Raw genomic sequence first — 144,179 nt, forward strand, 5'->3', positions numbered from 1 at the left:
TTGCCATAGCAGGGGGACAGAAACATGAAATACTGTGCACTGCTTCCGAGAGGCTTTGGCTGCAAGTGTTAGCTTCACTTCTGCTCCCACATTTATTTATTGTTCAATGGAAGTCACAAGACCACACCTAAGTGCCAGAGAAGTTTGGATAGATAACTTTTATCAGGGTTATCTTGTGACCACCTAAAACTTTTATCCGTAAGGAAGAAAGCGAAAATGAATATTGGGGCACAATAGGTAATCTCTATCACAACCACTTAACTAATGCAGGTGGTTATAGTAGATAAGATAATGGCCTTTCAAAGATACTCACATTCTAAATCCAGGATCCTATAAATTACTTTCTTTATATGACAAACAAAAACATTGCAGATGTGATGAAGTTAAGGATCATGAGATGCAGGGTTAGATTAAATAAATGATCCATGTGGGCCCAATGTAATCACAAGAGAAATTATAAAAAGGAATCAAAGACATAGTCAGTAGAAGGAAATGTGATGACAGAAGCAAGAGGTTGGAGGGATGCAAAGAGGGTCCCAAGTGATATATATATATATATATATATATATATATATATATATATATATATATATGTCACCTTAGAAGCTGGAAAAGACAAGGACATTGATTCTCTCATCAGAACTTCGAACAGGAACCAGCTCTCCTGGAACCATGACTTCAACACTGTAAAACCCACTTTGCATCTCTGATCTCCAGCAAAGTCATAGAATAAATTTTCATCATTTTAAACCACTAATATTATGGTTCTTTGTTATAGTCGCAATAGGAAACTAATACAGTATTTATAAGTATTAAACTACATTATATGTAACAACAGGCAGGATGCAAGGCACATTGCTTGGCCTCGAAGGACATTAGAGCCCATCTGCATCTGTTTATTTAGTTGGATATTTTTACACTGGAAGAAACACAGCAAAAGATAAAATTGCTAGTAATCTAAAGAAAAAAATATAGGCAGAACATCAAAAATATTATTCAATATGTATTTATGTCTGTAAGAATTTAGTATTAAAAAATAGTGTTTCTTCAAGGACAAAAGTAAAATTATCTACTTTATATTCAGTATGATGGTAACAATAGGTTTTGTGTAGACCTTTATGAGACTGAGAACATTTCCCTCTTTTCTGGTGTGATTATGAAATTCAATCACAAATGGTTTGTTCAGTTTTATCAAATTATAGATGACCTGTTGTTTATCATTAGTTGTTTTTAAGACTTTGTTTTCAGATATTCGATTATGATATATCTTGGTGTGGATTTGTTTGCACTTATCATATTTGGAGTGTGCCTAAGCACTTGGATCTGCAGGCTTATATCTTTCACCAAATATGGGAAATTTTAACTCAATATTTATTAAATACTTTTTCAGTTCCACTGTCTTTATCCTCTACTTCTGATGATACAAATTTTAAATTGATTTTGTCCCGTAGACCATATTAATCTTTTCAATTTCCTCTCTGTTGTTCAGATTAAGCAAATTCTATTGATCTATCTCCAAATGCACTTAAGTCTATCTTCAATTCTCTAAACCCTATTCTTGAGTGTATTTAATAGACTTTTTATTTTGGTTGTGGTAATTTTCAGTCTTATAACTTTCATTTGGTTCTTTTACATCTTTGATGAAATTTTCTATTTTTAAAATTTGTTTCAGAAACTTTGTAATAGTCTTTTTTTTTTTTTTTTCACTGCACCTCACAGCATGCAGGATCTTAGTTTCTCAAGCAGGGATTGAACCCATTCATCCTTCAGTGTAATTCAGTGACTTAACCATTGGACAGCCAGGAAAGTCCCTGTAATTAATTTTTGAGGCATTTTATGAGACATGATTCAAAATCTTATCAAACAATTTCAACATCTTACAATATTTGCAAAATATTTGCTTTGGTTGCTGCCTGAATTGTCAAGATACTCCCACATGCTAGGCATTGCATTCCTTTGGACAACAGCTTTTGATTTTATATATGCCTAACTTTTGATACACCAACCCCCAATCCCTAGCATTTAAACCAAGGCAACGTGAGTTTCATTTTGGCCAAGCCTCAGTCAGAGTCTATACTTAAGAGACAAGGGTTAAATCAACTTTACTTGAACAATATGGATTAGAGTTGGAGAGAAATTATTCCCTCCTTCCTCACTCTCAAAATCAGCAAAAAATATAAAAACAGGAAACCAGGTAGTGTGTAATTCTTACTCATCCTTCAAAAACCAAATGAAGTGCTGATTTTTTGTGACACCATTTGTTCTTTCAGAGCTTTTAGTTCTAAACAATATCTTTCATATCTAGAATTTTTGCCTGTTCCCTCTAGAGTTTCATGAGGGTATGAACCATATCTTATTCAGTTTCATATCTCAACACTTAGGACAGTATATTAAAAATAGTAAATATTGGCTTTCTCACCAAATTAAATGAAATTATTCTGCAACAGTCTCTTTCTGAAAGGAAATTAATATTGTTTTAATGGGCTTGATTTAATTTTAGGCTTTAACAGCTGTCCACAAAAACCACAGTTCTGAAATTTCACTGGAAATAAATGGGAAATTCTTTTGAAATATTTTCTGTGCAAACTGCTTTAAAGAACATGAAGAAAACAATACAACCATAATTCTTTGCTGCAACATGAGTGATACCTCTTCTGAAATTCACATTCAGGAATTAAGAACAACTATTTTACTAAAAAAAGAAAAGTCAGTGTTTTTCTCAGAAAAATATGGCTTCATGCACTACATATGTTCCATCCAAAAATATGACTCCAAATCATACAGCATGGGAAATGAATAAAATCTTCACATGTTCAAAGTACCTTTTGCATAACCAAAAAAAAAAAGAGAGAGAGAGAGAGAGAAAGAAAGCAGCAAAGCTATTCTGAAATCTCACTGATAAATCTGCAGTCTACATAACTCACTCCTGCACCTAAAGGAACAAAGAAGAATCAAGTATTTAGCATATGTTTTAAAGATGATAAACACCTTACATATTCAATAAAACCTTCAGAGAGTCATCAGTTTACATAAAGCAAACTTGGAAATACAAGAGAGATGTCTCTGCCAAAGGAAGTTCCTAATAAATGACTCCTGTAAGTGCACTGGATTTGTTGACAAGCTTCTGTATCAATTCACAAAGCTGCAAGCTCTTCTTAGGACAACTTCTGCCTATGTTTGTTCAGGAACTTCTATTTTGAAGTGCCCTTAAACACTTCTAAGCATTCTTTTATACAAACACACACACACACACACACACACATACACACACACATACGCACATGTATTTAGTTCTCTTAAAATAGAAGTTTGTATCACTTTCATAGAACATTTCTACTTATTCTAAAATGTTGGGGATTTATCAAGGGTACTAATTTTGCAGAATTTTAATGTAGGACCTGTGATTGTGTTTATTCTAGGAGGAACTTGAAAAAGAGCTCGTGGTCCCAAACAAGAATCCCTGAATCAGAACCTCAGGGTGAAAGGAAGGGAAAAAGTAGGGTTCCCAGTTTGGGAACCACTCCCTTTCAAACTCTATCAGGGGCTATGAAGTTGTCTAAGTTAAAACTCTCCAAACTAACAAAAACTTTAATTCAAGCAGGATTAAAAAACAAATGTACATAGCCATTGAAATTACTGAATACATTAGGACACAGAATGGGATTAGCACATGGAAAGCTATGATTCTTCATAGTCTTGTTCACTCTGACTATTCTCTCAGACTCTTGCTCACTTATGCAAAAACATCTATATATGCAGAAAATGTAGACCTCATATTGTTCAGAAACATAAATTTCTCAGTTCCATATTTTCTAGCAGGTACTCTGACCTTTTGCTGATTTTGACTTAGTACATTGGCGGTCCAGCTCTGCCCTTCCCCTATATCTTCATTCTTCTTCCAGTGGTCTTGCTGTTTTGTTTTAATAATTGCTTGTCCCTTGGGTCATATGACTTGCTTTAACCAATAAGATCTTACCAGACTTGACTCATGCAAAGTCTTGACAAAATACTTACATCTGTCACTTCCTTCCTGCCTTAGCTGTGCTTGCTAAGAGAACATGCCCCAACTAGTCTCTGAAGTCAGCTGGGGCTAAGATACTGATAGGAAAGCAGAGCCATCTCAGCTAACTATCTAAAACAGTCAACTGATAGTTGATTCTCAAATTTGCAGATGATCCAAGCCAAGATCAGCTGAGATGAGCCTAGCTGACCCAAGGCTGATGGAAGATGAACAAATGAGTCCAGCTGAGACCAGAACCTGATTCAAAACTGACCCTTAAATTTGTGAGCTATTATAAATGATTGTCTTTTTAAGCCAGGGTTTTGAAGCAGTTTATTCATCCCAATATTGCAGTAAAAGAATTGATACAACTATAGTTAAGGCAATTGCATTAGTCAGCTGATCCCCTTCATGGATCACAGCCTTGTTGTAGTGAAGGGGCTTACATAACTCAATGAAGCTATGAACCATGCCATGCAGGGCCACCCAAGACAGATGGGTCACAGTAAAGAGTTCTCACTAAATGTGGTCCATTGGAGGAGGGAATGGCAAACCATTTCAGTATTCGTGCCCCAAGAACCCCATGAACAGTATGAAAAAGCAAAAGATATGATGCCTGAAAATGAGCCCTCCAGGTTGGAAAATGTCTAACATGCTACTGGGGAAAAGTGGAGGGCAATTGCTAATAGCTCCAGAAAGAATGGACCAAAGCAGAAATGATGCTCAGTTGTGGATGTATCTGCTGGTGATGTAAATAAAATCTGATGCTGTAAAGAGCAATATTGCATAGGAACCTGGAATGTTAGGTCTATGAATCAAGGTAAATTGGACATGGTCAAGGAAGGGATGCCAAGAGTGAACATCTATTGACTTCTTAGGATTCATTGAACTTAAATGGGCAGGATTGGGAAATTTTAATTTAGAAAATCATTATATCTACCTTTATGGGCAAAAATCTCTTAGAAGAAATGGAGTAGCCCTCATAGTCAACAAAAGAGTCCAAAATGCAATATTTGGGTGCAATCTCAAAAACAGCAGAATGATCTGTTTGTTTCCAAGACAAACTATTCACTGTTACAGTAATCCAAGTCTATGCCCCAACCACTAATGCCAAAGAAGCTAAAGTTGACTGATTTTATGAAGACCTAAAAGACCTTCTAGAACTAACATCATAAAAAAGATGTCCTCATCATCATAGGGGATTGCAATGGAAAAGTAAGAAGTGATGAGATACTTAAGAGTAATAGGCTAGTTTGGTCATGGAGTACAAAATGAAGCAGGGCAAAGGCTAACAGAGTTTTGCCAAGAGAACACAATGGTCATACCAAACACCCTTTTTCAACAACACAAGAGATAACTCTACACATGGACATCATAAGATGGTCAATGCCAAAATCAGACTGATTATATTTTTTGCAGCCAAAGGTGGAGAAATTCTGTACCATCAACAAAAAAACAAGACCTAGAGCTGACTGTGGCTCAGTCAAGAACTCCTTATGGTGAAATTCAGGCTTAAATTGAGGAAAATAAGGAAAACCAGTAGGTGATTCAAGTATGACCTAAATCAAGTCCTTTATGATGGTGGGAGTTGGACCATAAAGAAGGCTGAGTGCTGAAGAATTGATGCTTTCAAATTGTGGTACTGGAGAATACTCTTAAGAGTCCCTTGGACTGCAAGGAGATCAAGCCAGTCAATTCTAAGGAAATCAATCCTGAATATTCATTTGGAGGACTGATGCTGAAGCTGAAACTCCAATACTTTGGCTACCTAATGCAAAGAGTCGATTCATTGGAAATGACCCTGATACTGGAAAAGATTGAGGGCTGGAAGAGAATGCGACAACAGAGGATGAAACGGTTAGATAGCATCATGGACTCAATGAACATAAATTTGAACAAACTCCAGGAGATAGTGAAGGACAGGGGAGCCTGGCATACTGCAGGCATTGTGTAGAAGAGTCGTTCATGACTTACTGACAACAACAACAGCACAGTGATAATGGGGACCCTGAACTTGTAACTGGAGCAGTGTCCTGGGCCAATTGCCAAGCTCCTCAAAGAAAACCCTGTGTTAATGGAAACAAGAAAACTGGAGCCAGTCCGGATCTCTGGAATGGGGTTGCTGCAAAATGGGAGCGGATAGAATGTGTGTTGGGAAGGCACCTCGGTGATTCAAAAAATGAAAGGCCTGAAGAAACTATGAAAAAACTATCAATCCAATTATAAGAGTACACCAACATATGCATAAAATAATAATGGAATAATAGAAATAAAGAAATAAATTTGATTGCAGAAAAATTATACCACATTCACTGTAAATACAGAAGATGTTCAAAAGAAAAGAAAGAAATGAGAACTGAAATTGTTAAGGCAGGGCATATGGGGAAGGTAGAGTTAGAGGGATGCCTTGAAAGATAAACTAGTCTTGATAGATGAGGGACAAAAATTTATAGGAAGTTTTTTCATATAAAGAGTGAAACTTATTAGACAATATTAGTGTTGAATTGTTGCTTTTTTTGAGGTTATTGCACACAGAAAAGATTATTTAAGATTAATACAATTTTAAAATTAATATTTAATTGACTAAAGTTACAAACTGACAGGCTTAGCCTTTTTTTGTTTTTACAAACCATTTAGATTTAATTTACAAATTTGTGATACTATTTATATATCCAGTAAATTTTAAGTATGACTTTTAAAGGGGATTTTACATCTCAGTTAATTAAATCCCATTAAATATTTTAAAATGCATTTATACGTTTAATAAATTTTGCTTTTCTTTTATATGCAGTTCAGTAATCTGAATAACAAAAAAGCTCTCCAGGAACTTAACCAATTCTTATAAACCTAATAAATTACAGACATAAACACAGTAAATCTAAAATTATCATAAACATTATATTATTTCCAAAATATGGTAGAATTAGCTTGCTTCTTTTAACTTAAAATTATAAGCTTAAATCAATTATTTAGGGATACATTTTTTAAGATATCCTGGAGATTTATTTTTTAATTTACTTATTTTTAATTGGAGGATAATTACTTCACAATATAGTGTTGGTTTAGAGCTCAAACACAGTAGTTAGGACACATTTTAAAACTAGAATTAAATAGCTTAACCAGTAGATTTGTGATTTTCAACTGGGAGTAGTATTACTGCCCCGTGGGGTGTATTTGGAGGTATGAGCAGGTGCTTCAACTGTCACAATGCCTGGGGACTACCACAGGCGTTACGTGGGTGGTCACCAGGGACATTTGAAGCCCCTATAGGAAGAGATCCAAAAGCATGCGCCTTGAGTGCATTAGATAATGTTGTAGTTTGGATTCTTACAGAAGCTGACTCTGACCGATGATTCAAATTCAACTAAGTTATTTGGAAGTTAAGAAAACACTGTTAGATAAGTCAGAGTGAGACAGGAGGGGAAATAAAGCAATTGTTCAGTCGCTGACTTGGGTCTAACTCTTCGCCATCCCATGAACTGAAGCATGCCAGGCTTCTCTGTCCTTCACTATCTTCTGGAGTTTGCTCAAATTCATGCCCAATGAGTAGGTGATGCCATCCAACCATCTCATCCTCTGTCATCCCTTTCTCCTCCTGCCCTCAATCTTTCCCAACATCAGGGTCTTTTCCAATGAGTCAGCTGTTTGTTTTAAAGGGTGCTTTATCAAGCTGAGGGTAACCTGAGCATAACTCAATGTGCGAACTTGAGAGTCAACATATAACATGGGTCTGTAGGGTATCTTACCCTGGGGATGAGAGGGCTGGGTTCTGACATACCAACTTCATTGTCATTGATTGAGAGCTGCTCCAGGAGGCAGGTTTCCCACATTTCAGGCAAAGCAAAGAGAATCCACCAGAGAAGTCTCCTAAGGGAAAAAACAAAAGCCAGATGCTTTGTGCTTATTTCTGTTTGTTTGTTTGACTCTTCAGATTGTAGCACATTGAATGGAAATCAAATGAGTTTAAATATAGGGATTTGATAAATTGCCTCTTTAACTTTCCTTTGATCTTTAATTGGAGAGGAATCAAGGGAAGAAAGACTGCTAATCCAGGCTCTGAGGCATCAGAGAACTTGATCATCTAGAGTTTGATCCCCATTTGCCTCCCAGAGTAAACAATGGTGGCTTTGAGCAAGTGAGCCCCATAAAAATTAACAAGACCTTGGAAGAGAAAGGTAACACTGGTCTCAGTCCTCAAGAAGTCATTTCTGCTCATTGGCACCTGTTAGACCGAATGTGCTGGTGGACGGTGATACAAGTCATACTCCCCAGCCTCTCGCAGTCCTTGGAAAAGGCTCTGGGGCCATGAATCTCATGGAAAAGTGCCAATGAGGAAAAAGGAAGATGAGCAGAGATTACAAATGTAAAGCAACATTTATTAAGGTCTGCTGCTGCTAAGTCACTTCAGTCGTGTCCGACTCTGACCCCATAGACGGCAGCCCACCAGGCTCCCCCGTCCCTGGGATTCTCCAGGCAAGAACACTGGAGTGGGTTGCCATTTCCTTCTCCAGTGCATGAAAGTGAAAAGTGAAAGTGAAGTCGCTCAGTCGTATCCGACTCTTAGCGACCCCATGGACTGCAGCCTACCAGGCTCCTCCGCCCATGGGATTTTCCAGGCAAGAGTCTATGAAAATGTTTCACAGGGGTCCATGAATTGTGTGAAATTACATGTCAACTTTTGCAAAAGTGTGCATTTTCCTGGAGAGAGAGGAAGTCCATAACTTTCATTAGCCTCTGTAGGGAGACCATGCCCTTCACACAAGTATAAGAAACATTTATTTAAAATGAAATCCAGTAATGGAGGAGCAAACAGGAGAAAGGTAGAGAAAAGTGACTACTATCCACAATTATCAAATATCAATTTTTCCATGACCCTTGTAAGAATCCCGTCTTTAATGATAAAGCAATAAAACTTAGAGCAATTTTGCAAATTCAAGGACACAGCCATCAAAAAGTGCAGCTGACTGTCCAGCTCTGATGCTTTACTGACTCCAAAGCATATGCCATCCTCACTATGCTGCCCCGTTGTCTCCAGGGGGCCCTGGAGTGAAGCCCTTAAGCATATATTTTCCAAATGTTCCTAACAGTCTAGGGAGAGGAGGAACTGATTTCATGGAAACTGAAATGACCCAAAAGAAACTTAATGAAGTGCAGAGTATTTGAATATGACCATTCCCTCTAGGACCCACAGGCCTCAGCCCCCATGGCTATGACAAGTCTGAGCCTGCCCCTGGAACATGGATATTGACCTTGACTTCTCATCCCACAGACAAACTGGGTGTTTTATTCATTCCCTGGGCAATTAAATGAAACACATTTAATGACCAATTAGAACGGTTGCAAAGGTAAGTATGGGTGATAGAAGAGGCGAAACATCTAACCTATATTGGGACGTGAAAGTGGTTAAGCTAGAGGAAACTCTCTAGAGGTGCTGACACTTGGTGGCCACAAACTGAAGGGCAAGTAGAAGTTAGTGACACAAGAAGTAACACGAAAGTCTTCTCAGCAGAATAGATTTCTGTTAACAACAATATAGTGTTGGAAAGAATAGCAAACCAGTGGACTCTTGTGGACAGAGGCGTCTAAAGGAGGAATACGTGTAGTGTTCAACTCTTTGTGACCCTATGGACTATAGCCTGCCAGGCTTCTCTGTCCTGGGAATTTCCCATCAAGAATACAATAGTGGGTTGCCATTTACTTCTCCAGGTGATCTTCTGGACCCAGAAATTGAACCTGCATCTCCTGCATTGGCAGGCAGATTCTTTACAACTGGGAAGCCACTAAAGGAGACAGGAACTTGGTAAAAGTTTCTTGCACCCTCACGGACTTGCACACATAATCATAAGCTACAGGATACACACAAGTAGCAATGAGTATATATTACACGTGGTTATGTCCAAATTGTTATTCTCAGTAGCATATGTTTATTTCATCCAAATATATTCAAATATAATCCAAGCAAAAAGAAGCAAAAAATTAGGGGACAGATTTCAAGTTGTACGTAAAGAAAAACTGTTCTTATGTGACAGTTATCAAAAGAAAAGAAAAAATTGAAAGGAAGGAAGGAAAAAGAGAAGGAGAGAGCGAGAAGAAAGGAAAAAAGGGGAGAACAGTGCTTGGAAAAGCAGTGGGTTCCCTGTCATTGTTTTCTCTCCCAGCATTTTGTATATGATTCTATAATTTGGGGTCAAAAACATTTCTGGGATGCAACTATATTTGCTCTTCCTGTACCTTTGCTTAGCTAAAAGACATTTACATCAAGAAGTTAAGTGTGTTTCTTTCTAGATGATAGGATTACAGGTGATTTTTATTTCCAAATTTCTAGCTTAATAGGTACTCTGATTCTTATTTTATTTTATTTTGATTCTTATTTTAAAGTCAGAAAATTCTATAACTATTTCAAAACCTTTCTGCCTCTTGGTCAAACATTTACAAATGCATTAGTATAAAATATACATATCCAATTGTGATGCATTAAGAAACTCAAGAGATTACTCTTTTCATGTAAATTATGCTATAATTAGGAGAAGGAAATGGCAACCCACTCCAATATTCTTGCCTGGAAAATCCCATGGACAGAGGAGCCTGATGTAGGCCACAGTCCACGGAGTCGCAAAGAGTTGGACACGACTGAGCAACTTCACTTCACTCACTTCATACTTTTTCACTGGAGAAGGAAATGGCAACCCACTCCAGTATTCCTGCCTGGAAATCCCATGGACGGAGGAGCCTGGCCAGTGGTGGTCCATGGGGTCACAGACAGTCAGACACAACTGAAGTGACTGAGCATGCACGCATGCTATAATTAAGTGATCCTTCATTATTTTTGATACAATAGCTTGTATAGAATACTACTACTACTACTACTGAGTTGCTTCAGTCGTGTCTGACTCTGTGCAACCCCACAGACGGCAGCCCACCAGGCTCCCCTGTCCCTGGGATTCTCCAGGCAAAAACACTGGAGTGGGTTGCCATTTCCTTCTCCAATGCATGAACGTGAAAAGTGAAAGTGAAGTTGCTCACTCGTGTCCGACTCTTCGAGATCCCATAGACTTCAGCCTACCAGGCTCCTCCGTCCATGGGATTTTCCAGGCAAGAGTACTGGAGTGGGTTGCCATTAGGTCCTGTATAAATCTATTGACTATTGATTTTTGTACAATAGGCTATCATTCTTATCAAAAAAAAGAAACTTTCTTAGCTACCAAAATGGATGCAGGTAATTTTTCTATAAGTACTCACATCCATTTTGGTAACTTTTTCAAAGTGAAAAACCCCATTTGATAAAGCCAAAACATAACATAAAAATGAGTATAAGCAAAGGAAAACAGAAAGTGGCATTTGGGGAAAAAAACTGTCTAATATGCAAAAGAAATGGGATTGGTTTTTAGAATGCATTAAATGTTATATAGATTGATGTTTTCAAAATAGAAACAGAGGCAAAGAATATAAATAGAAATGTAAAAATACAACAATGGTAAGCTGCAGCTCCTTTCAGTAGTGAACCTGGAAAAGCAAATGAAAGCAATGAGACAGCACAATTTGGGCCCTCAGTTTGGCAACATTTTAAACAGTCCCATAATACAGAGAACTGTGTAATATATGCTGCAGCTTTTTGGAGGTATTTTTTGACAATATCTGTTCAATTCATTTGTTTTAGCCACGTGTTCTGGGAAACAAACTCACTCAGAGGGACAATGCAGATAGTGGAGTGCTGTTTATTACACCCGTGGGCCCAAGGCAGAGTCTCCTCTTAGCCAAGGACCCTGACCAGTTTTTCTGAAAACCTTACATACCCTAAGTGTGTGTGCCCAAACCCACCTCTCCAAATTCCCTGAAACTAGTCTGAACAAAAGAAAAGAAAGATACAATCAAAGTTAACCCGTGATTCATATGCCTTAAGCCTAGGTAGTTAACAGTGGACAATCAATAGGCCTGTGGTCATACCCCAATAAGCATAGTAGAATTTATGATTCTATTCAGTTACACAGATAATTAGGGTATTCTTTTAGGCAACAGAGAGTCTAGGTACAAACCCTGGGGCTCTTCCATCCAGGGGCCTGGTTTTCCAGTTGGCATTTCGTTTCCATAGATACTGGGCATATAGCTCAAAGTCTGCAGTCTGGCCCAAGATGGAGTCCTGCTTTCAAGATGGAGCCTGGTCTGTCTGTTTCCTCCTTCATTCCTACCTCTTGATGCTCTTAACTCATAGTACGAGCATCATTCATAGGGATATATTGCGCCCTGACTCTCCGACCTCCAATTTGGGAGAACGACATCAACCTTTGGGTTACAAAGTTCATAATACATTGTAAAACAAAGGCTCCACAAAGCAGAACTATCAAGGCAACTATAACAATGGTAAATATAGTTTTCCACCAATCACCCTTCATCCAGATAGGACGGAACTCCAAAAAGGAAGATTATCATCAGACCTAACTTTTACCTGACCTTTCCTGTCATCTAGGGTGGCTGATATATAGCCAGATAAATCAGGAATATACACAACATTCAACTTTAATTATATAGCACAGGTCCCTCTTTGTACTGAAACTATGGTTAGTCTCAAGATGATACCAGCAAGTCCTTGTAGCAGCAGTTGTTTGTAGAGCTTCATCTCTGTTTCTTCTTTAAGATGATCTTGGTTTCACGGGGATCAGTGGGGTCCTGTTGTGTAGTGCCCTCAGCGTCCTCCAGGTCTGCGAGGTATGCCCTCTTCACCCTCATGTGGAGGATCCAGGGAGTGACACCTGCAACCTTAACTGCAGCAGGGCTGGTCAGAACAACAGTACATGGGCCTTCCAATGTGGGGCCAAGGAGTCGTGTTCCCAGTCCTTGACCACACCTGATCCCCGGGCCCAAATTCATAAATCTGTTCCCCAAGAAGGAATGGCACCCTTTCTTGTACAAACTTAGTTACCTGATTTATTACCTTACCCAGTTGTTCCATCTGCTGTGAAATCTCATCTCCCCTTACCTGAGGCAAATTTGTTGACCCCTGTTTTATTATGGGAGGGGGCCTCCCCAACACTTTGTAGGGAGAAAAACCATGGGACTGCTGGGTCATCCTGAGTCTGAGCAGAGCTGTCGGAAACAAGTCCACCCAGGAACTGCCAGTCTCTAAGATCCACTTGGAGAGTGTCTCTTTAAGTGTTCAGTTGGTTCCTTCCACCATCCCAGAACTCTGTGGCCTATATGCTGTATGTAATTTCCACTTGATGTTTAAAGTTTTGCTTACTTGTTATACTAAATCAGCTATGAAAGCCAGGCCATTGTCCGATCCAATGCTGGGAGGAAATCCAAATCTGAGAACTATCTCCCTAAGTAGGCACCAGGCTACTTTTGATGCTCTTTCAGTCCGGGTAGGAAAAGCTTCTACCCATCCCGAGAACGTACATACTACGACCAGCAGGTAATGGTAGTGTCGGTGAGATTTCATTTCAGTGAAGTCCACTTCCAGGTGTTCAAAGGGAAGTGTGCCTTTTACCTGAATCCCTGGAGGTTTCTGTATGTGCCTAGAGGCAGCATTGACCTGTGAGCAGGCAGTGCAGTTCTGAGATTTTGTCCTGCATAGGAAAGAGAGGCGGGGAACCAGGAAATGTTTTCAAATTAGCTCTTCCAGTTTATCATGGCATAGATGGGTTGCTTGGTGTGTTTGGCTTACCAGAGTGAGTGCCAGCTCCTCCAATACCAATAATTTGCTACTTGGCAATTCCCACCATCCCTTTTCAGTCTTGATGGCCCCTTCTGCTTTGGCTAGTTGGTTTTGGGCTTCAGTGTATTTTGGAGAGTCTAGCGTTAGCTCGGGTAGCTCTGCCATATGAGAGCTTTAATAGGGGCTTCATTTGTCACCCCCAAGCCCTCGGCTGCTTGTTTAGCGGTCTTATCTGCCAGTCTGTTCCCTGAGCCCAGCGGGTATCCTTTTTTTGAAGTCCTCAGCAGTGTATGACTGCAACCCTTTCTGGTTCCCAGACAGCATCTAATAGGGTCTTAATTTCTTCCTTATTTTTAATATCTTTTTCACTAGCTGTCAAAGGCCTCTCTCCTTATACAGAGCCCTGTAGTGTGGCAAAAGCATACCTGGAGTCTGTGTAAATGTTTGTCTTCTTACCTTTTGACATCTGGAGGGCCTGGATTGGAGCATATAGTTTGGCCTGTTGAGCGGACCAGTGTGATGGCAGAGAGCTAGCCTCAGTGATGCTTTCTTCCATGACTACTGCATATCCCGACAGTCATTGTCCTTGTTTCACCAGGCTGGTGCCCTTGGTGTACAGGACCAAATCTGGGTCCGGGATTGGCTGGTCTCTCAAGTCAGGTCTGCTGGCATATTTCCTTGCAATCATGTGAGGGCCCACCTTCTCCAGCAAGAAAGAGAGTGGCCGGATTCAGGGTCTGACAAGGCTCAGTAGTAACATGAGGGTTCTCACATAACAGTCCCTGGTATTGAGTAATCCGGGATGTTGACAGCCGTTTATGGGGATCCCCTCTCAGGTGAGTGTTGACCTCATGCAGCACTTTTATGAACAAATCTTGGCCCAAAGTCAGCTTGGTTGCCTCCCAGAGCAGTAACGCAACTGCAGCAACTGCCCATAAGCATCCCAGCCACCCAGTGGCAACATTGCCCAGCTGATTAGAGACAAGTCACTGGTCTGTCCCATGTCCCCATAGTCTGGGACAACACTCCCATAGCCACCTTGTCCTTTTCAGTCACGTAAAGAGTAAGCAGCTTAGCAAGGTCTGGCAGGCCCAGGATGGGTGCTGATGTAATTGTACTGGGTTTGAGTTCTATTACCAGTGGGACTTGTTTTGCAAGCTTTGGGGCGGGGTAAGGGTTGTCTTCCACCCAGACCTCAGGGAATTGTTGAGTTAACTCTCTTTCTTGACTGTTTAGCCTGTCTGGTTTCCTTTCTGGGAGACTGTGCAACTTCCATTCATCTTGAGGGGTTATGAGCTGAGGTGGAATTCTGAGGGCATTGACCAGAGGTCTCCATTGCTGGGATTGGAGCCTGCTGAAACGGTGGCTCAATGAACTCCGGGAGAGCTAGTGGAAGAGCAGTGGCTGCTGCAGGAACTTCACCTGGCCCTGGATTGGGCATTAAGGTGACCTCCAGTCCTGGTGGAGCACTGGGAGGCAGGGGCATCATTACCCAGTATGAGGGAGGGGTCAAGTCCACCCAGGAACGGACAGTCTCTAAGATCCACTTGGAGAGTGTCTCTTTAAGTGTTGGTTGGTTCCTTCCACCATCCCAGAACTTTGTGGCCTATATGCTGTATGTAATTTCCACTTGATGTTTAAAATTTTGCTTACTTGTTACACTAAATCAGCTACAAAAGCCGGGCCATTGTCCGATCCAATGCTGGTAGGAAATCCAAATCTGGGACCTATCTCCCTAAGCAGGCACCAGGCTACTTTTGATGCTCTTTCAGTCCGGGTAGGAAAAGCTTCTACCCATCCTGAGAATGTACATACTATGACCAGCAGGTAATGGTAGTGTCGGTGAGGTTTCATTTCAGTGAAGTAATACAGCATATAGGCCCCAGAGTTCTGGGATGGTGGAAGGAACCAACTGAACACTTAAAGAGACACTCTCCAAGTGGATCTTAGAGACTGGCAGTTCCTGGGTGGACTTGTTTCCGACAGCTCTGCTCAGACTCAGGATGACCCCGCAGACCCATGGCTTTTCTCCGTACAAAGTGTTGGGGAGGCCCCCTCCCATAATAAAACAGGGGTCAACAAATATGCCTCAGGTAAGGGGAGATGAGATTTCACAGCAGATGGAACAACTGGGTAAGGTAATAAATCAGGTAACTAAGTTTGTACAAGAAAGGGTGCCATTCCTCCTTGGGGAACAGATTTATGAATTTGGGCCCGGGGATCAGGTGTGGTCAAGGACTGGGAACACGACTCCTTGGCCCCACATTGGAAGGCCCATGTACTGTTGTTCTGACCAGCCCTGCTGCAGTTAAGGTTGCAGGTGTCACTCCCTGGATCCTCCACATGAGGGTGAAGAGGGCATACCTCGCAGACCTGGAGGACGCTGAGGGCACTACACAACAGGACCCCACTGATCCCCGTGAAACCAAGATCATCTTAAAGAAGAAACAGAGATGAAGCTCTACAAACAACTGCTGCTACAAGGACTTGCTGGTATCATCTTGAGACTAACCATAGTTTCAGTACAAAGAGGGACCTGTGCTATATAATTAAAGTTGAATGTTGTGTATATATTCCTGATTTATCTGGCTATATATCAGCCACCCTAGATGACAGGAAAGGTCAGGTAAAAGTTAGGTCTGATGATAATCTTCCTTTTTGGAGTTCCGTCCTATCTGGATGAAGGGTGATTGGTGGAAAACTATATTTACCATTGTTATAGTTGCCTTGATAGTTCTGCTTTGTGGAGCCTTTGTTTTACAATGTATTATGAACTTTGTAACCCAAAGGTTGATGTCGTTCTCCCAAATTGGAGGTCGGAGAGTCAGGGCGCAATATATCCCTATGAATGATGCTCGTACTATGAGTTAAGAGCATCAAGAGGTAGGAATGAAGGAGGAAACAGACAGACCAGGCTCCATCTTGAAAGCAGGACTCCATCTTGGGCCAGACTGCAGACTTTGAGCTATATGCCCAGTATCTATGGAAACGAAATGCCAACTGGAAAACCAGGCCCCTGGATGGAAGAGCCCCAGGGTTTGTACCTAGACTCTCTGTTGCCTAAAAGAATACCCTAATTATCTGTGTAACTGAATAGAATCATAAATTCTACTATGCTTATTGGGGTATGACCACAGGCCTATTGATAATTGTCCACTGTTAACTACCTAGGCTTAAGGCATATGAATCACGGGTTAACTTTGATTGTATCTTTCTTTTCCTTTGTTCAGACTAGTTTCAGGGAATTTGGGGAGGTGGGTTTGGGCACTTATACTTAGGGTGTATAAGGTTTCCAGAGAAACTGGTCAGGGTCCTTGGCTACGAGGAGACTATCTTGGGTCCGCTGGTGTAATAACTGGCACTCTACTATCTGCACTGTTCTTAGTGAGTTTGTTTCCCAGAACGGGTGGCTACAACACTTAAACTATGTATTCTTTGTTTTACAATAATTTCACCTATCAGCTTTTCTCCTGTAGAATTAACTGCATAAATGTGCAAAGAGAACTTCATCATAGTTTTGAAAGATTTAAATGGAAATAAAATAAATATCATTCCACAAAATAATGGTTGAATATGTTATGGTCCATTAATAAGACAAAGGCTATGTAGCAGCTTAAATAATAGTTTTCCTAGTTTAAAAACTTTGCATTCACATACAATGCATAGAAAATGATCTAGAAGGATACACATTAAATTAAAGATATGATTTCTTCAGGGGGTGAGAAGGGCTAGAGAAAGAAGGGGTAGGTCACAAAAGACTTACGTTTAGTTGCATCGCATGATTTGTTTTACCTATACTGAGACCACATCATAATTGTAAATTTAACCATTTTTTTAAACAAAAGGAAAAATGAGACAATTTTATGTTGCCTCAAAAATGTTTGCGTGAAAAAAGGAATAGAGGCATCACTCAGTTCAAATAACTAAATTTAAAGATAGAGATCCTGATGCCAAAAGATTTGAAATTACTCAGAAAAGAAGATATTTCTCATGCCCTAAGCTATATAACTAAAGTCTCCTGATTCACATCCAGTGTTCTCTCAGGCCACTCAAGTGCAAGGCTAGTATTCTTTAATTTTGAGCACAGTATCAGTAATTTTTGTGTTTTAGATGACGACGATGCTGAGGGTAGTAAGTCTTCACTAAGTGTAAGCAGATGTGTGCACCCCTGTTATAGGAAGCAGAATTGAGTAGAAATTAATTATAACCACATTGCTTCCCCAGATTAATCATAATGAGCTGGTAGTAACGCTTCTACATGTGCTGCATGATAATAGTTGCTTGCAGAGTTTATGGTCCTAATTATTTAGCATTAAAGGCCTCATTTTGAGGTGCACAGCAATGTTCAATTAGAGAAAAATAGAGTAAATGCATTTGTTTAAACAGGAATTTACAAGGCATTATAGTTGCAGGCATAACAAACACTCCCAAGATCACTTCAAGAATTGGAATTCAGCATTAAGAAACCTGCCAAAATGATAGTAGTAGACCCTGATTTTGTGAATGCAGATGGTGCTACAGCTTCTGAATGGTTCAATTAAAAAAAAAATCTATTTGCTGATAATTCAACATCGCAAAGTGTAGTGGGATCAACTGCTTTCCCCCATCTCCTTTCAGCAGAGAACTTTCTGCTGTCCACATTTCCTAAAAGAAGACCTGAACCTTTGATGTTCAATGCCAGGATCAAGTAACAACCAGAGACCATTTCACTGTGGGAGAAAAACAAAACAGCATTTGGCCCCATGTCCAAATTCCACTCCATTGTTCATTTACCAAAACTAAAATTATAATAAAAACAAGATTATGGACCTCATATAGGCCTATAAAATAACTTTGGAAAATTACAGATCCAGGGGAAAAAAAAACAATCAAAAATGTCAATATCAGCTGTAAAACTATCTAAAAATGCAACAAATAATGTAATAAAGAACAGAGGTGGAATTTGGCTCTGAATTGAGTTGCCCACCTGCAAGTTATTTTTAGGCGTCCCCAAGATGGAAAGGAAAACATGAAAAAAAAAAAAAAAAAAAACTTTCCGCAAGTCCCCATAAAAAGAGTGCTCTGTGGTTGAATCCTCACTCAGATTTCAAACCAAGCCTTGGCTCTGCTACGCACAGACTTTGAATAAACTAAGGATAGAGGAAAATAAACAAAAGAAGATAAAAGAAAAGGTAAACATGTGCCTGTATAGAAAGGAAGAAATGAAACTACTTTCGATAATTAAAGTTGTTTTTTTCTCCTCATTCATGCTTAAAGGTAATCATACCCACCACGTAACTCACAAAACAGGTTACTTGAGGAGAAGGTTTAAAAATCTACTTTCTCTCTCTTTCTGGCTTCCAGAAAGTGCCAAAATTGGGCAATAGAAAGTTATTCTTCATATTGGATGAAAGAAATAGAAAATAAACTACGATGAGGGTTGCCCCTTGTCTCTTCAAATACATTTTCTCTACACCTTCAAAATCTGTTAATGATGGAGGGCAATCAGATCACAAAGTGAGTGATTATCAGTTTATAATCATTGTTTTGTTCTAAAGATGATGAACTGTAAAATATCCAACAACGAAAAAGTACATCCTGGAGAACAACATCCCTGGGCCTAGTTTTTTTCTTTTTCAGTAAATTCTAAAACTTGCATTTCAGATTGTTTGTGTGTGTGTGTTAAGTTGCTTCAGTCATGTCCAACTCTTTGTGACGATATGGACTATAGTTGGCCAGGCTCCTATGTTCATGGGATTTCCCAGGCAAAAGTACTGGAGTGAGTTGCCATTTCCTCCTCCAGTGGATTTCAGGTTATAAGACTCACCAATTTCAACACAATGCCAACTGAAAGACCAGATTTAGTGGCCAAATAGAATAAGTATATTTAGAGACATGTAGGCCAGGTTTATGGGCTTCCCTGGAGGCACAGTGGTAAAGAATCTGCCTGCATTGCAGGAGACATGGGATCTATCCCTGGGTCGGGAAGATCCCCTGGAAAAGGAAATGGCAACTCACTCCAATATTTTTGCCTGGGAAATCCTGCAGACAGAGGAGCCTGGCAGGCTACAATCCATGGGGTCTCAAAAGAATTAGGCATGACTTAGTGACTAAACAACAAGTCCATGTTTAGGCATAATGCTAAGGTTTCAGGTTAATGGCACAATGACATTGGGAGCCTGGGGGTTTTCCTCTTCAGTCAGTCTGTCTTCTGTCAGGATCATTGCCATGGAAACCTTGGAAAGTAACTTACAACATTCATTTTTTACATATAAAGGACACTTCATCAGCTCATCTCAGTCGCTTAGCAGCATTCAACACAGCTGCTGCTGCTGCTAAGTCGCTTCAGTCGTTTCCAACTCTGTGCGACCCCATAGACGGCAGCCCACCAGGGCCTCTCCCAATTCTCCATGGTCATGACAGACAGAGATTTGCTTAGTCACGCTGGACTCTTTGCAACCACACAAACTATAGCCTGCCAGGCTCCTCTGCCCATAGAATTCTCCATGCAAGAATACTGGAGTGGGTTGCCATTCTTTTATCCAGGGGATCTTTCCTCCCCAGGGATTGAACCTGGGTCTCTCGCATTGCAGACAGATCCTTTACCGTCTGAGCCACACTCTCTCCCTATTTCTCCATCAACACCACCTGCTGCTTTTCTACCTCCATGCTGTGTCATCTGCTTCTACCCTTCTACCTTCTGTACATGGGCATGTACCCGACTTCTATTCTGAGCCTCTTTTCTTCCTTGTCTTCACTTCTTTCCATTTAATCATATGCATTCTCCGTCTTTGCATATCATCTCTAGCCTATGTCCAACCTAGAAATTCCCCTTGAGCTTCATTCTCCTAGATGTTGCTGTCTCCTTGACATCTCTACCAGAACACCCAAAAGTAATTTCAAACTTAATGTGGTCCAAAAACAAACTGTTCCCTTTTTTCTCCAAATCTGTTCTTTTTCTTAAATTCCCTGCCTCATTTTCTTTAAGTTTTTTTTAATTAAATATAGTTGATTTACAAAATTAATGTTAGTTTCAGGTGTACATCATAGTGATTCAATATTTTTATAGATTAAATTCCATTTAAAGTTATTTTAAAATATTGATCATATTCCTTATGCTTTACAATATAATCCCTCAGTTCAGTTCAGTTCAGTTCAGTTGCTCAGTCATGTCCGACTCTTTGCGACCACATGAATTGCAGCATGCCAGGCCTCCCTGTCCATCACCAACTCCCGGAGTTCACTCAAACTCACATCCATCGAGTCAGTGATGCCATCCAGCCATCTCATCCTCTGTCATCCCCTTCTCCTCCTGCCCCTATTTATTTTATACGTATAGTTTGTACCTCTTAATCTCCTACCCTTATTTTGTCCCTCCCCCTTTCCCTCTCCCCACTGGTAACCACAGTGAAACAAAATGTCCAATGGGTGAGACAGACATTATTAATTGTAATGTGTTAGCATAAGTGGTTAAAAAAAAAAAATAAGCACAAAATAGCATAGGAACAAACTCTAGAGTTACCACTTGGGAAGGAAGTAATTAAAAGGAGATATTTCTGAGCTATTGTTTTCAGGGATGTTATGGCACCAGGATTTGCCTTGAGACCCTTTTTGTCTGCCTAAAGCAATGCTTTGGCGGGGGCGGGGAGGGGGGAGGAAGGCGGCAATTCCCTAGCCGTTCTATTCCAGGCCATTACCAATTCCCAAGAAGCAAACATTCAGCAAATGTCAACAACTTTTCACCATTGCACTGTTACCATCACTGCCTGGCAAACCCATTCCCTTACTTTGAGAACTATTTCAAAGGTCCTCTCCTCTTTGAAGCATTTGCATTCTATCAATCAATCCTCTCCTGAGCCTCTACAGGCTTCCATAATGGCATGAATAGTTATCATGGCATACACTATAGTGGACAGGGCTATTTGCTGAGCACACTGTATTAGTCACCTCAGTCTGCCTTAGCTAAACGCCATATGCTAGGTGCTTAAACAGGAGATAATTATTTTCTCACAGTTGAGTTCTGGAGGCCAGAAGCTCAAGATAAAGGTGTCATCTAGGTTGGTTTCTGGTGAGGATCTCTCCTCCGCATGTAGCCTTCTAGCTGTGTCTGAAGAGAGACACTTGGTGGAGAGCGAGAGCTCTGAAGTCTCTTCCTCTCTTCTTCTAATAAGGGCACCAGCTTAGGGCCTCACGCTTATGATGTCATTTAACCTTTAACACTGTCTCAGAGGCCCTATCTCCAAATATAGTCATATTGAGATTTAGGACTTCAACACACAAATACTGAGGAGACATAACATTTAGTCTATAACATACATGTGCCTCATAAACACTGTTTCTTGGCCATAGTTTTATCCCAACATTTTCTTCTGAGCCTAACATAGATTAAGTTCCCCAAAATAACCTTTTAGTGAAAGGATGGATGAATGAATCAATGGATGGATGGATGAAGAAATCCTAAATGAGGTGACTACTACTTAAGGATACAAGGTTTAACAGTTCTTTCCACAAAAAATGCTCCTTAAGTGCTGGGCTATAGAAATTTTATTTTATTTTTATTTTCATACTATGAAGTGTCAGTCCCCCAGTCTTGTCCAACTCTTTGCAACCACATGGATGTAGCCCACCAGGCTTCTTTGTCCATGGGATTCTCCAGGCAAGCACGCTGGAGTGGGTTGCCATTCCCTTCTCCAGGGGATATTTCCAACCCAGAAGTCAAACCAGGGTCTCCCGCATTGCAGGCAGATTCTTTTCTGTCTGAGCCACAGGGAAGCCATATTCGTACTATATAAGTAGCTAATTAACTACTCAACCTACTTAAAAGGTTTCTCTAAAAAAAAAAAAAAAAAAATTTGTTATGTATTGCCTTCTTCATTTAATTAAATTCAACTTTATATTTCAAAATTTTTGTGTTAATATTGTATCACAAGTATATTAATTCTACAATTCCTTTCATAATAGTAACAAAACAAAACAAAAAAAGAATAAAATATTTAGATAACAAAAGAACTGTAAGAATTTATAATGGAAATGACAAAATTTAAGTGAAATTTAAAAAGATCTAAAGCATTCCAAGTTCATTTATTCAAAGATTCAGTATTGTTAAGATGAACATTATTCTCAATTGATCCATAGATTCAACATAAACTTTATCAAAATTCCAGCAGGTTTTTACAAATACATTGAAAAATCTTCCAAAAATGTATAAGGGATTGTAAAGACCTAACATAGTTGAAATAACTTTGAAAAAAATTAAGCAAGACTGAAAGATGTTAAGTATCCAATTTTAAATTCACTGTAAAACTATAGTTATGAAGACAGAATGATACTGGCAAAGGATGAACATGTATATCAGTGGAACAAAATTGGGAGTCTAGAAATAATTTCTTATGTTTACAGTTAATAGATTTTTTACAAAGATACAAAAACAATTACATACAGAAAAAGATAACTTTGTTAAAAGATGGTAATGGGACAATTATACATCCACGATGAGAAGAACTTTGACTCGTATTTTACACTATACAAAAAATTACTCAAAATTTAGGGAAAAAACTCATAATTTATTATCAGATCAGATCAGTCACTCAGTCGTGTCCAACTCTTTGCGACCCCATGAATCGCAGAACGCCAGGCCTCCCTGTCCATCACCAACTCCCAGAGTTCACTCAGACTCACGTCCATCGAGTCAGTGATGCCATCCAGCCATCTCATCCTCTGTCGTCCCCTTCTCCTCTTGCCCCAAATCCCTCCCAGCATCAGAGTCTTTTCCAATGAATCAACTCTTTGCATGAGGTGGCCAAAGTACTGGAGTTTCAGCTTAAGCATCATTCCTTCCAAAGAAATCCCAGGGCTGATCTCCTTCAGAATGGACTGGTTGGATCTCCTTGCAGTCCAAGGGACTCTCAACAGTCTTCTCCAACACCACAGTTCAAAAGCATCAATTCTTCGGTGCTCAGCCTTCTTCACAGTCCAACTCTCACATCCATACATGACCACAGGAAAAACCATAGCCTTGACTAGACGGACCTTTGTTGGCAAATGTCTCTGCTTTTGAATATGCTATCTCGGTTGGTCATAACTTTCCTTCCAAGGAGTAAGCATCTTTTAATTTCATGGCTACTATAGACAAATATAAATGCTAAAATAATAAAATTTTTGGAAGATATATTCTGGACCCTGTTTAGGCAACTGTTTCGTAGATGTGACACCATAAATACAGACTGTAGGGTCTGCAGCATAATGGTCCCTCAAGGGCTTCCAAAATCCTAATTCCTAGATTCTATAAATATGCTCAGGCATTAAAAAGGGAATTAAGTTTGCCTATGGAGTCAGAGTTGCTAATACGTTATCCTTAAAATAGAGATCTTATCCTATCTAGGAAAGATCAATATAGCTGCAAGGGCTTAAGAGAGGAAGAGAAAGGGAGGTGAAGGAGTTAGAGTTAGATCACAGCAATGTGATGTGAGAACTAGACTCACTATTTTGGCTTTGAAAATTGACTAAATGAATCACAATCAATTCAACAGAGGCAACCTGTAGAAGGTGTAAAGGGCAAGGTAATATATTTTTCTGTAGAACTTTCAAAAAGGAACACAATCCTGCCAATACCTTGATTTTAGCTCAGAGATCCTTTTCAGAATTCTGAACTACCAAACTTCATTATGATGACTTTGTGGCAACTTGTTATGAAATTCATGGAAATCTAGTACAGGAGAAAATTTTCAAGATCTCGGATAAAGCGAAGATTTCTTAGATAGGATAACAAAAGGACAAAAGGACAGGAAATTAAAGTTTTAAAATTATAAATTTGACCTTGTCAAAATTCACCACATCTGTGCTTGAAGAGATATTATTAACAAAATGAGAAAAAATAAGCAACAGAGTAGAAAAAATACTTGTAAAACATGTATTTGATAAAGAGTTCATACTTTAACCTACAGAGAATATATTTCAATAATAAGAAAATTTAAAAAAAAACAAAAGTAGGTAAAAGATTTGAATATCCATTTGAATGAAGAAGATATACAAATAGTTAACAAGTATAAGGAAAGACGCCCGGCTTCATTAGTCACTAGGAAATGCAAATCAAAACCACAATTAGAAACCATTTCACATCCCTTAGAACTGCTATTAAAAATTGGCATACAATAACAAATGAATGTGAGAAAGGAAATCCCTCATACATTGCTAATGAGGATTTAAAATGATATAGCCACTCTAAAAAAACAATTTGAGAGTTTCTTAAAAATTAAACATATATTTGCCATAGTGGCAAATAGACCTAAGAATTCCACTCTTAGATATCAGTCCAAAAAAAAGGAAAATATATATTCATACAAAGACTTGCACACAAATATGTCCTTAGCAGCCTTATATATATGAGACAAAAATTAGAAAAAGCCTAAATAGCACCTCAACTGATGAGTGGAGATACAAAGTACTATATCCATGTGACAGAACACTTTCCAGTAATAAAAGGAAACAAACTACTGATGCCCACTACACTATGCACAAACCTCCAAAACATTATGCTGAGTGAAACAAGCCAGAAACAAGAGAACATATATTGCATTATTGCTTTTATGTGAAATGTCTGTAAAAGGCAAATTTATAGAGACATATAACAGATTAATGGTTGCCTAAGGTGGTAGGGGGTAGGGAGTGTGGGGGACAGAGTTTAACAGTTAGTGAAGTTGAGGGATCTTATTGGGGTGACGGGAATATTCTAAAACTGATTTACTGTGATGCTTACACAATTTGTAAATTTACTAAAAAATGAACTGTATACTTGCAGTGGGTGAATAGATAATATATAAAATATATCTCGATTATATATAAAAATGCATTTTTTCTGCATTAAAGTTTCCACAGTTCTAATCTATGATTTTTTTTTCTACCCTTGGTTTAACACATTTCTCAAAAGAATAGCTCAGAAATCAGTGAAGACTGGCTTTTGATACGATAAAATCCAATTGAGGGGGAGGTATTTAGAAACACTTCTGCTCTAGAAAGTGAGTTATAGCTATAAAATTATCCCTTTAGATATCTAAAATGTTGACAACTCCCAACTTCTACATTTTCAGTGACTTTAGAATGAATTTTTATGATGAACCTTCTATTTTGAAATAGAGTTAAATATTAAATAGTACATGATCAACTGTCTAAAAGAAATTAAAATAAGAAATAGGCTGTCTCTGGAAACTTCATCATGGCTAGGTTGTCATTCACTGTGAGGTAATTTATCAGCACTGGGGACTAAGAAAAAAGACACAAATTAAAATATAAATTTGGTAAAGTAATTTTTGAAAATGCTTTGCTTACCTCTTATTGAATTATAGCCAGTCTCCTCAACAAGAAGCCGTGCAGTTAGAATTTACAATAAAAGTGAAGATAACAAAATATGTAATTCCCTAACATTTCATTCAGTGAACCATTAAACAAGAGGCATGTTTGCAAAATCAAAACCTGAATGTATTTTTATTAGTATTTTCAACAAAAGAACTTCTGGCACACATCCCAGACTCTACATTCAGAACAGAAATTAAGGCAATTAAAGTCTCATTGAGAATTACTGATAATAATATAACATAAACAGTGAGTCCCACATTCTAGCTCTCTTAGATAAGCTACCATTACAGAAGAGACCAGAGCAAGGAGAAATTCCAAATCTTATTTTTTGGTTACTATTAGCAACATTTGCAAGGAGTTAAGGCAAAGAAGGAGATAAGCAAAGAATCAAGGGTCCAAGAAGGAAGGGAACCTTTGGACCTTCTTCTCTGCCTCTGGTTTATAAAAGCGGATTTATAGAGGACACAATAGCCAAAGGAGACATATTAATAACATTAAATCTAACAGTCATGGAAAAACTGAAACTAAATTCTGTTAAAATGATTTCATAAAAATTGATTGAGATTTTGAAATATCTGTCGACAATATGATTTAGTTAATAATTCTCTAGATGAACACACAAATGAAAAATGAGAGCAACACAGTATGTTTGCCATTTTTCTACCATCTTTTGAGAATATACTGATTGAAATTATTATTCTATTATAGATTCTTCAAAATTTCAAATGATTAACAGTAACTTCTCTAATAAAAACATTAAGAATTCAAATATAAATTGCACTTTATAGTAACATTATTTTCCATAGGACATTTCCAGTGTTTTAAGTTTTTGTTTTAAAACTCAATAAAATATATACATATTTGGAGGTCCTGCATTGGGGGTGTATAAAATATCTCATTATGATTCATAAAATTTACTCTATTATGAAAATAAGGACATGATTTTAGCTAAATTTGTTATTAAAAAACTATTTTCAAATCAGATCAAATTACAGCATTAGTTAAACATTAAAGGAAAGCAAAGTCTGTTTTATCTACAGAATCAATATATGTGTTAAATCAGTATGCTAGAATCAACAATTTCTTTTTCACACTTGAGAATTCACAAGTAAAACCTGTTCCATGCTAAATTTATACACTCCCCTGGAAATGACTAGAGTTTAATGAAAATATTATTGATGATTGATGATTAATATAAATCTCAACAATTCCAGCCACAGTTTCAGAAACAAGTCTTTTTTTAAATTTATTAATTTATTTATTTTACTTTACAATATTGTATTGGTTTTGCCATACATTGACTTGACTCTGCCATGAATGTATATGTGTTCCCCATCCTGAACCCCACTCCCACCTCTCTCCCCATCCCATCCCTCTGGGTCATCCCAGTGTGCCAGCCCTGAGCACCCTGTATCATGCATCAAACATGGACTGGCCATTCGAGAAATAAGAGTCTTGATGGGGTAGACCGTTGTAACTTCTTCAGCCCCTCCATTGCCTTTTAAAATACAATCAAATTTCCTGCTTGGTCCAAAATGCTGACTACTTTGACTTGGAATCTAATTTCATCTTTTGAAGGCATGCTATTTTTTTTTTTTTTTTTTTTTTTGCCACTGCCCCTCCATTAGATAGCCATCAACCAACTGAATAGAAGTTAAAAATTGAGTACAAAGAGGGTCTTATATGAACAGGCCATGTTCATTAATTAATAATAATAACAATAACAGAATAAACTCTTCTCATACATTACCTTATTGAATCATTATAAATGGGTGAAGATTAGGTATTTTTAATCTCATTTATAGATTAAGAAACCTAGATTTTAGGGAGGTTTACTGACACATGATCTATCTCCAACTTTGGAGAGGAAACAAAGCATTAGACATAAAATTCCGATAACCCTCAACATATCACCCTCTTTGGCATGCAGAATACAACTGTGGCTAAGGAAAAATATTACCTGTTAGCAGTTCTGCCACTAAAATATATGCCCTATTTTAGTCTCCCATTCAGGATCTTTCCATACTCTTGCTTATTTGTTTCTGTATTCAGTATACTAATGCCAAAGAGATTCTTGAAATTATGTTAATGGCAAAGTGGGGATAGATTGCAGCCACCTTTGGATACTGAGGACTTTTCCTTTCATGCCACTATGACTCTCTTGTCAACTTTTACCTGCTTTATCATATCTAAATAGCATAAAATAAACAACTTATGTACTGTCATTTAGCAATTTAAAAACTGAAATTCTAATATTTCCAAGTTTATATAACCTAAAATACTTTGCCAACAAAGGTCCATCTAGTCAAGGCTATGGTTTTTCCAGTGGTCATGTATGGATGTGAGAGTTGGACTGTGAAGAAAGCTGAGTGCTGAAGAATTGATGCTTTTGAACTGTGGTGTTGGAGAAGACTCTTGAGAGTCCCTTGGACTGCAAGGATATCCAACCAGTCCATTCTAAAGGAGATCAGTCCTGGGTGTTCTTTGGAAGGACTAATGCTAAAGCTGAAACTCCAATACTTTGGCCACCTCATGCGAAGAGTTGACTCATTGGAAAAGACTCTGATGCTGGGAGGGATTGGGGGCAGGAGGAGAAGGGGACGACAGAGGATGAGATGGCTGGATGGCATCACCGACTCGATGGACCTGAGTTTGGGTGAACTCCGGGAGTTGGTGATGGACAGGGAGGCCTGGCATGCTGCAATTTATGGGGTCGCAAAGAGTCAGACATGAATGAGTGACTGAATTGAACTGAACTGAAATGCATATTCTATTCCTATTGAAGGCTGAGTGCCAAAGAAATATTGCTGTTGAATTGTGGTGCTGAAGAAGACTCTTCAGAGTCCCTTGGACTGCAAGAAGGTCAAACAGTCAATCCTAAAGGAAATCAACCCTGAACATTCATTGGAAGGACTGATGCTGAGGCTTCAATATTTTGATCACCTGATGTGAGAGCTGACTCATTGGAAAAGACCCTGATGCTGGGAAAGATTGAAGGCAACAGGAGAAGGGGGCAACAGAGGCTGAGATAGATAGCATCACCTACTGAATGGACATGAATTTGAGCAAACTCTGGGAGATAGTAAAGAACAGGGCAGCCTGGCATGCTGCAGCACACAGGGTTGCAAAGAGCCAGACACAATTTAGGAACTAAACAACATTCCTACTGAAAGACATTTAATAGCCCAAAAGACAAGATAAACACCCCCTAATGTGACATACTTGACCCTTCATATCTGGACTAAACTTTGATTTTAGCATCATATCTTCCACTCTCATGAATACCACCCTCATCTTCATTCTTCCTATCCAGCTGCACAAACATGTTGACTTTCACTGAACTCTACAGTTTTGCACCTTTAATTTCTCATGCCTCAAAGGTCTCTCTCCATTGTTCTTCAATTTAAGAAATCTTAGAGTTAAATCTTAGCACAATAAGTACTCTTTGATGAAAGACTCATCAATTCCCCAAGACAGAATTAGGCATTCCCTTCTTAGTGCATATTTGTGCCTGTTCCTATCTTCCAGCACTTAACACACTGTAAGTCTGTATCTCCAAGTGTGTTTGTCTCATTATTTATTGTATTACTTTAGGAGTTCAAAAGGAGGACAGAATCAAATATTAATTAAGTACCAAATGTATATCAAGTGCAACAGTAGATCCTTCGTCAAACTTTCTCCCCATGTTTTTGTTGCTTTTGTTCAGTCAGTAAGTCATGTCCGACTCTGTGACTCCATGGACTACGTCATGCCAGGCTTCCCTGTCCTTAACCATCTCCCAGAGCTTCCTCAAACTCATATTCATTGAGTCAGTGATGCTGTCAAACCATCTCATCCTCCTGCCACCCACTTCTCCTTTTGCCCTCAATCTTCCCCAGCATCAGGGTCTTTTCCAATAAACTGGCTCATCACATCAGGTGGCCAAAGTATTGGAGCTTCAGTTTCAGCATCGGTCCTTCCAATGAATATGCAGGGTTCATTTCTTTTATGATTGACTGGTTTGATCTCCTTGCAATCCAAGGGACTCTAAAGAGTCTTTTCCAGCACCATACTAAGATTATACAATTAAGAAAGAATAAGATATTCAGACACATAGTATGTTCACTTCAGAGCTTTCAAATTTTATGAAACAGTAATGGAAATGGAACTGGAGATTCATCATACTGAAAGAAATTGTATGATTTGCTTCAAACTTGCTGTAATCCACCAGTTCCAGCAATCTGTCTTTACTAAGGTAGCCTAACTATATTGAACAGCTGACTTGGCTTGCTGATTTGCTGTTTTGAAAGATGTGGGTGTAGAAGATGGTATTTCTTCTTCAATTTCTGAGATCTGCCTTCTTGGAACTAAGTTAGTTATATACTAAGTATATATGTATGAAACATATATACTTCAAGCAAAACATCTGTTTCTTTCATCACTTTCAAATCAGTTTGAAGTGCTTATGTTCTAAATATTAATAAGCAACTCTAGGCTTCAGTACTGGTTAGGTCCCGTTTAGTAAGACTGTATATGCAAACTACATACCCTGTAGAAATCATTCACTCTTCTAATAATATTCTGATTTCCATACAGATGAATGTCAAAACCAGAATTTGTTTAGATATCTGAGAAAATGTACATTGGCTGTATATCTAGATGTCAGGGAAGTGTAATCTCCTCAGTTCTGTCACATCACAACAAAAATTTGAAGCCACAAACATTAAAGCCCTCAGCGTGTCACATCTCTCGGACAGGCTGTGTTATAGCCCTCAGCTCTCAGACAGACCATGTTATAGCTCTCAGACAGATCAGTGTTACAGCTCCGTGTTACAGCTCAGTTTTATTTAGAAATAAAAGGAAAATACATTCTCGAGGCATGAGAGCATGCTGACCCAAAAGACGTGAAGAGAAGAGAGAGAGAGAGAAAGAGAAACAGAGAGTGCATGCACACACACAGGAGAGAGAGACCCCTGGCCCTTTGGCTCCTCTTTTTATATGCTTTTTCCCTCCACTTGGGCCTGCCCTATGTAAATTGGGCTAGCCAGGAGTGCTCTTTGTTCTACTAGAGGTCCTCACTCTGGTCCTCGGACCTTCCTTTGATCTATTTTCAGGGGCTTTTCCCTTCCTTGTCTTTTAGCCACCACCATTCTGGACTCCTGTTTCCTATTCTAACTACCTAACAAAAATAACACAGTTTGTCTTTATTTGTTTTAATGTTAACATTTTAAATGTTTTGTGTCAATAAAAATGCAATGCTAGTCATCAGATTACCAATAGTAAGTTTTGATATCCTGTTTATACAGAGATTAACCTTTCATTTTACGTTGCGTGGACAATCTCTCTCCCCTTATTGAGCATGCTTATCTCCTACATTAAATCTTCAATCCCTCAATTAAATTAGAACATGAGAAAACTAGTTAAATGTATTCAAAATATAATAAAATAAAGACATACATATTTTAAGATAATAAAGTGGGCTTTCTTCTTAGGAAAGTAAAAATGTCATTTAACTATCCTCATCTTTTTAGATTTGGACAATTCATCCAAAAAAAAAAAAAAAACAAAAACAAAAAAGCAATCTATAGATTCAATGCAATCCCTATCAAGCTACCAACAGCATTCTTCACAGAGCTAGAACAAATAATTTCACAATTTGTATGGAAAAACAAAAAACTTCGAATAGCCAAAGCGATCTTGAGAAAGAAGAATGGAACTGGAGGAATCAACCTACCTGACTTCAGGCTCTACTACAAAGCCACAGTTATCAAGACAGTATGGTACTGGCACAAAGACAGAAATATAGATCAATGGAACAAAATAGAAAGCCCAGAGATAAATCCACGCACATATGGACACCTTATCTTTGACGAAGGAGGCAAGAATATACAATGGATTAAAGACAATCTCTTTAACAAGTGGTGCTGGGAACTCTGGTCAACCACTTGTAAAAGAATGAAACTAGAACACTTTCTAACACCATACACAAAAATAAACTCAAAATGGATTAAAGATCTAAACGTAAGACCAGAAACTATAAAACTCCTAGAGGAGAACATAGGCAAAACACTCTCTGACATACATCACAGCAGGATCCTCTATGACCCACCTCCCAGAATATTGGAAATAAAAGCAAAAATAAACAAATGGGACCTAATTAACCTTAAAAGCTTCTGCACATCAAAGGAAACTATTAGCAAGGTGAAAAGACAGCCTTCAGAATGGGAGAAGATAATAGCAAATGAAGCAACTGACAAACAACTAATCTCGAGAATATACAAGCAACTCCTCCAGCTCAACTCCAGAAAAATAAATGACCCAATCAAAAAATGGGCCAAAGAACTAAATAGACATTTCTCCAAAGAAGACATACAGATGGCTAACAAACACATGAAAAGATGCTCAACATCACTCATTATCAGAGAAATGCAAATCAAAACCACTATGAGGTACCATTTCACACCAGTCAGAATGGCTGCGATCCAAAAGTCTACAAGCAATAAATGCTGGAGAGGGTGTGGAGAAAAGGGAACCCTCTTGCACTGTTGGTGGGAATGCAAACTTGTACAGCCACTATGGAGAACAGTGTGGAGATTCCTTAAAAAACTGGAAATAGACATGCCTTATGATCCAGCAATCCCACTGCTGGGCATACACACTGAGAAAACCAGAAGGGAAAGAGACACGAGTACCCCAATGTTCATCGCAGCACTGTTTATAATAGCCAGGACATGGAAGCAACCTAGATGCCCATCAGCAGATGAATGGATAAGAAAGCTGTGGTACATATACACAATGGAGTATTATTCAGCCATTAAAAAGAATACATTTGAATCAGTTCTAATGAGGTGGATGAAACTGGAGCCTATTATCCAGAGTGAAGTAAGCCAGAAAGAAAAACACCAATACAGTATACTAATGCATATATATGGAATTTAGAAAGATGGTAACAATAACCCTGTGTACGAGACAGCAAAAGAGACACCGATGTATAGAACAGTCTTATGGACTCTGTGGGAGAGGGAGAGGGTGGGAAGATTTGGGAGAATGGCATTGAAACATGTAAAATATCATGTATGAAATGAGTTGCCAGTCCAGGTTCGATGCACGATACTGGATGCTTGGGGCTGGTGCACTGGGACGACCCAGAGGGATGGAATGGGGAGGGAGGAGGGAGGAGGGTTCAGGATGGGGAACACATGTATACCTGTGGCGGATTCATTTTGATATTTGGCAAAACTAATACAGTTATGTAAAGTTTAAAAATAAAATAAAATTATTAAAAAAAAAAAAAAAGAAAAGAAAATCTTGAGCATAAAGTATGGCTTTTAGTTTCAAACAATTCCAGTAAAATATAGCACAGAAATAAATTAATAATTCAAGAAAAAAGTTGCAGTTTGTCTTGAGTTTCAATACTCCATGAACTCCAAATCAGACTTGGCTAGAGATAGTCTGTTAGTTCCTAGGGGAAATCAATACTCTTTAGAAAAGAAAAGAAGGAAAATAGCAAGAATTTTTCTTTTCTCTTTTAAACAAAAAAAAGTCTGCACCTAAATCTTGCTTATAGATGCTCAGAAAACTCACAGTCTCAGAGTCACAGTAACAAAGGCACACAAATGTGTCAGGTAAGTTGCCAGACGTTAACTATATTCCCACTTGACAGGGAAGGAAAATGAAACTTTCTGCTCTTTCTGAATTCCTAAGGGAGCTCAATTTGATTATTTTTCTCCCCTCTCTGAAAGCAGACATGTCTATCTTGAAGTTTATATGATTATTTACGAAAGGAATACATTTCAATCAACAGAATGAGACACAGACATCAGTTTACCAGTGGAATACACTTTCATGATCTTGAATGGTTTTTCCTTTTAACTTAGAACAATTTTCAATAATAAATTAACTTTAGTTGTAAAAATATTGAATGAAATTGCAAAAGTATAACATCAATAAAGACAATGATTTTTTAAATTTCCGTGTGAATTCTGGACAGAGCCATATATAAAGGTACTCAAGATTCCTGTCACCCTAGGGACTGGTCTGTGATGGACATTGTCATCCTTATGTGATCAAGTTAAAATGAAATTTTGGAAGTCTGGAAGGAAAATAAAGAAACAAAAAGAGCAGCTTAGGGGTCTTTCTAGATAGAACAGAAAAAATAATTTTCCCAGTCATATCATGGTTTTTGTTTCAGTTTCATAATAATTGGCAGGTTTTAATATTCAATAAAAATTAAGTTTATCATAGATATATAAGAAAGAAAATTTCATGCAGACATAAGCTTCCATTTCAACTTTGTGCAACTTTCAGAATGAGAGTTACATATAAATAAAGTACTTTTTATAGTTTCCAAACTTCTTAATTTTATGTTGTGATTTATATCAGGAACATGGGTTGCAGGAAGGAACAAAGGTAATTATTAACTATATGTTTATGAGTTTAAATCAGTTTTACCTGTGGCTAACAGAGATGATGCAGAGCTTCCCTTGTGGAAAGCTAACAGAGATGCAGTTAACAAAGATGATGCAGAGTTTCTTTGTAACTCAGACGATAAAGTTGGATCCCTGGCATAGGAGGAAATGACAACCCACTCCGATATTCTTGTCTAAAAAATTCCATAGACAGAGGAACCTGGAGTCACAAAGACTTGGGCACTACTGAGCGACCAACACACAACAGAGATGCTCAACTTTTGCTTCTTTTCTTCTTCAGTCAATTTAATTCACTTTGTTGGAGTCATTGTCAGTGCCAGGGTGATGATTTAAGAATTTTGCCATTCCAGCTTCTTCTGTCTGATTTCCAAATGCTAAATCAATGTCTGTATACTGAAGGTTTTTCTCAAAATCCCAGAGAGCTGCTCTGTTTATCTGGGTTACAGAATAAATATGTTGAAAAATTATATCCCCTAGGGTCTGACTGACAGGAGTTGGTAGAATATTCCAGTTCTCTAGACTCTGAGTTAGGATACCTCTAAGGAGTAAATTTTCTACTCCCTCCACCCCCCAGAATTTCCCAGAAGGCTCAATCTCTAGTTACCTGCAGGTGGTGGCTGGCCAAAAGCACCCTTTTTTCTTCTCTTTAAATTACTTTCTCACTTGCTCACAGGTATTTCCTTCACATCTCAAAGAAACTCTTTGAATTTTAATCCTAGTCTGTGGGTCAGTTTCTGGGAGAACTTAAACTAAGACACACTTCAATTTTAAACAAGTCAACTCTTTTTTTTTTAATTTTTTATTTTTAAACTTTACAATATTGTATTGGTTTTGCTATATATTAAAATGAATCTGCCACAGGTATACATGTGTTCCCCATCCTGACCCCTCCTGCCTCCTCTCTCCCCATACCATCCCTCTGGGTCGTCCCAGTGCACCAGCCCCAAACATCCAGTATCGTGCATCGAACCTGGACTGGTAACTCGTTTCATATATGATATTATACATGTCTCAATGCCATTCTCCCAAATCATCCCACCCTCTCCCTCTCCCACAGAGTCCAAAAGACTGTTCTATACATCAGTGTCTCTTTTGCTGTCTCATACACAGGGTTATTGCTACCATCTTTCTAAATTCCATATATATGCATTAGTATACTGTATTGGTGTTTTTCTTTCTGGCTTACTTCACTCTGTATAATAGGCTCCAGTTTCATCCACCTCATTAGAACTGATTCAAATGTATTCTTTTTAATGGCTGAGTAATACTCCATTGTGTATATGTATCACAGCTTTCTTATCCATTCATCTGCTGATGGACATCTAGGTTGCTTCCATGTCCTGGCTATTATAAACAGTGCTGCGATGAACATTGGGGTACACGTGTCTCTTTCAATTGTGGTTTCCTCAGTGTGTATGCCCAGCAGTGGGATTGCTGGGTCATTAGGCAGTTCTATTTCCAGTTTTTAAGGAATCTCCACACTGTTCTCCATAGTGGCTATACTAGTTTGCATTCCCACCAACAGTGTAAGAGGGTTCCCTTTTCTCCACACCCTCTCCAGCATTTATTGCTTCTAGACTTTTGGATCGCAGCCATTCTGACTGGTGTGAAATGGTACCTCACAGTGGTTTTGATTTGCATTTCTCTGATAATGAGTGATGTTGAACATCTTTTCATGTGTTTGTTAGCCATCTGTATGTCTTCTTTGGAGAAATGTCTATTTAGTTCTTTGGCCCATTTTTTGATTGGGTCATTTATTTTTCTGGAATTGAGCTGTAGGAGTTGTTTGTATATTTTTGAGATTAGTTGTTTGTCAGTTGCTTCTTTTGCTATTATCTTCTCCCATTCTGAAGGCTGTCTTTTCACCTTGCTTATAGTTTCCTTTGTTGTGCAGAAGCTTTTAAGTTTAATTAGGTCCCATTTGTTTATTTTTGCTTTTATTTCCAATATTCTGGGAGGTGGGTCATAGAGGATCCTGCTGTGATGTATGTCAGAGAATGTTTTGCCTATGTTCTCCTCTAGGAGTTTTATAGTTTCTGGTCTTACATTTAGATCTTTTATCTATTTTGAGTTTATTTTTGTGCATGGTGTTAGAAAGTATTCTAGCTTCATTCTTTTACAAGTGGTTGGCCAGTTTTCCCAGCACCACTTGTTAAAGAGATTGTCTTTAATCCATTGTATATTCTTGCCTCCTTTGTCAAAGATAAGGTATCCAGAGGTGTGTGGATTTATCTCTGGGCTTTCTATTTTGTTCCATTGATCTATATTTCTGTCTTTGTGCCAGTACCATACTGTCTTGATGACTGTGGCTTTGTAATAGAGCCTGAAGTCAGGCAGGTTGATTCCTCCAGTTCCATTCTTCTTTCTCAAGATTGCTTTGGCTATTTGAGATATTTCATATTTCCATACAAATTGTGAAATTATTTGTTCTAGCTCTGTGAAGAATACTGTTGGTAGCTTGATAGGGATTGCATTGAATCTATTAATTGCTTTGGGTAGTATACTCATTTTCACTATATTGATTCTTCCAATCCATGAACATGGTATATTTCTCCATCTATTAGTGTCCTCTTTGATTTCTTTCACCAGTGTTTTATAGTTTTCTATATATAGGTCTTTAGTTTCTTTAGGTAGATATATTCCTAAGTATTTTATTCTTTTTATTTATTGAGAGTGTGGTATATTTCTTTCGATTAGCTAAGCTCAAGAATAAGGGTCATCCACTCAGATACACTCAAGAGGAGACCAGGAAACAAATTTAAGATGCAGACCAAAGGAAACCTGCTGTACAAGATAGCACATGCCCTACCTAAGGAAGGCATTGACTATTCAGCTTCTGCAAATTTTGCCATGCAGGAATGCCAATCTATACCTGCCAACTCTTCTAGTTGTTCAAGGAAAGCTAAAAGTCTTTCAAATTCTGATATTGTCAGCTAATTAAAAAAGATTTTATTATTTTTATGATACCCTTAAGCCAACAAAGCTCACCTGAGGACTGAATTTGACCCACAGCTTGTCGGTTTCTAAACTCCTCACTAAGGATCAAAGATAAATGATGCCTGGTCCATATATATTAAGGAAACTTGTAATGTAGGTGGGGTAATAGACATCCAAGCCACTATCTATGAGTATGAATTGAAGCGATAAATGAGAGAGAAATAATAAATACAATTTGCTGAGAGGAAAAGATGTTCTGTTCTAGAATGATGGGGAAGGATTGTTGGCCATGAGTACATGTCAGAAAAAGCCCTATGGAAAAATGATATGCCCAGTATAGAACTTCACATTGGCTAGTTTCTGCAGCTAGTACAGCTACAAAAGTGCAAAACTTGAAATCAAGACCTGATCCATTACTCTCAAGGGTGGTATTTCCCTATCCTAATCTAATTTGGGGAACTATGACATGCCTTTCTGTCTCTAGAATGTTTACAGTGCCCATCAGCATGGACTAGCTCTAAGAGTCCCTCAGTGTAGAACCTTGTTTGCCTTGATTTCCCCAGCATCTCCTCACTGTTTTGGGTTCAGTACACTTGTCATCTATGTGGGAACACCGTTTGAAAACACTCCAAAAATGATATTGTAGAGGCATCACTACTCTAGGAGAAGCAACTAAAAGGGGGATGGGATATAATAATTATCTATGTCAAATATAATTTTACATAACAAGTGTATCCAAATGTAAGTTCCCATTTCTATAAAGTTGGGTATACCACAGCCGGGCCCAGACAGACATCTATAGGATACATTTAGATGCATAAGTATGTGAATCTGAAGGCCAGTATATTTAGAACTTCCCTGAACTCCCTTACTGACAGTGTTCCTCATTCTCTCACAATGGCATCTGGGAGTTGTTCTTGTGGCCTTTTAAAAAAGGTAGCCAAATTCTTGTAAGTATAAGTGTTTGAAACCTTGAGTACTGGGTGGGCAGTTGAGAAGGAAGGCCATCTGTGGGACACATCTCTGAATACAATACTTCAGTGTCAGTATTAACAAGAAATAAAGTTGGCCCTATTTCAGAACATAAATCAATTTGGAGTACATTTATCCACTAGGATCAACAACTGAATAAAACCAGAGGATTCCTTGCGTCCAAAAACAGGAATGCACACCAAAAATCTTCTAATAGTCAGGAAGAGGGCAAACTCTTGTTATGAAAATTAGCATCTTTCTTTCTCATTTCCAAAGAACACTTGTGATCCGAGGTTAATCTATCCAGTGTCATGTTTGTTTGAAATCCTCAGGGTCATTTTATATCAAGGTGGCAGAGTAAAAGTTGCTTGTGGAAATCAATCCAGGTGGCAGAGTAAGAGGACGTGACACTCACCTATTCCTAGAACTACATCAGAAGTATTGGATATATTTGGAACTATTACATGGAACTATTCTCACTGAAAACTATCTGCTAACTGACAGAAGGACATCTGTAAAACCAAGGCTTTAAGAAAGATAAGCATCCCATAAAACTCAATACCAAAAAAAAAAAAAAAAAAGAAAGAAAACCAAGCAAATAACCCAATCAAAATAGGAGCAGAAAACTTCTACAGACAAGCTTCAAAAAAACCTTCAGATGGCTAACCAGGTACAAGAAAAGATGTTCATCATCACTTATTATTAGAGAAATGTAAATAAAAACCACAATAAGATCATCTTATACCTGTCAAAATGACTATCATCAAAAAAATACTGGCTAGGAGGTGGAGAAAAAGGAACTCTTGTACACTGTTGGTGGGAATGTAAACTGATGCAGTATGAAGTTTCCTCAAAAACCTAAAAATAGAACTACCATATGATACAGTAATTACATTCCTGGGCATATATCTGGGAAAAAATAAACACACTAATTCAAAAAGATATATATATACCCTATTATATTCAGAGCAGCACTATTTACAATAGTCAAGATACTAAAGCAGGGGTATAGAATTAAGAGATATAATCTACTGTAAAATAAGTAAGCAACAAGGATATATTCTATAGCACAGAGAATTATAGTCATTAACTTCTTCTAACTTTTGATAGAGTATAATCTATAAAAATACTGAATCATTATACTGTATGCAGAGATCATTCTTTCTGAAAGAAAAGCAATGCCAAAGAATGCTCAAACTACCGCACAATTGCACTCATCTTACATGCCTGCAAAGTAATGCTCAAAATTCTCCAAGCCAGGATTCAATAGTACCCGAACCGTGAATTTCCAGATGTTCAACTTGGTTTTAGAAAGGGCAGAGGAACCAGAGATCAAATTGTCAACTTCTGTTGGATCACCAAAAAGCAAGAGAGTTCCAGAAAAACATCTACTTACGCTTTATTGACTACACCAAAGCCTTTGACTGTGTGGATCACCACAAACTGTGGAAAATTCTTAAAAAGATGGGAATACTAGACCACCTGACCTGCTTCCTGAGAAATCTGTATGCAGGTCAGGAAGCAACAATTAGAACTGGACATGGAACAACAGACTGGTCCCTAATAGGGAAAGGAGTACATCAAAGCTGAATATTGTCACCCTACTTGTTTAACTTATGTGCAGAGTACATCATGAGAAATGCTGGGCCAGATGAAACACAAGCTGGAATCAAGATTGCTGGGAGAAATATCAATAACCTCAGATATGCAGATGACACCACCCTTATGGCAGAAAACAAGAAAAACTAAAGAACCTCGTGATGAAAGTGAAAGAGGAGAGTGAAAAAGATGGCTTAAAACTCAGCATTCAGAAAACTAAGATCATTACATCTGGCCCCATCACTTCATGGCAAATAGATGAGGAAACAATGAGAGACTTTATTTTTCTAGGCTCCAAAATCACTGCAGATGGTGACTGCAGCAATGAAATTAAAATACTCTTGCTCCTTGGAAGAAAATTTATGACCAACCTAAACAGCATATTGAAAAGCAGAGACATTGCTTTGCCAACAAAGGTCCGTCTAGTCAAGGCTATGGTTTTCCCAGTAGTCATGTATGGATGTGAGTGTTGGACTATAAAGAAAACTGAGTACTGAAGAATTGATGCTTTTGAACTGTGGTGTTGGAGAAGACTCTTGAGAGTCTCTTGGACTGCAAGGATATCCAACCAGTCAATCCTAAAGGAAATCAGTCCTGAATATGCATTGAAAGGAGTGATGCTGAAGCACAAATTCCAGTACTTTGGCCACCAAAGATGTGAAGAACTGGCTCATTTGAAAAGACTCTGATGCTGGAAAAGATTGAAGGCAGGAGGAGAAGGGGACAACAGAGGATGAGATGGTTGGATGGCATCACCAACTCAATGGACATGAGTTTGAGTAAGCTCCAGGAGATGGTGATGGACAGGGAAGCCTGGTGTGCTGCAGTCCATGGGGTCGCAAAGAGTCAGACACAACTGAGTGACTGAACTGAACTGAACTGATACTATATACACTACTGTAAATAAAGTAAATTAGAATTAAAATTTTTCTCACAGAAACTATTATAGATAGCAGGAAATGAATATAGCCATATTTTTGTTTGTGATGTCTATGACTGTAAAGATACTTTTTAAAATAAGAAATAATATATGTTGTATATCTGCAAAAAATAAAGTTACTTGCCTTCTAATGGTATTCTATTTATCAGAAGAAATTATTTGGAAACAATATATCTGCTAAAGAGCTAATATCCAAAATATTCAAAGAATTCATATAACTCAATAGGAAAAAACTAAGCAATTAGTTTGAAAAAATATGAAGAAGATCGCAATAGACATTTTTCCCAAGAAGACTTACAGATGGTCAACATGTATGTACATGAAAAGATACTCTACATCATTAAGAATCAGGGAAACACAAATCAAGCCACAGTGAGTTATCAGGTCACACTTGTTAGAATGCCTATTTAGAAAGACTACAAATAGCAAGCAATAGTGAGAACATGGAGAAAAGCGGACCCTTGGGTTGTGTTATGTGTATGTGAGTGACTATGACGGTTCTCCCAAGTAAACTGTAAGAAAGTTGAGAGTATATTTTTTCCCTTCATTTACGCATTTCTATGCAGAAGGAAATGGCAACCCTACTTCAGTATTCTTACCTGTGAAATCCCATGGACAGAAGAGCCAGGTAGGCTACAGTCCAGGGGATAGCAAAAGAGTCAGACACAACTTAAAGACTATACAACAATCGATGCATTTCTAATGCCAAACACAAGGTAGAATGCTCAATAACTTTTTCTTGCCATGAATAAATGAATGCATCTGGTTCAATGTAGCCAAAACATACTGAGATCAATTCCACAGGTTTTAAATTGTTATTTTGTGGTCATAAAATCGCAGAAACCACAAATGAGATTCCCAACTCATTTCTAATGAAACAAGATTTCTGTGAACTTACCTTGAGGCTTGATTTAGTACAATTGCTGGGAGTGAGCTTATATTTTTTAATGTTCACTCCTCTCTGTGAATGGTTACCCACCCCTCTCTTCCTCTGCATTCCTAACAGGAAATCATGCAAAATAAACCTCAACTACCCTTGAAGTATTCCTTCTTTTATGCTCTCTCTCTAGCGTATCCCCTCAAAAATGTTTTGGCACAGATTTCGTCATTTCATCACCAGAAGAAATTCTCTATAATCATCAAGTGTCAGAAACCCCTGGACAATAGAGGAATCTTTGGCAGCAAGTACTTTCTAAAACCTGTTCCATTCTAAATGTGCTCCATTTAGTTTGCCAGTCAACTTGAGTGATCTAACAGAAAACTGTTAGATTATTATCTGTTTAATAACAGATATCAAACAGTCCGTGGGGGTCCATGGACTATTAAATAGTCCAAGAAATATGGACTATTAGATTATTAACTGTTATCCAATTATCATGTAACATTATTAAGCTACTGAATTCAATGCAGACAATTCATTTTTCCTAAAATAATAATCAAAGTACCATGTCCAAGTGAAGTGAAGTGAAAGTCGCTCCATTGTGTCCAACTATTTGCAACACCTTGGACTATACAGTCCATGGAATTCTCCAGGCCAGAATACTGGAGTGGATAGCCTTTCCCTTCTCCAGGGGATCTTCCCGACCCAGGAATCAATCTGGGGTCTCCTGCATTGCAGGCAGATTCTTTACCAACTGAGCTGTCAGGGAAGCCCTTGTCCAATCCATAGTATAAATGTCTATATATTAACTCTTTTTGGATTTAGCTTGCTTGTTTCAGTGAATGCAAACCAAGTCTCCCAAAAGAAGTTCTAAGAATAGTCTGTGATCTGTCAAATGTTGGAACTGGAGTTCCAAGAGAGAGAGGAGGAGAGACTATACCTTAGACCTGAAGACAAGAGACAACATTGTTTGATCTTAACTGTGATCTCCTTCAGTTTATCTGGCTCTGTCTGTACTCCATCCATATGCTGTTAATTCAACATATATTTGGGAAATCCTTGTTTAATCCCTGGTGGCTCAGACTGTAAAAAATCTGTCTGCAATGCAGGAGACCCATATTTGATACCTGGGTCAGGAAGGTCCCCTAGAGAAGGGAATGGCAACCCACTCCAGTATTTTTGCCTGGAGAACTACATGGACAGAGGAGCCTGGCAGGCTATGGTCCATGGTGTCACCAAGAGTCGAATATGACTGAGTGACTAACACTTTACCCTGTTCTATGTATTGGCCTAAACACTTGGGAATCACACAATTAAATGAGACATGAACTCTGCCTTCAATGATCTTACAATTAAGGAGGATAAAAGCTATATTAAAATTATTTTAATATAGCATGGGAAATGTTATTATAGGGATAAGTGTTGGAAATAACTGAAGTGACCTCTATTTGAATTAAATAGAAAATGCTTGACATAATAATGTTTTGGGGTTGTATCTTTCAAAGTTAGTAGAATTTGATTAAGCAAATGAAGCAAAAAAAAAGAAATTTCAAGCAGGAGGGATAATATGTTCAAGGCACAGGGAAGTACAAGGGAATGGCACATTTGGGGAATGCAAGTAGTTTTACATAGACAGAATTAAGGATGCCTTTGTGGCTTCCCCAGTGGCTCAGCAGGTAAAGAAACTGCCTGCAATGGAGGAGATATGGATTTGATCCCTGGATTGGGAAGATCCTGTGGAGGAGAAAATAGCAACCCACTCCAGTATTCTTGCCTGAAAAATCCCATGGACAGAGGAACCTGGCAGACTACAGTCCAAAGGGTCGTAGGGTCGAATGCCATTCAGCACACACACAGCACATAGGAAATAATAGGAAAATTAGGCTGAAAAGTTAAAATTCAAATCATTTATTGCCTATATGTCATGTTAAACAAAGATCAACAACTGTTATTAAGATTAGTTTAATCAGTTTATTAAGATTAAGATTATTCTGTTATTAAGATTAGCTTAATCTCAAGAGTGTCATGAACAGATTACATATCTGCTAATATGATTCCATATTTCCTTTTCAGTTATCTTCCTTATTTGTAATCCTTTGGAAACAGAATAAATTTGGAGAATCTCCCCCCAAAAACCAAACTTTAACTTAGGAGAGAATGTAGATTGAGATGAATAAATAACCTTTCCCAGTTCTACACGTTAGTTAGATGTAATCAGTAACTCAATCCCATCTCTAGTTAGCTGCATTCTGGAAACCTTGGAAGGCAGTTAAAGAGATGGGAATACCAGATCACCTGATCTGCCTCTTGAGAAACCTGTATGCAGGTCAGGAAGCAACAGTTAGAACTGGACATGGAAAAACAGACTGAATCCAAATTGGGAAAGGAATACGTTAAGACTGTATATTGTCACCCTGCTTATTTAACTTGTATGCAGAGTACATCATGAGAAATGCTGGGCTGGATGAAGCACAAGCTGGAATCAAGGTTGCTGGGAGAAATATCAATAACCTCAGATATTCAGATGACACCACCTTTATGGCAGAAAGCAAAGAACTAAAGAGCCTTTTGATGAAAGTAAAAGAGGTGAGTGAAAAAGGTGGCTTAAAACTCAACATTCAGAAAACTAAGATCATGACATCTGGCCCCATCACTTCATGGCAAATAGATGGGGTAACAATGGAAACAGTGAGAGACTTTATTTTGGGGGGCTCCAAAATCACTGCAGATGATGACAGCAGCCATGAAATTAAAAGTCGCTTGTTCCTTGGAAGAAAAACTACGACCAACCTAGACAGCATATTGAAGAGTAGAGACATTACTTTACCAACAAAGGTCCATCTAGTCAAAGCTATGGTTTTTTCAATAGTCATGTGTGGATGTGAGAGTTGGACTATAAAGAAAGCTGAGTGCTAAAGAATTGATGCTTTTGAACTGTGGCATTGAAGAAGGCTCTTGAGAGTCCCTTGGACAGCAAGGAGATCCAACCAGTCAATCCTAAAGGAAATCAGTCCTGAATATTCATTGGAAGGACTGATGCTAAAGCTGAAACTCCAATACTGTGGCCACCTGATGCGAAGAACTGACTCATTGGAAAAGACCCTGATGCTGAGAAAGATTGTAGGCGGGAGGAGAAGGGGATGACAGAGGATGAGATGGTTGGATGCCATCACCGACTCAATGTACATGAGTTTGAGTAAACTCCGGGAGCTAGTGATGGACAAGGAGGCCTGGCCTGTTGCAGTCTGTGGGGTCACAAAGAGTCAGACACGACTGAGTGACTGAAGTGAACCGAACAGAACAATCCCATCTCTAGCTAACTGCATTCTGGAAACCTTGGAAGGCAGTAAATGTCTAAGTGAATGAGATAAATTACTCATTAGAAAACCCCACATAAGAGAATCAGTACAAGGAATTAAAAAGCCCAGAGCTGGAACTCAGAAAATGGGAATTCTGGACCCAGTTCTGAAGATGTTGTCTCAAGTTTTACAAAATGAGTAATTCACTTGAGTTCCAGTGTGGATTGCTTCTCTAAACAATTTTGTCTTCCCTCAATGTTTTGATGAGGGTTGGATGAAAGATGGCAGCAGCTGGTAGGCTCTCAAGAGTCAGGAATTAATGCCAAATTCCAGAAAACCATGGGCTGACTCCTCCAAGGCAGTCATGTGGAGGTGCAAATGCAAAATATTGGAGAAAATGTAACCTTTCCCACAATTTATGAAGATTTGCCTTACATTAAAGCTTATCAGTTTAACCACTGAACCAGAGTATTTAATACATTTTTTTTTTAATTAGGGATGTTAGAGCCAGCTTTCAAGATGAAAACATTTCTATTCCTCAATTAAAGAGATGAAGTCAGGTAGAAGTTAAATAACTCTCTATACCAGTTTCCTATTGCTGCCATAACAAAATACCACACACAGGGTGGCTTAAAGCAATGTCTCACAATTCTAGAGGCAAGAACTCTGAAATAAAAATGTGCACAGATTGTGCTTTCTATGATGACTCTAGGTGTAGAGAATTGTTCCTTTCCTCTTTTAGCTTCTTGTGTTTGCCAGCAATTCTTTGCATTCCTTGGTTTGTAGATGCATCACTCCTGTTACATGGCCATTTTCAGTGTGTTTTGCAGCAAATTATGGCCATGACCAAGTCCTGGCCAATTAGATGTAAGCAAAACGTGGTGCTGGATTTCTGGTAAACTTGCTTAAAAACAAACAACAAAAAAACGGATTCTGCACAAAAATGAGTCCTTATTTTTCTTCTACTCTTTTGATATCCCTGGAATATGGACATGCTAGCCAGAGCTCAAACAACAATGAGGAATTATAAGGTGATTTTGATGACAGAAGCCATGTGCTCTGAAGAAGCAGATGGCATCAAAGAGCCATATAAGTGAGTTCTGGTTTACCTAAACCTTTGTTTTTGTGTGAAGTAACAAACCCTTGTGAATTTAGTCAAGCCCCTGCTACTAGTAGCTGAACAGATTCCTCACTAATTAATTCTCCCATTGAAATGTAGGTTTCATGAAGGCCAGCTGCAAATTGTCTTTTCCAATATTGTGGTTGTTAATGCCTGGTATAGTGCTTGGCACATTGTACATGATCAGTCAGCATTTTTTAAATAAATGAGCAAAACCTTTCAACTATCCAGCATCTGTCTATTCATTGAAAAAATGTGAAGGATGTAAATGTACAAGGCTTTATATTTGATATAAATGTCTGCCATAATCAAAAAACTGGCAGGTAAATAAGCATGTTTCTTTTGCAACTTTATTAATTTTATTGTATTTATTGATCACAGTTTTGTTCAAAAAATGTGTTAAGAATTATAGTGAAATAACTTTTGTCTTAGTGTCAACATTTTACAACCTTGATTAAATTGATGAGCATTTTTAATGCCGCCTATGAATTTGACATTGAGCTAAGAGTTTTAAGTATATATTGGTTACCAATCTCAGTTTATAAGCTTAACTGAACCAGACATATTGCATTTCTTTATTTTATATTATTCAGTTTAAATGATTTGAGCCTAGCATAGGTAGTTGACTAAATTCTTAGTAAGAGTTATAACTGGGATTCCTGTCCACCTCAAGTTTGACCAAGATCTCAGGTTCTGATGCACACCTAAAGGGTTAGGAAGTCTTTCTGCTAAAGGTTCTTTGACCACCCATTTTTCTATTATGACATCTCTGTCTCATAGCTCATGATTCCTTAGTTTCAGCAAAGCACAGTTATGAGACTCTTTGAAACAGCACAGGTTCTCAGATCAGGGTGATTTAAAGGTATTGCTATACCTCATTGGGGTCCTTCTTACTAACCTTCTCCCACCCACTGGGAATTTCTCTTCCCATATTTCTCTGGTCTACATAACTGTTTCCTTCCCCAACTTTAGCACAGCAGAAATTTTTCTTTTTCTTTTGTTTTTTTTGCAAACAGTGGGAAGCAACATTACTAACTTTGAACAACTTCTGCTTTCTGCCCTGTAAATATTACAAAGACCTAAAAAGAAAGAGCCTGTGTGAAAGCAGAGGGTGGAACATCACAGAGAAGAAAATAGATATAAATCTTTCAAAATAATTTTATACTGCATGAAGATCATTTTGAATTCCCTCATTGACCTAACAAAAAGGGCTAGTTTTTCCCACTATGTGATAAAAAAGTAAAAGCTCATAAATCTAACTGAGAATGTGGTTAGAACGTGATTGACCATGGATTTCAACCCAAGCATCTCTGTGTTTAGAAATCCTGTCCATCTTTCCTCTAGCACAGTAGTTTTCAGGCTGTATTTTATAGAGATCTGGTGTCCCATGGGATTTGTCAGTGGAAACCAAGATTCTCAGGAGAGTTTTAAATGGACATATTCCCTGGTGGATTCCCTGTCTTAGTCAGTGTAGTTCTGCATTTACCCACTGGAAGATTCAATTCCTAGGCAGGTTGATAAGAAGTCCGGGGTCCCCCAGGAGGAGAAAGGGGTCTGGGGCTCTTAAGGAGGAGATAGGGGTCTGGAATTCTCAAAGAGGAGGAAAGGACAAACGCTTTTCTTTTTTCTACATTCCTTGGTCTTAGTCACATAAAACGTTTTTTTTCTTTAAATCCAGAGCTGATGATTACACAACAAAACAACTCAGCTTAAACTCTATGCTAAGGATTATATAACAACAAAGTATCCTGCTTGAGGACAGTTTCTCCTTGAAAACCTTCTGACTAATCCTGTTATCTTAAAAGTGAAGTTGCCCAGTCATGTCTGACTCTTTGGGACCCCATGGACTGTAGCCTACCAGGCTTCTCAGTCCATGGGATTTTCGAGGCAAGAATACTGGAGTGGATTGCCATTTCCTTCTCCAGGAGATCTTCCCGACCCAGGGATTGAACCTGGGTCTTCCGCATCACAGGCAGATGCTTTACCCTCAGAGCCACCAGGGAAGCATCCTGTCATTTTTAAATGTAAATTGTGAGAGTAGGTCTAGTGAGATCTTTACAACCTTGATTCCTTTGACTTATTGTAATAATCAATTAAAAAAGTATATAGCTCCCTTGCTAAAACTAGCAAGGGGGGAACTCTCTGTCCCCCTTCTGATGTCTGTGTCAGAAGCTTTCTCTGTCCCTTTTTCACTTTAATAAAACTCTGCTACATGAAAGATCTTGAGTGATCAGGCTTTGTCTCTGGTCCTGAAGCTAAATCTTCTTCTGAGATCACAAATCCGACACCTTTCACCATAAGATATCACTGCTCAACAGTTGTCCAAAAATTAAGTAAAACTATAGGTTCCCATAGTCAATAAAGCAGAAATAGATGTTTTTCTGGAACTCTCTTGCTTTTTTGATGATCCAGTGGACGTTGGCAATTTGATCTCTGGTTCCTCTGCCTTTTCTAAAACCAGCTTGAACATCTGGAAGTTCATGGTTCATATATTGCTGAAGCCTGGCTTGGAGAATTTTGAGCATTATTTTACTAGCGTGTGAGATGAGTGCAATTGTGCGGTAGTTAAACTTTGCCTTTGCCTTTGCCTTTCTTTGGGATTGGAATGAAAACTGACCTTTTCCAGTACTGTGGCCACTGCTGAGTTTTCCAAATTTGCTGGCTTATTGAGTGCAGCACTTTCACAGCATCATCTTTCAGGATTTGAAAGAGCTCAACTGGAATTCCATCACCTTCACTAGCTTTGTTCATAGTGATGCTTTCTAAGGCCCACTTGACTTCACATTCCAGGATGTCTGGCTCTAGGTGAGTGATCACACCATTGTGGTTATCTGGGTCATGAAGATCTTTTTTGTACAGTTCTCCTGTGTATTTTTGCCACCTCTTCTTAATATCTTCTGCTTCTGTTAGGTCCATACCATTTCTGTGCTTTATTGAGCCCATCTTTGCATGAAATGTTCCCTTGGTATCTCTAATTTTCTTGAAGAGATCTCTAGTCTTTCCCATTCTGTTGTTTTCCTCTATTTCTTTGCATTGATCACTGAGGAAGGCTTTCTTATCTCTCTTTGCTATTCTTTTGAACTCTGCATTCAGATGCTCATATCTTTCCTTTTCTCCTTTGCTTTTTGCTTCTTTTTGAAAAAGCAAGAGAGTTCCAGAAAAGCATCCATTTCTGTTTTATTGACTATGCCAAAGCTTTTGACTGTGTGGATCACAATAAACTGTGGACAATTCTGAAAGATGGGAATACCAGACCACCTGACCTGCCTTTTGAGAAACATATATGCAGGTCAGGAAGCAACAGTTAGAACTGGACATGGAACAACAAACTGGTTCCAAATTGGGAAAGAAGTACGCCAAGGCTGTATATTGTCACCCTGCTTATTTAACTTATATGTAGAGTACATCATGAGAAATGCTGGGCTGGATGAAGCACAAGCTGGAATCAAAATTGCCAGGAGAAATATCATTCACCTCAGATATGCAGATGACACAACCATTATGGCATAAAGTGAAGAGGAACTAAAGGAGCCTCTTGATGAAAGTGAAAGAGGAGAGTGAAAAAGTTGGCTTAAAACTCAGCAGTCAGAAAACTAAGATCATGGCATCTGGTCCCATCACTTCATGGGAAATAGATGGGGAAACAGTGGAAACAGTGTCAGACTTTGTTTTTTGGAGCTCCAAAATCATTGCAGATGGTGATTGCAGCCATGAAATTAAAAGACACTTACTCCTTGGAAGGAAAGTTATGACAAACCTAGATAGCATATTAAAAAGCAGAGACATTACTTTGCCAACAAAAGTCCATCTAGTCAAGGCTATGGTTTTTCCAGTGGTCATGTATGGATGTGAGAGTTGGACTGTGAAGAAAGCTGAGCACTGAAGAAATGATGCTTTTGAACTGTGGTGTTGGAGAAGACTCTTGAGAGTCCCTTGGACTGCAAGGAGGTCCAACCAGTCCATCCTAAAGGAGATCAGTCCTGGGTGTTCATTGGAAGGACTAATGCTAAAGCTGAAACTCCAATACTTTGGCCACCTGATGTGAAGAGTTGACTCATTGGAAAAGACTCTGATGCTGGGAGGGATTGGGGGCAGGAGGAGAAGGGGACGACAGAGAATGAGATGGCTGGATGGCATCACTGACTCGATGGATATGAGTCTGAGTGAACTCCGGGAGTTGGTGATGGACAGGGAGGCCTGGCGTGCTCCGATTCATGGGGTGGCAAAGCGCTGGACATGACTGAGCGGCTGAACTGAACTTATAGGTTCCCATCGCTTAAGACGTTTCAACCTTTGTAGCATTTTTTTTTCCCATTTGCCTATGCATCTCTGTCATTTGTGCACAAATAAAATAGCTCAGAACTCTTCAATAGTCTAGTTTGGCACTGTATAAGGCATATGCAAGTAATTGTTTCTTACTATTAAAATGCCAAAATTCAAAGTTTAATATACTTTAAAACTTTGAGCCAGTTAACAGTCACCCACATATGAAATGTTCTCTCCCTCATGTTTTATCTGCATAGGCTTATTTTAGTGAGAAAGAGATGTATCTATGGTGCCCATCCCCGGGAATTCAGCATTATCTAATAGGAGCTGCTGCTGCTGCTGCTAATAGGAACAGGCGTACTGTAAAACTCACACGTGTCTTTGATCGTATAAGTCACAGTTGAAAAGTTGTTGCTACCTGCTACTTGGAATCCAGAATCACAGTAAGAAGAAAGTTCTGTTTCTGTATTTCAGTGTCTTATGTTTCTCTAGGTGTCTATACTTCCAGAAGAGATTGGAACTCCAAATCCATATTCTTCTGTTCCATCCTTGTTATAAAATGATAAAATATGATATTCTTGGAAGATAAAGATGTACTTAACAATATTTCTATTTATTAGCATTTTAAAATAAATTAAAGATTTCCCATAGAAAAATTAATCTTCCTAATCTTAGAGGAAAGAGAAACAATTGAGTAAGAAAAATCTTAGATGATACCAAAGTTTCAAATTAGAGAATATCAAAGTGGCATTGAGGAAATAGGTATTATCTTAATTTCCTTACTTCTCAAACACACTACTATCCCCTGGACTTAGGAGAAGTAAAGGCAGCTTTTTTTTTTTACATATGTATGTGTGTGTGTGTGTGTGTGTGTGTGTGTGTGTGTGTATGTTAGACTTTCATTTGAATAGAGTCTTTGGTTTTATTTATTTTAAAAATTGAATACAAAGGACATAAAATCCAAGCAGACTTCATTTTCTTATATGGTCTGGAAATGATAAAGCCCAGAAAGGCTAATAGGTTCACCAATGACATATTAACATAACATCAGAGCCTAAATTCAAACTCCATCTAGCTCCAAATCAATGTTCTTGACCCCTATGCTATTTTGTCTAAGATTTCAACACAGCAATAATATCCATAGACTGTTAACTGGACTTAGGCAATTTGAATAACCTCTCCCAGTGATACAGCATGTAGTCTATATAACAAGAATATGATCTGAAAATAAATGCCTTTGCCTCTTCTTTCCTGGTGGTTGTCATAAAGCTGTATATAGAAAGCATGCAATACATACTTTATTGATTAATTATTTAAAACAAGTATTTACTTTTTAAATATTCATCTATTCTCTAGGCCCTGGGGATACAAAGAGGAATTGTAAGCAGACCATTGTTCTCAATGCACTGTGCAAAGGTAGTTGCCAGGGTGAGGAGAAAGGTAAAATACAGCCTGGACACTTCTGCCAACAGTGCATCCAAGAGATTCAAGTCACTAGAGGTGTGTCTTTTCCTAATTTGCCATTTTTCTAATTCTTTCTTATGCAGAGCCTGCTGCAAGGGGGCTTAGACTAGTAGTTTCTCATCAGCCAGAAAGTAAATCTTTACAGGCCACGACCTCTCCAGCAACCTCACCTTTACATGGAATCTTATCAGACACCACCCTACCAATACTAACACCTCCCTTCCCACACCAAGATTGGTCACCCCATTTCTAAACCCCAAAATTGACATCATTTTTTCTGATTCTTCATCTGCTCATGTCAACTCTCTCACCTGGTATATCTTTCTTTATCTTTTGTTTCTAATAAATTCTAATCATTCATTGCTCAGAATCTAGTTCAACCACTACTCATTCTGAACTCTTTATCCTACTCTATAACTATCCACCATTTCTTCAGTTTCTTTGTTATTATAATTTATTATCGCAATTAATTATTGACCAGAGATTCATCTCTGTAATCATGTAGCTTCCTCAAGTATGTAGGGTTTCTCTCTTCAGCTAGATAGGAAGTTTATATCATATATTCAGAAAAATCGATTAACTTCTTTGTACATCCAAAAGGTTTTATTAAACATGTATTCAATTGCATTGTTCCTAGCAATAAAGGTATTATTCCAGGAACTAAGAATGCATGTAAAACTCTAATAGAAAAAAATATTGTACATTTAATGAGAATTTCATAAGTATTTTTATATTCATACAAGACTGAATAAATGAATTAATGAATGTGATTAATTAGTAGGTCATCCTGAAAAAATTCTTATATTGCAATCAAATATGGCTATTCTAATCAAAATTCCATAAAAGTGAAATAATAAAAAGAGTTAAACAAAAGGTAAAGTACACCCAAAACTAAAAAATGGAAATAAATACATTTTTCAATTCGTCACTAGCACATTTCCTTCTTCAATAACAAAGACATATGTTGGAGCTATCTCAAGGGTCCATTGGTTCTCTATTTGCAATGGAGATCACTCATCCTTGAGTGTCACCATATGTAAACTAGGTCTGTTAGGCATTAAAAAGGTTTTGTTGTCATTAAAAGTACATTCTTGTTTACCCAAGAGAAACTGGCCTTTTTAATTTTCAGTATCCAGTGTGTTCTATCCTGTATCTGATGTGTTAGATCCTGTATCTGATGTGTTGGATCCTGTATCTGTGTTTTCAAATTACCCCCCATCCTAGTTACTCTGTTCTCCATATATTTATTCTCCCCTGCAAAGATCAATGTTACAGTCTATCGGCAGACCCCACTCCATCTTTAAGAACCCTTCAGCCATAAGGAGTGGAACATTGATAAACTGATATCTTTCTAAGGAAAATCAAGAGTACAAAACTAAGAAACTTAATTTCTTTATTAATCCTTGCTTTTGACTCAGGAAATAGAATCAGTTATGGTCCAGGTGGAAAGTATGAAGTTGTATGGCTATTATCAGAAAGGGAGTCATTCTGGGCAATCCAGAAGGGAGAGAGTGGAAAGTATGAAGTCATATGGCCATTTTCACATGTTTCATTCACTTTGTTCATCTGTAGTATTTTCATCCTGAATATACTCTATTCCTTAAAAAAAAATACTATCTTAAAAATCCACAAGTTGCTATCAGTTGGGAGAGAAGGCTAACATTGGGTGCTCCTTATGCATCAACACTATGTGGGAAGTTTAATCTGTTAGAACACCTTCTATGGAAAGATATTCCCACCCAGCTCAGACTGATTTAAATAAAAGAGAAAATCGTTCAGGTCACAAAACTCAATGTCTACATTCTTGTTTCACTGTGTCACAATATATTTAGGAATCTGTCTTTTTGTATCTCTCACCTTTATTTTTCCCTGTGTTAGATTTCTGTTACAACATGATCTTTTTATGGTAACACCAAGATGTTTTAGACTAATATTTTATTATCTGTGGCAGAGGTCGGCAAACTACAGCCCATGGGCCAAATCTCTTCTGACACCTGTTTTTACATAGAGCTTACAGGAACACTGCCAGACTTATTGGTTTATATATTGGTTAAGGCTGCTTTTGCACTACAAAGGCAGAGTGAGTAGTTACAGTAGAGACCAAATGACTCACAAACCTAATTTTTAAAAATATGACTCTTTATAGACACAGTGATCTGACCTATGAGCTGTAGCAACACAAAATGGATTTTTTATAGTAGTTCCCCACAAATGTCTTGGATTATGTCTCATTTGTGTTATGTGTCAATTTCTGTATCACAGTTCAGTTCAGTTCAGTCGCTCAGTCATGTCTGACTCTTTGCGACCCCGTGAATCACAGCATGCCAGGCCTCCCTGTCCATCACCAACTCCCAGAGTTTACCCAAACTCATGTCCATCGAGTCGGTGATGCCATCCAGCCATCTCATCCTCTGTCATCCTCCTGCCCCCAATCCCTCCCAGCATCAGGGTCTTTTCCAAAGAGTCAACTCCTCGCATGAGGTGGCTAAAGTACTGGAGTTTCAGCTTTAGCATCATTCCTTCCAAAGAACACCCAGGACTGATCTCCTTTAGGATGGACTGGTTGGACCTCCTTGCAGTCCAAGGGACTCGCATGAGTCTTCTCCAACACCACAATTCAAAAGCATCAATTCTTCGGCACTCAGCTTTCTTCACAGTCCAACTCTCACATCCATATATAACTACTGGAAAAACCATAGCCTTGACTAGACGGACCTTTGTTGGCAAAGTAATGTCTCTGTTTTTGAATATGCTATCTAGGTTGGTCATAACTTTCCTTCCAAGGAGTAAGTGTTTTTTAATTTCATGGCTGCAATCACCATCTGCAGTGATTTTGGAGCCTCCAAAAATGAACTCTGACACTGTTTCTCTGTATCACAAGCACTGACCAAAGCTTTGGGCTTCCATAATAAGCCAATCTAGGTTCATGAATCCATGGATAAGGCTAGGATAGAGCCAGCCTCATCTGAATCACATAAATTGATGGTGAGAAAGAGGTTACTCCCAGAAGACATGCATAAAGAAAGAGTGGATTCTGGGTATATTAGTTTGCTAAGGCTGCAATAATGAAGTCCCACACACTGCCTCAGACAACAGAAATTCATTGTAGTTTTTATCCCAAAATCAAGCAGTCAGCAGAGTTGGTCCCTCCTGAGAACTGTGACGTAAAGATCTGTTCCAGATCTCTCTCCTTAGTTTGCAGATGGCCATCTTCTCTCTGTATCTCTTGCATGACATTCTTGTGGTCCAATTTCCCCTTTTTTTAAAGAGAAATTTCTTTTTAAATTTAATTTTTATTTTGCTTTGGAATATAGTTGATTTGCAATATTGAGTTAGTTTCAGATGTACAACAAAATGATTCACTTATACATATACATATATCCACTCTTTTTCAGATTCTTTTTCCATATGTAATTAGAGAATATTGGGTAGAGTTCTCTGGGCTATACAGTAGGTCCTTGTTGATTACTTTTTTTATATATAGAATTGTGTATATGTTCATCTCAAATTCATAATTTATCCTTACCCCTACGTTTCCCTTCTGGCAACCATAACTTTGTTTTTGAAGTCTATGAGTATGTTTCTGTTTGGTAAATGATTTCATTTGTATCTTTTTTTTATATTGTGCATATATTTGATATCATATGATATTTGTTTTTCTCTGACTTACTTCACTTGGTATGATAATCTCTAGGTCCATCTATCCATGTTGCTGCAAAAGGCATTATTTAATTCTTTTTTATGGTGAAATCAAAGAGGAAATCAAAAAATACATAGAGACAAATAATGAAAACATGACAAATTTCTTTTTTATGAAGACACCAGACATATTATATTAGAGTCAGTCTACTCTAATGAACTCATCTTACATAATTGCATCTGCAACCACTCTATTTTCAAATAATTCTAACATAAGGTTAGGATTTCAGCTTAGTAGTAGTGTGTCCATAAACTTTATAGGGACACAAAAATCACCTCATAATACCGGGCCAGCAAAGATTAAATTATCCCTACAACTCTGTTATCTCTGTCCAGCTTGCCCAACTTCCCTACATATTTTGGGTCCAGTATTATGGCTTCATATTAGAGAATGAAAAAGTCATTAAAATGTACCTGAGAACTCAAATTAAGTGAGGAATCTTTAGAAGGTCTTCCCAAGTGGCTCAGTCGGAAAAGAATCCACCTGCCAATGCAAGAAACACCAGAGACTGGGCTTCAATCCCTGGGTCAGGAAGATCCCCAGGAGGAGGAAATGGCAACCCATTGCTGTATTCTTGCCTGGAAAATTCCATGGACAGAGGAGGCTGGTAGCTACAGTCCATGTGGTTGCCTAGAGTCAGACACTACTGAGCATGAGCACTACTACTACTAACACTTTAGAAAATTACAAGGCTTTGGATTAGTATTTAAAACATTATTTAAAATGATAATGACTCTCTTTCAATAATATTTAGGTTCCAGACATTATACTATGAGGTCACTATACATTATTTCACTTCATCCTTGCAATAAACACATGATTGACATTACTGTTTTTACTTATGGATGAAGAAAGAAACCCCAGAGAATTTAAGGATATAAGACTTGGGGAATTTGTAATTCCACCAAATGACACAGCAATTAAGAGGGTAGTGTAAGAATTAGAAGTCAAATCTATACGAGTCCAGAGCCCAAATTCTTGGCACTCTCCTGCAATATTGCAAATAAATAAGATATGGACACAAAAGGCTCAAAACTTGGAGAAAGAAATCAGTATCCTGGAAGCAGAAGGAGTCATAAAAAGACTAGAGACTTTGCAGTTGGACTTCTTGTTTCTAATGATTGACTAGTTTTAAGACTTAAGACAGCAAACCTAATCAAATCTCAATTTCGTATTCTGTAAAATAGAAGATTATGAAACCTATCTCATGAGATGGTCATGAAGATTAACTGAGATAACACATAAAAACTGTTTTGAACAGTTTCTGGCACATTAATGCTAGATATAGTTGTGGTCAATATAATAACAAGTGTTGTGATTTTTCAATGCCATTAATATTCTTTCCTCAACAGTATAATAATTAAATTAATAAATGCATGTATAATTAACAAATGTAAATATGATTTATTTATTAATAAATAATAAATTAAAATGTTATTTCCATTAAGATGTTTATGCCCCTCCCTTCATATGATTTCAGTTCAGTTCAGTCCCTCAGTTATTTCCAACTCTTTGCAACCCCATGGACTGTAGCGTGCTGGGCCTCTCTGTCCATCACCAACTCCAAGAGCTTACTCAAACTCATGTCCACTGAGTCAGTGATACCATCCAACCATCTCATCCTCTGTCATCCCCTTCTGCCTTCAATCTTTCCCAGCATTAGGGTCTTTTCAAATGAGTCAGCTCTTCACATCAGGTGGTCAAACTATTGGAGTTTCTGCTTCAGCACCAGTCCTTCCAATGAATATTCGGGACTGATTTCCTTGAGGATGGACTGGTTGGATCTCCTTGCTGTCCAAGGGACTCTCAAGAGTCTTCTCCATCACCACAGTTCAAAAGCATCAATTCTTCAGTGCACAGCTTCATCAATTCTTCAGCCGCTCCAGCGCCTACCATCTTACTGGGGTTTCTCTGACCTTGATGTGGGATATCTCCTCACAGCTGATGTGATTTCAAACCCTTTCCAAAAATAAACATATAAATTTATTCAATTTTTAAAAATAAAAAATATATGGTCAAAATGACATCGCTTCTTTAATTCTTCAAACAAGAACAACTAAATATTAATCAATTATAAGACTTCCTGATGTTCATGACACAAATAGCAAGCTAGAATACACCTGACTTCTTACAGAATGAATGAAACAAGACACTTTTCACAGATTCATATCATGAAACTATAGCAAAAATAAAGCTAGAAATACTTTTTCTTTAACATATAGTCAAATTATTTTAAAATCCTTATCTTTAGGATCCTTTAAAAATTGCAATCTAAAAATGTGGTAAAATGACAAGGACAAGAAAAAGTTGGTGGTGACATTTCCATAATGGGCTATTTGAAACTGCCAAGGACAGAAATGGTATGAACCTAACAGAAGCAGAAGATATTAAGAAGAGGTGGCAAGAATACACAGAACTGTACAAAAAAGATCTTCATGACCAAGATAATCACCATGGTGTGATCACTCACCTAGAGCCAGACATCCTGGAATGTGAAGTCAAGTGGGCCTTAGGAAGCATCACCATGAACAAAGTTAGTGGAGGTGATGAAATTCCAGTGGAGCTCTTTCAAATCCTAAAAGATGTTGCAGTGAAAATGCTGCACTCAAGATGCCAGTAAATTTGGAAAACTCAGCAGTGGCCACAGGATTGGAAAAGGTCAGTTTTCATTCCAATCCCTAAGAAAGACAATCCCAAAGAATCCTCAAATTACTGCACAATTGCGCTCATCTCACACGCTAGTAAAGTAATGCTCAAAATTCTCCAAGCCAGGCTTCAACAATATGTGAACCATGAACTTCCAGATGTTCAAGCTGGTTTTAGAAAAGGCAGAGGAACCAGAGATCAAATTGCCAACATCCGTTGGATGATCAAAAAACAAGAGAGTTCCAGAAAAACATCTATTTCTGCTTTATTGACTATGCCAATGCCTTTGGCTGTGTGAATCTCAATAAACTGTGGAAAATTCTAAAAGATATGGGAATACCAGACCGCCTGACCCGCCTCTTGAGATAGCTGTATGCAGGTCAGGAAGCAACAGTTAGAACTGGACATGGAACAACAGACTGGTTCCAATAGGAAAAGGAGTACATCAAGGCTGCATATTGTCACCTTGCTTATTTAACTTATAAGCAGAGTACATCATGAGAAACAGTGGGCTGGATGAAGCACAAGCTGGAATCAAGATTGCCAGAAGAAATATCAATAACCTCAGATATGCAGTGGAGAAGGCAATAGCAACCCACTCCAGAACTCTTGCCTGGAAAATCCCATGGACGGAGGAGCCTGGTAGGCTGCAGTCCATGGGGTCACAAAGAGTCAGACAAGACTGACCGACTCACTTTCACTTTTCACTTTCATGCATTGGAGAAGGAAATGGTAACCCACTCCAGTGTTCTTGCCTGGAGAATCCCAGGGACAGCAGAGCCTGGTGGGGTCGCACACAGTCGGACAAGAGTGAAGCGACTTAGCAGCAACAGCAGACATGCAGAAGACGCCACCCTTTTAGCAGAAGGTGAAGAAGAACTAAAGAGCCTCTTGATGAAAGTGAAAAAGGAGAGTGAAAAATTTGGCTTAAAGCTCAACATCTAGAAAACAAAGATTATGGCATCCAGTCCCATCACTTCATAGCAAATAGATGGGGAAACAGTGGAAATAGTAACAGACTAATTTTTTGGGCTCCAAAATCACTGCAGATGGCGACTGCAGCCATGAAATTATAAGACACTTGCTCCTTGGAAGAAAAGTTATGACCAACCTAGACAGCATATTGAAAAGCAGAGACATTACTTTGCCAACAAAGGTCCATCTAGTCAAGGCTATGGTTTTTCCTGTAGTCATGCATAGATGTGAGTTGCACTATAAAGAAAGCTGAGCGTGGAAGAATTGATGCTTTTGAACTGTGGTGTTGGAGAAGACTTTTGAGAGTCCCTTGGACAGCAAGGAGATCCAACCAGTCCATCCTAAAGGAAATCAGTCCTGAATATTCATTGGAAGGACTGGTGCTGAAGCAGAAACTCCAATAATTTGGCCACCTGATGTGAAGAGCTGACTCATTTGAAAAGACCCTGATGCTGGGAAAGATTGAAGGCAGGAGGAGAAGGGGATAACAGAGGATGAGATGGTTGGATGGCATCATTGACTCAGTGGACATGAGTTTGAGTAAACTCCGGGAGTAGGTGATGGACAGAGAGGCCTGGCATGCTGCAGCCCATGTTAAAATTAAACTATAATTATTAACCAGAAGAGGAAATGACTGAGGGACTGAACTGAACTGAACTGAAACTGCCAAGAGCTAAGGGGTAAATAAGTCACTGTGTTATATACTGAGATGCATATAAAAGATTTCTTAATCCACTGTGCATAGATTTTGACATTATCAAGTCTTAGGCTTTCCTATAAGAAAAATACAGTGGCTTTCTTCTGTTTAAGATTCTCAAAGATGACTAGATTGTCTTGTGTATCTTACTCCACTCAGCAACTGGGTCCTGATCAGAATTTCTTTAAAAGAACAAGAGTTCTATGTTTGAGTAGAACAAAAAATGTCCCATCATTTTAAGTAGAGGAAAAACGCACAGGAATTTATATGGGCAATTGGGTGTCCTTTTTCTCAAGTGACAACTTGGATTATTAAGAGAAGATCAAGAGAAAGAAATACTATTGACCAATTTGTGCCAGTGATAAAATGAAGTTGACATTCCCTGAATGCATTATTTTATCCAACAAATTCCAAACCAAACCCAGTGGACTGCTAGCTTTGATTCAGAAGAAACCTTGCGCAAAGCAATTTTTTAATTTTAGTGTCCCTGTGAGCAGATGGTTTATCCCTATAATCTCTCCTCAACCCCAGAATCCTTTTTCTAATTTGGTTGCATATGCACATGTACCTATTTTTATTATTCGAGACAGTATGTTAATTCTAGGTGAAATATTATAATCTACTATGTAGAATGTAAAAGATGAAAAAAAAGTCTATAGCTATCAAAGCATTACTGATATCTACTGGGAATGTAAGACCTGTGAAGACTTTCACATCTACAAGTTATGAACTATATATACTTTTACAGACTTCATTGATGAAAATCAAGATTAATTGGAAACTTTGTTATAACATTTCACTTACAGTAATAGATAATGCTGATTTTGACAAGCCCCTAGTTCATTCTTCTTAAAATATGATTTTAAGACAACATTTGTGTTCTTGACTCCCTTATGAACTTATTCGGTAAGTTCAGACACAAACCTTCAAATTTACTACCATGCAATTCATTCCTTCCTTTCCCCTATCCTTGGCTCCTGCATTATTAATTCTGACTTTGTGAATGAATGCATGGTGGAAAAAACTCAGAATTGGAAGTCCAGAAGCCTGGTTTCTAGTTCCATTTCCACTGAACCCGTTTTCTACTTTCATTTGCTTTTTCTCTGTATTAATACTTTCCAAATTGACTTTTACAAAATGTCATGGCCCCACCCAAGTTTACATCCCAGGTCCTGTGAATATGGAAGAGTATAAAAGGAGTGCAAGGAAGGGACCACCAGCTTTGGTTGTCAATTGGAATACATAGCAGAGAAGAACCACTTCCGGTGAGAAAAACATATCCTTAGTCATCCATGGACTTGCGTTGAATGATCCCTCTGCTCACTTTCTACCCCAGAGTTCTATGAAAATGTCTATATTTCAAAACCAAAAAAGCTGATAAATTTTTTGAGTTAAGTTTTCTTTTAAATACAGAATGTTAAATAGTTTCAAAATGCAATTTGCATTTTTATTTTTGGAATGGTATCAAAGGAGACTGGAGGAAGAGAATAGTTCCTAGAATCATAGAATGTGTTGTCTTAATCAGCACTCAAATGGTGGTTAACTGTCTCCAAGATTAAAGCCCTGTTTAAATTGGGGTATTTTTTGTGTTATTTCAGACTTTTTGGCATCTAGCAAAAGCAAATATGGTTATATTTGCTTTTATGACATTTATGAGGTAAACAGTTTAATTCATTGCCCCCTAAAATAACTGTTCCCCATAGTAAACAAATAACTTTTTCCCCCTAGCCTGTTTTGCATAAGTATTACAGTCCTACAGGCATTCTTGATCCAAATAATTACTACATCACTGCTATTCACATTCAGTTCAGTTCAGTTCAGTTCAGTCGCTCAGTCATGTCTGACTCTTTGCAACCCCGTGAATCACAGCACACCAGGCCTCCCCGTCCATCACTCAGACTCACGTCCATCGAGTCAGTGATGCCATCCAGCCATCTCATCCTCTGTCGTCCCCTTCTCCTCCTGCCCCCAAATCCCTCCCAGCGTCAGGGTCAATAGACAGTGGTAAAATTCTGGTTTCCATCCAACAGAAACATAGTAGCATGATCATATTTCAAATCTGATTTGTAAGTTTACAGGATACAAAATTATACAAGGAGATGTGTTCTCAGAACTCTCTTTAAAAGAACCTGCTTTAAGGAGCACGGTTGAATCACAGCTTTCAGCTACAGCCCATTTGTATTTCCTGGAGATAACACTGGTGAATGATAAAGGGAGAGGAATAAAAGGAGCAGGCAGAGTCTTCAGACTATGATACAGGTATGACACTTAGGAAAGGAGATGAGAAGGAAGGATGATTGAGTAGGAAGTTCCTCAGTGAATGTATAGAACTTTATGCTTCATTCAGTATGAAGCCACACTTCTCCTGGGCTGCTCCCAGCCAATGACTGAGCATAACAAGACCACTGGTCCCAGCCCACTTATTCCTGAAGTGGAAACATTGGCAACATTGGCACAGGAACTCCACAACATTGTACACAAACAACAAAAGCAGACAGTCCATTCCAGTGTATTTCCTCAATGAAAACATGGAGAGGAAAGACTAATGTTCATTTATTCATCCATTCATTTAATCAATAAATATTTATTGGAGCACTTACATAGGCCAGGCACCAAGATTGAATACTATATTAGAATAACACCATCTCAGTCACTGTCTAAATCTTAAATATGTTAGTTCATGAGGCTCTTGTGATTTTGTTAATGCCTAGGTACTGTCCCCAGAGAAATGTCACATGCACATGTGCATGTAAGGAAATTCTGCATAATATGAGAGGTTTCATGAACATAATTGAGTTCCTTTCATAAACAGCTTGAGTTCCTGCCTTTTTCCTGAATTCATTAGCTCACATGATAGTCCTGTTATAGTAACTAGATTTCCACCACGTTCTTCCACACCAAAGTTTTTGCTTTTGATTATTTTTCTACAATCTAGTTTTTCTCCGTTTCTTTTTATTTCTTTTCTTAGGTATTAGAGTCCAGTCTCTGAAATAGAGGTTGCCTTCTCCTGAATTGCGACATTGTTTTCTGAGATTTCCCTTCATAACTGACAAATATTATTTCTGACCTGCATAATTCCAGTAACTTCCTAACTCACGGCATTGTCCCCAGTACCTTCCCATTCCACTCAGTCACATTCTGATGTCAGATGTACACCTCTGAAGCACAGATGTGGTCATGTCCTTCCTTGACTCCAGCAGGAAAATATACAATGCTTTACACACAAAAGATCTATTTCAAATTCTATTCCCATACAATTCCTCTACATGAAATCCATGCCCAGAGAAACTCTAATCTTTGCTTGTCATTGGAAACAAGGTTCATTGTCTTGTCTCAATGCTTTTTCTCACCTAAATGTCCTTCTGTCACATTTTATGCTAATCTCTGCCCATATGTCAAACCCTAAATCAAATGTCTAGCCCTGTATAACATACATGGAAGAGAAATCATTATTAGGATGGAAATCAAATTGGTTATGTGGGAATGGAAAACACAGAATTAATGTAAAAATTATTTTAAAAGTAGAAGTAACCATAATTAGTTCCTTATTTTGAACATGAAGATTAATTTTAAATAACAGCCACTTCAGTCTGCTGTGTCCATCTTTAGACAGTGTATTAAAAACCAGAGGCATTACTTTGCCAACAAAGATCTGTGTAGTCAAAGCTGTGGCTTTTCCTATGGTTGTGTATGGATGTGAGAGTTGGACTATAAAGAAGGTTAAGCACCAAAGAATTGATGTTTTCAAACTGGTGCTGAAGACTCTTGAGTTCCTTGGATAGCCAAGAGATGAAACCACTCAATCCTGAAGGAAATCAACCCTGTATATTCATTGGAAGGACTGGTGCTGAAGCTCCAACACTTTGGCCACCTGATGCAAAGAACTAACTCATTAGAAAAGACCCTGATGCTGGGAAAGATTGAGGGCAAGAAGAGAAGGGGGTGACAGAGGATGAGATGGTTGGACGGCATCACTGACTCAATGGACATGAGTTTGAGCAAGCTCCTGGAGCTAGTGTTTGACAGGGAAGCCTGGCACGCTGCAGTCCATGGGGTTACAAAGAGTTGGACATGACTTAGTACCTGAACAACAACAAAAATAAACCACCATTATTTAGGACCTGCACTGTATCCAGCTCAGTGTACAAATTCAAAAAGAGATGCTTATAAAACTATTCAAGACCTCATAGCTTTTAGAGTAAAGTTAACATTTGAATGTAGGTTTGTCTAATAGCTTATAACATGGCCTTAACCATGAGTAAATGACTTGGAAGTTTGTAGCTTAAGGGGATTATTTGCTTTTTGAATGAAATAAAATATAAGAATTTCATCTTTGAAACATTAATAATGTCTGAAAATTGCAGTTAATTGCAAATGTGGGAATAGAACTCAGGAAAGATCATTAATATAAATATTGATTTAAGAGTCATTTATATGATGGCAAGAGACAAAGTCCTATGAGTAAATGCATCACCAAATGAGAGAACATGTACAGAAAAGAGAAGGAAACCCAAAGCCAATATTGTAGAAAACATTCCATGAATGATAATGAGAAATAAATCAAAAGAGAGAATCCAGAGGAATTTCAATACATAACACAGCATCCAATAGTATCATAATGGAAAATGGAAAATAAACTGGTGGTGACTTAGCATGCATGCACACACTCTCTTTAGGAGATCCCTGAACAAAAAATCTTAACATATAAAATGGAAAGAGTTCAAGGAGTAATCCATGTTGATGTTTTTTACTTTATTAAAGAAGAGAGCTGGATCTTGGTCTGGATTGTTTATAGAAAAACTCTTCTGAGTTATTAATCAGTATTTACTCCTCTAAGAAACTATATTCCCCATTCTGAGGGGCTTTCCAGGTATTGTGATCTATCTAAGTCCTTATAACTGCCCTACATGTTCACTGAGTCAAACAGCACATGTTTTTCTTTTGGACAATTGTTCTTTTTCAGTTGATGGTAGAATTCTGAAGACATCACCACTTAGTTTCCAAATGACAGTTATTCAACTGAAAATGTTGACCATCCACTGTAATTTGGTGATTGCAGTGTTCAGAGTCCATTGTGATTACATATTACACTAGACTGAAAAGTTTCTCAGGATAGAGTCAATGTAATATTATCTCAATACTGATTGACTAGCACACCCGTCACAAATACAAACACATACACACACACTCATTTGTCTCTAGCACCAAATATAACACATATATTAGGCATTCAAAAGGGGTTGTTGAATGAATTAATAAATGAATGAAAAAGAAGATAAATGAACAAATACCTTGGTAAGTGAAAGAAAGCAGATAAATGCATTTGTAGAGACATAAACATAAAGATGGCCAATATGCTATTGGAGATCAGTGGAGAAATAACTCCAGAAAGAATGAAGGGATGGAGCCAAAGCAAAAACAATACCCAGTTGTGGATGTGACTGGTGATGGAAGCAAGGTCCAAAAATGCTGTAAAGAGCAATATTGCATAGGAACCTGGAATGTCAGGTCCATGAATCAAGGCAAATTGGAAGTGGTCAAGCAAGAGATGGCAAGAGTGAATGTCGACATTCTGGGAATCAGCGAACTAAAATGGAATGGAATGGAATGGGTGAATTTAACTCAGATGACCATTATATCTACTACTGCAGGCAGGAATCCCTTAGAAAAAATGGAGTAGCCATTATGGTCAACAAAAGAGTTGGAAATGCAGTACTTGGATGTAATCTCAAAAATGACAGAATGATCTCTGTTCCTTTCCAAGACAAACCATTCAATATCACAGTACTCCAAGTCTATACCCCAACCAGTAATGCTGAAGAAGCTGAAGTTGAACGGTTCTATTAAGACCTACAAGACCTTTTAGAACTAACACCCCAAAAGGATGTCCTTTTCATTATAGGGGACTGGAATGCAAAAGGAGGAAGTCAAGAAATACCTGGGGTAACAGGTAAATTTGGCCTTAGAATACAGAATGAAGCAGGGCAAAGGCTAATAGAGTTTTGCCAAGAGAATGCACTGGTCATAGCAAACGCCCTCTTCCAACAACACAAGAGAAGACTCTACACATGGACATCACCAGATGGTCAACACCGAAATCAGACTGATTATATTCTTTGCTGCCAAAGATGGAGAAGCTTTATATAGTCAGCAAAAACAAGACCGGGAGCTGACTGTGGCTAAGATCATGAACTCCTTATTGACAAATTCAGACTTAAATTGAAGAAAGTAGGGAAAACCACTAGACCATTCAGGTATGACCTAAATCAAATCCCTTATGATTAAACAGTGGAAGTGAGAAATAGATTTAAGGCACTAGATCTGATAGACAGAGTGCCTAATCAACTATGGACGGAGGTTCGTGACATTGTACAGGAGACAGGGATCAAGACCATCCCCATGGAAAAGAAATGCAAAAAAGCAAAATGGCTGTCTGGGGAGGCCTTACAAATAGCTGTGAAAAGAAGAAAAGTGAAAAGCAAAGGAGAAAAGGAAAGATATAAGCATCTGAATGCAGAGTTCAAAAGAAAAGCAAAGAGAGATAAGAAAGCCTTCTTCAGCAATCAATGCAAAGAAATAGAGGAAAATAACAGAATGGGAAAGACTAGAGATCTCTTCAAGAAAATTAGAGATACCAAGGGAACATTTCATGCAAAGATGGGCTCGATAAAGGACAGAAATGGTATGGACCTAACAGAAGCAGAAGATATTAAGAAGAGGCGGCAAGAATACACAGGAGAACTGTACAAAAAAGATCTTCACAACCAAGATAATCACAATGGTATGACCACTCACCTAGAGCCAGACATCCTGGAATGTGAAGTCAAGTGGGCCTTAGAAAGCATCACTATGAACAAAGCTAGTGGAGGTAATAGAACTCCAGTTGAGTTATTTCAAATCCTGAAAGATGATGCTGTGAAAGTGCTGCACTCAATATGCCAGCAAATTTGGAAAACTCAGCAGTGGCCACAGGACTGGAAAAGGTCAGTTTTCATTGCAATCCCTAAGAAAGGCAATGCCAAAGAATGCTCAAACTACTGCACAATTGCACTCATCTCACACGCTAGTAAAGTAATGCTCAAAATTCTTCAAGCCAGGCTTCAGCAATATGTGAACTGTGAACTTCCAGATGTTCAAGCTGGCTTTAGAAAAGGCAGAGGAACCAGAGATCAAATTGCCAATATCCGCTGGATCATCGAAAAAGCAAGAGAGTTCCAGAAAAACATCTATTTCTGCTTTATTGACTATGCCAAAGCCTTTGACTGTGTGGATCACCATAAACTGTGGAAAATTCTGAAAGAGATGGGAATACCAGACCACCTGACCTGCCTCTTGAGAAATCTATATGCAGGTCAGGAATCAACGGTTAGAACTAGACATGGAACAACAGACTGGTTCCAAATAGGAAAAGGAGTACGTCAAGGCTGTATATTGTCACCCTGCTTATTAAACTTATAAGCAGAGTACATCATGAGAAACCCTGGGCTGGAAGAAGCACAAGCTGGAATCAAGATTGCCAGGAGAAATATCAATAACCTCAGATATGCAGATGACACCACCCTTATGGCAGAAAGTAAAGAGGAACTAACAAGCCTCTTGATGAAAGTGAAAGAGGAGAGTGAAAAAGTTGGCTTAAAGCTCAACATTCAGAAAACGAAGTTCATGGCATGTGGTCCCATCACTTCATGGGAATTAGATGGGGAAACAGTGGAAACAGTGTCAGACTTTATTTTTTGGGGCTCCAAAATCACTGCAGATGATGACTGCAGCCCTGAAATTAAAAGACACTTACTCTTTGGAAGGAAAGTTATGACTAACCTAGATAGCATATTCAAAAGCAGAGACATTACTTTGCCAACAAAGGTCCATCTAGTCAAGGCTATGGTTTTTCCAGTGGTCATGTATGGATGTGAGAGTTGGACTGTGAAGAAAGCTGAGCACCGAAGAATTGATGCTTTTGAACTGTGGTGTTGGAGAAGACTCTTGAGAGTCCCTTGGGCTGCAAGGAGATACAACCAGTCCATTCTAAAGGAGATCAGCCCTGGGATTTCTTTGGAAGGAGTGTTGGTAAAGCTGAAACTCTAGTACTTTGGCCACCTCATGCAAAGAGTTGACTCATTGGAGAAGACTCTGATGCTGGGAGGGATTGAGGGCAGGAGGAGAAGGGGATGACAGAGGATGAGATGGCTGGATGGCATCATAGTATCGATGGACGTGAGTTTGAGTGAACTCCAGGAGTTCGTGATGGACAAGGAGGCCTGGAGTGTTGCGATTCATGGGGTTGCAAAGAGTCGGACATGACTGATCGACTGAACTGAACTGAACTGTGTGTGTATGTATGTGTGTGTGTGTGTATGTGTATGTGTGTGTGTGTGTGCACGCACTCAATTTCTCAGTGCTGTCTGACTCTTGCAACCCCCTGGACTCTAGCCTATCAGGCTCCTTTGTCCATGTAGTTTTCCAGGCAAGCATACTGGAATGGATTACTATTTCCTTTTCCTCGGAATCTTCCCTATTCAGGAATAGAACCCGTGCTTACTGCATTGGCATGTGGATTCTTTACCACCAAGCCACCTAGGGAGCTCGTACATAGGCTAAAAGGTACAAAAATTTTTTTAAGAAATCTTTTTAAAAATGAGCCCTCTACAATGACACAAGCTACTTCATATGGTATATTAAGTGTTCAAATAAAATTTTGATAGCTGACAAAGAGATAGCAAAGTTTAGTTTTTCCTTATGGAATATTTATTTAGACTATCTCTGAAGTACAAAATGTAGCATTACATTTTTAGAAAATAGTGTTTCTACAGATACAAAAATGTAAAATAAACAGTTTGGTAAATGTTCTTGTCTATGTTGTATCTTTTAGATAATAGCTTTTGCACTTTTGCATTTATATAATGTCTATTTCATTTAAAAAAATTATTGAATACTATCAGTCAGAAAAGTTAGGTTAGGCTGTGGTAATCAACCCTAGACCTCAGTTGCCTAAAACAAGAAAGTTTATCTCAGTTAGGTTATAGGTCCGTTTTGGCTTCGCTATGTTGGCCTCTAACTAGAGATCTGGGCTGATGAAATCTGTCATCTGGGACATCACACATTTCCATTACAGGCAAAAGGGCACAGAGAAAATCATGTAGCAGCTGTAAAAGAACTTCCCAAGAAGCGACATATCTTACTTCCCTCAAATGGCATTGGTCAAAACAAGAGTTATCTCATGAGGCAGAAGTGAACAAGTTACTATATAATGTAGTCAAACAGTAAGGTTTTTCTGTCTGTTTTTATTCAATTATTCTCCCTGAAACAACCTCACCATATATATGACGTGTGTGTGTGTTTGTGTGTGTGTTTTACAAACTTTCAAAGTTAGAATGCAGAATTCACAAATCTAAGACTTCAAATCTTAGGACCAAATATTTATACATAGCTTACCATAAGATGTTACAAAGCTTATAAGATGAAATGCTAGGTAACCAAACCACAGCCCTTGCCTTTGAAGAATACTTGAACTAATGAGGAGATGAATAAATAAATATATTCATAATGAAAGATGTACTTGCTGTTGTGGCAGAGAAATTAATTCCATACGGAAGGGTCAAAGAAGACTACATTGATACTTGAGAAATATTTAAATGGGCAAATGGGAATTGGTCAAATGAAAAAATGGCAGATGAGATGAAGCAAGGTCGGTTGTCATTCCTATCAAAGGGAATGATATTTGGAAAGATATGGGGATATTCCAATGTATTGTATCCCATTGACACAGAAAGTCTTTAATTGTGATTATGAATGGAGCTCCAAAGAAGGTAGCCCAAGATGAATCCAAAGACAGGCCAAGGCAGGATATGAGTGCCTTGCTAAGTCGCTTCAGACATGTCTGACTCTGTGTGACCCCATAGAAGGCAGCCTACCAGGCTCCCTGGTCCCTGGGATTCTCCAGGCAAGAACACTGGAGTGGGTTGCCATTTCCTTCTCCAATGCAGGAAAGTGAAAAGTAAAAGTGAAGTCGCTCAGCCGTGTCCGACTCTTAGCGACCCCATGGACTGCAGCCTACCAGGCTCCTCCATCATGGGATTTTCCAGGCAAGAGTACTGGAGTGGGGTGCCATTGCCTTCTCCGATGAGTGCCTTAAGCATTACATAATCTGTCTTGATGATCTAGTTTTCGAAGTGTTCCATGTTGTTCCTTATGAACATCAATGATGTCTACTCCTTAAAGATAAAACTATAAAAGTACTTTATAATGCATTTAAAAATCTTATAATCATCATTATGGCTGACATATAATACTTTTGAGATATTGCCAAAACATGTGAAAAATCAAAATAGGCTATATTTATGCATCACATAAAAATTTTAAAATACAAGCTGTTTTCCTTAAACAGAGAGATCTTATTTTACTTAAACACAAAGACCACAAAAGATTAAGGGGAAATATATATATATATAAACAATGAATTAAACACTTAAATTTAATCCTGTTCAAGTCCAAAGGGAAAGCCTGCCAGGACCAAACTCAGATGACCTTGAATTGTACAAGTAAGCCTTTATGTTATTGGGACCCAAAAATCTCCACCAGGATTTTACAAAGTAGAAACTAAATCTGAAACTAAACCCCAAGTCAAAATCATTCTTTTCTGGGGTCACCAAATTCCATGTCCTCTGAACACATTCACTGCTGAGTTAATATTAAGTCCAGCCCTGTTTTGGTTGCTAAGGCTATTCAGTCTGGTTCCTAAAATATTAACCACAATCTTTAAAATTAAATAGCAATGCTAAAAATAACTGTTGCAACTGTTTCATATTAATAGTCCATTCTACTAATAAAACCCAAAAAAGATATGATAAACTTATTAAAAAAATAGAAAATTTGAGAGAAATCCTGGATGATATTGGTCAGTAATGGGAACAGTATATAAAGACTTTGTAACAGCTATCTCCAAGTTAAAATGGCTCTTAAATCTTGCCCCTGGTACCTGTCTTAGAAATGACTTTTTTCTTTTACAATTTAATATTAACTAAAAAGAAGAAGAAAAACAAATTTCATCATAAGCCTAAACTAGAGCCATATTAACTTCCATTAAGAAGCAGAATTATGGAATATTAGACATGTGGTATGTAATATTTGAATATTCAGGTCTTTAGAAATGCATATATTGAGAAATTAAGTATTAAAGAACCTTTCAAAGAGTCAAAACAACACCCTATATAAGGGTTTTTGTTGTTCAGTCACTAGTTGTGTTTCACTCTTTTGTGACCTCACTGACTGTAGCCCGCCAGGTTCCTCTGTTCACGGGATTTCCCAGTGATTCTTAGGTCCAAGAATACTGGAGCAGGTCGCCATGTCCTCCCCCAAGGGATTTTTCCGGGGGCAATGAACCTGCATCTCCTGCATTGGCAGGCGAATTCTTTACCCCTGCGCCAGCAGGGAAGCCCTGGGGCAAAGAAAAATTCTTTCATATGTTGTTTCTACATAGACTTAGCATATTTCTTTTATGAGAAACGAATCCTTCAACAATCATCTCCTATATAGCAATCAAAATTTCTTCTATTGAAAAAGCTCTAATTTGAGTGACATTGGGGATAAACTGCCAGAATTTAAGTTCCTAGACAGAAAGTATTAGCTTAGCATGACAGGCACAGTATCAGACAGCTTAGGCTGCCATAACAAAATACCACAGACTAGACAATTTAAACTATGAAACTATTTTCTCCCAGTTATGGAGGCTAGAAATAGCTCAAGGTGCAGTCATGTTTGGCTTCTGGTGAGAGCACTCTTATTTTCTTGCTTTATATTCTGGCCTTATCCTCACATGGCCTTTCCTCTGTGGTACATGGACAGAACTCTGGTTCCTCTTCCTCTTCTTATAAGGGCACCATTCCCATCAGATTAAATTCACACCATTATAACTTCATTCAGTGAAATTTAATTACCTCCGTATGAGTTTCACTACTGGCTCAGTTGGTAAAAAATCTGCCTATAATGTAGTAGATGTGGGTTCGATCCCTAGGTGGGGAAGATCCCCTGGAAAAGGAAATAGCAACTCACTCCAGTATTCTTGTCTGGGAAATCCCATGGACAGAGGAGCCTGGCAGGCTACAGTCCCTGGGGTTGCAAGAGTTGGACATAACTGAGTGACTGAAACACCACCACCCACCACCTGATGGGCCTTTCCTCCAAATGTAGTCAGTCACCTTGGTGGTTAGGAATTTAATATATCAAGTGACACAATTCGGGGCATACAAGTTCTTACTTAGAAATATTTAAACAACCTTCTATTATATTCATACTCCTGGCGATGCTACTCAAACCCTGGCGATGTTAACATCAGTTGGCAGAAATTTCCTGCAAAAGGAAAACCTTGAGACAGGTGAGGAAATAAGAAATATTACCTTTCTACCTTCTCATTAAGAAGCATCCTGTGGTGAATCCACCACCACCCACTATGTCACCATAACACTTTAAATGCAATAATATATACCACCAAGATCTCCATGCCTTCTTAGCCCATTTGCCAAATTGTGCTGGCACTAGTGATAAAGAACCCACTTGCCAATGCAGAAGACATAAGAGACACAAGTATGATCCCCGGCTTGGGAAAACCCCACAGAGAAGGCAATGGTACCCACTCCAGCATTCTTAACTGGAGAATACCATGGACGGAGCAGCCTGGTGGGCCGCAGCCCATGGGGTCACTAGGAGTCAGACAGGACTGAGCGACTTCACTTTCACTTTTCACTTTCATGCATTGGAGAAGGAAGTGGCAACCCACTCCAGTGTTCTTGCCTGGAGAATCCCAAGGAAGAGGGAGCTTTGTGGGCTGCCGTCTATGGAGTCGCACAGAGTCGGACACGACTGAAGCAACTTAGCAGCAGCAGCAGCAGCAGCAGGCTACTGTCCATTGGGTCACAAAAAGTCAGACACAAATGAAATGACTTAGCATGCCTGCACACTATAGTTTGAGTCTTAAATACCCATCTGAGAAGTTTGGCTAATGAGACTGCATTCTAGTTAAATGAAAGAGATATTGTTTTAGATAGCAAAGTAAAACCCTATCAGAACTCATTAAATAGGGATGGAAATTTAAACAGATAAAATGCAGAGTCATGTTACAGCAAGGTTAATCATATAAATCTTTGCAGCTTCCTGACTGGAAGTTTAGGGTGCAAAGAGTCAATATTCAGTCATTTAATTTTTGAATTTTGAATATTGGTAGGTGCATTATCACCACATTTTACTGTATTTCATTTTAGTTATCAATTAAATGATAAAGGGTTCATAAAGTATGCTTTGAAATTAATCTTTGTTTAGCATGAATTCCATAGAAACATAGAATTCATTTTCCTTTCTGGTGAAACCTTTAAGATCATATATTTTTCAGACTGTGCCCTGACCTTGTCCTCAAGTCTAAAGGCAGAATGCAGTGACAAGAGTGGAGATGCCAAAAAGGAGAGGCAAGAAAGAGTCAGCTTCAGGGTAACATCATGAGGCATGAGAGGGTGTTGGCTAAAAGCTCATCATTCAGGCTACATCTACTTTCAAATTCCTTTTTTCCTGGTTCCTTGTTGAGTCATTATTTTGAACAAGGCATTCATTTTTTCTGAAAGCCCAGAGGTCCTTATCTGAAATCAAATAAAAACACCTACCCACCTCATAGGGTCATCCTCAAGATTAAATGCCATAATATTTGTGAAGTACACAGCATCATGCCTTGTGTATCCCACAGCTCCAAATGGTAGAAATTATTTTAGTATTAATGCCACTAGCCATGAGGCTGGCAAAAGGGAGATTTCTCATTATGAAAAGTTTGATGTTATAGAATAGTTGTAAATTAATGTTCAAATTCAAGGACAAGCCTATAAAGATCTTTAGACAAGTTTCTGCTTAACCTAAAATGTCACTTGCCATTTGGTCAGATGTACTAATTCTATTAAGCTGTATTATTCAAGGTTATTCATTAGAGGTCTTACTCCACTCAGCCATTAGAATGAGAATGAGATCAGAAGACTACAATTTTCCCAGCATTTTGCTTCCAACAAAGAAGCAAGTTCTCACAACAATTCTCACTTCCCAGATGGCACAGAGGGCACAGAAGCTCAGAGAGGTTAAGTGAATTGTTCAAATTATCCCAGATCCTAAGTATATATGCTAAACTTTAGATGACACATTGACAAAGATCACTAATAAGTATATTCTTGGTTTCACACATGCTCAGTTGTGTCCAGCTTTTTGCATTCCCATGGACTGTAGCCATACCCCCCCCACCTCCCCTCCTCTACCCAAGCTCCAGGGATCAAACCCGCATCTCCTTTGTCTCTGGCTTTGGCACGCAGATTCTTTACCACTGGGCTACCTGGGAAGACCATATTCTAAGTTAGGTGTTAGCAAACTTTTTAGAAAGAACCAGATATCTTAGGCTTTGCAAGTCAATAGGTCTCTGCCCCATAGAAGCAGCTACTGATGAAAGGTAAAATAGTGAACATTACTGTGTTTCAATAAAATTTTATTTATAAACATGAACAAACAGTAGGCCAGGTTTCATTCACAGGTTGTAGATTGCTGACACCTCTTCTGGTTAATAATTATAGTTTAATTTTAACAGGGACACATAACCATTTTAAAAAATCACATCCTTTATGTGTCTCCCAAACAGAATGCCTTGAATTCTAATGGCCTAAGTCATAGGAAAAGTTCCTTCCCATTAATAATTAAAAACTGTGTCTCATTCTACATTATTAAGCTAAGATACATATTTAGCCACTCAAATATATTTTAGATAGATTGTCATAGTAGTCAATATATATTCAATGAACAAATAAATGAATAACCAAATAAAGAGCCTCTTGGTTGATATTGAAGAAGAACATCTTATCATAACCTGCCTCTTATCCAGATAAATTTGTCAGATATTTATCAGACGCTTCCTATATGCCGAGTGCTCCACTGTGAATTGAGTTGTACAGAAGAATAAGACATTATTTTTCCTTTTCAAGGATCTCAAGCCTATGAGGTAAATAAAAGTAAATGAGCATATAAATATTGCATTTGTGAAAATTGCGTTGACTCAAGATACTCAGATGTAGATTATTACAGGGCTAATCCTCAAATTTAATTTCTTACAATGCCAATCGATATTATACTACTGTTCAAGAAGTGCAAGAATCTACCTTTCACACCAAAAAATCAAATTATGTCTATACTTAGCCTGAACTCAACTGGAGGATTAAAAACTAGAAATAGTGTTTCTTATTGGATTATTTTTCTTGTCATCTCCTTGTTTTATCTTTAAAAGAAACAGTCCTCTCAAGCTTCATATTGATTCTTTGACCAAATATTATTTTGGAAATTATATACATTCCTGCCTTTATAGCTTATATTCTTTATTCCTTATTTGTGTGCTTAACTGGTTTTCTCCAAATGCCTTTTCCGAATTTTTCTTTAGCATCAACCATACAACCACAATACAGAGTAGAGCATAAGTTTAGGTTTTACCTTTATTGTTAATGCATGAGGCTTCATGAAAACTGCCAGTATTAAGCTGATGACAATTTGAGGAAGATGAATCAAGTGCCAAAATATCTGGGGGGAAATATCAATACATAAAAACAGACAAAGAAATGTCTGAAATTATCATGGCATCGCTTCAAAAGACAAGATATTAAGAAAGGGTTTGGAACATAGTCATATAATCTGGATGAGATAAGTGGTTTTCATTTGTCACAATCCTGGGATATGAGTCTTTCAGATCATTGTGAATGATGTTTTGTGTGCTATAATAGAACTAAAAAATGTGGAAGCATTTGATTTAATGCATAGACATCAGTTTTGTCTTCCAAATCCCAAGGAAGACATCTATAAGCCCATCAATCAACATTAGGATCTCTGTGTTGAGCAAATGACATCCAAATCATAAAGCCATTGTCACTTAAAATGCGTTTTTAAATCACTGCTCCACTACCATTTATAATGGATATATTTTTAACTCTAATAATTTATCAACTCTGACACATTTCCTTTCTTTTATTCCTGTCCTCTTCTGACATCCTTCTTTTAAAAGAAGCCATGTTTAATTTCCTGTATGTAGAAAACCAGCCAAGATAGTAAGGTTTCTAGGTTTCATCAATGAAGGGGCTTTTGGAGGTTTATAAATTAAGAAAGTTGAAAAACAGTTTTCAGTTTAGATAGCATCTTGACATACATGTGCCATGAGCAGAATGACATCTCCATTGGGAGTACAAATCCGCTGCTCCTGACGATTGCGGAAAGATATTGCTTGAAAATGATGTACCTCAAGCACACAGCCGTATCACATTTCTCCACCTCTTTGAGAAACAGTTCATCAGATAATTTCTCTTAAAGAGATTCCAGTACTGTAATTTGCCTCTGCTTTAATCAACAGTGAGATAATATAGAAGCCGCATTAAATGATTCAGAATGATTTAGTCAGCAGGAAACCCATTAGTCTAACCATATTTTCCCATACTTTTCAGCACCATGTCCTGTCATCTGGAAATAATAGGTACCATAAAAGCAAATTCTGAAGGCTTAAAAAAAATTGCTAGGATAGAGTACACAGTGTTTATTTGGAGGTTGATATTACCACAAATTAATCAAAATGAGAATTTTTTCCAGTATATTTGAATTCGATTTCCGTATGAAGGAATGCTAAGATGCTACAGTTAAGCATGATGTATTTACATATTTATTTTCATCAGATTGGAATATGCCAGATGTGCAAACGTAGAATCATACTAATATAGATGTTTTCATTTCTAGTAAATCAGTGTGTAAACTAAAAAAAAAGGTGGGGAGAGGAAAAACAAGGAAATGGCAGCTTGAAGAGATGACTAGTGCATATTAAAACATTTTGAATCAGTAGTCTATATAAAGATTTATTTTTTACATTTTTCATGTTTTATTAATTTTTTATAAGCTACCAAGTTTTCAAGATGCCTTAAATGTATAAGAAATAGTCATTAAAATCATGATTACTAAAGTTTAATGAATGTACTTGGCAGGGTGGGTGGAGAGGGAGAGTAAAAATGGCAAAATTTAATATTTGATCATCCTTTATCTTTGCGTACCTCCTGGAGTTCCTCACAGTTTGTAGGTTCTCAATGAATACTGATAGATAATAATCTTACTTTCTAAAAATTCAGATTTCCCCTGAACATTCTCCAGTCCTTAGAGTGTATCATGTAACAGTCCAAGTTATAATGAAGCTATATTGTAACCAGCAGAAAGAAGAGTTGGGAGAAATAAAGTTTCAGATGATAGGGTTATGACAATAGCTGAATTGAACTCAATTCTTTAATTGAATGAAAATTTCTAGTTACCATTTTGCAGAAGAAGAGACTGGTAACATTACAGTGGCGAGTTGAAAATGCTAAACCTTAATGAGACTCCTAAGTTCTTATTCCAGACCTCAAAGTTTGCTAGTTCTTTCAAGGTAAAAGTGAGGAGGATGGTTATCAAGCAATAACAAATTCCTATAGTGTTTGAATTTAATATTACAAACCAGATAATCCAGAAAGTGAAAGTTGCTCAGTTGTGTTCGACTCTTTGTGACCCCATGGACTATGTAGTTCATGGAAATCTCCAGGCCAGAATACTGGTGTGGATTGGCATGCCCTCCTCCAGGGGATCTTTCCAATCCTGGGATCAAACCCAGGTCTCCTGCATTGCAGGCGGATTCTTTATCAGTTGAACCACAAAATAGTCTTAACCAGTCTATTTGATTGCTACATTTTTTATGAAAATACACTCAGTGAAGCTACATGGAATATTCCAGTGGAGTCACCAAACTGTAGCAGCTAAGACCTGGTTTCCATTTCCCATCTACCTCCTAAATTCACTATAAGGATTAAATGAAATGACAAAAGAAAAGTGATCCACACAGTGCTTGGTCCTCAGTAAATATAAACTGTGAAAAGTCCTTGTACTCATAGAGGTGATAGTTAAAAAAAAAAACAAAGGAAAAGGAATAAATCTATAACAGGAAAAAAGATCCTGTCTTTCTGATCTATTAAAAATGAGTCAACATTTTATAACATTTATTACATGTAAGCAGTAAGTATGTGGAAATATTAATTCACATAATAGTCTTCACAGCCTGATGACACAGATACTCTCTTTATTCCTTTATTTTATGGATGAAAGAAACTTAAGCACAGGGAGGTTATGTAGCTTATCCAAAGGTACAGAGCTAGTGAGTGTCAGAATTCAGATTTTTAATCCAAGCAGGTTAACACCATGGCCTACCACTTAGAGAACAGGCTCTCCAGCTTTCCATTTGCATTTGTATTATGGTTATTAGCAGTGAAACTATTGCCATCTAATATTTTATAAATACAAGTGGTTTTCAAAATAGCTTCTTGTGGTATCCTAGCAATTATGAGGCCAAAAATCACAAGGATCACTTTCCTTTTTATATCCAAGCCTAAAGCAGAGCAGTTTAGGCTAAGTTTGTACTAATTTGGCCTCATTATCTATTCTGAGAATAAGTAAAAAGATTTGGACTATGAACAGGGAAGATATCTGTCTTCATGGGAACAAAGCTTCCATACCAATAAAAATGATAAAGAATGAAATGTTTTGTTTCAACATCTTTATTTGATTAAAGTACTTAAGCCCCAAATGTATGATTCCAGGATTATCTGGGACCCTATCATACTTCATGATGTGAAAGATGACTTAGATTTGGTTTTAAAGTACCCAAGGAGATAAAATTGTGGGGAGGGGTGGAATAGGATGAAAGGAAAAAATCCCAAAAGCTTTCCAAAAATATTCTACCCACACTACAGTTTTAGACAACAATGTCAGAGGAAAAACATTTAACACTCTCTTTCTTTAAAGTTGGATTTGTTTAACTGGCCAGGGCTTAAGAAAATGTTATGTTTACTCTGTGGGAATATTCGTGAAGAGTGAATTTAACTTGGCTACTATGAAAGTTGTTTTTGTTGTTTGGATTTCTTTAATGTTAGTGTTTGGGATGACTTTGTTTTCTTTGGGGTGGAGGAAGCAACTTTTCATACAATTTAGTGGTTACTTGAAACCACCTCCATTGGACTCTCAAGCATTCCACATCCTATATATAATATATATTTCAGCTAGGTTTGTTTTCTCAAAATCCAAGAATGACTGCATTATGTTGCTCCATTTCAGAAAGATTAAAACCACAGGGGGGATAATTCGAGATGATGCCAAACTACAGGGGTTTCCTAAGCAGACTGCATATCATTTCACCTCTCTCTTCTGTCTTCCATCCTGGATCCTGGGGCCTCAGTGTAAAAGCCACCTTATTCTAATTCAGCCTGTGCCTGAGAAAGGAGGCTAGGCAATTTTACCTGTAATGAATCCAAAGTTTGAAGCTCCTTCCTCCACCTCTCTATCTCCTCCCATCTGATCCTTTCTCTCCCAGCGTGGTCTCAGGCTTTGCTTTGTCCCTTTCACTCTCAAGAACGTTCTGCAACTTTGTTGTTGTTCAATTGCTAAGTCGTGTCCGACTCGTTGTGACGCCATGGACTGCAGCACACCAGGCCTCCCTGTCCCTCACCATCTCCCCAATGTTAGCTCTAATCCAGACTTCTACACAGGTAACACAAGAGAGTCTGATTATAGACTTCCTTTACTATGTGGCACATGGGAGAGTTATCAGGAGAGATTTAATGACAGTTTCAGAATTTTTAAGATTTAAGTTATAGGTCATTCTTTTTCTCAGTTTAGTCTATCAGAGGCAGTTTGGAATAAAACATCCTATAGAAAAAGTATGAACATAGAATTTGTGTCTCAATCCAATTCAAAAATGCAAAACTGGCCTGGAGTGTGATATACTCAGGACAGTCCCAGAGTTCCCTCTCCTCCTGTCTTCTTTTCTGCTCCAGTCTCTCCTATTGGACAGTAACAACGCAAACCCAGAGGTCAAGGGAGTCCTGCCTTGCGGTCTGGCCAGGCCAGGCTTCCAGAGCACAGGTGCACTGGAGAACAGGTCTGCAGGGGCAAACAGGACCGATATTAAAAAATTTAAGAGTCAGATAGTAATGATTGATAGATATTTCGACAGATAGATAAAAGTGGTTTATTTGAACACTATTGAATTCAAATATGCTAAAACCCTTGCATATATACACTACTATGTATAAAATAGATATCTAATGAGAACCTGTTGAATAGCACCACAGAACTCTATTCAGTACTCTGTGGTGATCTAAATGGGAATGAAACTTAAAAAGGAGGGAATATATGTATACACATAACTGGTTCACTTTGTTGTACAGCAGAAACTAACACAACATTGTAAAGCAACTGTACTCCAATAAAAATTAATAATATAAGAACTTCGAAAACCCTTTCCATCAAATTCACACTAGGGTAAAGTCTGAAATTCTCTCACCCATCAAAGTTCAACTGAAAACTAAGTTGAAACTGTATAAGTAACACCTTTATGAATAAAAATATTTATTACCCCAACTATTGCTTTTTTTCAAAATAAATCACTTTATACTTTGAGAGAATAGAGATTGTAATCAGATCTTTCCCATTCTGTCTTTGCTTTGGGATTTTAAAAAGAATCCTGCTACATTTCCAATTCACGCTTAGAATTCAATACTATACGATTCTGAGGATTGCAAAATGATCATTTTAGCAATAAAAATGGTTTTGAGCTAGGCTGACTGTTTTTCTAAACTTAACTTTAAGTCAGAGGATAAACATTCCCATTCAGTATCTATTATTATTCAAAGTATTTCCATCCTAAGAAATCATGGAGAAATCCTAAGAAAGGGAAAAAAAGAAAGGAAACCCAGCTGCACTGATCTACCCTGGAGATAGGCGTGAATGGTGTTAAAGGCATGAGCTATTTAGCCAAGTAATTGGATGTTTTTCTAGCCTTGATTGACTCACAAGCAGTAAAATGAGATTTGTCAAATATCTCATTACCCCAGGGCTAGAGTTCACTGATAGCTACTATGGGATTCTGACCTGGCAGTGATGCAACATTTCTTCAGAAAGCCAACAGAAACCCCATCCTCAAGATGAAGCACGAGTTTGAATGGTTTTTCATTGCCAGAGAAGAAATATGAACAGAGAAATAGGAGGAGTAAGAGCTTTGCTTCGGTGTCCATGAAAAGAAGAGGAACTTCTCCAGGGTCCATGCATAACCTTTTTGTTGTTGAGTTGCTGTCATGTCTGACTGTTTTGCAACCCCATGAACTGTAGCCCACCAGGCTTCTCTGTCCATGAGATTTTCCAGGCAAGAATATTACAGGGCATTACCATTTCCTTCTCCAGGGTATTGTCCCGACCCAGGGATTGAACCTGTGTCTCCTGCACGTGTCTCCTGCATTGTAGGCAAATTCTTTACCACTGAGCCACCAGGGAAGCCCATAACCATTACCATAGCCACTTGGCATCAAATAACCAGAAATGGCTCAGCTTAGAAGCTCTCCATCACAAGGTGTTCCCCTGCAGTTGTCTCGCTGTTGGGAGAGACAGAGAAAGAGGGCTGAAAACACCAATGCTTAAGCAGCTTGTTTGAATCATCCTCCACATCAGGTCCTAAAACTGGTGGATAATTACAGGAAATATCTGGAAAATGATTCTCATTTACAAATGAGAAAGTGCTCCTTCTCCCCACAGGCCACATCAGACAGAGAAGCCAATAAGCATGGTCGCACTGCTATTTGCACATTAGATTTCAGCAATATCCACAACTTTCAATCCTTTATATTTTTTCCTTTGCAGTCTTTGCCCATTGGCTTCATTCTGTCTGAGTAGATGTCTCCTGGCTTGTCTCATGGCTCCCATTCCCGCAGCCTCCTTCCCTTCCCCTCACCTCATTTTCTCTCGCCTTGCAGGTATGATGATGGTTTCCAGCCCGTCTCTCCCTCTAGATCCTAAAAAACTCTGAGAGAATAGGGACCAGTTTTAAGTGTCCTCTTTTTTCAACAGAGGGGTCTGGCATGGAGTAGACACTTAATAAATATTTATTCAATGCATGAATGAAATTCTCATCCGGCTCTAATTACAGAGTAACCCTCCTAAAGGAATGTTCTCATTCCTTTTTTTTTTTAACATGGGAAATTAAACCAAAACTTTCCCAGGGCATTTGTACTAACTGTTCTAAGCAGGTTTCAGAAATGCCTGGAAAGTCATCCATTTCCACATCATTTTGCAAAGAGTCTTGCTGCCAACAGAGTCATAGCAAGTGCGTTCAGAGCTGAGAGACCTTCATTCAGAGTAGCTGGTGACTGTGCTTTGCTTCTCTACAGCCCTTATCTTCACCAGAACTCCAGTGTTCTGTGGAGATGGCACTATCTTCTGAAGAACATTTAATAAAGGGATTAACATGACTTATGAAGAAAACTCCTGCTAGTGTAAAATTTCCATCAAGAAAATCTCCCAGCCTAGCAGCTGTGGGCAAAGAACATGAGCATCCTTTTGTAAAAAGTCCTCAAGATTTAGGAGGAAAAGGAACCAGTCCAGGGTACATTTTTTTCCCATTTTTTTGACTGTCAAGATTTCTTTAACTTCTCTCATATTCATTTTCCTCATATGGAAAATGTGCATAATCCAGAATTTATAGAGTCTTTGTAAAAACAAAAGAAAAAAAAAAAAACTAAGCCCAGTGTATATATATGTACACACACATATATCCTATGTGAAAATGAAAGTCGCTCAGTCCTGTCTGACTCTTTGTGACCCAGGTCAGAATACTGGAGTGGGTAGCCTTTTCCTTCTTCGGGGTATCTTCCCAATCCAGGATATCTTCCCAATCCGGGATCAAACCTAGGTCTCCCACATTGCAAGCAGATTCTTTACAGCTGAGCCACGAAGGAAGCCCTATATTTATATACTGAGTTATGCTTAGCTCAGTAACGTGCGTAAGTAGATACTAAATATTTAATAATTTATTAATGTTACTATTGTTACACCGAAATGTTAGAAGGATGGACAAAATATTAAAATACCAGGTTGTCACACTCAAGAACTCTATACATAGAGAATTTCAGGGTAAACAGAGCTATCAAATAATAAGAAATGTGTTAAGTAAAATAAAGAATGTAGCAAAAAAAAAAAAAGAGCTTGCCTAGAAAATCACAGAATACACAAAGTAAAACATTTATTAAAAAAAAAAGGAAAGAAAAGAAAATCAAAGTAATACAAGTAAAAAAGGAATTCTTCATGGACATTTATCTCTATGGAAAATAAATAAGGAGGTCAACTGAAAAGTATCTAAAAATGTAAACACTTTAAATAGTTTTCTAAAGTCTATGCTTACATAGCTGTAGATATGACTTACACTTATTAGACAGACTCTGGAACACATTATTTGTTCCCAGCAGAGGCCCATATGAGTCCCAGCAGTGTCACTGGACATTCAGACACCCTCATTGTGGTCTGGAACATCCAAGGGTTTCACCGTCTATGGCTGTGTCTAATCGTGCAATGCTCGCAGACATCTGCCCACTGAGACGAGGACAGGCTGAAAATTCACTCAAACTCCCTTCCTTAAATATTATGACCTGGAATGGAGCTGGATACACACAGAAAGTGCACCTTGTTTTAATCTATCTACTCCAAATCTCTGGCCATAAGACAGGAAAACTCAGTCCTGGAAGGAGGGAAAAACCTTAGGTGTGTCCTATTAAATTTTTCCCTTCCTTCCACTCTTTTCTACCAGAGATTGTGACCTGAGGAGGAAAAAAATGATGACAAGATAGATAGAAGATAGGTCACCAAACTTTCTACACATTATCAAATGCCCACAAGAATAGTGTAAAGGAATAAGAAAGAGTTAATCTTGAAGAAACTGCTGGCTTTCGTTGGGACATGATATGAACATACAGGCCTCAGTTATGAGGGACCAACCTAACAATGGACTGAAGAGGATGGATGAAAGACTTTGGGCATTGGGAGGGCAGAAGTTGCTGGAGCACTCATGAGGGAGCCAAGGAAAGAGAATAAATCACAGGTATCCTGCAGCAACCAAGTTCATGCTTATGGCAAATGGCAAACTTGGGTAGTGAGATATCCAGGGTGACTGTCATTCTAGGGATGAACTACATCAAACTTTCCTAGGAGCTTTGAAAAGTAAAATTCCTGGTCACAGTCTCAGAGACTTGGTAAATCGACATTGGAGTCCTGGAAACCAAATCCTTAAGACATCTCTAGGTTCCACCTTAGATCTGAAGACAATTGAGGAAGGAGAATATTAGGCAATTCCTGGGGAATCTGATGTCTTTTTGGGAAAATCTAGACAGTGAAGAAGGCTTTCTAAAAGGTGCTCTGCTGCTAAGTTGCTTCAGTCGTGTCTGACTCTGTGCGACCCCATAGATGGCACCCCAGCAGGCTCCCCCATCCTTGGGATTCTCCAGGCAAGAACACTGGAGTGGGTTGCCATTTCCTTCTCCAGTGCATGAAAGTGAAAAGTGAAAGGGAAGTCGCTCAGTCATGTCCAACTCCTAGCGACCTCATGGACTGCAGCCTACCAGACTCCTCCATCCATGAGAGTTTCCAGGCAAGAGTACTGGAGTGGGGTGCCATTGCCTTCTTCATCTAAAAGGTGAGAGAAGACAAAATAGAAAAATTTTATCTTGTTATAGTTTGTGTCCATATCAGAGGACCAGCATATTTTCAGTGTTTATGACAGAATTAAGAAGCAAATTAGAACTGTAAAAATTAAAGTTTCCATAAACAATTACTTAGTTGGTAGTGTAATCATATGAAAACTGTGGAGTCAAAATCTGCAGAACTGATGGAATTGCCTAGAGTTTTGTTGTTGTTTTGTTTCAATAGTTTTAACTGTTTTAAGTAAGCAAGAAATCTTAGATACCATGAGGGATTGGGTGAAAAAGCATTGAAATAAAGATCTCATCATGTAACTTTACTTAAATGTGGGACACTGGTAAATCATTAATTTGTAATTTTCTAAAATTCCCATATATAGTTTCCAGCAAAATAAATGTGTTCTTAATAACTACTTTCCTTTGTGAGTAACAGATAACTGAATAAGTGTTGGGACAGAAATGAGGGAAAAACAAAGAAGCTATTGATGAATTCTCTCTGGACTCCAACAGTCAACACAATGGAAAGATCGGAGTTACAATAGACCATCATTGCTTCAGTACACAGTCATAAACTTGAATAGAATCTATGCCACACAGCTAGGATTCAACAGAAAGTTAAAATGAATAGACATTTGTATCTGACTAGAATTACAAACTTGAAAAGTTATAAATAACATCCTTTTGGGAATATAAACATTTTTCTTTATTTAAATGAAATGTTAAATGTCAACATTTAACATTATAGAATGTAGATAAACTTGGGAAAAAAAGTAGCTTTCCACTTAGAAGGAGACATTTTATCAGCATTTGTAGTAGCCAATGATGTTTGCACCAGAGACTGAAGATGTTCTCAATCAAAAGGGCTTTCCACTTAAAGGTGTGAGGCTGTTGCCATCACAGTTTTATTAAAAAAGTCAATGCTAACCTACTTTCATGTATTCTAAATTGTTCCTAGTGTGCAATAATAATTTTTTAATGAATGAATAAATGAACATGCCAGATTGACATATGGCATAAGTTGTTCTGGTACACTTTTTACACATTATGGACCTAGAAGTTTCTCTGTGCAACAGTAAAGACCTCTTCGCTAACTATTGCACAGCTGTTATAAAAATAATTCCTGACTTGAGTGTATTTCCTATCTTCTACCCTCCAGATTATTGAGGATATCTTTTCCTTTTTATTTGTTTGTTTTTCCCTAAAGCAGTGGTATGTGTATGCCTGCACGCTAAGTTGCTTCAGTTGTGTCCAACTCTTTGTGACCCTATGGTCCATCAGGCTCCTCTATCCATGGGGTTCTCCAGGCAAGACTACTGCAGTAGGTTGCCATGCCTCCTCCAAGGGATCTTCACAGCCCAGGGACAGAACCCTAGTCTCTTATGTCTCCTGCATTGGCAAGTGGGTTCCTCACCACTGGTGCCATCTGGGAAGCCCCAAAGCAGTGGTACTAACTCTTATTACGGGTCACTTAAAAATGCGATTTTTACTTTTAGCTATAAGGAAACCTGTCCCCATGGTAATGCTTTTATATTAGGTAAAACAGAGTTTTAGCTGAGGTGGGCTTCATACCCATCAGTCTCTACAGGCACTGCCTAGCTTCTGCTGTGGCTCTTATAGGAAAAGAGTCCAGCTTCTCTAATGCAACCCAAAAATGGCTCCCCAGGCCTGATGCTTTCAAGTTTCACTGATGATCTGTCCTGTCCCCAACCCCAAAGAATTCCATGGGACTTTCTGTGGACAAGTTTTATAGTTCCTGCAGAACTGGAAAGTTGTCCCTCAAAATGGTCTCCTCAGTCTTGGTCAGTCCAAGCCTGTGATCCAAGTGCTTCTGCGATTGACCTGAGTGACTTGGCTCCCAGACCAGCAGAGGAAGGTTGGCATTTGTGGCTTTTCCTTCACAACCAACTGGTCATATAATGCAGCTGGCGGGGTAGCAAAGCTAAGGTGACAACATACCCTTCCCTATTCTTTAACTTTTTCTGAAATACTTACTTCAGAGCTCTTTCAGCTGAGAATCAGAGCCATCCTGCTGGCTTAAAAGGCCACTCCTGCTAGGACAAAGGACAAGATAGTTATATCAGTTTTGCTTACTAGTATTTCTTCGAAATGGCTATTGTAGACTAATGATAATAGTACTAGTTCCCTTTTAACATAAATTTATCTGTGGATTTCCTTATCTAATGATATACTAGATGGTCTGTGTGTGTGCACTTAAATGCTCAGTCCTATCTGACTCTTTGTGAGCCCATGAACTATAGCCCACCAGACTCCTCTGTCCATGGGATTCTCTCGGCAAAAATATTGGAGTGGGTTGCCAGGCCCTTCTCCAGAGGATCTTCCCAACCCAGGGATCGTATTCGCGTCTCTGACACCTCCTGCAGTGGCAGGCAGATTTTTTACCACTAACACCACTAGATGGTCTAGTTATCAACTTAAATGGTTCTAAGTCCACACACTGTGTGGCCCAACCAATGAGGACAGTTATCACATACTGTAGATCCTGGTTTTGGTAAATAAACTCTTACACTAGTATTCTCTGATTTTATTTCTAAACAAGAACAAACTATGTTTCCAGAAAGCAGTTTAATAAATGTATAGGTATAAAGATAAGCCAAAGACTAAAATTAAAATGAGAGCTGGATTGATTATCCAAGCACACAAACAAACCCAAAGATATGTAAAGTAAATAAAATAATGGGGAAAAAAGAAAAATGGATTTCATTAGGCTCCAAAACCCATTAATAAATAGTCACATCTGCATATGTAATGTACCTGAAATGCTTGATAAGCCACAAATTGTTTCAGAAAATGCCTAAGACAGATATTCCAGTTAGGAGAGTTCAGAGCCTTATCAGACATATTTTAATTCAATCCAATTTGGGAAAAAATAACTAATATCTACTATTTGACAGCCTCAGAAAAGTTTAGAAAGATGACTCTAAGCTCCATAATGCTATGAATCTGTTTTATTTGCCAGTTCCTAGCACAGAAGCTGGCTCATCCATCAAAAACTGTATATGTATTTATGCAAAGGAATGGATTCATTCCCTTTTCTGGGACTACAAAGGTGGTCTTCATGGTTGGACTGCACTTAATAATACAGAAAAAGTATTCACATACCTGTTTGATCCACACACCCCTTGGAGGTAAGCAGGAAAGATATCATTAGCTGTGACTACTTGAGGAAGCAATTAATTGTTGGGTTAAGTGATTTACCCAAAGCCAGGCAGTTAAGTAGGAGCAAACCAGGGACTATTCTTTCCCCTCTAGCATGATACTTGGGGCAACACACTGGGTCCAAACTCATCTCCTTGTTTTCCAGTTCAACTCAAGCAGTGGGAAATACAGTCATCAACAATGTCCTGATCTTGATTTATGTGGGAATATTTCTTTCAGAAATAACCTTCACAAACCACCATGCTTTGCAGACAGAAACTTCTATTTGTTGGGTTCTGATTCTGTGACATGCACTGTGCTAGATTTTAAAGATGTGTGCTTATTTAACCCCACCTGATTACTCTCTGACATAGGTATCATTTCCCTTCTGAGGCAGTAGATATAGGAAAATAAAATAACCTACCTAAGGTCAAAGAGTTGGTAAGTGGTTAAACTAGGATTTCTGCAATCTCAGTCTTGTTTCAAAGCCCATTGTCTTTGTTACACACTGCCTCCAAGAAAGGAAATTTAGCTCCTCTTCACAAAATATCTAGGGACTCCTGTCTGAAGAAATAACTGAGTAAGCTTGCTGTTGATCTCTCTAATAAGAAGTAACCCTGGTTTCCTTTGATCAGAAGGAATGCTTCAGAACTGCATGGTGTTTACAATGCCTTGCTCCAGGACTTACTTTCTTTCCACTGAGATGTGAAACCACAAACTAGTTGCTTTGGGTAATTAAAGATCCTTTGCACCAACTGAATGTGTCAACAGCAAATGTCCTGGGTAAATTTCAAGTAAGTAATTACTTTCTGCCCATCCGAAATGCCTTTCTAATTTCATTCCCCTAACAGATCCACTTACTGTACCTTTTAGTGTGGCTGTGGACAATTCTAAAATAACTAAGACTACACAGTCTGTTGTCCCAAAAAAGAATGAGAAAATGGACTTGCATTTGAAGAGTGTATCAGGTTCTTCTATATCGTTGGATTGAAGCCAACTTACAAATATAGGGAGTTCACTTTTCCCCTTACATGTCAGATTTCTTATGGCTAATTCAAGCAACCAGAAATAAAAGTTGATTATATCTTCTTTTTCTACTTCACCTGCTACAGTGTGGGTAAATCAATTTATTCCTATTATAAGAACTTCGCACTCCTTCGAGAAAAAGTCTACTGAAATATTACATTTATAGCTACAGACAACCTAATACTCAAGATATTTTTTTAAAGCTCCACTCTAGAAAATAAAGTGTCATCCTAAAATCCATCACACATGCTTTATTAACAAACCATGTTATACCCCAAGAGGGGAAAAAATCTCAGCAGCAAACCATCATTTGCAAGATATTTTTTTCTCATAGGACTTAGTAGGGAGGATTTCTCCTCAGAAGATCATTTTAAAATTTGCTAACAAACCAGTTGGATAAGTAAATATTGCAAGTAGAAAAAATATATTATATTCTATTAATTAATATTTCAAGCAAAAGCTGTCAAAAATTTTGCATTTTTTAACTAATCCTCCTTACTCAGAAATATGGTGTTTAATCAAACAACTTGTATACTAATGTCTAGCTAATAATTCTGTAATTGCTATGAAAGCAAATCAACCAATTGTTAATCCTGTTTAAAAGCATTTAAAGTGGTTTCATCAGAGGTCTCTCACACCCATCTAACACACCCATCACACACACACACACTCACACTCACATACTGTTGATCTCAGGATCTCACTTCCAAAATTAAGTTTATAGCTATACCTCAGAATTTTGAGTAATGTATGTGTGTGTGCGTGTGTGTTAGTTGCTAAGTCATGTCCAACTGTTTGTGACCCCATGGACTGTAGCCCACTAGGCTTCTCTGTCCATGGAATTCTCCAGGCAAAGATTCTGAAATGAATAGCCATTCCCTTCTCCAGAGGATTTTCCCAACCCAGGGATTGAACCCAGGTCTCCTGAATTGCAGGCAGATTCTTTACCAACTGGGAAGTAACATAAAAGAAAAATTGGCTTAGGGAATATATGTCTGGTTCTATTTTTGTAGAGCTTGAATGCCTCTCATTTCTCTGATTTCATGAAAATTATACACCATTTTTCAAACTGTCAGAAAAAAAGTCATAAAACAAGATTCACTAACTACCAAAAATTGGTGATTTTATTCAAGTCAAGTGTACCAATTCCTTATATTGACTACATAGAACCGCATTATTTTTAGACTTAGCAAAAGGTCCAAAGGCCACAGCCACATTCAAGTTGAAAGAAATGGGAAATTGTTGCTTTATAAGCTTTAAGCTATTTCTCAGGAATGGAAGATGGCAAGTGGCTGAAAAGCATCCACAGAGTCAATCATGGAACCATTTACAATGAATGTTAAGTTACTTTTCCTCTTCTGGAGGTCTCTAGACGTGGAACTTGGCCAGAATTACACCCACGTTTTAAGACACAATTGCCAGGTAAATTGTTGAGTTACATGGTTTGTGTGTGTGTTGTGTGTATGTGTGTAAATTGGTTAGGAAGGTCGCTTGATTCTGCTCAGTCTACAGTTAATGGAGATAAAATGCAAGATGTTAGAGAGACTTGAGTCAGAAGTAAAGCTAGAACCCTAGCCTACAGACTCCCAAATCAGTTCTTTTGTCTACCTACTCTTTTATATATTAAATTGCTTCCTTCTTTTGCTTGCCTACAAAATACAAACTCCTGGGATATAGAACTAGTCTCTCTAATCATATACCTCTCAGTAAAATTTGTCTTGGTTATAATCTTGTGTGAAAAAGATCCTCAACAGATGTTTATTGTATTATACTTGATACTTTGTCCAGTATCACTAAGCCAATCCCAACTTAACATTCTCACATTATCTTTCATTGTTTCTCAACATTAACCTTGTTGACAACATTATCTCTGTCCCCGATGTCATCTTATAAAAGCAATACAGGGTTTCTGTCTCCTTTACGAAATTAATTTTAGATTTTTTTTTCTCCCTGCAAATGAAGTAATGACAAGGTCAAGAGGACTTTAAGAAATACTTGCCGTGGGTTCAGTCATCCTTTTGTTCACTGGCTATTTCTAAGCTGAGAAAAGTCAATAATTTTCTGTTTCTGTAAAGATTTTGACAGCTACACAGTCACTGCAAAAATATGCTCCAGGCCCTGAAATAATCCATCTCATTAAAGTCTGACCTTTGACAAAAAAATGGCAAGGAGTTAAATATTTTACATGCTTCTCATGGCAAAACACTACTTCTCCATAAAAGCAGTTCAGTGAAGACATTGGAAGATATAAGAGGTTTCATACAGAGCCATGGAAATCAGTACTCATAAGATGACCATGATTACCTGAGAAGGGATCTAAAATGTCCAATAAATTGTCTACAAATGCTTTCAGATGACCATACAATAGGGAAAAAAGAATTCACATGATATCTTGTTTTCCTATCCATGAAACAGAAGCAATGATAAAGATAAACGTAGTTTTTATTCAGAGGAATGCATCTTTTTTTATTGAAATTGGCTACGATCTTATAAGAAGTAACAGGAGCAGGAGTATTCTTGGATTACTGCTTATTTTAGGAGAAGGCGAATAGGAAACACTAGTATCTACTCAATGACTATTTTGTCCCACATATTGCTCATGCCTTATCTTACTGAATCCTCATTTTGTAGAGGGTGGTGCTAATAATCCTCTTGCAGAGGATAATGCTCGGAGAGATTAAACATCTTGTCCACTGTTACACAAAGAATAAATGAACAAACTAGAATATGAGCCCAGCTGTACTACTCAAACATCTGTACATATGCTTTGCTTTTCAAGCACCAAAGGAGCTAGAAACAGAATAATAAGAAATTTTTAAATGTCTAGAATTTTCAGTGTATCTATCACCTAAAATTCAAACTTGAAGATTGTGTGTCATGTTCCAATATTAACCTGCTGTGGGAAAGTAGCACTCTTCTAAAAAAGATGACCTACTAGAGCATTTTCAGATCCAAGATTTTAAATCCATAATTTTATCGTAAGTTTTAATGCCAAAAATGACACTATCCCTTCCATCCTTTGAATCTAACACAGAATATCTCAGGTGGTATTTCAGCCTATGATTTAGGGGTTTTATTACTCAAATCCGGAACCAGATGTTAAAGTTCAGAAATCTTTAAGCTATTCAATATCCAGTGGCTTGGGGGAAAAAAAAAAGTTGTTCAAACCTATTTCATTTAGATTTGGGGACAAAGAAGGCATGTATTAAATTTATCCCCATGAATTGGGAAAGAGACACTATGAGTCAATTAAGAGAATGGGAAGTGTGGAGGATTTGCATTGTATAACTGACTTCATCATCTTCCATAGGGAAAGAATGGCCTAGACTAGCTAAAGTTTCCATCACTCTTCTAGCTAACAAATCTAGTGGACAAATTTAATAAATTGATAATAACATGCTTTGCTTATGAACCAATGCACTGTGCTGAGCTTAGCTGCTCAGTCGTGTCCAACTCTTTGCAACCCCATAGACTATGGCCTGCCAGACTCCTCTGCCCACAGCGATTCTCAAGACAAGAATGCTAGAGTGGGTTTGCCACACCTTCCTCTAGGGGATCGTCCCAATCCAGAGATCGAACCCAGGTCTCACATGTTGCAGGCACATTCCCTCTAAATTGTTAGAACAGTCAAGCACATATCATCAATAAATAATTGAAGATGGCATCTGTGTCACCTAGATTTTGGTTCTGCATGGAATGAAAACCTCAAAAAAGTGATTATTATGTATGTATTTCTATAGTTATAGTTATTTTTGTCATTTTTCCTTTCAAGTTTTATACTAGAATTAAAATTAATGTTTGTACCACTGCTATATTAATAGTATTACTGTACTCTGTTTGGGAGAAGGCAATGGCACCCCACTCCAGTACTGTTGCCCGGAAAATCCCATGGATGGAGGAGCCTGGTGGGCTGCAGTCCATGGGGTCGCTAAGAGTCAGACACTACTGAGTGACTTCACTTTCACTTTCTACTTTCATGCATTGGAGAACGAAATGGCAACCAAATCCAGTGTTCTTGCCTGGAAAATCCCATGGACAGAGAAGCCTGGTAGGCTGCAGTCCATGGGGTCGCACAGAGTCGGACACGACCGAAGTGACTTGGCAGCAGTACTCTGTTTGTTTATATATTTGTCTTTATTTGTTAGCTTTATAGTTTCATGAGGCTTTGTGTTGCAGTTTATCATCATTGCATTACACCTTGAAGAAATCCCTTTAACATTTCTCGTAAGGCAGGTCTTAGTGGTGATGAATTCCCTCAGGTTTTGCTTACCTGAGAAAGTCTTTATTTCACTTTTGAAGGATAGTTTTATAACATATGGTATTTAGAATGGCAATAGTTTTTTCAACACTTTGAACGTAACACCTCGGTTCCTTTTGTCCTTCAAGATTTCTGCTGAGAAATCCACTGGTAGTCTCATGGAGGTTCCTTTATATGTGAGGAGTCATTTTCTCTTGCTACACTTAAAATTATTTGTTTTTGATTTTTTCATTAAACCTTTTTTATTTTTTATTGGAGGATAATTGCTGAACAACGTTGTGTTAGTGTCTGCTGTACAACAGTGTGAATCTGCTATACGTGTGCACATACCGCCCCCACTTGGACCCCTCTGCCGACCCCCCATCTCACCCCTCTAGGTCATCACAGGGCACCGAGCTGAGCTCCCTGTGCTACACAACAGGTTCCAACTAGCTATCTGTTTTACACATGGTAGTGTATATACGTCCGTCCTAATCACCAAGTTCATCCCAGCCTCCTCTTCCTTCCCCTGCTGTGTACACATGTCCGTCCTCAAAGTCTGCATGTCTGTTCCTACAGACTTTTTTTAACAGCTCTGAAATACTGCATATATATGGTCTTTAACCCTTTCTAAGATTTTTGTTTGTTTTAATCTTATCTGAAAATTCATCCTGTTCTTAAATTAGATTATTATAAAAAAAAAAATAGGAACTATGCTTCAGCTCCTGGTGATACTTTTCAATTACAGATAAACTCTAGGCTCCAGACTCTTTGTTAAGCAAGCAGTGTTTTCTCATGTTTCCAACTAATGATCATCAGGGATTTTGTTACTTGCAGCCAGTATTTCCCTAACAGATTCAAGATATGAGCAAAACAAAAACAAAATATCCTCTAACTGATACAACATATAAGAAAAATAAAGGAAAATATTGCCCTGCTTCCATCACATATCCAAACTGCTAATGTTTTGGTGTATATCTTATCAGATTTTCCCCCTATACAAATAAATTCCCTTTACAAAAAATTGGGTCATTCTGTAACCTATATACTATCTTCACATTATGTTATCGACATTCTTCTATTATATCTATTTTATGGGCATGAAAAATTCATGAAATAAATGGCTTTAAAGAGTTTTCTCATGAAGGGGTCAGAAAACATTTTTTGTAAAGAATCAAGTAAATATTTTTGGCTTTGCAGCTCATATGGTATCCATTGAAACTACTGAACACTTCCACTACAGTACAAAAATAGCCTTAGATGATGTATTAATATTAAAAAATGGGAATAAGTGTATTCCAATAAAACTTTATTTACAAAAATAAGTGATGGGTCAGATATGCCAGTGAGCCATAGTATGAAAACTATTGTTTCAAAGCATCATTTTAATTAGCTGTCTAGAATCCATTTAAGTGTAAGTACCATGATTTATTAAGCCCTTATTAAAGACAAGAAATATATTTCCCATGTTTGCTATAATCTATGAAAACAGACAAGCAGATATGTTATAAATACCAATTGAATGAATAAATAAACTAAAACTGATAGTTTTTAGGAACAGGATTAAAATTTTGACATGTAAGAAAGATACATGTTCGAGAGAAAGTGGAAATTTATGGTATGAAGTAAAGAAGGGAAATCAGGCAATTTTTTATTGAAAGGAACAGACTTGAGAAAGCAGATGAAATAGAAAAACCAAAATGAAAATGCTGAAATAGTCAATGGCCAGATGACAGAATCCATAAGGCATTATTCTCAAGAGGGAGGATTTATTGTATTGAAGTAGGACAAAATACGGATTAGAACTCAGTGCTCAAGTAAAAAAAGCTTCAGGTCACATTAATCTGAAGTTTGATCTGAGATAACTCCTTCACTGCAGAGATGATGCCTGGTGCTTTGCAAAATAAGGGTGGTTTATGGATAATATCTAAGCTTCCATTTAAATCTATTTTTAAGCTCTATGTTCATCTTTGTAGTAATCTTTGATTATTAGGTATTCTTTATTCTGAAAACAATAATTTGGTCTTTCACAGGATAAGTTAAACAGGTATTTCTTCCCATGGAGATATTAAATCATAGGACAAATAAAAGGGGTCTTGGAACAATAATATTTCATATTAAAAGGCAAAAGCACAAACCATGCAAGCAGGCATATTTGCAAGCATTATTCAGTGTGTATTTGTACATTATTAAATATTTCCCTCAATTCCACAAAACCTGGAAAAGAAAACTATAAAGAAACCAAAGCATTCTTTACTACCTGGCAAAACTTAATCAAATACCCCTCTGGAAAAGTGGTTCATCAGTCTCTTAAGAATATTATAGCAGTTGTCTTTGAAGTTGCCTGCTCCTCCTCGATAGCTGGCAAAAGAGATAAGATAATACTTCATTTAAGCAAAATCTTTATTGTATTATCAACCGCAGGCCCTGTGACCTGTGCACCAGGAAGCAGTTCCCCCTGGCTCACCAAGAAAGGCAAGAGAAAGTGCTTGGAATCATAGTAATAAATGGGAACAATTCAACTGCTCAGGAGTTTGAAGCTGCTATTTAGTGAGATCTACACAAGAAAGTTGTTACTGCTTAATCGCTAAGTCCTGTCTGACTCTTTGGAACCCAGTGAACTATAACCTGCCAGGAATTTTTCAGAATATTGGAGTGTGTTGCCATTTCCTTCTCCAGGGGATCTTCCTGACCCAGGGGTTGAACCCGTGACTTGTGCAAGTTTCCTGCATTGCAGGCAGGTTCTCTACCTGAGCCACTTGGGAAACCCAAGAAAGATTGAAGACAAAAGGAAAAGACAGCACCAGAGGATGAGATGTTCAGATGGCATCATCCACTGAATGGACATGAATTTGAGCAAACCCTGGGAGATAGTGGAGGCCAGAGGAGCCTGGCATGCTGCACTCCACGACATCACAGAGTCAGACACAACCTAGCAACTGAGTAACACAGTAATTTAACACATGCCATGAAGCACTTGGAAATGTAATAAAAACCCTATTTATCACTAGCAAAGCTTATAGTCAAAGCATTCACCTGTGACTCAGCTGTTTCTTGCAGCCTCTGATTTTAAGTGTGTCCTTATCAAGAAGAGCATAGAGATTTATTATTTTAGGGGACTATTTAAGGCAGAGACCTTGAGCATTTTTGCAATGAAAGGTTACTTTTTCATTTTCCTATAACTTTGGTATCGTGGATAGGTAGGGGCAAATAGGCTTGATTTCTGAGCAGAGTAGAGGAAGAGACAAAGCTATTGCTGGCCATTCACATACCAGCAACAGAAGAACATGGCAGGAAGGTGGGAATGGTAACCAGTTTGAGTAATGGTAATCTAGTACATATTTTACATTTGAGGCCATCTATATTTTCATTCTAGTATTAGTTTTCTATAATTATACCACTACTGTTACTACTGAAATTACTTCTACTACCTCCACTGCTTATCAATCATTGGAAACTCACAATGTGCTATGCTTTAGTATATTCATTCAAAAAATATGTGTCTAATCCTTACTATGTACAGAACATTGTGTTAAGTCTTGAACACACTGTAACACGGATTTGCTTTTTTCAGTGCTGAGCACTTTCCATAATTAAGTTGTTTTATGTATCTATAAGGCAATGGCACCCCACTCCAGTTCTCTTGCCTGGAAAATCCCATGGACGGAGGACCCTGGTGGGCTGCAGTCCATGGGGTCGCTAAGAGTCGGACACAACTGAGGGACTTCATTTTTTCATTTGAAAAGCGACTTTGACTTTTCATTTTCATGCATTGGAGAAGGAAATGGCAACCCACTCCAGTACTCTTGCCTGGAGAATCCCAAAGACAGAGAAACCTGGTAGGCTGCCATCTATGGGGTCACACAGAGTCGGACACGACTGAAGCGACTTAACAGCAGCAGCAGCAGTATATATCTATATTTCAGATCTTGAAGATGTAATCATGGGTGGTTATTCAATATTTCCATTTAATATGTATATACTTTCATAGCAAACAGAAGGCAGAATATACAGTGAAAATTTACATGTACATATGTGGGGCAAAGAAGCATCCAGTGACTAGGACAAACTAGAAAAGGCTTAAAGGTTACATAAGAGGAACATAGTACCTTTTTTCCAATACATCCTGAGCAGAACAAGGACAATCTTCCATAAGGCACAACTTTTACTAACTCGATGTGTGTTGAGTACCTATTGTGCTAACAATAGTGTTATGGGCTTTGTAAATTATTTTTTATTATGTGAAAATTATAGAAAATAGATCACATCCTCTTGTAAGAAATGATACAGAGAGATCATGGGTATCATTTACCCAGTTTCCTCCAATTATGACTTCTTGCAAAACTCCAGTGCAATGTCTCAATCATGATCTTGACATTAATATCATCAAGACATAGAACATTTCTATCACCACAATGATCACTCATATTGTCTTTTTGCAAATACAACCTTCTTTTTGTTGTTGTTGTTGTTGTTGTTTAGTCACTAAATCTTGTCTGATTCTTTGTGACCCTATGGACTACAGTCTGCCAGACTCTTCTGTCCATGGGATTTCCCAGGCAAGAATACTGGAGTGGGTTGCCACTTCCTTCTCCAGGGATCTTCCTGACCCAGGGCTTGAACCTGCATCTCTTGCAGCTTCTGCATTGGCAGGTGTATTCTTTGCCACTGAGCCACCAGGGAAGCCCATCACCAAATATTCCTTAACCCATGACAACAACTTCTCTATTCTAAAATTTCTACAACTCTGTCATTTCAAGCATGATATGCAAATAGAATTGTATACTATGTAACCATTTTGGTATTGGCTTTTCTGCTGAGCATAATTCTCTAGAGATTCAACCAGGTTATTTTGTATCTCAATGGGCCATTTGTTTTAATTGCTGTAGTATTTCCATGGTTTGGATGCACTGCCATTTAACCATTCATCTGTTGAAAAACATCTGGCTGTTTCCAGTTTTGAGCTATTAAAAATATAGCTGCCATCAACATTCACATATAGGTTTTTGTAGAAATGTAAGTTTTCATTTCTCTGGAATCACTGCCTAGGAGGGCAACTGCTGAATAGAGTGGTAGTTGCAGATTTAGAATTTTAAGAAGATGCCAAATTGTTTTTAGAGTGCTGCATCATTTTATATTCCTACCCGCAATGAATGAATGCTCCAGTTTTTCTACATACTCTCCAGCATTTAGTATTGTCATTATTTTTTAAATTTTATTCGTACTGATATCTGAGTACTGATAACTCACTGGAATTTTAATTTGCATTTTCTTACTGGTAATTGATGGTTAATATCTTTTCATGGGCTTATTTACCATCTGTATATCCTTTTCAAGTGTAATGTCTCTTCATGCCTTTTCCCCACTTGCTGATCGCTTTTTTTTTTTTTTTAACAATTGAGTTTTCAGAGTTTTTTTATATTTTAGATACAGTTTTTCATTCTATATGTGATTTTAAATTATTTTCTCCAAGTCTGTATTTTGTCTTATCACCCACTTTACAGGTGCTTTCACAATGCAAAAGGATTTAATTGTTAAGAAATCCAATTTATCAATTCTTTTTTTGTGTGTTCTTTTGGTATTAAGTCTATGAATTCTTGCCTAGACACAGATCCTAAAGATTGTCATCTATTTCTTTCCAGAGTTTTATAAATTTACATTTTATATGTAAGATTATGATTCATTTTGAGGTAATTATGTATAAAATGTGAGATTTTGATTGATTCACTTTGGGGTTTTTAAGTAGTTTTGCCAAAAATGTTCCAGCACTTTTTTTTGAAAAGGCTATCTTTCTTCTGCAAAATTTATTCTGTACCTTTGGCAAAAGACAGTATGACATACCTGTGTGGATCTGCATGTGGTTCTCTATTCTTTTCCAATGATTTTTGTGTCTAACCTTTTGCCAATACTACACACGTGGTTACTGCAGCTATATAATGTCTTTAAATAGGGTAAAGCAATTCCTCCCACATTATGCTTTCTTTTTCATACTTGTTTAGCTATTCCAGTTTTTTGCTCTTCAAGATAAATTATAAAATATTTTTGCCTATAAGCACAAAAATCTTGTGATCATACTGATTGGAATTGTATTAGACCAGTATATCACATTGGAAAGTATTAATGCTTTTAGTATGTGAGTCTCCCCATCATAATACTGTAAAAATCTCACCACTTTTCATAGATTTTCTTTGAGCTTTTTATCAGTGTGTTATGGTTTTTATCCTACAAGAGCTGCAAAGGTTTTATTATATTTAAGCCTAAGAATTTAATTTTTAAAATGATTATAAATATATTGCATAATTTTGTATTTTGTATGTATAATTTTATTGTTACATAGAGTATTAATATGAAAGTACTAACTGATTTTTCTATGTTTATCTTGTATGATCTTGTTAATCTCACTTGTAAGTGCTACGAGTTTTTGAATAGAATCTTTAAGAATTTTCATGGAGGTGATGTTATCTGCAAATAGAAACAGATATATATCTTTCATTTTGAATCTCTATCCCTATTAATTTCCTTTTCCAGCCTTATTGCATTTCTTAGAGCTTCTAGGACTCTGTTAAATGAGAGGGTTGAGAGTAGACCCCTTGCCTTGTTTCTGATCTTCATGATTGAATATCACGTTAGCCAAAGGGATTTTTACAGATGTGCTTAATTAAATTGAAGAAGTTTCTCTCTAGTCCCATTTTTCTGAGACTCTTAGCATGATAAGCTGTTAAAGTCTGTCAAATGTTTTTTAGCACTAATTGATATGATCATGTTCTTATTCAGCCTGTCCATATTGTGGATCACGTTGAATGGTTTTTCAGTACCTAACAGCCATATGTCTCTGGAATAATCCCACTTAATTATGGGATAAATATATTTTTGCATATTATTTTCATATGTTAATGAATTCTATTTACAAAAATTTGCTAAAGATTTAGTGTATATATTCATGAATATATCTGTATATAATCATGATATATTCATATATATTCATTTTCAAAGTGCTCAGTAGTTCTCTTATAATATTTGCTTTGTTGCCTACGCTTGGTATCAGGGTAATACTTGCTTCATAAAAGTACTCTCTCCTCCTCTAATTTCTGAAGGAAATTGTATCAAATTTGTGTAATTCTTCTTTAAACATTTGCTAGAATTCAAACATTAGGGTAAATAGATCTCTTTTATAAGAATTTCAAGCTATATATTAAATTTTCTTAATAAAAGGATATTCAAATTATTAACTTCAAATTGGGTGATTTGTGGAAGTTTGTATTTTTTAAGGAATTGCTCCATTTCATCTGTCAAATTGTGATGTGTAAGGTTGTTTGAAGCACTTTCTTATTAACTTTTCAGTATCTGCAGTGTCTGTATTTATATCTTCTGCTTTGCTTCTTTTATTGTTCATTCTTGCCTTTTCTTTCTTTGTATGTTTTGCTAGAAGTTTTTCAAGTTTATTAATATACTTTAATAATAAGATTTTTGCTTCCTTGATTTTTTTTCTATTCTTTCTCTTTTTTAGTTTCATTGATTTCTGCTCTTCAGTATTTTCATTCTTCTATATGCTTGAGGTTTATTCTGTTCTTTATCTCAGCTTTTGAAATATTGATTTGAAACTTTTCTGTTTTGCTAATACATGCATAACAAAGGTCTGTCTAATCAAGGCTATGGTTTTTCCAGTGGTCATGTATGGATGTGAGAGTTGGACTGTGAAGAAAGCTGAGTGCTGAGGAATTGATGCTTTTGAACTGTGGTGTTGGAGAAGTCTTGAGAGTCCCTTGGACTGCAAGGAGATCCAACCAGTTCATCCTAAAGGATATCAGCCCTGGGTATTCATTGGAAGGACTGATGCTAAAGCTGAAACTCCAATACTTTGGCCACCTCATGCAAAGAGTTGACTCATTGGAAAAGACTCTGATGCTGGGAGGGATTGGGGGCAGGAGGAGAAGGGGATGACAGAGGATGAGATGGCTGGGTGGCATCACCAACTCAATGGACATGAGTTTGAGTAAACTCTGGGAGTTGGTGATGGACAGGGAGGCCTGGCGTGCTGCGATTCATGGAGTCGCAAAGAGTCAGACACGACTGAGCGACTGAACTGAAGTACTTTAAACTTCCCTTTCAGTACTATGTTAACTGTGTCTCACAAGTCCCATACATTTTTTTTTCATTTTCATTTTGTTCAATGTGTATTTTTGCTTTCCTTCAGAATTCTTCATTGATCCATGAATTATTTATAAATGTGCTGTTTAGTTTCTAAGTATTTGGAGACAATCCTGTTATCATTCTCCTTAAATTGTAGTTTATGATTCTGCAACTTGTGATGTTTGCCAAATTTGTGATTTTAGGCCATTATTTTTTCCAAATACATTTTCAGCTCACCTTTTTATTCCTTTCTTTTGGGACTTTGATCACACAAACACAAAATCTTTTTATATAGTTTCACATGCATCTGAAACTGTTCATCTTGCTTTGTTTTGTTTTCTGTCTATTTTTTCTCAGTGGTTCAGACTGAATATTTTCTCTTATGATGTCATCAAGCTCACTGATTCTCTCCATTTTGCTGTTGAGCCCATATAATGAAATGTTCTAAAATTTTGGCTATTATATTTTTGAGTTACAAATTATATTTGGTTCCTCTTTTTATCTTCTATTTACATGCTGAGACTTTTTATGTTTTCATTTATGTCAAGCATGGTCATAGTCCCTCATTGAAACATTTTTATGATGGCTGCTTTAAAACTTCTCGTCAGATCATTTTAATATCTGTATCTTCCCAGTGGTAGCATTTGTTGAGTGCTATTTCTTATTCATTTAGAGATCTTCCTGAGTTTTTTCAATAAGCAATTTTTTATTGAAATCTGGATACTTTGGTATTATGTGTAAGACCTTGTATCTTATTTATACCTTTTTCTTTAATAAAAGTATAGTTGATTTACAATATTATGCCAATCTCTGCCTATAGCAATGTGACTTAGTTTTAAACATTCTTTTTTAAAATAATCTTTTCCATTATGGTTTTTCCCAAGGGATTGAATATAGTTCCCTGTGCTAAACAGTAAGACCTTGTTATTCATCCACTCTAAATGTAATAGTTTGCATCTACTAACCCCAAATATCCAGTCTATCTCTCTTTCTCTCTCCGCCTTCTCCTTGGCAATCACCAACCTGATTTCTAAGTCTGTGAGTCTATTTCTGTTCAACAGATAGGTTCATTTCTATCATATTTTAGATTCTACATATAAGTGATACCACATGGTATTTTTCTTTCTCTTTTTGACTTCACTTAATGTGATAATTTCTAGTTGCATCTGTGTTACTGCAAATGGTATTATTTTATTCTTAAATATGGCGGAGTAGTATTCCACTATACATACATATCACATCTTCTTCTGGATGTTATTTATACCTTTTGTTTAACATGTCTCATCTGTTATGGATTCTGTGGGAAAGGGGGGACACTGCCTCTTTACTGCCACCTGGAGATAGAATTCTAATTTATTATTTCTGTCTCCACTGAAAGTCGAGGGGGAAGGCTACCTGTTATTGCTGAGCTCAGGTGGGAGTACAATTCTCCACTCTGGCTCTGCTGTACTGCCCTGAATAGAAACATGAGGAGAGACTCATGTCTGTTTCCTAGGTAATCTACATTGACATGACCAGAGGGTAGACTGCTTACTGCTGGGTGGTAGTGCAAGTCCTAACTCTCCACTAGACCTCCCCTGATACCAGTTCTCAAGGAGGGGGCACAGCATTACCTCTGACTGGGAGTTGTAAGTCCAGGCAAGCTTGCCATGTGGTCTCCACAGACATCATGGGGAGCATCATCATTACTGTTCAGAGAGGGTGAATATCCCAACGCCCACTCTCTGACACCACCCCAGCAGGGGCATTGACATATCTCATCGCAACCTGCCAGCACTGGAAATCTAGGTTGCCCACTCAGCTTTTGCTCAGAGAGTGGAGTGGGACCACAGTGTTTGCCTCTGTGTGTGTGTGTGTGTGTGTCTGTGAGTTTTGGCTGGAGTAGAGCAGTTATTTTCCAAAAGTGTTCTACTGTGCTATGCTTCCCCTTTTCTATTTTTTGATTAAAAAAAACAGTTTTTCTTAGTCTCATTTTTTGGTCTGTACTCAGTGTTTCTGGGCTGCTGTCTCCTCCAGCATTGGTCTGGGAGATATGAGGCACAAAAAAAAATTCAAGGATATACTACTTTATAATTTTTTTAGTTCTAACATCCTTAGCTGGTGTCTCTTCTCTCCACCTTTCAGAGTCTGTGTGTGTGTGCATGATATATTAATGCAATCATAATATATATCATATATAATGGATATAATATTATATACAATAAATATAATATATAATGCAATATATATTATGATTTTATTTCTTACATTTATTCAACAAATATTTATTGTGAAACCTATTAAGTGCCAGTGATACAAATGACTAAATTTCTACCTTTAAGGTGACTACAGTCTAGTGAGGAAGATGGATGTTAAATGACACTTCACAAAATTATTAGTTACAATTAAACTAAGCTGTATTATAAGGCCAGCATATGGGAAAATATAGGGAACCTAACCTAACTATAGGAAACTTAGTTTTACACAATATTTTAAACAATATGCATGTATTATAAATACTATTATGATACTTAGTCTATTTTTCCGTGCAATTATGCAGTAGAGTAACAACATTCATCTTTTGAAATAAATAAACATAGGGCAAATAGAATAGTATTGTATCCAGTGCCTAATAAACTTATTATGTAATGGCAGTTGAAAAAAGGCTCATGAATGTTGAATCACAAATTTGGAATTTAAGGATATTTCTGGGTTGTACATTCCTATGCTTTCAAGGTTGTTATAATAAATAACAACTATTTTCTCTCCCAGAATACTGATGCAATAACACAAAATTCTAGGCTGAGTGAAATTTGGTTATATTCCAGTAGTGTGATTTTTAACATATTTGTGCCTATGAAACTCTTCAGTGACACCATACTACTTCATTATGGAAAGTTCAGATACTTTATTTGTCTTTGGATTGGGTTGACTTCATTGTCTACCATCGTCCAAAGAACATGCTGACATTTTTAATTTGATGGACTGCTGAGAAGCCACAGCAGGATATAGACCAACCCATCAAAAGTGAATGGAGGATTTCATTGATGTGGAGAGCTAATTATGTGACTATGGGGAGTGGGACACTGAAATCCGTATGACTCTTTAGAGCTCGCTCTGTAGGCTAGCCCTCAAGAGGAATAATAATGACAGTGACGTGTTCTCTGCCCTCACCAAGGTGCTGCCTAGTCTTTCTCTGTCAGAAGTCAACTACAGAGATGCTCCCTCCCCCAAAATGAAGAGTTCAGAAAACGGCAGGAATATTGTCTTTCACAGATTGTGAAGCAGTCTCCGGTTTGCTTATGCTGAGAACCTGTCTTCAGATCCTTTACTGACTCCTCTATGCTTGTCTTGTGTTTGGCTGTTTTAGAAATAACACCAACCACTAGTACGTACGTACGTATGTATGTATGTGTGTATATGTGAATGGCTGTGGATATATAAAGTATAAGTACATACTTGTTTATTGATGCATTTTATATACATGATTTGTTTAAAATTCCCTAAGAGCAAATCAATTCTATGAAATTATGGTAAAGGTTACTAAACATAGAAGGCCCAGGTTTCAATTCCATTTCTGTGACTTGAGCAACTGATGTAAAGATTTCACAAGAAATACCTATTACTATGCTTTTTAAAGAGTTATTTAGTAAATGTTGCTATCTAACTTTTTTCCTAACTGATATCTATCATACCCTTGACCTTCCTCATCTTTACTGAGCCTGAGAGGTTCTCCTAAGTGTACAATGTGCTTTTATCTACCTTATAAGCCTCTTTTCTGGCCTTCACACAATGTCAAAATATTTGGCTTTAATTTATAATTTGGAGTATGAAACCCTTGATTCTCCACTCCCAAATGTATATTTTAGGATGACTGATCCTTACCTCTGTTCTCACTGCTCACATTCTTGACTGAACCAGCCCTCTTGTGTCTCTAGATCAAATTCTGCCATTTTTTCAGAGCCTATTGAGCAATCTTAGGAAAGAAGTAACGTTTCACTTGGGCATCAATTAAGTGAAATACAAGACATTGAGTTACATATGTTATGGGCCTTACCTCATTTAATTCTCACAACCTTATTATCTCGGTATAACCATAACCACTTTGGTTTATTTATTTTATTTTTTTTTTTTTACTTTACAATTTTGTATTGGTTTTGCCATACATCAACATGCATCCACCATGGGTGTACACGTGTTCCCCATCCTGAACCCCCCTCTCACCTCCCTCCCCATACCATCTCTCTGGGTCATCCCAGTGCACCAGCCCCAAGCTTCCTGTATCCTGCATCGAACCTGGACTGGAGATTCGTTTCTTATATTATACATGTTTTAATGCCATTCTCCCAAATCATCCCCCCTTCCCTCTCCCACAGAGTCCAAAAGACTGCTCTATACATCTGTGTCTCATTTGCTGTCTCACATACATGGTTGTTGTTACCATCTTTCTAAATTCCATATATATGCATTCAGTTCAGTTCAGTTCAGTTCAGTCCCTCAGTCGTGTCCGACTTGTTGCGACCCCATGAATCACAGCAAGCCAGGCCTCCCTGTCCATCACCAACTTCCAGAGTTCACTCAGACTCACCTCCATCGAGTCCGTGATGCCATCCAGTCATCTCATCCTCTGTCGTCCCCTTCTCCTCCTGCCCCCAATCCCTCCCAGCATCAGAGTCCTTTCCAATGAGTCAACTCTTCGCATGAGATGGCCAAAGTACTGGAGTTTCAGCTTTAGCATCATTCCTTCCAAAGAAATCCCAGGGCTGATCTCCTTCAGAATGGACTGGTTGCATCTCCTTGCAGTCCAAGGGACTCTCAACAGTCTTCTCCAACACCACAGTTCAAAAGCAGCAATTCTTTGGTGCTCAGCTTTCTTCACAGTCCAACTCTCACATCCATACATGACCACTGGAAAAACCATAGCCTTGACTAGATGGACCTTTGTTGCCAAAGTAATGTCTCTGCTTTTGAATATGCTATCTAGGTTGGTCATAACTTTCCTTCCAAGGAGTAAGCATCTTTTAATTTCATGGCTGCAATCACTATCTGCCGTGATTTTGGAGCCCCAAAAAATAAAGTCTGACACTGTTTCCACTGTTTCCCCATCTATTTCCCATGAAGTGATGTGACCAGATGATCTTCGTTTTCTGAATGTTGAGTTTTGAGCCAACTTTTTCACTCTCCTCTTTCACCTCCATTACATTTAATAATAGAAACACATTTGCTTCTTTTTGTGTTTCACTTATTTTCAAATGGATTCTTACGAATTTGAGTGTAAGAATTTCAATTTCAGACTCCACCAGAATCACTTCTTTTAATTTTCTTATTAACAATAAAATTGTTTTCTTTTTATTTTGATGGGCCAATCAGTATAATAGTACAACTCAAGCTATAAAATGCAAAAAGAAAGCACATTTTTGCATACTTTCTGCTCCAGTTATTGCCAATGAAGTTTAGATAATTAGTATATAAAAGATGAAAAATGTCCCCCATGCATCAACTTATCATATGGATATGGCACAGAAAGCATGCATTGTTTGACGACCCCATGCTCTAGAAGGTGCAGACTCATTTTAATTCATGATTTTCCTATTTGGACTCTTGTGAAACCTGTCTTACCATGCCAAGAGAAGTTTTCTGTCCTTCACCTCTCTTGAAGTTGCCTGTAAACGCAAATGCAAACACAGGCAATTAAAATGTATGTTAGTACTCAATTACAAGGATGTCATGTGGGTCACTTAGAATATGTTTATACTATTTTTAAGATCATTATCCAAATGAAAATACAAAATTCATAATTCTCCCAGAAGTGGAGAATATGTCTGCAGACCCCCAGGATCCACAAATCACAGTTTAAGAAGCCTTCTTCATACCACAAAGATTTTGCAAGACAAAGTATGATAAATGACACATGGAAATATTACAGTAGATTCAATTGAAAGAGAGAGACATTCAGTTTATGAAAAAGGGCAGGATTTTTAAAGAAGTGACATCTGTGCTAAGGCCAATTTAGCAAGGTAATAAAGGAAGTGAAGAGGAAGTTAATTCAGGTAGAGAAAATTGCAAAGAATTAGAAACAAGAAAGTCCTGGGTTTCTCAAGAAACTTCAAAAACTTTTGCTGGAAAGCAGCAAACAGTAATGAGATTAATGTAGACTTGCATATAGAGATAATCAGGATATTTGATATATTGAGAAATACTGATGGCCAGTGGATATACAGTGACCTTGTCACCTGCCAAGCGCTATTCTAAGTCCTTTACACAGAGTAACCCGTCTATGTTCATTTGCTCAGTCGTGTCCAACTCCTTGCCACCCCGTGGACTGCAGCACGCCATGCCTCCCTGTCCATCACTATCTCTCAGGGTTTGCCCAAGTTCATGTCCCTTGAGTTGGTGATGCCGTCCAACCATCTCAACCCTTGCCTCCTGTCTAATCTGTACATAACCATTTGAAGTATGACTGTTCTTATATTCTCTTCTTTAGTGGGTCTGAGAAAGGTTTGGCAACTTTCTCAAGGCCACACAGCTGGACAGTTTCCACAGTTTGGTTCCTGAGTCCATGTTAACCACTATGTTCCAGGCCTCTAAGTACATAATTCAATGGCTATCAAGGATTACAATCCCGTAGAACACAATAAATCATTGAGCGTTGATGTAGCAGAAAAAGTACAGAAAACTTTCAGGAGTAGGCAGAAATAGTTTGAAATAAAGATCTCCTAAATGTTCATAAAATATCTCCCACCTTCAGTTTTTTCATTAGGCCACAGCATGAGAAAAGAGTTACCAAAGATCTTTTACATTTTAACAAACCTCAGTATAATAAGGTGTGTTTCTCATTTCCTTCTTTCTGTTACCATCCTTTCCCCTCCCGCTGCTTCCCAACAGTCACCTCATCAGAGCTTTTCCTTTCATTGCAAGCGCTATAACTCATCTGACTGCTCATTTATCTTTTTTTTCAAGAACTAAATATTTTAGTAGTTTGTTGCCCCATGAATCTGGTGTATGAAATTGTTGGCCTTCAGTCATCTCATGAACACTAAAACTGATCCACACAAACTGGAAATATCATGCTAAGATTTTTCCTTTTAGTGTTATTCACCCTCAGGAGCATAAAGAACCCTTAGATTAAAATGTTTAAAATTTCCAAAAAAGTCAAGCACATAAGAGGCAAAGCTGTTTTATTTTTCTCCTTAGTAAGTCCTTTACACATCTTTATGTATTCTTTCATCTGTCAACTGGAATGAAAAATAGGAGGTCCTTGATGCATAAATTAAAATTCATTTTAATTTTAATAAATATGGCATGGATATTTTTGTTCTCCACACATTCTCGTTACTAAAACATGCAGTCTGGTAACTAATCAAAGCACTATTTCTAGGTAACACACCAAATATAAAGACAGTTCATATAACCTTATAATATAACACATATTTTAAAATACCAAGTCACTTAATATTTAGCTTTAATTCTGCTAAATCAATTTAGGTCATAATATGAAAATACTTTTCCTTCTGATAAAAAAGTTTTTTCTTACTTGAAAAAATAAAGTGGAGTATGTGTTATATCTTTTTTTGTGTTTAAGTGAATGTAGGGAAAGCATGTGAGATGTAATAACATGTATAATTTATGTTTATAATGATGTCTATATTAGTAAGGAAACTAAATTTTGCTAGGTATTCTGTTTTATAAAAACACATTTTGAATGATTATAATTGGAATCATTAAATATTTTCAATTATCTAAACAGTAATAAAAGCCATTCACCAATAGCTTCTGCAGTAAAAACGGTCCGGCTCAATGTTGTGTATGTAATCTGTGCAGTAGAATTGAGAAAGGAAATGTTATGGTGTGTTCTTAAATGCAAGAAAAACTGTACACTTTGTGGAGATCAAGAAGATAAAATGTAGCCATTCCAAGCTGCTGCTGCTGCTGCTAAGTCACTTCAGCCATTTCCAACTCTGTGCAACCCCATAGACGGCAGCCCACCAGGCTCCCCCTTCCCTGGGATTCTCCAGGCAAGAATACTGGAGTGGGTTGCCGTTTCCTTCTCCAATGCGTGAAAGTGAAAAGTGAAAGTGAAATCGCTCAGTCATGTCCTACTCTTAGCGACCCCATGGACTGCAGCCTACCAGGCTCCTCTGTCCATGGGATTTTCCAGGCAAGAGTACTGGAGTGGGGTGCCATTGCCTTCTCCCATTCCAATCTAAAAAGTATATATTGATGTGTTCAGTACTTAAGATGGATAGCAGATGAGAAGTAGCTGTGTAGCACAGGGAGCCCAGTCTGGCACTCTGGGATGACCTGGTGGGATGGAATGGGGAGAAGGGGAGACGGGCTGCTCTGTCCATGGGATTTCCCAGCCATGAATACTGGAATGGTTTGCATTTCCTTCTCTAGGGGCTTTTTCTGACCCAGGGATCAAACTCATGTCTTCTGCTTGACAAGCTGATTCTTTACTTCTGAGCCACCTGAAAAGCCTGAAGACAATCCAAACCTGATCAAAAAATAAACTTGGAGACTCGCAGTCAGGATGACAGATTAAAGTCCTCTCAATTACTCCCCACTTCAGACCCCATGAAAAAGGAACCAAAAAAAAAAAAAAATCTGTAAATTCAAAGATACTAAATGAGCACTTAGGAAAGCTCATACACAACTGAACTTACTAAAACATACACTAGAGATTGATAAATTGCTGTTACTTAAGACCATGCAGAGGGGTGATGTTAGGGATGAAAACTGTAAAAGGGACAGAAATTCCACTTAAAGACCCTTTTCACACTTTCACCTCCACATCTGAGTTCCCACTTTGAGCAGTCAGAAGACAGACTTACCAAATTCTGGCAAAAGATGAGAGAGTTATTTACTGTAAAAGATTTTTTCTTAAAGACTCTGGAATCAGAACCTAAACATAACTGAGGACAAATGTGTTAAAAAGAAAACAATTAAGTGAAGCTGAAACTCCAGTACTTTGGCCACCTCATGCGAAGAGTTGACTCATTGGAAAAGACTCTGATGCTGGGAGGGATTGGGGGCAGGAGGAGAAGGGGACAACAGAGGATGAGATGGCTGGATGGCATCACCAACTCGATGGACATGAGTTTGGGTGAACTCTGGGAGTTGGTGATGGACAGGGAGGCCTGGCGTGCTGCAACTCATGGAGTCTCAAAGAGTCGAACACGACTGAGCGTCTGAACTGAACTGAACTGAACTGATATATCCTCTCTAGGGGCCTTCAGAGGCCCCTAGACCACTTCTCTAAAACTACTTCTTGATCCAACAATCTCATTTTGAGGAAATGTTTCAAAAGATATATTAATACTATATCCTTATTATAGAATGCTAGGCATCTATTTAAATAATTTATTCAATTTATAATCAATACAGCAAAATGTAACCCCTTACAAATTCTAAGTGAAAAAAAGAGAAATTTTGAGAATAATATCTTTAAAATGTTCACATTGGTTTTAAGAAAAAAGGCAGGGGAGAAAGAAAACAATTCCTCCATGTATAACATACATATGTGTATAGTTATGTAAATGTGCAGAATAACATGAAGCAATACTTTGAAAATTGTTGATTTCAGTTATATTATCAGCCAACTGGGGCTTCCTTGGTAACTCGGACGGTAAAGCGTCTGCCTACAATGCAGGTGACCTGGGTTTGATCCCTGGGTCAGGAAGATCCCCTGGAGAAGGAAAGGGCAATCCACTCCAGTATTCATGCCTGGAAAATCCCATGGACCGAGGAGCCTGGTGGGATCAGCCAAATGGAGACAAGCACTTTATCTGTGTACAATATCCAGCCCAGTGTTAAAAATATACAATACAGATTATTATGTTCTCATCATACATTTTATAGATACTTCCATTTTAGCACCTATAAACTTTGATTGAACATATGTGTTTACTTATCTTCTACCCACTTGATATCCTGTAAATTAGGTTAAAACATTTGAAAATGTTTGTGTTTAACCATTTTGACCTACATATACTTTAGCCTGTTATTTATCTGTTTATTTCTTTATTGATATTTTACTCTGGAATAAAGAAAATTCTCTGAGGACAGATATTTTGCTTCTTTAGTTCTCTTATCCCTTGTGCTGAACTAGTGCATGACTGATAGTGGACACTGGGAAAGGGGATTTTTAGATTTGTGTATGAGCGAATAATGTAGCATGTATCATTTTTCTCTTTTAAACAGGAAATAGGATATGTATTCAAATGCCAATTTTTAAAGATTTCTAATAACATTTTTATTCACTCTTTAAACAAGTAGTTGTTTAGGATGTAAAATCGATGGCTTAATTTCAAAGGACTATTGTTTTCTTCACACATTTGTACCTAATTTTAAGTTTTACTGTGTAATCAAAAATATGGCCTGTAAAATTTTAATCTTTTGCAACTTTTGACCAAATATATATATATAACTGTGTGAGTGCATGCTCATGCGTGTCTGATTCTTTGTGACCCCATGGCCAGTAGCCTGCCAGGTCCTCTATCCATGGAATTTTCCAGGCAAGAATACTGCAGTGGATTGCCATCTCCTCCAGGGGATCTTCCCGACACAGGGATTGGACCCACATCTCCTGTGTCTCCTGCATTGGCAGGTGGATTCTTTACCACTGTGCCACCTGGAAAGCCCCAAAGAAGTTTTTTTAAATCTGGTGCACTTAAGATAATATGTAGTTCTCTTGTAGGGAATTCAATTAATGTATGTCTATTATTTTGTTTATTAACTGAATTATTTGAATGTTTACCAACCATAGAATGATGATGTTACTTCATACTACAATAGAATCTGTTTTCATCTACTTTTATTTTTAAATAAAGTATTAATATATAACCATTACGTATTTAGCATAAATTATTTTTATCAATAGTGACCATTTGCACAATTTCATATTTTGAAATTTAAACCTAGCTTCTAATTATAAGCTATCTTCTTATAATTGAAATGTTGAAGATTGCACAAACAGTCCTTAAAAATTCTTTGTATATATTTTTGTTCAACAACTATATCTACTTTTTTTTCCCACGGATTTTTAACCACAGTAAAGATTACAATGTATGAAAGTCGAATGAAGTGGCACTGATTTATAAGCAGTCGACAGAGCAACTGAAATGCATAATATTCCTATAAAATTTAAATTTTAGTTTGGATACAAAGCAAAACAAACAGAGAAATCCTTGATCTTTTTTTGGTATTTGTCTGATTTAGTTCCAGATTCTCAAAGTGGAAGCTTGCTTTCTTCTGTGTCATTAATCCTTTAAAAAGAAAAAAAGGAAGCATAGAAAAGAAAATAAGATTATTTTTAAGAATATGCATGTGACTTTCTCTCTATATATATATATACATATATATATACACACATACATAATATACATATATATAAAGCCTAGTATATGTGTTTGTGTGTGTGTGTGTGCACATATATATAAAGAGAGAAAGGTTGAGATTCGTTCTTCATTCACTAGAAAAGAGTGAATGCTTCCTTCCTAGGCAAACGTGGGTCACCTATTTTTACTTGAATTCAATTTTCATAACCATTGTTGGAGAGAGTCGGTGGAGTATACCGCACAGATGATGCCATTTAATCTTCCTTACGATGTACTTAAATGCATGTTATCTGATTTTCCTGTCAGCATTTCCATGGACTTGTCTCTAAACTAATCTGTCCTAACATATAAATGGAATTATTTGTAGACCTTTCTATTAACAAAAATATTATTCCAACAAAGGCTTATCACACTAAAGCAAAGTCCAAATAAATCAATACATGAATGAATGATTATCTAGAATTCAGAAAACAGGCCAAAATTAGATACTTTAGGTTTTTTTTTTTTTTAATTTTTGATTTGTTTTCGTCACAGCTTCCTTTGTATATCATTTGAATCGCAATCCCTTAATAAGAAAAAATTATTTATCTTTCTCTTTACAGGTAGTAGAAGACTACATAATTTTGCTGAAAAGAAAGGAATCATAGAACAGAAAGTTAATTTCTACAACAAACCTAAAATTTTCAACTATATGTCATCAGTTATAAATCACATTTGCATTTTACAATAGTTTTTCATTGACTGGACTTCAAATATACAATTTTACTTTTCAGTTCAGTTCAGTTCAGTCACTCAGTCATGTCTGACTCTTGGCTGACTCATGACCCCATGAATTACAGCATGCCAGGCCTCCCTGTGCATCACGAACTCCCAGAGTTCACTCAGACTCACGTCTATCAAGTCAGTGATGCCATCCAGCCATCTCATCCTCTGTCGTCCCCTTCTCCTCCTGCCTCCAATCCCTCCCAGCATCAGAGTCTTTTTCCAATGAGTCAACTCTTTGCATGAGGTGGCCAAAGCTGTAGTTTCAGCTTTAGCATCATTCCTTCCAAAGAAATCCCAGGGCTGATCTCCTTCAGAATGGACTGGTTGCATCTCCTTGCAGTCCAAGGGACTCTCAACAGTCTTCTCCAACACCACAGCTCAAAAGCATCAATTCTTCGGCGCTCAGCTTTCTTCACAGTCCAACTTTCACATCCATACATGACCACTGGAAAAACCATAGGCTTGACCAGAGGGACCTTTGTTGCCAAAGTAATGTCTCTGCTTTTCCATATGCTATCTAGGTTGGTCATAACTTTCCTTCCAAGGAGTAAGCATCTTTTAATTTCATGGCTGCAATCACCATCTGCAGTGACTTTGGAGCTCAGGCAAATAAAGTCTGACACTGTTTCCACTGTTTCCCCATCTGTTTCCCATGAAGTGATGGGACCAGATGCCATGATCTTCATTTTATGAATGTTGAGTTTTAAGCCAACTTTTTCTCTCTCCACTTTCACTTTCATCAAGAGGCTTTTGAGTTCCTCTTTACTTTCTGCCATAAGAGTGGTGTCATCTGCATATCTGAGGTTATTGATATTTCTCCTGGCAATCTTGATTCCAGCCTATGCTTCTTCCAGTCCAGCGTTTCTCATGATGTACTCTGCATAGAAGTTAAATAAGCAGGGTGACAATATACAGCTTTGACGTACTCCTTTTCCTATTTGGAACCAGTCTGTTGTTCCATGTCTAGTTCTAACTGTTGCTTCCTGACCTGCATATAGGTTTCTCAAGAGGCAGGTTAGGTGGTCTGGTATTCGCATCTCTTTCAGAATTTTCCACAGTTTATTGTGATCCACACAGTCAAAGGCTTTGGCATAGTCAATAAAGCAGAAATAGATGTTTTTTTCTGGAACTCACTTGCTTTTTCGATGACCAAGCGGATATTGGCAATTTGATCTCTGGTTCCTCTGCCTTTTCTAAAGCCAGCTTGAACATCAGGAAGTTCACAGTTCACGTATTGCTGAAGTCTGGCCTGGAGAATTTTGAGCATTACTTTACTGGTGTGTGAGATGAGTGCAATTGTGCAGTACTTTGAGCATTCTTTGGCATTGCCTTTCTTTGGGATTGGAATGAAAACTGACCCTTCCAGTCCTGTGGCCACTGCTGAGTTTTCCGAATTTGCTGGCATCTTGAGTGCAGCACTTTCACAGCATCATCTTTCAGGATTTGAAATAGCTCTACTGGAGTTCCATCACCTCCACTAGCTTTGTTCATAGTGATGCTTTCTAAGGCTCACTTGACTTCACATTCCAGGATATCTGGCTCTAGGTGAGTGATCACAGCATCGTGATTATCTGGGTCGTGAAGATCTTTTTTGTACAGTTCTTCTGTGTATTCTTGCCATCTCTTCTTAATATCTTCTGCTTCTGTTAGGTCCATACCATTTCTGTCCTTTATTGAACCCATGTTTGCATGAAATGTTCCCTTGGTATCTCTAGTTTTCTTGAAGAGATCTCTAGTCTTTCCCATTCTGTTGTTTTCCTCTATTTCTTTGCATTGATTGCTGAAGAAGGCTTTCTTATCTCTCTTTGCTTTTCTTTTGAACTCTGCATTCAGATGCTTATATCTTTCCTTTTCTCCTTTGCTTTTCACTTTTCTTCTTTTCACAGCTATTTGTAAGGCCTCCTCAGACAGCCATTTTGCTTTTTTGCATTTCTTTTCCATGGGGATGGTCTTGATCCCTGTCTCCTGTACAATGTCTCAAACCTCCGTCCATAGTTCATCACGCACTCTATCTATCAGATCTAGTCCCTTAAATCTATTTCTCACTTCCACTGTTTAATCATAAGGGATTTGATTAAGGTCATACCTGAATGGTCTAGTGGTTTTCCCTACTTTCTTCAATTTAAGTCTGAATTTGGCAATAAGGAGTTCATGATCTTAGCCACAGTCAGCTCCCGGTCTTGTTTTTGCTGACTGTATAGAGCTTCTCTATCTTTGGCTGCAAAGAATATAATCAGTCTGATTTCAGTGTTGACCATCTGGTGATGTCCATGTGTAGAGTCTTCTCTTGTCTTGTTGGAAGAGGGTGTTTGCTATGATCAGTGCGTTTTCTTGGCAAAACTCTATTAGCCTTTGCCCTGCTTCATTCTGTACTCCAAGGCCAAATTTGCCTGTTACCGCAGGTGTTTCTTCACTTCCTACTTTTGCATTCCAGTCTCTTATAATGAAATGGACATCTTTTTTGGGTGTTAGTTCTAAAAGGTCTTGTAGGTCCTAAACAAAGCATATTTAGCAATTATCCCACATTTTAGGCTGGAACCTTGATAGCTTCCTCTTAGTTTGAAATACAAGAAGTAGGCTTTGTTGCTCTCCATATTAGTGATAGTGAAAGTCGCTCAGTCGTGTCTGACTCTTTGTGACCCCATGGACTATACAGTCCGTGGAATTCTCCAGGCCAGAATACAAGAGTGGGTAGCCTTTTCCCAGGGATCAAACCCAGGTCTCCCACATTGCAGGCAGATTCTTTACCAACTGAGCCACAGGGGAAGTCCAAGAATACTGGAGTGGGTAGCCTATCCTTTCTCCAGGTGATCTTCCCTACCCAGGAATCAAACTGGGGTCTCTTGCATTGCACACAGATTCTTTACCAACTGAGCTACCAGGGAAGCCAATTATCCCAAAGAGATACAATTCAGGAAAATTCTACCAAGCCATTCTTCAGAAGACAATTTTCTAAGTCTAAATGTCACAATAACCTTCCTATTTGGTTTAAGTTATCAAAGCAAAATATAAATAAGTAAAAAATAATTCACATTCTCAATTGGCATTCTTCCAAGTGAAAATGCTAGAGGATTAAATGAGATTTTCACTTTTCTACCTCAATATACACAAATAGAAATGCAAAATTTCCTAGTTCTGCTTTCTAAGAGCATTCTGACTAACCTTCCCCATGACAAAACTTATAAATCTCTCATCATAAAATAAACTAGCATATCTTTTTCATTCCCTTTGTAGTACATAGTACATTCACAATCAATTTCTTCAATCTTTCAGTAGAAGTTGATTGAGTCCCTATCATGTGCCAGTTTCCACTTCAGCCACTAGTCATAAAAGCAATGAACAAAACAGACAAAAGTCCAGCCTTCATAGGGCTGACATTCTAGCATGCCTGCTGCATGTTAAGTGGCTTCAGTCGTGTTTGACTCTTTTCGATCCTATGGACTGTAGCATGCCAGGCTCCTCTGTCCATGGGATTCTCCAGGAAGGAAAACTGGAGTGTGTTGCCATGCCCTCCTCCAGGGGATCTTCCTGACCCAAGGATCCAACCCACATCTTCTGCTGCTCCTGTACTGCAGGCAGATTTGCCAAGCCACCAGGACATTGTAGCTGGGGGCTACAATTTACAGTGTGGAAGTGGATGATCAGTGCTATGGAGACAAAGAAAGCAGGGAAGGAATGTGCAGGTGAATGCAATGTGAAGTGGGTTGGTCTGGGAAAAGTTCATGGGTAAGGGCTGTATAACAAAAGAGCTGAAGGAGGTGAAAAAAATCCAGTTGAATATCTGGGAAGAATATGAATGTATATTTGGAGGAGATGACACATTTGTTAGTACAACCAGTATCAATTCTCAAATTCTTTGCATCTAAAAGTTAAATTTAACAAATATCTTCCATTATCTTCGTTGACATCTATAGGATCACTTTGATTCAATAGGGAAAAACAAGCTTTGGTGTGCTTTTCTAGACCTACTTCTCTCTTACAGAACATTTCCCCCTTCTCCCTATTGACTGTTTTCTACCTTTTCTTTGATTGAAATCTACTCTCAGGGGAATATACACCATAGGCTTAATCACTCTAGAAGGTATACAAACTGATAAACCTTACATATTTAAGTGTCTTCCTCTGGAATGTTTGAATTTTTTAAGTAAACCCAAGTTCAAATGAAATAAGTCAGTTTATAGCAGTAACCTTTCAGGACCTGGCAAGTGGTAATAATGCTTCTATAACCTATACAGGGGCTTCCCAGGTGGTGCTAGTGGTAAAGAACCTGCCTGTTAGTGCAGGAGATGTAAGAGATGTGGGTTCGATCCCCGGGTCAGGAAGATCCCCTGGAGGAGAACACAGTATCCCTCTCCAGTAGCCATGGACAGAGGGGCCTGGAGGGGTACAGTCCATAGGGTCGCAAAGAGTTGGACACAACTGAAGCAACTTAGCATACATGCACATAAGGTATATAGGGAGTAAAACACTGGGTTTTTGACTGGAAATCTTAGGTCTCTTTTTACTCTATTGCTCATCATAGGCACATCATGTAACCTCATTGAGCCTCAAATTTTCCATTTGTCAGTACATTAAAGTATTAGATGGAATAACTATGACATCTGCAGCTACAAAGTTATTGATCTCAATTGATTTCAATTTCCTTTCTATGTTATTGTGTAGAAGACATTTTAAAAGGAGGAAAAGCAAAGGAAGAATATTTAATCCTGCAATGACAGAGACTGCATTTCTAATTCAATGCCTTCTGTTTCTGAAGTACCTATTAAATGATAACCCTGATTTCATCAAGGGAATCCTGTAACTATGGTTCAGTACACTAAAAAGTCCCATGGCTTTTATGTATTAGAAATAAAATGTATGCTTAGAAATGTTTGCTGGGATCCACATTGTATACAGTATATATTTTCTCAGTCCACCAATTGCCTCTAAATTTGCTGTTTATAATTTACCCGATCTTAACTAGGAGGCTGCTCCCCAAGTCAATCCTGCTAGAGGCAGAACATGAAGTAGAATATAAGAAAACAGAGTGTTTCTGGTTGCTGAAAGCAAGCCATACATATTCATGGTGAAAACAGAAAATCATTTGCCAAACTGTGGATAGTAAATACAAATTAACCTTGCAATGAAAAGTGTAATATTTGCATTTTCAAGCCTTAAATCTCTCTGGGATTAATTAGGTGATCAGTAGGAATTAGAGTTATCACGAACAAAACCTGGCCTTAGATTGCGTGTGTCACTGTATGTGTCTTATTATTCATTATTTTCTCTTTCATTATAATTCTCTGGTTCTATCCACAAAGATTGTGGTATGAGCTGATTGACTAAATCTCTCTGTGAAAATATTTTGCCAACTGTGCAGGGCTACAAAAATAAAATGAAATTTTATTGTTTTATGTTTGCTCAACTGAATAACAAAGAGATCTATTAATAATCTGGAAGACTTAAATTGTAACTCTCCTGTCCATCCCCTCTGTGATCTCTCTGGTGGGGCTGGTCAACATTTTCCTTCTAGTGGAATACACAGCTCTTAATTGTTCTCTCCAGCTCAAGGTTAGCTCCATTCTGATCCATTCCCACAATGCTGCCAGAGTGAATTTTCTGAGACCCAAATATCATCAAGTCAGATCATTTATAAAGCTCAACCATGCCTTTTGGATAAAATTCAACTTTCCTAGCTTGCCGTCGATTATCTTTGTCCTTCCTACCTCTTCAGACTCATCTCCTGGCACTCAATCTGTCAACAATTCTTGATCAAGCATCAATTTTTTGCCAGGCATGGTTCCAGACACTACACATCTCACTCTTTATAGCCTAGGTTTATTAAATCATGGACAGTCCCTAAGCAGACTAGAGTCTCAAAGGTTTCTGTGCCTTTTCACACTTTTCTTTCCCTGCAGAGAGCATTCCTCTTCTCTTCTGTATCATGATAAATGCTTATGGCTTAGGAAGCAGCTCAGATATCAAATTCTACGAGAAATTCTTCCTGACTTCATTTTGTCCTGCTTAGTGCCACTCTCAAGGACTTCCCACTGGACCAAGGATTGTCAAGTCACTTACAACCCTGCATCATATCTGTCAACTCTCCTCTTGTCTGTCTTCTTGTCAACTTCTTACCCCCTGAAAGTAGAGACTGTGTCTCTTACTTTTGATTTAATAGTGCCTAGTAGAATCTTTGGAGAAGGCAATGGCACCCCACTCCAGTACTCTTGCCTGGAAAATCCCATGGATGGAGGAGCCTGGTAGGCTGCAGTCCATGAGGTCGCTAAGAGTCAGATACGACTGAGCGACTTCACTTTCACTTTTCACTTTCATGCCTTGGAGAAGGAAATGGCAACCCACTCCAGTGTTCTTGCCTGGAGAATCCCAGGGACGGGGAGCCAGGTGGGCTGCCGTCTATGGGGTCGCACAGAGTCGGACACGACTGAAGCGACTTAGCAGCAGCAGCGGTAGAATCTTTGGCACATTGTAGATGTGAAATAAATATCCATTGAAGGAATTAATGCCAGAGGGGGAAATGCCAGAGGTGTAGGGTGACAAAGAGAAGTCATCCATGTCTCTCAGGTTCATAAAACAAGTTTTCATTAATTATTAAGATATTTGGGTGAAGGCAGGTTTGAGTTTTATTTTATAGTACTTTTACCCTACTAGTTAACCTTGAGAATTTATTAAAAAATTTAATATATTGTGTCACTACAGATCTACCCTTTTAGTTTATTTTACTGAAAAAAAAAACTATCTTTGAAGTTATAAGCTTAAAAAAATAATATAGCGTGTCTGAAGATCTGTCACTTTTCAAAGACAGTTGGGGCTTTTCCTAAGTAGTTCCCCCAGCTGCAGGTAAGAGCCTATGGTGGGTCAGCATATGCTTAACAATAAGATATGGACCAAAGTTTGAAGAGAATGTAAGCCAAGGAGCAAGTCAGGACACCAGAACAGGTGTCAAACTGCAGGCAATATTCTATACCAGAGTCAACCAACTGTGGCCTGCTACCTGTGTGTTTTTGGTGATGATCTAAAGTGAACTAAAATTTTATTTTATAGTTTTTAAACTGTCACATGCTGGATGGCTATTGGGGCTTCCCTGGTGGCTCAGATGGTAAAAGAATCTCACTGCCATGTGGGATACCTGGGTTCAACCCCTAGGTAGGAAGATCCCCTGGAGAAGGGAATGACAACCCACTCCAGTATTCTTGCCTGGAGAATTCTATGGACATAAGAGCCAGGGAGGCTGCAGTCCATGGGGTCACTAAGAGTGACTAAGTGACTAACACAGGTACAGATAGTTATCTAAGTACTTCTGTAATATCCTTGGTTTTGGTTCTTGGTCTCCGGTATTCTTGCCTGGAAAATCCCATGGACAAAGGAGCCTGGTGGGACTACAGTCCATAGCGTTGCAAAGAGTCAAACACAGCTGAAGCAATTTAGCAAGCACACAGGTACTACAAAGCCTAGAATATTTACTGTGTGACTTTTGAGCTGCAACAGAGCAAGTTTACAAACTTCTGGTCTAGGAACAGAGAAAGAATTAGAACATGGAAAGGAAATGACAGAGATAAGAAAAACACAAGCAGAATTTTAATTTTTATAAATTCATTTTCAATGAATTTAGACATGTAAAGCAGGAATACCTAAAACCACAATCATGTGTGAAAAAGTTTCTTGACTTATGTTCAAGAATATAGAAACAATTCACTTTTTATATATCCAATCAACCTAGAAGAAAGCATTTTCTAGAAGAAAGCATTTCCTAGAAGAAAGCATTATTTTAGAAGTTTATCCATATTTCTGGAGATGCTATAAGGGAATTTGATGGTACAATGATGGTGTATAACATATTAAAAAAGAGGAAAAACTCTTTTTAGGGGAAAAAAAAGAAAGCTAAAGAACCTTCTAGTCATGAATGTCACCTCCTAGACATGAATAAATCTGGAAGATGTATTTTTGGCTGGATTGTAGTGTGGAAAACTGTGATAAGGAACGAATGTTTGATGGCCCATGTGAACTGACTCCAATTCACTCTGGACTTTCAAGCTCACTGTCAAAAGCCCACACTAATCTCATCCATCCTTCTCCTCACTCATAAAGTGTGCTCATGTAAATTAGACCTCAGATTTATCTGCAGTGATAACTGCATGCCAAATTGATGAATTTTCCAAAAAGACACTAGATAATGAGTCAAAAATTAAGGCCCGTCTTGACAAAAGAGATTTTAAGAGCTGTAGAGTGAGAAAGTTCCAAGATCTACTGTGCAACCCCCTCCTGTTATTAAGAAAATGAGAGCATATATAATGGAGAATATAATTGAAGCAATTGTGTTGTGTGAAGTTCCGAATTGAATATATGTTTCAAAGAACTCTTAATTTAGGTATCAACACTATAATCTGCAAGGACCCTTCAGCTTGGAAAAAGTCCTTTTTGACTTTGCTTTTTTTTATTTTTCATTTATTTAATTGTCTCTCTTCCATATCTTCTTTATGTCTCAGAACAAAGCAGAAGCAGTTGGCTAGGGGCAGTTACAGGGCTGCATCTTATTTGTAACACGTAATCACTGATGCTGTTACCTGAGGACCTCCTATATGTTCGGCTGTATAAGCATTTCTTATTCTTACAGCAACTTGGAAATTGTGGTCTCTACACTTTTGATAAGGTCTTCCCTGGTGACTCAGCAGTTAAGAATCAGCCTGCAATGCAGGAAAGGCAAGAGAAGTGGTTCGATCCCTGGTTGGAGAAGATCCGCTGGAGAAGGAAATGGCAACCCATTCCAGTATTTTTTCCTGGTGAATCCCATTGACAGAGGAGCCTGGCAGGCTATAGTCCACGGGGTCCCAAAAAAGTTGAACACAACTTAGTGAATATTGGGGAACATGTGTATTTTTCAACTAGTGTTTTTGTTTTTGTTGGATATATACCCAGCAGTGGAATTGCTGGGTATTATGGTAGTTCTTGGAGAAGACGATGGTACCCCACTCCAGTACTCTTGCTTGAAAAAATCCCATGGGTGGAGGAGTCTGGTGGGCTGCAGTCCATGGGGTCGTGAAGAGTCGGACACGACTGAGCGAATTCACTTTCACTTTTCACTTTCATGCATTGGAGAAGGAGATGGCAACCCACTCCAGTGTTCTTGCCTGGAGAATCCCAGGGATGGGGGAGCCTGGTGGGCTGCCTTCTATGGGGTCACACAGAGTCCGACACGACTGAAGCGACTTAGCAGCAGCATGGTAGTTCTTCCCCTAGAGAAGGAATAGGCTACCCACTCCAGTATTCTTGCCTGGAGAATCCCCACGGACAGAGGAGCCTGGATGGCTACAGTCCATGGAGGTGCAGAGAGTCAGACACAACTAAGAACAGCACAGCATGGTAGCTCTATTTTTAGTTTTTTGAGGAAACAAAGATAGAGTTTTTATTTGAAAGCAACATAGATAGAAACATTGTGCTCTGCATTAGGCTGCAACACTGTGGAAGAAATTGAAACAAATGAGGCCAGTTTCCAGTGTTTAAAAGATAATGGAAAATATAGAAATTGCAAATCAACACAATACAAGTAAGAGGAACTAAAGGTCATAAGAAAAGAGCAGGCAGAGCATTATCGGCCCTCAAACATACAAGAGAAGTTGCCACATGGAGTCTTCAGAGGTGATGCTCCCTCAGAATTCACAGAAATAATAGTAGAGGTCAGGAGATGCAAACACAGAGAATGAAGCAATTATGTGACAATATGAGACATTCAGTTCAGTTACTTTTTAAAAAATCTGAGTCTGGATTTCCAGCAGGGAGAAAGCCACATTAGTAATAAAAGCATATCATGTTAGAAAATGAACAAATAAGGCTCTCTCAACCCCTCAAGGGCTGATGCAACAAGATTTCAAGGAAGGGGGAGCTGTTTTGCATAGTGGAGACAGAGAAATTGGAAACTGGAGTTGAGGATGGATGTAAAGTGCAGAGGAATAAGGGAGAAGGGGACAGAGGAAGACTAAGATGGGAAGCCAAGGAGCAAGGGAGAGGGTGGGGTGAAAATAGGAAAGGAGAAGGAGGTGGAGAAACCAGAGCAAAAACAGAAAGAGGAAAGAAGGGAGAGGAAGAGGATTGGACATGAGGACATGACACCCAGGGCCAAAAGTTTCAGAAGCAGAACACTCTCATGTTGACTCCAGAAGCTTCTGAAAAATCTGTTAGACCAAGTGCATTGTGTGAATAGCCTTCTATGTGAACACCAAGAATTTTGCATCAAGATATTTCTGAGGAAAATAGACATATCCCACTAGAATGCACGAACTTAAGGGTTCAGGGAAGCCATGGGCAGCAAGATTTTATGGGGCAGAAATTATGGGCAAGATTTTGGAACATTACAAGGCATAGATTGGAGTTTGAGCCAAATTTAATGAGCTGACTGGAGGGCAGAGGTACCCCAGAAGACATCAAGGTTATAGTAACTAAAGCCACCATAGACTGAGCATTCTAGTGTGTGTTATGCCATTTAACTATCCCCAACAATTTTGTAAGGTGCATACTCTTATTATCCTCATTTTACCAGTGAGAAAACAGACTCTTAGAGCAGCTGAATAGTTTCATAAGATCACACAACTTGGAAGAGTCAAAGATGATGTTCAAATCCAGGTCTTTCTGTTTCCTGAACCAGAGTCTTAATCATCACTTCTCAGCGAGTTGGAAACAATTAGTTGTATTCACCACATTTTCTTTTATTCTCTTTGACCCTGCATTATGTCAAAACCAGATTATTTCTGGAACACTGAACAAAATGGGAATCTGCTATCAATTTTTCTGGGGCCACTTCTTATTATTGTTGCCTAAAATGAGACAAAGCTGCAATATCACTGTTTCTTTTCATTAGGCACTTGTTAAGGGACTGTTCAGCTATCACAATAAAGCTAACATGATCTCACCCATTCTTATTAAGACAAGTGTTTCAAATTAAAAATTAACATCTTTGACATGTTAGAATGGTATATATTAACTCAAAGTCAGGTTTCTAAATAGAAAAAGTATGAGATTAGTATGATCTAATGGACAAGGGGAAAGAACACCTTCTCCCATTCCTACCTTCTACCACAGAAGGAAATATTTCCTGTGCTTTTGTTAAAAATCAAAAAGCAGGGTGAAAAGGCCAAATGAAAATATAACCCAGTTGACAATAAGTTTAGTCATATATTATATGTACAGATTTTTAAGAGGTGACTTAATATGAGATCCTTATAAATCAGAGAAGAAATCCCAGTTGTGGTTCCTATTACTCTGTCTCTTACTATTGAAGACTCATTGCTATTGAAAGTTTCTTATGTCTTATTTTTATATAATGGCAGTGTTTGGCTTAAATAATACAGAATAGCTTTCACTTTAACAAAATGCACACCCAGTAAGTGTTTTAAAAGGAAAATTCTAGAATGACTATTGAAGTATGAGACACAGAATTTCCTGGATACTAAACGTACTCATTCACCCTCTATATTAAATCACAAAACTAAGCTGAAATTCAAAAAATATAATCACATAGATATTTGGCACACATGTCACAAAATAAGCAATTGAGTTTATGGTTTTTTTTGTTTTTTTCAATGTTAACTACATCTCTTTTCAGTTGGATGTTTTAGATATTGAGTCCAGTTGGAACCATTTGACGGAGGTAGTTATTCTAGACATTTATTTCACAAATAAAATTCAATGAATTTGTCTAAATTTGTAATTATTCATTTTTTTTTAATTTGTGTATCTAAACTTAAGTCTTCTAATTATCAGAGGAAACTTTGCTCCCTTTGATTTTTTATTGGGATCTAAGGCAAGGTTCGCAGAAGGCAATGGCATCCCACTCCAGTACTCTTGCCTGGAAAATCCCATGGACGGAGGAGCCTGGTAGGCTGCAGTCCATGCTAAGGGTCGCTAAGAGTAGGACATGACTGAACGACTTCACTTTCACTTTTCACTTTCATGCATTGGAGAAGGAAATGGCAACCCACTCCAGTGTTCTTGCCTGGAGAATCCCAGGGACCGGGGAGCCTGGTGGGCTGCCGTCTACGGGGTCGCACAGAGTCAGACACGACTGAAGTGACTTAGCAGCAGCAAGGCAAGGTTTAGCAAATATTTTCTGTAAGGGACCAGATACAGCAAATATTTAAGGCCAAAATTTCTCAATCTCAGCAGCCCTGACACTTTATACAAGATAATTATTATAGGAGCTGTATTGTTCTTTGCAGGATGCATCCCAATCTCTTCTGATAAGGCTCCAGTACTATCCATCTCATCCACTTGTGACAATCAAAAATATCTCCAGATTTTTTCAAATATCTCCTGTGGCCTCAGAACAAACTGGGCCTGGTTAACAGCCATTGTTTTAGAATTTACAGACCTCATGTTCCCTTTTGGAACTATGAAAGCAATCATAGACAATATGCAAATGATAAGCATGGCTGTATTCCAGGAAAAGTTGATTTATGCACACCAAATTTGACTGTCATACAATTTTTACATGCCATGAATAATTCTTCTTTTTTTCCAACTATTAAAAAATTTAAAAACCATTCTTAGCTCAAAAACAGCATCAGGCCATAGTTTCCAATTCCTTATCTGCAGAATAAAATGATAATAAGATTAACCCCCAAAACAAAAATAATTAGTCTCTGCCTCAAGGCAGATCTTGTTAATCCCTTCACTTGATAAATACCATCCTGAAGGTTTGGAAAGGAAATGATGGTGGCAGTACCAAGGAGTATGGTCTACAGTGAAGGCTACATAGACAAGGGATAAAACTATCTTAATAGGTGATCAAAAGTTTGCGCGTAATCAAAGAATCAATGTTATATATATACATATGTTTATGTATATATGGGCTTCCCTGGTGGCTCAGATGGTAAAGCATCCACCTGCAATGTAGGAGACCTGGGTTCGATCCCTGGTTCAGGAAGATACCCTGGAGAAGGGATAGGCTACCCACTCCAGTATTCTTGCCTGGAAAATCCCATAAACAGAAAAGTCTGGTAGGCTAGAGTCCATGGGGTCACAAAGAGTTGGATACAACTAAGCCACCAACACTTATGTGTATGTGTGTATATATATATATATGTTTTATATATTTATATATGTTTTATACATACACACATTACATAATATACATTAAATATATATAAATATTTATATATGTAGCTGTTTTGATGTGTATGTATGTATATATATGGGATAAATAGACAGACAGCTGTTGTATACAATATATTACATAAAAGCAAAGGATATAAAAATACTTGAGCGAGCCTCAGGCCTTATTTCTCATAGATTGAGAGGTGAGGTAGATGTTGTTATTATATCATAATTACTATAATGTGATTAAATAAGTCAGATGAACATCCAGAACTATTCCCAATGTACAAATAGATTCAATTGGGGCTTTCATTTCCACCTTTGAATCATCTGTGACTGTGCTATATATCTAAAATGTATTTCCCATTTGAAAAAATTTGAGGAACATGGATCCCACACAGGACATAAAGTGAAATCAGTGAAGTTAGCCCTAGGGATATGTATGAGGAATAGGAGCTTATTAAATTATAATCTTGTGATGTGTATAGTGAGTTGTTACATATTTTAAAGGAGCAATATGCAAGTATAAGATAGCCTTCTTTTGGCCTCCTTTTCTTCATGTTTTTGCTTTACTGATTGATGTTAATAGAAGTTATTTTGTCTTGATTTGGAGGATTGAATGTACAGAAATAGGTATTTCATATAGTTTTGCAATATGTAGCTGTTTCTGTGCTGGGGACATTATAGCAAAAGTAGTCATAAATGCAGCAGATTTATAGACCAGCTCATTCATCAGGAAGAATTGAAATTATCAAATACTAGAATAGGTTCCAGAGAAGGCAATGGCACCCCACTCCAGTACTCTTGCCTGGAAAATCCCATGGACGGAGGAGCCTGGTAGGCTGCAGCCCATGGGGTCGCTAGGAGTCAGACACGACTGAGCGACTTCACTTTCACTTTTCACTTTCATGTGTTGGAGAAGGAAATGGCAACCCACTCCAGTGTTCTTGCTTGGAGAATCCCAGGGACAGCGGAGCCTGGTGGGCTGCCGTCCATGGGGTCACACAGAGTCAGAAACAGCTGAAGTGACTTAGCAGCAGCAGCAGCAGAATAAGTTCATTTGACAAACAATTTTTTGAGCCCTTCCATCCAATTTTATCCTTGGAAAATTTCAAGGAGTAGTCTACATCCCTGCTGATGAAGTAGACTTAATATAGTGCATTCAGTTTTGGAAGATGGATACTTTCCCCCTCCACTTCCCCTGCTTATCAAGTTCCTGCCATTTGCAGTGTAGCGGTTTTTGTAACAAATACTGATACAGAAAACCCAATAACATAACTATATTTTCCATGTAATTTTAATCCTTAACTTGGGCCACAATTATTCACAGTGACTAATGCCAATCAAGCCCTACAGTTTTCAGTTGTTTTCGTGAAAGATATCAATGTCAGTTGTGGGAATCTGTGGCAACCACCTAAATGGATAAAATTAGCAGTTTAAGTACCCTGTGGCTCAACCATTTCCTTGCAAACATCTAGTCTGAGAATTATTCATCTAACCTCTTTACTAAATAGCACCCCTATACTGTTACTGAAGGAGATGAAATGTGTTGCAACAATCCAAGGAATGGCTAATCTTGATTAATGTAGTTTTCCAAACAACTAAAAAGTACCCCTTTGGAAATAATATATATGGCTCAGACAGTAAAGAATCTGCCTGCAATTTGAGATACCTGGGTTTGATCCCTGAGTTGGGAAGATATCTGGGAGGGGAGCATGACAACCCAATCCAGTATTCTTGCCTGGAGAATCCCCATGGACAGAGGAGCCTGGTGAGCTACAGCCCATGGGGTTGCAAAGAGTAGAACACGACTAAGCACAGCATATTTTTTCTGTGTGCAACATATGCCTCTATTATAGGTTTTATTTCTTTCTGTTTTGTATTATAGTTGGTAATCTATACTTATTTCACTATGCTACCTTATGAGGTTTTTGATGGACGTGGTTATGCTCATATCTGTACATGCTGTAACACTGCACAGCACTTAAGCATGTAACAAGTGTTTCTTTCATTTCAATTTAACTACTTGATAACTTAGCAGGGTTTCTAAAAACATACCATAATTGGTAAAGTGACATTTTTAGAAACAATTATGGTGTATAAGTGTTGTTTTAGAGGAATTCTCTACCAAATATTGAAGAGGAATTCTACCCCTTACAAAAAATATTCATTTTTATTATCAAGCAGCTAGTGAAAGAGTCAAACCACTGGAAAATAGGTATTAGCCCCAAATATTTTAATTTTCATCACAAGATAACATGTAGAAATTAACAGATATTAAATACTCTGGCTTTTCAGGTTTCAACTTTGAAGGGGGAGATATGCATTTAAAATATTTTAAAAATTATATATATGTATGATGTATTCAGAGAAGGCAATGGCACCTCACTCCAGTACTCTTGCCTGGAAAATCCCCTGGACGGAGGAGCCTGGTAGGCTGCAGTCCATGGGGTCGCTAAGAGTCAGATACGACTGAGCGACTTCACTTTCACTTTTCACTTTCATGCATTGGAGAGGGAAATGGCAACCCACTCCAGTGTTCTTGCCTGGAGAATCCCAGGGATGGGGGAGCCTGGTGGGCTGCTGTCCATGGGGTCACACAGAGTCGGACACGACTGAAGTGACTTAGCAGCATGTTATATTATATGTACAGTGTATTACACAGGCAAGAATACTAGAGTGGATAGCCATTCCCTTCTCCAGAGGATTATTCTGACCCAGGGATTGAACTCCAGTCTCCTGCATTGCATTACCTGCATTACCATCTGAGCCACCAGGGAAGCCCATGTTACACATACATTATATTATATATAATATATTACTCATATTATATTACATATATATATATGTAATATGAAGAGAGGATTTCCCTGGTAGCTCAGCAGGTAAATAATCTGCCTGCAATGCCGAATACACAGGAGATACCAGTTCAATCCCCTGGAGGAGGAAGTGGCAACCCATTCCAGTATTCTTGCCTGAAAAATCCCATGAACAGAGGAGCTTGGCAGGCTATAGTCCAAAGGATCACAAAAAGCCAGACATAACTGAGTGACTAAACATAATATGAAGAGAGGAAACAATTCCTGTCAAGAGGGGCATTCACCGTGAAAATAATGTAACAAAAGTGAAAAAGCATTAGTCGCTCAGTCCTGTCTGACTCTTTGTGAGCCCATGGACTGTAGCCTGTGTTCACGGAATTCTCCTGGCAAGAATATTACAGTGGATTGCCATTCCCTTCTCCAGGGGATCTTCCCAATCCAGGGATTGAACCCGGTCTTCCGCATTGCTAGCAGATTCTTTACCGCTTCAAACATTTTGTACATGAGAATCACGTGGAGATGTTTTTAAAGCTCTGATTTCTGGAGTACATTCTCAGAGTTTACACTTCCAGAGATCTGTGTGGGAGCCCAAGAATTTGTGTATTTAACAGGTTTCAACATGATGTTATTATTGCTGATATGGGAACCCTGCTTTAAGAATCACAGATCTAATTTAAAGTTGCATGTATCTGACCTTATCACTTCTTTCATTTGTGTTCAATAACTTGCCTCCTTTCCTAATACATGAGAAAATTAGCATAGTTCATAGAGAGGGACATTTCTCATTTGGATAATGTTTCCACATAGGACTTTCTTCCCCATTTTTATTGAGAAATGTATATCTTCCAAATTCTGAACCTCATGAAATATCTATCAAGAAATCTGGAAAATAGAAAACAAAATTATAATGCCCTTAAGAGAATTAAAGCTGTATTAGCAACATAGAAATAGTACTGGTACAAAAGAAAGCACTGTCTTGAAAACAAAAGCAGGAGATACTGACATGCTGGGTCAAAAATTGTGGTCAATATTTCCAGAAAACAGAGCAGAGCAGCAGGAAGTCAGTGTTACTTTTTAGCTCTTGCTTTGTTATAAGTTTCGATGGCTACCCACTTCTGTAATCCTGCCTGGAGAATTCCATGAGTAGAGCCTGTTGGGCTAAAGTCCATGGGGTTGCAAATAGTCAGACGTGACTGAGACTAACATTTCTTACAAGTTTATGTTCATGGCCTAGTCCATTGCTAATGGTAAGCCATTCTTGAAAAGAGAAAAAATAGTAAGCCTGTGTGCATTGTTTATACAAATCTTATGAATGTTGTTCTAAAAAATAACATGCTTAGGAAGCAAATTACATTTTTTGATTGGCAATTTCAACATATGACTCTGTTCAGTTCAGCTGAGTTCAGTCGTTCAGTCATGTCCAACTCTTTGAGATCCCCTGAATTGCAGCATGCCAGGGTTCCCTGCCCATCACCAACAACTGGAGCTTTCTCAAACTCATGTCCATCAAGTGGGTGATGCCATCCAACCATTTCATCCTCTGTTCTCTTCTCCTCCTGCCTTCAATCTTTCCCAGCATCAGGGTCTTTCCCAATGAGTCAGTTCTTTGCATCAGGTGGCCAAAGTATTGGAGTTTCGCTTCAACATCAATCCTTCCAATGAATATTCAGGACTGATTTCCTTTAGGATGGACTGGTTGGATCTCCTTGCTGTCCAAGGGACTCTCAAGAGTCTTCTCCAACATCACAGCTCAAAAATATAAATTCTTTGGCACTCAGCTTTCTTTATAGCCCAACTCTCACATCCATACATGACTACTGGAAAAACCATAGCTTTGACTAGACAGACCTTTGTTGGCAGAGTAATGTCTCTGCTTTTTAATGTGCTGTCTGGGTTAGTAATAGCTTTTCTTCCAAGGAGTAAGTGTCTTTTAATTTCATGGCAGCAGTCACCATCTGCAGTAATTTTGGAGCCCCCCAAAACAAAGTTTCTCACTGTTTCCAACCTTGATTGGAAATTTGACTATTATGTTGTTCAAATACTGCCTATTAATGTTTGTTACCACCTTCAGAGTTTGAAAATTGGCTATAGGCTACAGTTACTTGTAAACAATTTAACAGAACTAATGCAAGAGAAGATGTGAATGTTGAGGAATACTTCAACATGAAATCAGAAACTGCTCCAAAATAAGTTTTAAAATTGCAAAGCTATATTAAGTTCAACAGCAAATAAAAATCAGGGTAAGCAAACAAATGTGTTTCACTGTTAAAAACTGAAATGAGCTCATCAAATGATGCACTATGCACCAATCTGAAGATGTTTTTGAATTCACTTTTAGAAATATGACCAACATTAATTCAAAATAAAATACATTTTTCTACATTGGGAATATTTGTGACAAAATAAAGACCAGTTCTATTGAACAGGGAAATGAATGCTTTGGTGGCTCTAAAGTTCCATTTTAAGAATGATAATTTTAAAATATTAAATAGTTTATGTTGTTTTCCCCATGTAAATTGATTATTTGTTAGTTCTTTATTTAGCATTTTTATTATGAACTATTGGAAAAGGAAATTGTAACCCACTCCAGTATTCTTGGCTGGATAATTCCATGGACAGAAAAGCCTGACAGGCTGCATTCCATGGGGTCACTAGGAGTCGGACACAACTGAGAACAGCAGATTATAAAGTATATATTAAGTTGAGACCATTTGTATGTATTGTTGAAATGTAAAATCTTGGCACAATATATGGTTGATGATAATATTAAACCATGTACTCATTATATCAATTTTACTTTACAGAAAACTCATGAAAATCCATATGAATCTATTGCAGAGGAAAGATTCCTTGTTTATTTTTATGGTTACTCATTATTCCTAAAAACATATAGAATGCTATCAAACATAAATAATGCCATTCAGAGAATTCCTACAAATTTCTAGAAATCCCAATTTCTTGTTCTTAAATTCAAAGACTAATAGATATTAGGAATTAGATATTAGGAATAGATGCCAGGAATTTGGGAATGCTACATTTGGGTCAGTGAGAGTCAGTCATTCGCAAATTTCTCAAAATAACAAGCCTATGAAATTTATCTTAGCCCCCTCTTTGAGGCCATTGAAATTACTATTTCTTCTGCCTGGAACATTTTCCTGGATATCTCCTTGGCTCATTCAGCTTCTTGGTATAAACAAATCCCTTACGTAGAAAACTGTTTTAAAATATTGGTGGAGCCCAAGGGTGTAAATGAACAGCATATCGTGAATGTCATGCATTCTCTTCCTTTAATGTTAGTTATTCTAAGTGTCTCTTGGGAATAAACCATAATCTTCCAGTCATCCTTTTCCCCAGTTAAGGAAAGAGTTGTTCCATTGCCTATGGCACACCATCTGATTGTTATGACAGAATTTTCCAAGAGTCCTTTGGCATATATCCTGACACAAAAGTTATATCACACTTCCCTGGTTTTCTTAAATCTCTGAATTTATTTCTTTACTTTTTTTTCTTTTTTTAGTTTACCTCTATTATACTCTATAATAGACTAAATTGTTTAGCCCCAAAATTCATATTGAAGAGGGTTTAAAATTCTAAACCTAGTACTTTGGAATGTGACTGTAGGTGGATATATGGCCTTTAAAGAGGTAATTAAGTTAAAACCAAGTTATTGGAAGGGTCTTTAATCCAGTATGATTCATGAACCTATAAGTGGAGGAGGTTAGGACATCAACATGTACAGAGGGAAGACCACATGAAGACAGGGAGAAGATGGTCATCTACTATCAGAGAGAGGACTCTGATGAAACAAACTGCTTTCAGTCTGATTTCTATCCTCTAGAACTGTCAGAAAATCAATTTCCATGGTTTAAGCCACCCTGTTTGTGGTCCTTTGCTATGGTGGTCCTAGGAAACTAGTACATGCTATAAAATACGCCTTCTAAAGTATTTTACAGGTATATTATCTTAGTATTTTCTAAGATACTATGACTTAGGCTGGAGGAGGAAATGGCAACCCACTCCAGTACTCTTGCCTGGAAAATCCCATGGACGGAGGAGCCTGGTAGGCTGCAGTCCATGGGGTCGCTAAGAGCTGGACACAACTGAACGACTTCATTTTCACTTTTCACATTCATGCATTGAAGAAGGAAATCGCAACCCACTCCAGTGTTCTTGCCTGGAGAATCCCAGGGACAGGAGAGCCTGGTTGGCTTGTGTCTATGGGGTCGCACGGAGTCAGGCACGACTGAAGTGACTTAGCAGCAGCAGCAGCATGACTTAGGAAATCAAGAATGAAAGTGGATACCAGGTACATATGTAAAGATTTCCAGTAGGAGCCTAAAAGATCTTTTCCAGAAACCAGTGTGTTTCTGTATTTGTAGTAAGCAGCATTTGTTTCACTTAGAAGAAAGGTCAATAGTGTTCCATTAGTGTCCAGTCCTTATGGAAACATGTGTGTGTGCCATCAGTCATTCAGTTGTGTCTGACTCTTTGCAACCCCATGAATTCCTCTGTCCATTGTGTTTCCTAGGAAAGAATACTGGAGTGGTTTGTCAGTTCCCTCTCCAGAAGATCTTCTGACCCAGAGATCAAACCTGCAGGTCCTACAGCTCCTGTTTGGCAAACGGGTTTTACGGGTTTTATTTTTACCACCATTGGGGAAGCCCATGGAGATATGGGAGGGTTGTATTTGTCTGCCTTCTTGAAAGGCAAAAAAGCATATGCATGATTTGTTTTGGTTAATAAAGTATCAGTTCAGTTCAGTAGCTCAGTGGTGTCCAACTATTTGTGATCCCAAGGACTGCAGCCTGCCAGGCTTCCCTGTCTATCACCAACTCCTGGAGCTTGCTCAAACTCATGTCCATCAAACAGTGATGTCATCCAACCATTTCATGCTCTGTCATCTCCTTCTTCTCCCACCTTCAGTCTTTCCCAGTATCAGGTCTTTTCAAATGAGTCAGTTCTTTGCATCAAGTGTATTGGAGTTTCAGCTTCAGCATCAATCCTTCCAATGAATATTCAGCACTGATTTCCTTTAGGATGGACTGGTTGGATCTCCTTGCAGTCCAAGGGACTCTCAAGAGTCTTCTCCAACACCACAGTTCAAAAGCATCAATTCTTCGGCACTCAGCTTTCTTTATAGTCCAACTCTCACATCTATACATGACTACTGGAAAAATCATAGATTTGACTAAATGGACCTTTGTGAGCAAAGTAAAGTCTCTGCTTTTTAATATGCTCTCTAGGTTGCTCATAACTTTTCTTCCAAGGAGCAAGTGTCTTTTAATTTCATGGCTGCAATCACCATCTGCAGTGATTTTGGAGCCCCAAAAAATAAAATCTGCCACTGTTTCCAATGTTTCCCGTTTACTTGCAATGAAGTGATTGGACTGGATGCCATGATCTTAGGTTTCTGCATGTTGAGTTTCAAGCCAACTTTTTCACTCTCTTCTTTCACTTTCATCAAGAGGCTCTTTAGTTCTTCTTCATTTTCTGCCATAAGGGTGGTGTCATCTGCATATCTGAGGTTATTGATATTTCTCCTGGCAATCTTGATTCCAGCTTGTGCTTCATCCAGCCCGACATATCACATGATGTACTCTGCATATAAGTTAAATAAGAAGGGTGACAATATACAGCTTTGATGTACTCCTTTCCCAATTTGGAACCACTCTGTTGTTACATGTCCAGTTCTAACTGTTGCTTCTTGACCTGCATACAGATTTCTCAAGAGGCAGGTCAGGTAGTCTGGTATTCCCATCTCTTTCAGAATTTTCCAGTTTCTTGGACCCACACAAAGGCTTTGATATAGTTAATAGAGCAGAAGTAGATGTTTTTCTGGAACTCTCCTGCTTTTTCCATGATCAAATGGATGTTGGCAATTTGATCTCTGGCTCCTCTGCCTTCTCTAAAACCAGCTTGAACATCTGGAAGCTCATGGTTCATGCACTGTTTAAGCCTGGCTTGGAGAATTTTGAGCATTATATTGCTAGCATGTGAGATGAGTGAAATTGTGAGGTAGTTTGACCATTCTTTGGCATTGTCCTTCTTTGGAATTGGAATGAAAACTGATCTTTTCCTGTCCTGTGGCCACTACTGAGTTTTCCAAATTTGCTGACATATTGAGTGAAGTACTTTCACAGCATCAGCTTTTAGGATTTGAAATAGCTCAACTGGAATTTGACCACCTGCTCTAGCTTTGTTCATAGTAATGCTTCCTAAGGCCCACATTCCAGGATGTCTGGCACTAGGTGAGTATTGAAGATCTTTTTTGTACAGTTCTTCTGTGTATTCTTGCCACCTCTTAACATCTTCTGCTTCTGTTACATCTATACCATTTCTGTCCTTTATTATGCCCATCTTTGCATGAAATGTTCCCTTGGTATCTCTGATTTTCTTGAAGAGATCTCTAGTCTTTCCCATTCTATTGTTTTCCTCTATTTCTTTGCATTGATCACTGAGGAAGGCTTTCTTAATTCTCCTTGCTATTCTTTGGAACTCTGCATTCAAATGAGTATATATTTCCCTTTCTCCTTTGCATTTAGCCTCCTTTCTTTTCTCAGCTATTTGTAAGGCCTCCTCAGACAACCATTTTGCCTTTTTTCATTTCTTTTTCTTGGGAATGGTCTTGATCCTTGCCTCCAGTACAATGTCACAAACTTTTGTCCATAGTTCTTCAGGTACTCTATCAGATCTAATCCCTTAAATCTATTTATCACTTCCACTGTATAATTGTAAGGGATTTGATTTAGGTCATACCTAAATGGTCTAGTGGCTTTCCCTACTTTCTTCAATTTAAGTCTGAATTTGGCAATAAGGAATTCATCATCTGAGCCAGTCGCTCCCAGTCTTGTTTTTGCTGACTGTATAAAGCTTCTCTATCATTGGCTGCAAAGAATATAATCAATCTGATTTTGGTATTGACCATCTGGTGATGCCCATGTGTGTAGAGTCTTATCTTGTGTTTTTGGAAGAGGATGTTTGCTATGACCAGTGCGTTCTCTTGGCAAAACTCTGTTCACCTTTGCCTTGCTTCATTTTGTACTCCAAGACCAAATTTGCCTGTTACTCCAGGTATCTCTTGACTTCCTACTTTTGCATTCCAGTACCCTGTAAAGAAAAGGACATCTTTTTGGAGTCTTAGTTCCAAAAGATCTTGTAGTTCATCATAGAACCATTCAACTTCAGCTTCTTCAGCATTAATGATTGGGGCATAGACTTGGAGTACTGTGATATTGAATAGTTTGCCTTGGAAATGGACATAGATCATTCTGTCATTTTTGAGATTGCATCCAAACACCACATTTCAGACTCTTTTGTTGACTATGATGGCTACTCCATTTCTTCTAAGGGATTCTTGCCCACAGTAGTAGATATAATGGTCATCTAAGTTAAATTCATTCATTCCAGTCCATTTTGGTTCACTGATTGCTAAAATGTCGATGTTCACTCTTGCTATCTCCTGTTTGACCACTTCCAATTTACCTTGATTCATGGACCTAACATTCCAGGTTCCTATGCAATATTGCTCTTTACAATATTGTCCTCCTAATGGGAGAGACTGACTGAGGGGTTTACTGGGTCTTGTTCTGATGGGCACTGCCATTCTCAGAAATCTTTAATCCAATTTTCTGTTGATTGACAGGGCTGTGTTCTCTTCCTGTTGTTTGACCCAAAGCCAAACTATGGTGGAGGTAATGAAGATAAATCTCCTTCACAAGGTTTCATGCATTGGTGTACTCCATACCCCTGACCCTGTAGCAGGCCACTGCCAAGCCACACCTCCACCAGAGACTCCTGGACACCCATGGGCAAGTCGGGGTCAGTCTCTTGTCGGGTCACTCCTCCTTTTTCCTGGGTCTTGGTGTGCACAAGGTTTTGTTTGTGTCCTCCAAGAGTCTGTTTCCCCAGCCCTGTGTAAAATAAAAGTATAAGCAGAAGTAATATCTGTCATTTCTAGGCTGAAGTTTTAGTAATGAGTGTGCAATTTGCCAGACTTCTCAGGTGGTGCTAGTGGTAAAGAACTCACTAGCCAACGCAGGAGATGTAAGAGATGCAGTTTTGATCCCTGGATTGATAAGATTTCCCGGAGAAGGAAATGACAACCTACTCCAGTATTCTTGCCTGAGAAATCCATGGACAAGGAGCCTGGTGGACTACAGTCCATTCGGTTGCAAAGAGTCAGACACGACTGAGCAACTAACCTTCCATTCTTTCCATTGGCAAATGCACACCGTAAAATGGAGGCTCCTGCATCCTGAGTGCTTGAGTCAGGATGGTGGAGAGCAGAGCTTCCAAGCTGGCCTGTGATGGTCATAAGGAAGGGATGAGAAATAAGCATTTTTACTTTGAGGCACTGCAATTATTTAGCTGTTTGATACTGTGGAACAACTTTGTTTATCATGACTCATAACTTGATCTGAGGCACTTTTGCTTGTTTTCCAATTTTTGACTGTGTTCTAGATACATAAGCAATTATCATAGCCAACATTTTTTCTTTCTTTTTGGAAGATTAAAACTGATTTTTGAATAAGAACTCCAAGGGCAATGAGTATGTTCAAAGCATTCTGAACAAAGCTTTCAGTTCATTGCTTTCAAGCCTTTTGCAGTCATTTTGATGACTCTGAATACCTATTGGACTCAGGTCTAAAGGGCAACATTTCTGTACAGTGACAAGAATTTCTGTGATGCTGCCAAAATGTTCATGGACAGAGGAGCCTGGCAGGCTACAATCCCTGCAGTTGCAGAGTCAGACACGACTGAGCAACTAACCTTGCATTCTTTCCATTGGCAAATGTACACCATAACATTGGAGGCTACTGCCTTCTGAGTGTCTGAGTCAGGATAGTGGAGAGCAGAGCTGCCAAGCTGGCTTGTGATAAAACTCACTTGCATTTATCATAACAGAAAATTTGTTGAGGTTTCCTTAACTAGCTCTCAACTGTCTAGGTGCTGCTTTTTTGGTGGATTAGCTTCCGCAAGACAGGGTGCTTCAAGACAGAAGAGCTAGAAATATTCTATGGTATAGCCACAACATACTCTGTCCCAAGAGTGGTGGCAAAGAGACTCCAGTCCCACCCAATTTCCTAAACCTATGTGCATTGCAACTTAAAAATCCACACCAATCTGAAAGCATATGGATGCCATTTATTTCATTTCCTTTGCAGAAGAGTACTTCGGGAAACACTTCTCACTTTCCCCACCCCTCTGTCTTATCATTTGAAGGCTACAGAGGAATTAAATTCATCTTGAAAGAGTGTTTATGAATTAGATTGTGACCATTACTTAAATGATTAAATACTCAAGAGAGATAATGCAACCCAGAGACCATGTCACAGGAGGGAACTGTGGTTATCGTCAATTACTGTTCATTTTCTATAAACATGGCTATGAGCCAACCTTGGAGGGGAAATGTGCAGTTGGTAAATGACGTATTTGGCATCTCCATCTGTTTCTTTCCTTACTCCTTTAGCATTTGTTCTGGATTCATTATGCTTCTCTGAGCACCAAACTCCTATCATATAAGGACCTCACAAACTTCCTCCCAATCTGAAAACACAGCCCTATGTCTCTCATCATATTAGGGCATCATTGCAGAGCTACAGCCAGAGTACTAAGGAATCAGATCTTTGAAATGGATTCTAGTCTCCAGAAAAAAGTCCAGGATAGGTTTGGAAGATGTTAAGCAGTTTTCTTAAGCTTACTTATTGCTTTCAGATGAATAAAGCATAGCAAAGGTCACCAATTAATTACATATGGATTTGGGGTATTAGAGGATGGTCATTCATGAAGAACCTTTTGGAGAGCAATAATTAAAGAGCCTATTTCTTAGTTAACACTGTAATTGACTCCGCCACATCTGTTCCACTCTGCCCACCGTGTGTTGACATCATGCTGCTTGAAGAGTTAGCCTCAGCTTCAGGGGTGGGACCTGCATAGTCTAAGCCAATCATAGCAATCCTATTTCACTTAATATTATTGATAGTGTTGGGTGCTTAGTCATGTCTGATTCTGCAACCCACAGACTGTAGCCCGCCAGGCTCCTCTGTCCATGGGATTTCCCAGGCAAATATACTGGAGTGGGTTGCCATTTCCTCCTCCAGGGAATCTTCCCAACCCAGAGATCAAACCCCCGTCTCCTGCATCTCCTGCATTGAAAGAGGATTCTTTACCTCTGAGCCACCATTACTCAATTCTATTCCACTTATCCTGGCAAATATCTCAGGGATTAGCCAGTTAGCATAAAGCTTTATTCAGGAGCATGCAAATCACCTAACTCAGGGCAATAGATGGAAGAAGTTCTAGCCAATAACCCCTGGTCGATGAGGTATATGAACCAAGTAAGTTGTATCACTTCCAAGTCAAATACTTGATTGCCAGCATAAGGACTTTGGGTGTTTTGTTCTCTCTGCTGTAGTGCATTGCTGAGTTCCTACATGAAGGACAGTAAACCAAAAAGTCTTTAGAGCTGAAACAGACTTAGATGAGTGAGAAACAAAGCTTTTGTCATTAAGTACTGAGACCTGGGATCTCGTTGTTACTGTAGAAATAGGGTGCATCTATGGTAAAAGCTTAGCAGTTGCATGGCAGAAGATGAGGCAATTGATATCAGTTAGCAGGATATTGATCCATTTTATGGCAGTGACAAAATAATTGGCAAAACTGTTATACAGTCGATGTACTTGTGGCTCTATAAGAAAGGTTGGAAAACGGATCACCAGTAGTGCTCAGTGATTGCTGTTGGCTGCTATTGACAAGTCATTATAAGAGAAATAAACTCAGGAAAGAACTGATTTGAAATTCAATTTTAAAGCAGAATTTAAAGGGACAAGATGAAACTCAGAAATTCAAAACCAGGCTGGGTTGGAAAAGGCACCTGCTTATTATCTCCAAACAGTCAAAATAAAAGCACAAATCATGATAGTCAAAAATGTCCAGTAAAATTTTCATGTGATTAGCTGTTCTCAGGGCAAACATTAGACTAAAGAGGTGATGTCTTTTACTTACGTAAATTTTCTCAATGAAAAGATTGCATTCAAGATGAGGCTTTGCCACAGAAGTTCTACGATCTCAAAACGGGTCCATAGTCAATCAAAAGAAACATGTCTATAATTGAGAAAATGAAGAAATATAGTTGATATGAAAACTAAGTCTCAAATGAACTGTGTTCCTGGCTACTGGTCCACAGAGCTAACTTAAATAGACAAGAAACCTACTAAGACTTTTAGGAACTTGTACCATAAGTGTAGACAGAAGTATTCCACATTTAGTCAAACTTGACAACCAGACTTTTACCAGCAAGAAAGAGAAAGATACAATGCCCGCTTTGAGCCAGAGAGACTGAGGAAGACAAAAAGGAAGACTGGCCAGAGAGTGGAGCCAGATAGCACAGTGAAAAATGGATTTGGGAGCTCCCCTTAAATTGCAGAGTTGGGAACTAATTAAAGAACATTCCACACTACAGAAGAATTCTAATCAATATCTTTCAAATGCTTTAGGATTGCTGTGGATTAGTGATTTCTGGGAGTCTTCCATTCTTTCTCTTTCTGACTGTGAATGTTTATTGCTGCTATCCTGTCTTTGTTCCACTAACATGTAATATATGCTGATTGTGTGATGATGAGCACTGTGAGTGCAGGGGTGTAATACGTTTGATTAGTTTAAAGGTTTCTAGAAAAGACTGGCAGAAACAATAATGCTAACCAAATATTTTGTGAGATTTTCTACATTTTCCAGGCCTATTGCAGTTAGACAAGGCCACATAACCTGTTCTGCTCCTATAAGGAACGTATTTATTTCATTTCTAAGATAAAGTAGTTAATTGCTAGAGTAGGAGGATATAGTGTTATCTGCTTAGAGACTAAGAAAGCCTCATTTTGACCTGGGGAGTCATGGCATTGAAACAGTCACCATATAAAAGGTATTTGCCATAAAAAGTTATCATGAAGTCAGTAAATCTATCATAGTTTTCACATGAACTTAAAGAAAATTGTCATTGTATTAATCTACTGAGGTTCAGGGTCTTCCATTGTGCCTGCTTCCTTTTTATTGATTTGAATACAGCATCACTGATTAGGGTTTCCTAGGTAGCACAGTGGTAAAGCATCCACCTGCCAAAGCAGGAGACACAAGAGACACGGTTTCAATCCCTGGGTCAGGAAGATCCCTGGAGAAGGAAATGGCAACCCACTCTAGAATTCTTGCCTGGAGAATTCCATGGACAGAACCTAGCAGTCCATGGGGTTGCAAAGATTTGGACACAACTTAGTGGCTGAACAAAAATGGAATAGTTTCTCTGGAGAATCTTGACTAATACAGAGAATAATTACTTTAAACTTATCCATCCCACCATCTTCCATGTCCTCCCCTTCTATCATAGAAAATGATTTTTAAAACTACATTTTCTAGAATGCTTTATAGCTAAAATTTAGTTATGAGTGAGATTCTATTAATATGTTGCACTTCCAGTATTTTTTACAGAGTGAGGAAAAAGCTTCTTTCAAATAAGGTCTAACAGATACATAATTTTTTTCAGTTGGTTCTTCTACATTCCTGTGTCTAGTAAGTGAAAAACTAAAAGACAGCTGTTTTTCTAGCAGCTGCAAAAACTATCCTCCTCTCTGTATCAAAATCACAGTGATACAACCCTAAAGTCCAGGTGCCTCTCTTAACATTTACTTCTCTAGCCTTCCGACAGTTTTCTAAGTACGGATTTCATTTTGCTTGATATACCTAGAGAAATTTCTGTTTCCTACATTAAATCTACCTGGTAAAATAATGCCATATTTACTAAGCTACTAAAATCAAAGGAAAATTACGATCAGTTATGGTAGATGCTAGCTACTGTAAAAGAGAAACTAAAACATTGTTAAGGAAAAAAGAAAAATTCTTTTCTCTTTTGTGTAACAGTCCAGTGAGTGTGAGTGCTAAATCACTTCAGTTTGTATCTGACTCTTTGCAATGCTATGGACTGTAGCAGGCCAGGTTCCTCTGTCCATAGGATTCTCCAGGCAAGAATATTGGAGTGGGTTGCCATGCCCTCCTCCAGGGGATCTTCCCAACCCAGGGATCAAATGCCAGTTATCTCCTGTATTGCCAGGTGAGTTCTTTACCACTAGCACCACCTGGGAAGCCCAAATAGTCTAGTTCAGTTCAGTTCATTTGCTCAGTAGCGTCCGACTCTTTGTGACCCCCATGAATTGCAGCATGCCAGGCCTCCCTGTCCATCACCAACTCCCGGAGTTCACTCAGACTCAGGTCCATTGAGTCAGTGATGCCATCCAGCCATCTCATCCTTCGTCGTCCCCTTCTCCTCCTGCCCCCAATCCCTCCCAGCATCAGAGTATTTTCCAGTGAGTCAATGCTTCGCATGAGGTGGCCAAAGTACTAGAGTTTCAGCTTTAGCATCATTCCTTCCAAAGAAATCCCAGGGCTGATCTCCTTCAGAATGGACTGGTTGGATCTCCTTGCAGTCTAAGGGACTCTCAAGAGTCTTCTCCAACACCATAGTGCAAAAGCATCAATTCTTTGGCGCTCAGCTTTCTTCACTGGATGAGAGAGTCCAACTCTCACATCCATACCTGACCACTGGAAAAACCATAGCCTTGGCTAGACAGACCTTTGTTGGCAATGTAATGTCTCTGCTTTTCAATGTGTTATCTAGGTTGGTCATAGCTTTCCTTCCAAGGAGTAAGCGTCTTTTAATTTCATGGCTGCAGTCACCATCTGCAGTGATTCTGGAGCCCAAAAAAATAAAGTCTGACACTGTTTCCACTGCTTCCCTGTCTATTTCCCATGAAGTGATAGGACCAGATGCCATGATCTTTGTTTTCTGAATGTTGAGTTTTAAGCCAACTTTTTCACTCTCCACTTTCACTTTCATCAAGAGGCTTTTTAGTTCCTCTTCACTTTCTGCCATAAGGGTGGTGTCATCTGCATATCTGAGGTTACTGATATTTCTCCTGGCAATCTTGATTCCAGCTTGTGCTTCTTCCAGTCCAGCATTTCTCATGATGTACTCTGCATATAAGTTAAATAAGCAGGGTGACAATAGACAGCCTTGACGTACTCCTTTTCCTATTTGGAACCAGTCTGTTGTTCCATGTCCAGTTCTAACTGTTGCTTCCTGACCTGCATATAGATTTCTCAAGAGGCAGGTCAGGTGGTCTGGTATTCCTATCTCTCAGAGATATGTAAATTATTTTATTATGTGGATAACACGTGCATGTATATTGTCAAAAAGGAGTAATCTTCCATTAGGAAAATTGTGCTTCTTCTTGTCAAACATTTTGCAAACAAGCTTTGGAGTTGTGCCTATAGAAGCTGTACACTTGAATATTGTAGAGGACAGCTGGTACCCATACATCTGGAAAGGGCTTTCAATGCTGTATTAATATGTTAAATCAAATCAGAGGAATAAAAATAAAATGAAGAGGAGAAATTCTTTTGGAAGAGGAGTTTGGTCAAACATAAAGTGTAACACATACTCTTCTTATGCTAAGATTTTTGGAACCCAAATTAATTAGACTTCAAGGAATTTATTAGATGAGAAAACTAAAAATTCCAGGGATAAATATGGCTTCAAGCAAAGCTCAGTTTAGGATCTCAAAACTGTTATCAGTACTGTTATCAGTACTCAATTTTTTTCTTTCCATTTCAGTTTTCTTATTCTCTTTTGCTGTTGTCTAGTCGCTAAGTCATGCCCGACCCTTTTGCAACCTCATGAACTGCAGCCCACCAGGCTCTTCTGTTCATGGAATTTTCCAGGCAAGAACACAGGAGTGGGTTACCATTTCCTCCTCCAGGGTATCTTCCTGACCCAGGAATCAAACCTATGTCTCCTGCATTGCAGGTGGTTTCTTTACCCCTGAGCCACCAGGGAAGCCTATTCTCTCTTGAGTTCATATGAAATCAATATCTCCCATGTTGGTGCCAAAATGACGCAGGCAATTCCATCTTCTCAGCTACTCAAGAAGGGGCAGATTCTCCTTTTCTAATAAAAGTCCTAGAACTGAGGCTCACAAAAATTAATTAGAATAAGGTCATGAAATTTTTCCTGAGGCATATTCTAGACATGGCTAAAACAATCCGATTTGGTAATATTTCTAAAGGAGATCAGTCCTGGGTGTTCTTTGGAAGGAATGATGCTAAAGCTGAAACTCCAGTACTTTGGCCACCTCATGCGAAGAGTTGACTCATTG

The sequence above is a fragment of the Bubalus kerabau genome, chromosome 7 (genome assembly GCF_029407905.1).
Source record: "Bubalus kerabau isolate K-KA32 ecotype Philippines breed swamp buffalo chromosome 7, PCC_UOA_SB_1v2, whole genome shotgun sequence".
Classification (NCBI taxonomy): domain Eukaryota; kingdom Metazoa; phylum Chordata; class Mammalia; order Artiodactyla; family Bovidae; genus Bubalus; species Bubalus kerabau.